A 111456-nucleotide genomic window follows, 5' to 3' on the forward strand; every position below is an offset into this window, starting at 1 on the left:
TGTTCTTGTGTTTTTACCTCTTTTTTTCATATTCACTTCCCCTGACATGACATTCATTTTGCTCTGTAAGAGAGCATCAATGTGTTGTCTTGACATTTAAGTAACTCCACAAGCATCACATGACTTATACGTTATGCATTCTGAGTAAAGTGACATTTTACAAAAATGAAATGAAGAGAGACAATAAGGCGTACTTCCTGTATGCATTCTAATCCAGGAAATGTACATTTCATTATTGGATATTTTTAGATATTACCCAATAAACATCATGGAATAGATTGGATTTCTAGAATTGGATAGAAATATAAAATGTAGATTCACACAAATGACTAATGCATTTAATTAATTAATACGTATGTAAGTGTGTGTTTTTTATCTGGTCACAAAAACCTCATCAGGTTAAAATTTAGGAATATTACAGTTTTGTTTTGAGTGTGTGTGTGTGTGTGTGTGTGTGTGTGTGTGTGTGTGTGTGTGTGTGTTATGGGGCCGCAGGTGCACCCCCATCTGCACTCCCCTCAGAAGAAGAGGCAGCTGTTGTGGATGAGATATTCCCCCATGTGTCTGGCATGGAGAGCAAACCTCCACTAATACCATCAACATCACTGCACTGATGATTAGGTGCTCTCTCTTTCTGCAAAGAAGAGAGAGATAGAGGCACAGAATAAACACAGCCCAGATGGGTTTACAGGAATAACAAAAGTGATACAAACTTAGAAGTGAGGGGGAGAGAGAAAAGTGAGAAGATTTTATTGTATATTTTTGTTCTATTTTAGCTTGCCAACATTCAAATTTACAAGTAATTCAAGATCAATACGAAGTCCTCCAGCTTGTTACTGAGAGACTGTTTTGCTCTTTGCCTCTATTTTAATCAGTATAGTGTTTGAGTATGGTTTTATTGAGGATTATCATTTTTACAGACCATAATTTGTCTCTGTACTACGAACCACCATCTACCAGTATGGCCTTTATTTGTAAAGCTAATGACTGATCATGGCAGTGCTGTGTATGTTGTAATGTAATGTACTATTCTCTATAGTATATTATGTCTTACTACAACTAATATGCTAATCAAAGCAAAATACTCAAGTATTTCTAGAGTTTATTTTAAGCCAACGATGCATGTGCTGAGATTAAAGGCTCCATGAATGCTAACAAGGACACCAGCAGAGCAAACACTCTGACATCTGTATCCTCTTCATCAGCACACAACCAGCCAACATCCGCTACAAATTTGCTTATTGAACTCCTCGACCACTTTATAGGTTTTGATTGTAGTTAATATAGACTTTTGTTATATAATGAGGAAAAATATTCACTATACAGCCAAATGTTTGTGGATATCACACCCATTTGTGCTTCTTCCCCAAACTGTTGTAGCTAAATAAAAAGCATTAAATGTCCACATTGTACAGAATGTTTTTGTGTGCTGATGCAATAAACATTTCCCTTGACTGAAACTAGGGGCCAGAATTATCTTGTCCCAGTATGACAATGCACCTGTGCACAGAACAAGCTTCATAAAGACACGGTTTGCCAAGATTGCTGTGGAAGAAATTAAGTGTCATGCACTGAGCCTTGACCTCAACCCCACTGAACACATTTAGGATGAACTGGAACACAGACTGAACCCCAGGCCATATTGCTGACATCAGTGTCTGACCTCACTAATGCTCATATGACTGACTGAGCCCAAATCCTCACAGTCACACTCCAATATCTAGTGAAAAGACTTTGTAGAAGAGTGAAGGTTATAATAACAGCAAAAGTGGAGTAAATCTGGAATGTTCAGAAAGCACATGTGAATGTGATGGTCAGGAATTTATAAATGTTTGTGGTGTTTAATTGAATGGTGAAATGTATTTATATGCATCAAATGACATTCTTACTACTACTTTAAAATTGCCACTTTCACACTGAAACAAGTGTATATATTTTTTATTACAGATTTCCCTCAAACAGTACATTACAGGATATCAGAATTCTTGAGTTCCCAAACTGAACACCTGAACACGTAAAATTGGTTATTTGGACTATTCAGTGTTTATCCGGACTGCTGGAGTGGCATGGTTTCAGAATTTATGCCAGGACTGTTTAGCCATCAGTCAGCAGTAGAGCGAGTGGGCAAACACTGCAGCTCCACAGAGCCGACACTCTAATTATAGAGTCCAGCATTCATTTTTTGTCATTTTGTGATGAAAAACAAAGCTTTAGTCACTACAAAGTGCTACTGAGTGCATTTTTGCATTCATTTCAGCAAAACAACGTTGAGCCTGTTTAAGTGATACTGTTTAAAACTTTTAAGGATATGCTGATTGGTGGCAACATATGAGCCATGTGAATTATCTCAGAGGATTTAACCACATTATATGGTGGCTCAAATCTGAATTTATTGGGTAATCAAGAGATAATGATAGCAATTTACTGTCAGAATGAAGCAGTCATTCATTATGAACAATGCAAGAAGCAAAGCTGGCTGAAAAATAAGCTTATAAAATGTTAGCATGACAAGATCATTAGGCATTTTTGTTGGTACCACCATCATTTAAAATCTAAAAGAATGAAAGTTTTTATAAAAGCTGTATTTTGTCCATCATGATCTTCAGTTACTCCATTTGAAAGACTTTAATGGCTTTATGTAGATGCCTTTATTGTAACCTTTCAGAGAGGTTTCTGGGTGGAATGCTTTTAAAACCTTAACTGTACAAAGATTACTTGAAACAAACAAACCAACAAATAACGTGTACGTTATCCGATCTTGACCTCCGTAGTCAAATGTTGTTTTCCTGCTATTTCTTATATCTTTTACTATTTGCGAATTGCTCTAAGCAGGCCTAAATTTTCTAATATTAACATTGGGCAAGAAAATTCCAGTTTTCACACAGAGAGAATAAATCGTTTTATTTAAGGTACCATCATTACAGTTAGGATTTTCTTTTTGCTAATAATTTAATAATCTCAAATGTATAATATTTCAGAGTTTATTGTGCCTTAATTGTGTGTGGTCATTAACCTATATAACAGTACACTACAGGAAAGACTGGATACGTCTATTCTTGTATCCTTAAGGTCAACTACCTCATACGGTTTAATGCTTATCCCTCAGTATATTTAGAATGATGTAAAGAACACATGAAACCTTACTTTACTAACAAAATATGTAGAAAGGTTTATTGGGCTTATACAGTGTCTTAAAGACTTAAAGACATAAATAAACTGAGTCTTAAGATATTATGCATATGTATGTATATGATTATAATGAAGGTAATTTCGGAAACTGTGACATTGACTTTAACAAAAAATTACAGGCATTTTCCATACACATGTTCTTAATAATCAGACTCAATATTCAGTCCTGATATTTTAATACATCTGTGATTAGTTTCATTGTCTTGGTTTTCTGGTCCATTTTTCAACTGTCTGGATAACAGGTAAGAAAAAAAATACAGAAAAGTAAATCATTGGGCATTATCTCATTATCTTTTTTGTAACTTACCAAACACAAAGAGAGTGAGTGAGGCAGAAATCCTATAGTGAAAAAGCAAGACCTTGGTGAATTTATGCTAATAAAGGACACAGTGCCAGTTAGTGATGCAGTGCCATATCCACCATCCATAGCAGCTTTCCTTCTACAGGTCGTGATTGGTGATATTGCCACTGTTTTCCATTGGTGCAGAGTAAAAGCTTCTATTCTATAACCTAAGCCCATCTCCACTGTCATTTTCTCACCGTGAGGCTAACAGCGGGACAGTAAATGGCAGTAGGTGCAGAGATCTCCATGGTGATAAAGACAGAGGCTCAGGGGAAAGAGTGCTGCTCAGTCAGGGGGTATTAACAAGATTTAGACACCACTTCATCGGATCAGGCACTTGCATGCATGAATCTACCTTGCCACTCAATCAAGCAGCGAGGGAGAGAATTAACTTTGTGGTTAGGTAGTAAATGTGAGTTGATTCTAATCTCAAAGGTTAAACATTGAACCATGTCTCCATTTCTCATGGTATTTAGTTATATAATTATACAACAGTCTCAGTATAATCAGACTACAATATGTGTAAACTAGCCAAATGAATTTAAAGCACTATTAAAGCTAAAAAACTAATTATAGATCTTGTTAAACAGTCTACCACAAAAGGCATGTACTGGAATGTACAACAGGAGTTCAAATTAGCCATGTTTATGTGTCTTAGAGATCAATACAGCAGACATATTAATCAAAGTAGCTACCCAGAGGTAAGTGTTTGTACAGCATTTAGTTATTGCTTAATTTAGGCAGAGGGGAAAATGCATTGATGCTAGTGCAATGAATTTCATCCAGACTCTAAACGAGCTCGGGGATTTATAATGATCTTGCAAATTTCAGTTGTTTTTTTTTTCCTTTAATGCAGGGCTGATAGTTCTAAAAACCATTAAGATCCACTTAGCTTATGTAATTTTTCTTTTACGAAACCGTTTTGATGAACTTCCCTTGATCCCAATTTGTGGAAGAATGAAGCTTACCCTGTCTGTTAAAATCTTAAAAACAATTATAGACAAGCTGAGAAAAATGAAAGAAGGTAATATATTCAATTCTAACATTAGAGTACATTACCTCTCTAAGTAAACATGCATTTTAACATAATCTAAGAAACACTTTTTCACAAGAGAACAAAAGAATAAATAAAATAAATAAACATCAGGCATCTATGAAAAATTGTCCGATCATATGGCTTGATGCTCAGATGACCAGCTTGTCTTGGCAAACTTGATTCCCTCTTCAGATAAACGTGCCTAAATAAAACATGCCTGATAGCAGATCACTGCATTAACATGCACTTTGTGTTCCATACATGCCAGATTGTGCTTACAAATCACAACCTGAAAGAATTAGCTCGCTGTATGTCTACCCACAGGTCTCCATAAATGTGCTTTATTCAAGTTGTCCTCTTTTATAGTTCACTAGGCATAAGATTCTGTCCATGCTAGCTAGCCTAAAGTAAAAGTATAGTACATGTGTGTGATTGCTCGTGTCACCTACGTGAAGCGATCTGAGTTCATCTTTCGTAATTTGGGTGGCAAATGTCCGTCCATACGTCCTCCACCCCCTCCCCCTGCCAGTCGCTGCAGCTTGGGAGGCAAATCTGCAACCGATTGGCTGATGGGCTCTGCATTTATTTTGGCACTCTTAGATACATTCTTTTCTTCAGAGATACCTGGCACGGAGCTGATGCGATGCAGCTTTGTGGACAGGTCTCCCAAACTGTAGGTCATCTCAGATGTAGTGGAACTCATTCGGAGCAGCTTCCTTGGCATCCCGTCTCGTCCCGTCATCTTCTGCAGCTTGGCTGGGAGCTTGCTGGTTGTCTCGGCATCCTCCAAAAGCTCCAGGCAGTCTAGAGAGTTGTTCTTCTCACCACTGTTACACAACGACGGAGCAGTGAGTGGAGAGGACATGAGCAGGGCCTCGTCCTGCTCTTTTACACTGTGTGGTGGAGTGGGGACTTCAAAAGTGGCGTGGAACTGAGAGTAGTCCACCTTGAAGAATCCATCCTCCAGAGAGATGACAGGGAAGAACCGATGGCCCCATAGCACCTCATCTTCTGTGTATGATGTCCTCGCTTGGCATGTCATGCCTGCAGGATGAGATATGGAGGGATAATGAAATTTACACATCACAGAGATTAATCAAGCAGAAATAAGACCAATGTGTCAAAAAAAAACACAGCAGAATATTAGAATTCAAAAGCCCAGTGGAAGGCCCCATCCGTACGACCAATAACTAACCCAGTTCATCAAGACTGGTGGTTAATGAAAAACATTCACAATGAAACAGCAGTGCCTTTGTGAAGCCAATGAATATGGATGCATTACATGCACATGGGCTCATTCATGCAAGTAATCAATTACTGCAACATGATGAAAAATGATACATACTGTGCATACGTTCATATCACTTCAAAGCTATAAATCTATGACGGGACAAAATTCCCCTCAATGTTAGACAAAAACATTTTGAATATACAATAATGTGATTGTTAAAGCATTAGTCACATCAGTCAAAAAACACATCCAATTACTCATTTGGCAACCTGCCATAGGACTCATGCCATAAAACCACAGCCATGATACACAGTAACATTTACCTCAAATCTGTCTCCGGATATTTCTACAAGAATATGCCAGAATAAATACGTTGTATTTATAGGAATACAGTGTAGTACTAAAGCCATAAAATGATTATGTATATAAAATAGAATTAAAAAGAGCCACTCATCACTATCAGGTGCATGGAAGAGAGATTCAGTACCATCCGAATCTCAACCATGGTTTCATTTTCCCATATTTAAACTAACTAAAAATGAAAGACTCCCGTTGAGGTAGAAGGCACCTATCATATTACATATGATATGAGATGTTATTGGGCATCAGTATGCTATGAAGATAGGAATACAGACGAACAAGAAGATGATACACTACACCTGATACGCTGAGATGGACTTGTTAAATACAAAGTCAGCTTTATTTTCATTTCAACAAAGTTAATGCAGTGCAACTTAGAGAACAATACACACAAAAGGATATGAGGACATGGACATGCTCACATAATCGCATTTATACACTAGCACAGTGTCTCTGAAATTTTGTTTCTGAAAATGAGTTTAAGGCTTCCATATTTTACAGTGCAATGCCATGAAGAAATAAATCACAGAAACTGACAGACAGAGCAACAGCATCCTACAGCACATAGGTCAAGGAACAGTGAGTTCTTGATTTTGTGTCCCAGCTACTGTGGCATAAAACCTTTTTTTTTCTTTATGAGGCAAATATAAGATACTTAAAAGATCTAGAGTGGTAGGTGATCTAATGCTATAACATCTAGCTCATTCAGGCTTCACTCTGAAACTGTCACAGCCTTAACACACCAAAACTGTCAATCACATACTATTAGTTTTGAAAGGTTTGAAAATGAGTACACGGTTACAGTATAGGAGACCATATACATGGTGCTTTCTGCTTACCCGACAGTCATTGACACTAAAGTCATTGGTTTAAAAACAATTTTACTATCATTTTGAAGTAAAACTGCACTTTCTCCATTAACTATCTCTGCACACCCTCTCTCAACAAAGAAAAATTCAATTATTTGAACCTCTTACTCATAATTGCTCAGGTCACAACAGCCAATGAATGCAAATGGAGCCAGGGGCAGCAGTGGCTTAATCTTAATCTTTGCCTCTTAATCTTCCACTATAACAACCATCCAAGCTCCATTGTGGCTTTGCCACGTAAAAACAAATGGAAGGTTAAGATAATCAAATTACTTAAGCGGATTTACGCCAACAGACCAGACGAGCGGCCAGGGCTCAGGGAACTGGCCTCATGAGATTCAGTCAAAACAGTACATCATCAGTCATATTCCGCAGATGTGGAGCCTGAATGTAGAGTACACACAACTGTCACAAAGTCATGCATGCACAAAGATTCAGTCAGACAGTAAAAGTAAAACAATTTTTGCAAAATAAATATTCTATAATTTTTTACATTCACAAAACTATATCTAGATTTCACTCGCTTGCCTCCAACAGCTAAATAAAAACACAAAAGACTCAAAAAGAAGGCAAAGGGCTATAAATAGAGAAAGTAATATGAAGGGATCACATAAATCATTTCCTCACATGAAGACTTGCAAAGGCCATGTGCTATCAGCACAGTACAGGCTTCTTTATTCCTAGAGACTTTTTTGTGGGTATGGTGTTACAACGCCGCCACTTTCATAAAGTACAAAATTACTTTCCGAGAGGGCAGACCTATCCTCATCAAAAATCCATTTCGCTATCATGGCTCTTCCCTCTGCTCTATGTACTGTGCAATATTTCACACACACACATACACACACTTACACACAGACACACACACATACAGAGAGAGAGAGAGAGAGAGAGAGAGAGAGAGAGAGAGAGAGAGAGAGAGAGAGAGAGAGAGAGAGAGAGAGAGAGAGAGAGAAGAGACAGTGTTTTGTGTAGACCGTTCATTTGTTGATTTAAATAAATTGGCCAATGTGCCATCAAACGATGCTAACAGAAGTGCTTACAAACATAACCGCATTTTATCCTCCATGCTACTTCTCATAGCCATCAGATTTACTGTCTATTATTGAGTGCACATCCTCTCATTCATATAGCTGTACTGTAGGCTCTATTCTATTCAAAAACACTGGCAAATCCTGGCTGAATGCAAATACCAAATATTTGTATAGAAACAGCTGTAGCTGTATATTTCGTTGGAATCAGTAAACAGTAACAATTTGATCCATATAATAATAAGCACCACAGAGCACCTATAAAATGATGGATTACTTTTTAAGGATGAGTATATGGCTAACGCTGTTTACACAAAGCTGCAGATATGTAAGGGTGAACCGCTCTGTTTGGGTGTGTACATTGTTTCTGCCTCATTTCTCCAGAGTCTATAGCAAGACACAAAGAAATATTCCAGGATCACTAAGACAGCATGTTGTCTGGAACTGCAGGCAAAAATGCCAACTGAGTCTAAACACTGTGATGCAGAGCCCCATTCGATTTGTGCTGTTCAGTCGCATGTTATCATAGAAAGTTCTTGCAAGGCCTGTGAATATGACACATCTGAGTCAATTTGTCTTTTGTCTCTGATATGCAACACCTGTCAACTAAAAAAAAAACGACATTACTCAGCTCAGCAGGAGAGGACAAGATGAAAACAACAAAGACCACAAACAAGGAAAAGGTACATGAAAAGGTGCAGTCAATATCAAGCATCAATACAACAAATTAGGAGGACTGCTATATAACTTGAATGCCCTACTACATACATAACTGAATGCATTTTCTGCCATAGCACGGAGAACAGCTTGATTATATTTATTATTCATGATGCATCATACACTTGTACAAAACAAAACCCAAGTTCCAGCCGCGGATTAGAACAAATCAAAAACAAATTGCCAAGCTCCCCTTTCACCTTCAAGCTTATAATTAAAATGTAATAATGCAAACACTCAAATTCATTTTGCTTCATACAACTGATCAAGCCGACGTCTGTAACAGGCCTGTGAGTAAAAGGTGGTGGAAGAGAGTTAAAACCCCATCAATTTATTTCACACAGGGGAAAAGAACTTATGTAATCAGGACTACAACTGTGTGTTTCTATGGAAACCTAATCCTACCAACATGCACATGTAAAGCTGGTACGATCAGTGAGGTTCTCATGTTTGAAGGTGGCTTTTATCAAAAACACTCACAGAGAGACTTTCATGTCCACAGGAGAATATGACCATTGTGACAGTTTACTCTATAAGATGAAATATACTGAATATCCGACATTAGTAGAGGGACGTAAAATAATATAATAATGTCACATTATCTTTATATTACAATATAGCTGATTTTGTGATTATATACATATATATATATATATATATATATATATATATATATATATATATATATATATATATATATATATACATTGAAAGGTTAAATACTGTTCAAAACATTTATTTTGTATTTTGTGCCTCACATTTCAAAATATTCTGACATCTGAGTTAAAACACTGCCTGCATTCACTATGGGCTGCCAAAGTGCCATCATTCAAATATAAACTGCCAACACTCATATGATCAGAAATCTGGCAGACCTCAGAATAAACATCAAATACCCAACACTGCAAACCAATCCGAAAACGTTACATGATGAAATGCATTAAATGGGACTGGGAAATTTCCCTGTCTTTAAAAAGGCATGTTGACCTGATTTAAATGTATGATGATAAGAAGAAGCTGCTACATCCTTATTTTGTTAGAGTCAGCTTTCGAGGCTAAAATGGCTTCGGGTGAATGTAACAAAACTGGAAAGACAAAACTAACTGCTTAAATGATTAAAGGTCACAGAGGTAACATAAATGACTGACAATGAACTGAAGAATAATGAATAATAATTGCCTTTCTCTGATTTTGTTTGGTCTCAGCATGGAGTATAGTAAAGAGAAGACTAGGCTACAGAGCCCTCTATGTAGCTTACGTATTCATGAAAATTCTTAGAAAGTTCAAGAAATGTGGGCGTTTCCCCTTAAAATGAAAGAGAAGATCCTAGTAAAAAATAAAAGCTATTCATAAAGAAACCCTCAAAAGAGTTCTTAAGGTCAAAATGTCTTAGGAGTAGAGCGGAGGACTTTTAAGAGGCTTAAGAGTTTCTTTAGCAAAGGGGAAAATGGCCGAAAGGTGAATAGGGAGAATAAAGGTATTGCATACAATTTTTATTAATGATAGTGAGTAAAGAAGATGCTATAGATTAGATCATGTAGGGATTATTTTTGTGACCAATCATATTACAGATAATATCTCAGACACAGCCACATTTGGAAAATATGACTGATAAAGCAAATTATTATTTTTTTATTTAATGATAGTGGTCACTTGAGGTCATTAATTATCACATAGTTTGACTTCTTTTTCAAACCTAATGATAACTGAAATCACCTAACGAAAGTTTACATATTCTTGAATGTTTGGCCACATTATAAAGACACAGGTTGACACACACAGGTTTAAATGGCTATTAAAGGGAGGTTTCCACAACTGTGAATCATTGTAATTGTAATTACTGTCTGTGCATAAATAGTCAGTGAGTTTCTCAGCTCATGAGGTGATGCACTGACTTGGCTGTATAGTGCAACATGGGGAAGACAAAAGAATTGCCAATGGACCTGCATAATAATGTAGAACATGATAAAGCGGGAAATTGATATAAAAAAATCTCATCACTTGAAAATGCCAGTCAGAACTGTTCAAACTCTGATAAAGAGGTGAAAAATTAGAGGTTCAGAGCCACAGTCAGATAGACCAAGAAAGATTTCACCCACTACTGCAAAAAAGAATTGTTCGGGACGCAAATAAAAACCCAAAAACATCTACGAGAGAAATATAGGCTGTTCTGGAAAAAAGTGGTGTTGTTGTTTCTAGGAGCACAATAAGGAGGTACTGTACTTGCTCACAAATGACCTGCATGGTCAAGTTGCCAGGAGAAAACCGTTACTGTGCTCATGCCACAAAAAGGCCCACCTTCAGTACAAACAGACAGCAACTAGTTAAGACTCACAGCTTCTGGAGCAGTCATTTGGAGTGATGAGATCAAAATTGAACATTATAGTCACAACCATAAATGCTGTGTTTGGAGAGGAGTCAACACAGCAATCATTAATGCCTCAGGGAGCAATGCACAATATTAAGAACTAATGTATGCAAACTTTTGACCAGGGACTATAACCTGAGTCTTATAAGAAATAAAATCAATTTGTTTTGCCTTCTCACTCATGTTTTTTTTTTTAAATGGTACACATCTTGCAAATTCTTTGCATCAAGGGGCCATGGGTGATCACCGGTTGTCCTTCCTTGGACCACTTTTGGTAGGTACTAACCACTGAATACCATGAACACCCCATCTGCTGTTTTGGAGATGTTCTGACCCCGCCATCTAACAATCACTATTTGGCTCTTTTCAAAGTTGCACAGATCTTTATATTTGCCCATTTTTCCTGCTTCTAAATGATCAACTTTCAGAACTGACTGTTCACTTGCTGTCTAATATATCCCACCTCTTGACCGGTGCCACTGTAATAAAATAATCAATGTTATTCACTTCATCTGTCAGTGGTTTTAATCCCATGGCTGATTGGTGGTGAAGTTTTCTGTCTTTACCAATAACAATAAAAAGCAGAAGAAGTTCTCTTACTAATTCAGATTGTTGTTTTATGACATTGAACCCACCTTCCCGCAAAGCGTCACAACACAATCTGTTATTCAATATTGCAGTAATTTAAAACTAAACCGATCAAATCTCTCAACGTGTATGACATTAAACTTAATGACTCCACAAATCCTGCATACTTCTTGTGCTCACTCTCCTTTACTATCTTTGTCTTTCTTCCTCTCCTGCTATACTCTGAGATAATTGTCTCAAACTCTTTAAAGTATTAAAGTGGCTGAGAGAGAGCTTGATGACAGCAGAGAGAAAATTAATCAAGTCAGATTCTCCCTGGAGCTTCACCCTCTACACTTATTATTACAATTACAGAGCACCTGATTTTATTTCCACATCACTGAAGCAGATGTAGTGGATAGAAGTCTCTAGGTGTTATACAACCGGACAGACAGCACTGCGGTTGTGAAACTCAGCACTAAATGGACTTATTTTGTGGGAAAAAACCCAGGATATTAAATATGTAAAAATGAGTGCTATTTAATTAGAGTGTTCACTGCAAATTAGCACATCCTCTGGTATGAGAATGTATTATGAAATCATAGAATGTGGTACAGATCAGAAAACATTGATTATACTATAGCTTTGTGTCTGTTTTGTGTGATGCATCATCATTAATGATGAATATCTCAGCCAGTCTGGAGTTATTTTTCAAAAACTTGCATCGATGCTAATCTATGCTGTTGCTTTGCCCAAGGTTAGGGCTATATATATATCACCAGATTGAGGCCATCACTGGGCACAAACACATTATTAATGTACCATGAAAAATAGAGAAAATGGCTCATTACAAAACGAAGTAATTCAACTGCATGTGACATGTACTGTAGAAATGCAACCATTCACACACTTTCAATCAGCTCTTTTAAAATGAAAGGCTTCTGTATGCATTTAAAATCTGAATACCTTTCTGTGACCTAATATGTTTATGTCTTTTCTGCAGTCTGCAAAAATTGCACTTGTTTTGTTCCACATTTAAAACATTCACATTGAGCTCATACATGTCTGACCTTCACTGAGTTGACACCAGAAAGGGTTTGAGATAATAAGTGTAAGATCATCAGCAGACTCTTCACACACAGGCAGGAAGGAAACTGGACACCTGTGTGGCTGATAGGAAGTAGTGCTGGGATTGAAATGACACACATACTCAGGTCTACCTTGGCAACCCTACATTGCCGTCATGACCGTTTTTTTCCACAAACGCACAAGCACACAGCCTTCTGATCAGCTGCCATATTCAGTTCCTCAATTTACCCAACACTTTAAGTATAATTGTAATTTAAGCCACAGCCATCTACTTCATGTCTGTAGAGCAAATTGATGTTGTTCCACAAACCTACATAATGTGATTATTTTAAAACATACTATCATTGGCACAGTAAATTATCTTTAAGTGGTAGGCAAAAATTTCATTTCATACTGTTGCTAGTCCCTCTAAGGTCACTCTTACAAGAGGTCTGTGGTCTAATAAATGCACTTACATTCAATACATTGGAAGAAGATGAGATTGAGTGAATAGACATAACACATGTAGAGTGGAAAGGGAACAGGTTGAGAAGGACATCTGAAAATAAATGAAAAGGCTGGAGAAATGGCATGCTATAGGACAAAGGATTTAGGAGAGAGAGAGAGAGAGAGAGAGAGAGAGAGAGAGAGAGAGAGAGAGAGAGATGAGAGGGCATTACAAAAGGAATAGATAAGAAGGCAAGGTTATCAACACTGTAACTCCTCAGAACAAAGCATTATGCAGAAATTACACAATGCCAGAACGGGTCAAATGTGATATTTGTCAAATCAGCTACTACACTGTAATAAAAAAAAGTCAGAGAGTGCAAGCAGTAACGTGCATTTTAATGACTCATTTCAGCGTCTTTGTTGTTTTGTATTGCTATGATAAGGGATAGAAAAGTTTGATAACTTCTATAATTGCACAGATACCGATAACTTAAACTACTGTATTGGCATGAATCTTTACCGTTTAATCTCAATCTTTTTTACTTTGATGAACTTCATGGGTTGATAAACTGAACCCTTTCAACTGAAATACAGCATGTAGCTTATAGTCATTGGCTGGATAAGTGAAGAAAAGACCTTTGTGATTTGTAATATAAGTACTATAATTTTCCATGTTTCCATGTCCTGCTTCGTGTACTGTATGTCCTAATAATTCATATTCACTTTTAAATGTATATCTTTCTTTTACATTGAGCATTTAATAAATATAAAAATGAATAAGCTTCTCTGGTGTACAGTTTCTATCAATGCAAAATGATAAAAAGGAGGAAAGAAAGAGCAAAAGAAACAGGATTTTTAACATTTTTAAGAGGTTAATTAAAAAAAAAAGCCAAGAAGGGAAATCTCACAATTTATGCCTCTTAAGCAAACAAAAGTTTCATGTGTTTGTCCAAATCAATTAATGGAAGTCTACAGAGACATTCAATCATGATTGATCAATGGTACCCATAATCCTAAGCTCAGTACTTACAGTTCTGTGCTTGTAAACAGAAGATTGTGGGTTCAAATCCCAGGATAGTCAGACTTGTCTTGTGCAAGACCTCTGAGTAAAATTTGCTTAGCCACAAGCACAGATTGTATTCTATACATACTTTATGTATGACACTTTGGATTGAAAGTGTTTATCAAATAAAAAACTATAAATGTAAGAAGGATTAAGCTTGATAACACATTAATAATGAGATTGGCAGCTTACAATATGGTACGTAAGGTCTGTTAATTAATATTTGTTCATTTACACCAGTATTGTACAACTGAACTAAATAAGGAACATATCTCTTATGGTAATGCAAACATTCGTGTTACATGTAAGTTAGAGAATAATGTTATGCGACTTAACATGAGACAGTGACAGGCTCAAAGAGAATGAGAAGGCAGAGCATTAGAACAGGCTAATTCACAACATTCATAGACTTTGAGATCAGCTGCACTGCTGTGCCAATTATTTCCATTTTTAGTCTCTCTCTCTCTCTCTCTCTCTCTCTCTCTCTCTCTCCCAATTACATTGTTATTATACATCTGAAGAAAAAGTTATTTGCCAGAAAATGGGCATGGTGGCAGAAAGTGTGTAAGCTTACACTTTCTCTCTCTCTCTCTCTCTCTCTCTCTCTCTCTCATACTCACTTTCATACTCCCGCTCTCTCTCTCTGTCTCTCCAGACTGTCAATTGCTGTGTTATGGTTTCCAGACATGATAAACCTTCCCCATCGAGCAGGGTTCAAGTGAGGTTCCATGTATCACTTCTACCTGATTTATCACCATTCATCACTTCTCTGACAAATCCCTGAAGATACAATTAGCCACTTCTCTTTGTTCAGGCACATAGCTTACACACGTCCTGCCACCATGCCCAAGTCTCATCCATATTTTTTTCAACAAGGAGCTCCTTCCTCAGATGCATAATAACAGTATAATAAAACCAGAGAGAGAGGGAGAGAGAGAGAGAGAGAGAGAGAGAGAGAGAGAGAGAGAGAGAGAGAGAGAGAGAGAGAGAGAGAGAGAGAGAAAGGGATAGAGAAATAATTGGCACAACAGTGCAGCTGATCTCTAATATTATAAATGTTGTGAATTAGCCTACTCTAATGCTACTCCATAGCTTTACATCACCGTAACTGTTTATATGTCCACTTACACAGTATGTTGTCTTAGGGATCAATTCACTGTGGTTCATGTAACATAGAATTACAGTAAATGATTATTTGTTACCTCCAGACTGTAATGTTCACAGTTCCTCATAAGATTAGCTCTTCAGCACTGGCTTACATGATAAATATTTCAATATTGTGTACAGGAACAATATTAACACCTAAAGCTGGTGCATTCATTATGAAAACCTTTAGTACATATAAAAAAACAACAACACTGGATAGAAGAGTAGAGCTATGCTTAAAGTTCCATCTTTACCAGACTGATCTGGGTGCAGCACCAATTTTGAACTTTGCTTTTGTGAGGATCTTTATCTGTCCCTGTAATGGGATTTTGCAGTGAACTGCATCCTTGCAGAACACACAGCACAGATGCACAGCAGAAAATAAGTGGAGGAAAATTCACCCTCATGAATATATGAATTCTAAAAGTACAGACAAATGTCAGTATAAAGACCTGTACCTACATATAATCATGGGATGGAAATGATATTCATACAGACTGAGTTTTCCAAAATTATTGGCACCTTTGATTGATGAGTATAAGATAAAAAATAAGGCAAAAAAGGTTATGGAAAATGTCTTTGTGGTTTGATTAATCTCACACACACACCTGTATGCATCATACACATTTTTTGACATATACTTTCAAGACAAATTTGTCTAATTTAAGGGAAGCCAACAATGACCTAAACACTCAGGTGACTTGGGAACATTTTCAGTTTAGGGTTAAATTAACTAACCTTTTTTATACAGCTGTTTATAAGGATGTCAATCATTTGGAGGTGACTATAAAGTCAGGAAAGGAGAATCTAAGCAAATGATGTATTATTGACACAAAATATTAGCATTCATTTTGCACAGCCATTCAAAGCAATCACTGATATGCGGACAGTCTATGATTACTATGAGAAATTGTGCCACATTGAATATATAGATAACCTAATAATAACATCCAAAGGAAACAGATGCACATTGTTAAAAGCAAACTGCATAACAACAAGGAAAGGTTCCGGTGCATTATGAAACCAGCCTATTTTCTCAGGGTTTATAAATTGTTAATTGTTCATTGTTCAGTGTTTAACAGCATATTGTTAACACTGGAAACAGATTTCAGATATCTGTTAGTTTTTTTCTATTTAAATAATGCCACTTAGTTTTGCTGGTCTTGCCTGTTCTAACTTCTACTGTTCTACTAAATTCAAATAAACAACAAGCATTATAAGATATACAAAAATGATCCATTTTATTCTTGCCATATTACTTACAAAGGTGAAAGACATGAGCCAGTAACTGTAATCTGGTGCATATACGGGATGAAACTGAGCGCCCCGATGGCATAGGGATCTTGGCTGAGGGTTACAGCAGGTTTTGTAGCGCTCTGACCCACAGCGCATCAGACTTAATTGGCATTCCTGCTGTCACTTGTTCAGTAGAGTCTCCTCACAGCTGGGAGCTCATTTTAACCCTGCAGTTTATAAACCGATGTGGCATACAGCACAATGGAAGGAAAGCATTCTAATTGCTCTCAAAGTCTAAATGTCAAAATACTTGCTAATCTTTGAAGCTAAAAGACTTACCAAACTATCACAGAGAGTCCCATAGCAGTTTGGTGATTTAATTTTCTCTGTTTATGATAACTACATTAGAAAATATTAACATTTTCTATATAAATCACCTTGATACCGATTGATCCATATATTTCTACATTGCTAAGCTAAAATTACATCAGAAAAGGAGAAAATGCATCAACAAGGAAAATGCTAAGCTTGATTTTATGGACAGCGAGCTTCATTTAATATCAGCCTCCTTAACATTAATAACCTACATCGGATGCAACCTCTGATTTTACTATCATTAAATGTTACTATCATCAAAAAAGGCAAAATAGCACTTCTTATAAAATCAATCATGCTTGGTGGTTAAGATACTGGACCAATGATTGGAAAATCATAAGTTCAAATCACCTGAGCAAGAACATTGCTCTGGATTAAGAGGTCTACCAAATATTGTAAAGTTAAACAGAAATATTTATCTTCTTGGCAGAGTTTGTCCAGTGTCTGCAACCAGACCCCTCTCATCAGACACTTCATGGCCTCTGAGTATACTGTATGTGATTGGCCACTCATCCCCTTTTTCTTATTTCACTTGTACTATTTCACAAACATCCAACATAAATTGATTAGTTTTTAAAACTCTTGCTGGACTGCTACAATAAAAGCTGCTCACCACCACTGTTCAGCTGATTGGGGATAATATTCCAGTATATGTCCAGTATAAGACATTGTAGCGAACATATAACCATTTCACAAAGCTGACAATTTATATCATCTACTTCATGAAAAGTCCACGGTGAAGGGTCCAGAAGTTAAAAGGCATCATGTTCAGAACAGACGCACACGTCTCGCTGATTTACTGTACATTCACTTGCAGATGACTTCATCCAAAGCTATTTATAAGCAGTTGACATTCCGACTGTGCAATGGTTCATCACTAGCTTGCTGTTTATCTGGGGATTTAAACTCACAACCCTCTGTTCACTGGAACAGAACCTTAACTGCTGAGCAACTGCTGCTACTGATGCCAAATGCCAATGATAAACATTACTATGCTAAATGGTACAGCAGCAAACATGTTGGGGTCAACAACAAATAGATAGAACAAAGAGATCATTCTAAACTGAAAACTCTGCCAAGGCTGAAGGTTAAATATGATTAAATATAAACATATCTGAAACCCTAATTAAACTCGCACTCATGTGAATACTGCTCAGACACATGCCTCCACCTACTTATGCATACCAATTTAAAATTCATCTCTCTCTCTCTCTCTCTCTCTCACACACACACACACACACACGAGAGTGTAGGCTAAGATGGACACATTTATGTGCTTATTTAATATTTTATCTGAAAATGAAATATTCTGAGTGCAAAATATTAATATGTATGATACCACAGTGCTGTCAAATTCTCAAATCTGATTAGTTAGAAGGTTTTACTTCATTTTGCTCAAGGCAAATCAAAGGTTTTATATTAATGAGCTCATTGTAACACATTATTATATTATTGATGAATGTTTAACAGAAACTGATTACAAATCTGTGTGTGATTGTTTAAGATTTCTGAAAGGAAATGTGTTCGGAAGGAGCCTCTGGTGTCGGTGCTTTGTAACAATCAGAGCTAAAGCTGTAACTTTAGGCTGTTTTTTTTGTCTTAATATATCTGAGAGAGAAAGAGAGAGAGAGAGAGAGAGAGAGAGAGAGAGATGCTCCTGACATGCTCTATTTGCTATAGAGAACAATAAACCCTGCAAATGTATGGCACTGTTAAACTCTACACAGAACTGCATACTTTACTTTTATAACCCTCAGAAGAAAATAATGTATTTTATTGATAAATAACAATTAGAACTATAATTAGCCAGAACAAATGGATGTTGCCTCATTTCATAGAACAAAGAGCAACACTTGTTCATTAATAATGAGAATAATATGTAAATATTTCACAGCAAGAGTTGCACTGTTACGGACGCTAGTATCGTTTATCCGCCTGTTGCCAAGCTCATTTACTCTTTTACTCATAATAAAATGACCAAAATCAAGTTTCCATGTGCTACTAGGTGGCATAAACCTAGAGTTGGTTTCAGTGCTGTTAATATTTCAATCTAGGAGAATTCCACATGCTGTGTTCTGTAGACACACAAAAAAAATAAACAATTAAGGAACGGTATTATAACATCGTCCTACGAAAGTAGCTTGATACATCGTTATAAAATGAAACATAAAACTCAGAAATTAAGAGCTGTCATATATCAAATACTAGCTGCTCCAACAGGACGTAGAGATGCAATGGAAGAGCACATGCTGCATGCTGCAGATCCTCATTAGGCAGAAACAGGCGTTCATAATATTTTCAGTTAATCAGTAGAATCTAATCAAGAATGCAGTGGCAATGCTGATGCCCTCAATACAAGTGAGCTATTAGCCTTGGCTATGTCTCCTGCTACAGATAAAGATAAATGAAATCTGCTTTACTTGCAGCTATGTAGATGTTCTTCACTGCATGGATCTACTCAAACCAAGCCAACTGGTGTAGCCATTAAAAATAGTTACCTGCTCGAAGTTAAATAAAATGTTAAATAATAAACTGATTTGTTGATTTTTTATTTTAGGCTGATTAAATTCTTTTCCTAGCATAGTGCTCTGGCTAAATATTGGACAAGGGCATTAAAAATGTCTGTTGTAGTTATTTAGCTCTTCTCATGCCATGCAGATAGTGATACACAATGTTACACGTTTTAGTGTCTGTATAGGTGAGTGCCTAAAGACTCATAGCCTGAAAAAATAGTATTGAGGCATCACTATTCAAAACCTCACAATTAAGGCAAAATGGTTCAACACACACAGACACACAGATCTCTTATAGCATCAGTGGGCCATATATAGCTTTCCACCACCCACACTCCACTCAGCAGGCAAACACACAGACATGCTGCACACAAAAGGGCGAGAGGATTTCTATTTTTCTTCGACACGGCCAGTAGAAAGAAGTCAGGGAGAGGAAACAAATAAAAAGAACAAGGGATAAAGTAAGAGAAGAACAAGAGGCAACACAGCTCTAAGCTCAGTATTACGAAGAGATGAAGGCAATGTGAAAATCATGTCCGTAGCCTTTTATGGACTTTTACACAACAAAATACACCACAGAAAGCCTGTAAAGCCTGTGTCTTTCTCATTTCCCAGTTCCTGCCATCTGGGTGAAGCCTGGCTAGATATGTTTTACTTTCATAATAGTGTCCTGCTTTTGGGGATAAGCTTTTATTTATAGTAAAGTAATAAAGTTATATCACATAATTATGCTGCTAAGGTATTTATAGGGGTGATGGTGACTCAAGTGGTTAAGGCTCTGGGTTGTTGATTAAAGGATTGGGGTTCCACTGTGCTGTAATGTATATGTGGCAATAATAAAGGATTTCATGCACCCAAATTCATTTATTAAATAGGAAGGAATAAAACACAATAGGGTATGCTGTAGAAAAACAATCCATGGTTGTGGTGTCGTCATGTGGCTTGATGGGAAAGGAATCTACTCGACAATGATTATTTTCCTATAACAACACATCCCAAAGAGTTTTATCCCTCTTATTTATTGATTTAATTATTTATTTAGTTAGTTAGTTAGTTAGTTAACTCTTGTTGTTATTACAGCTATAAACACTCATTTTTACACTAGCATTGCTTTTATTCTCAATAGTACAAAATATTGCAGCTATTCATGTAACAAAGAAAGTCCTGAAGTCTGAAAACATAGCTTTACTTAGAAAAGTTTGAAAGTACTAACACTGGAGACTCCTTCCAGTAACACCAAATCTTCACCACATCAACATTTTTTAATTAAAATCACATTCAGAATCAAACAATCAGAATCAGCTTTATTGTGTAGTACTGTGGGTTTTACATGTACAAGGAATTTAAAACTACATTAAATCTGACACACTAGTTCCCAGTGAATGAGCTGTTACTATAAAAAACAATACCATATAAAAACAAGGTACTGTCAGAGATTTCCTGTTATAAAATATTAATCTACACTGTCTGACCAATCACATTGGAGAATGCAATAACGCTGTGGACTAAGTCTTCTTAACAAATTTATATTTGACTGTGCTGTTTTAAGATAAATCAATATGATCAATGTTAACAGCATTGTGCTTTGATGTATGCAGTGATGGCTTTGAGGGAAAGCTGGGGTCAAGAAGTAAACAGGCCATTCTGATTTTCATGTAGCTTACCCAATAACCACTGGAGACTAAATTCTAGCCAATGGCCATTTCAAGTGTACATGACTATGTGCACTTGTACATTTGCACCACTAGCTGCACAAAGAGCTCACAGCACACACTCAATATAACAGCTATAACACCAAGTCTCAGGATGCAGCACAAAATCCAAGTCTGAACTTAGATGTGAGTGTGAAGTAGCTAAGTTTATGCAGCGTGACGAAGGTAAAAATGTTTGTGTGGTTTTTATGTTAATATCTCAGACAGTGCTGAGAGAACACTGCAATCATCACAAACTTTTAAATCGCCATGCATGTCCCATAACCATCCTGCGTTTCTGCTGATGCTGTCACAGCTCTTCAACCACAATACATTTGCTGTGAAAGCAATGCATATTCACAGGAAATGTACCAAAAGTGACAAGTCAGAAATATCTGCAGCTGCTGAAAAAAATATTAACGACAAGTTTTTTTTAAATATCTAAAACATCATTCTAGCATTCGTATTATCAATATTGAAAATATGGTCTGTGTGGTTCACTGCTCACTGTTGGAAAAGATTCACGGTATGATGCATTGACATCATTACTGCTGAGGCAGAAGATCATCACTACCACTGTAGCAGAGGTCCGTTACAGTGTGGGTAAAATGACATCAACCAAATGAGAAATGATTACAGCCTCATTAGAGTGACTCACAAATTTTGCATTACATGTTTTCACAGCTGACAGTGTTTCATCAACTGAATGATCACAGTTTACTGATTTGGTTTACGCCCCTGCACCACTTAGCATCAATATATGCCTCCATACGCTGTAAGCTGCCAGGAGAAGCACCTTAATGTGTCTACATGAAATATTTGTGCACAAAGAAATATTCATTCATATAGCGGACTCTTTCATCTAACTATATGATATACATAATTCAATAGAGTGGGTGGGAAAAGCCACTACATCGTGCTGTTGCCGACTTGCTACAACATGAGTTATGTGCTTCACCCAGAGGCAGTACGCTAGAGCTTAAGTGAAACTTCAGGCGTTTCTTGATAGACATGTGGTTCCAAAACTGACCCTGATGTCCGCAGGCATTAAAGTTCAAAACAATATGCTGTGAAATTGGTGGTTAATTACTAGCTTTAGGGAGAAACAGTACCAGCAAATTTATCATGTATCATGTTGATGTGCTGTGCAGAATTGAGAGTGAAATTTGACTGAAATGAATGTACTGTCACTATTTCACCCAAACCATCCTTGTTCAAGTAGAGATAAATTAATGCATGTATGAAGCAGTAGCTCCTCTTTTAGATCAAATGAAACATGACACTAAACTGCAATGGTGTTTTGATAACTGTTAACAAGAAGGATACGTGAAGTATTTGTGGCTCTTACATATGTACATATATATTCATTTTAATCATCTCACTCTGTACTACAGTGTGTCCACTCTAAATCTAGGAAAAAGTGCTTCACACACTTTAAGGGTTTGAAAATAATCCGAACTTCACTGGCTGTGCAAAACCCTCATGAATGACGGACCATGTTGCCGTGGAAACTAGTCAAGATTTTTCGATTTCTTAATTAACAAATTAACAGTGAAAATACAAATTAGAAAAAAATGGTGAATAAATGCACCATGAACACCAACACAGTAAAATGTAAACAACAGTTTCTAGAACTAAAGATTCTTAAACTTAACTTCATCTTCAGTCCTTTCCAAATATGAGCAAAAAACAGAATCCTGTGGACATTTCTGCATGCGGCTAGGCTATAATGTACCTGCTGCTTAATTATAACTAAGCATGACCAGCTATATTTAAGCATGACAGCATACAGCACACCCATATGGATCGTCATATTAAAGCTGTACTGTAGCAATTAAAATGTTTTTTGCTTGAGTTACAATTCTCCTGATTTCTCATGTGAAAAGTATTTAAAGGAACACACCATGAGGATGATGCTTAAACCTCACAATGGGCTCATGAACACCTTGTCCAGTTTAAATAAAATATAGAAATTTAGAAGAAAAAAAAACACACAATTGATTAGACAAATTGTCAGCTGGGATGGTTGTAGTCCACGTGTCAGATTTAATTCACTGTGCCAAATTGATTTTATTTCAGATGCCAAACTTTGCTCACATTGTTAGACTTCTTTATCAGCACATGGTGAAATCTATCTGCAAGAGCACACTAATTCAAAGCGCGAGGCTCTAACGGATGTGTGAGCACCTCACATAGAAACAGTAATGTTTATTTTTCCCTTGAGGCTTGTGACACACTGCCAGTGCACAGCAATGTGAAAACAAGACTACTTTATGCTGCTGCAAATTTCACTCATATGTTACAAGCCATGAAGCTCTTGTTTATGTGCACTAATGAGAAGAATAATTAGGTATCCTGTTCTATATAAAATCATGTGCACTTCTTCTCATGACATCATTTGTTTCACACTAGTTATAATTAATACAACATATTACACACACACAAAAAAGGTTTCACAAAGGTTGGACTGTTATCAGTCATATCTCTACAGGTCCATTTAAAACATTTTCAGCCAAGAGCTGTTTTAACACAAGCTCTGAACAACATGTTTACACAAGCATTTTATCCCTGAATCAATACAGCACAATCCATTAGGTCTACTTAAAGTACCCATAAGGCATTTTTCCACTTTTAACCCTCATAGCCTTTATGCTATGCTGATACCTATGGAGCATCACACTATTATAAATTAGCAATAAGCTAAAGCATACTATAACTGATTACTAACATGAACTGAGTTTCAAAAAACTCACTTGTTTGCACAGCATGAATTTTACATAGCTAAATGTATATAGCTATGACTTATGACTAGATGGAGGCAAACTGATGTGCGCACTACCGATTTTTCTTTGTTTGAGCTGTTTGAGCTTTGGAGTTATGAGAGTGGTGGTGTACAGTATATATATATATATATATATATATATATATATATATATATATACATATATATATATATATATATATATATATATATATATATATATATATATATATATATATATATATATAGATAGATAGATAGATAGATAGATAGATAGATAGATAGATAGATAGATAAATAGATAGATAGATAGATAGATAGATAGATAGATAGATAGATAGAGAGAGAGAGAGAGAGAGAGAGAGAGAGAGAGAGAGAGAGAGAGAGAGAGATAGACAGGTAAGACTTTAGAGATTCAAGAACTTTTTGACAATTATTACATAATTGTAATATTTTTGAATTAGGGTTGTAAAACAATTCAGATAAATTATTATGATTCAACAGATAATGTGTTCTAAATTGATACACATCCAAAAACAAACAGGATGAAAAATATTAAGTTGTTTTAGAATATTCAGAGGGCATTTGGTGAGACTAAAGAAGATCGTCGGGAGAACCATTCTTTATTAAAAAGGTAAAGTACATATCCTGATACTATCATAATTAATAATGAGAGCTCTGAATACTATATAGTCCAATAATTTGTGCAGTAATGAGGTCGGTCAACTTTGAAAAGATGGTAGATGTGGAGACACTGTGCTTTAAGTAACACATTTACTACTGACACTGCAGCGGACACAACAGCAAAGAATTATTTTTTATTTGTATGTCAAGTTGGGAAATATGCTGTAGGGCACTGTGATGTGAACCTCCATCCTTCCAGTTTTTGTATCACTTATCCTACACAGAGGGGAACCTGGAGCCTATCCCAGTGCCAGAACATCTCATGGAACAATTGCACACATTCACACAACCATTCACACATTATGGGCCATTTAGAGATGCCAATCGGCCTACAACACATGTCTCTGGACTGGGGGAAAAAACAAAGGAAACGGAGGAAACCTCTCCAAAACACAGGGAGAACATGCAAACTATCTGTACACAAGGTGGAAAACAAACCCCTGATGTGCAAAGCAAACATACTAAACACTAAGCCACTATGCCCCCTAGTGTAGTATAAACAAGGTAATAAAATAAGTGGTAAGTGTTTCAGTGAGGTGAATTTTGGAAATCCATCACATTTGAAATGTATTATGAGAGACCAGTAGTAATGCTATTTTATCACTGATTAGTTTTTCCCATACTTACTTTTCTTTATAACCTAGGAGAATTTTCAGTCATTGTAAATCAGTAGCCAAATGAACTGGATTCATTGAAAAGTCATGAAGAAAATAAAAGATGTTAGATCAGAGAACTTAACCTGCTTACCTGTGGTTTCCACAATTCCTTCCAGGATCACCACAATTTCAAACTGCTCAGTCTGCATGGACCGCTGAGAGAGCTCATAAAAGGGGCTTTTACTGTCTATCACATGACAGATGGTGAGGGGAGATACCAAGAAGAGCTGATCTGCACCAGTGCTGAAACCTACATCCAGCTCCAACTGATCTAGAGGGAGGAACTCACCTTCAGGGGTCTGCCGAGACTGAGAGAGTGAGAGAGAGAGAGAGAGAGAGAGAGAGAGAGAGAGAGAGACGTTGGGAGACAATACCATGTCGTTGAATTTGTCTGTTGTGGTTACAGCTCTTGTACATTTCATTTGACAGTCAGTGCTATCGATCAGTGAGTAACGGTATGGACTAAAAGACGTGGCAAGGTAATGGGGCATGTAGAATTATTAGGGCATGTAGCATTGTTGTCTCACAGCTCCAGGGTCCCTGAGAGGTGTTTAGGTACATGTTTTCTCTGTAACCATCAGAGTTGCCTCTGCATTTCCCAGTTCCTCATGCCTCCCACAACACATGCTGGTCGTGGATTAAACAGTAAATTGCCTCAAACTGTGAATGTGTGTATGCATATTGCCCTGCAAAAAATGCTCTGCATTTATAGCTGGAACTAAACATTTTATTGACTTGAACCTCACCGTTCTTTTGTTATTAGACTGAAAGAAATACAAATTTACGTTGTGAGAACTTTTGCCATAAGATTCCTAAAGTATTGTGTTGTAGAAGTTCACTTTAATGGCTTGCACTTACTTTAAGCAGTTTGCAGCGGATTTGCGCTGAGACCATGTGGCTGTTCCGCAGGTTTCCGATCCTGAACATGAGCGTGAGTTTTCCGTCCCGCATGGAGATGACCGCATGTTCACTGAACATCAGCGTCTCGGCCCTTTTCTTGGGCTGAGACATCTTAATGAACATGCAGCCTATGAGAAATGCGTCCACGATAGAGCCGAGGATGGACTGAAAGAGGAAAAGAATGATGCCCTCGGGACACTTGTCCGTTATGTACCTGTAGCCGTAGCCGATAGTGGCCTCAGTCTCTATGAAGAAGAGGAACGCTGAGGGGAAGTTGTACACGTTGGCGACGCACGGTGTGTACTTGTCGTCGTGCGCACGGTTCAAGTCTCCGCGCACGTACGCAATTAGCCACCACATGAAGGCCATGAAGAGCCAGGCCACCGTGTAGGTCAGGATGAATATGAACAGATTCCAGCGCCATTTCAGGTCCACTAGTGTGGTGAACAAGTCGGACAGGTAACGACTGGTTTCTCCACCCAGGTTACCGTGCTGGACGTTACAGCGGCCGTTCTTATCCACGAAGCGCTGCCGTTTCCGTTTCCGCTCCTGACCGGTCTGCCCGAACCCCGAGCCGCTGGATGAAGTGGTCACTATCTGGTAGTCGTCACCAAATTTTTTCCGAAGTGCAGACATGCTTCCCTGTGGAAGAGATTTATGTCCGAGTTACACTTCTGCACAGCAGTATGACTTCATTAACCTACTAGACTTAGATGAAGCACACTGTTGTACTTAATTCAGCATTATTAGACCATCAAATGAACCATGAAATAAGGAAAATGTGAGATTACTTTACGCACAGCAGAGATGGACTGTTGAATGTTGTAAAGAAAAGAAAGATAAAGCCTTACGGATATGTTACCATCCGGATCCTCTCCGTGCGCAGGTGTCGTTAGTGCATGTCAGTGAACAGAACGCTTACAGATAACTAAAATCAAACTCCAACACGCGCGATCACGGCGCATGACTTTACTAATAAACAAGACAGAGTAAAAAGAAGATAAAAATGCATGATCAACTATCCCGAGGCGCTGGACACAGTTTCGCCCTTGATATCCCTGCGTTGCTCATTTGCTCAGTTACATCACCTCCTAGGAGCTTTAATCCAGTCCTGGATACTCAAAGTTATAATCAGAGTTGCGGTTCCTCAACAGATGCGCCTTCAAGCAGGTTTTCCAGTCCGGCTAAATTGTGCAGGAACCCTGCTGATTTAATGCGTCGCCTTTTGGGGACTCGGTTCTCGGCTTTGTCTCGACTGGCCCTTCATGCGCATTTTGGTCACTGCAAGTGAAGCTGTTAGCGCGGTGTCCTCTATGCGAGCTGCCTGCACCCTCAATAATAAGAAGTTTCCGAAGCTCCCATTCTTGCGTTGCTCCCAAGTCATAACGTTTAGTTTCTTGGTCTTAGTGCCGCCTGTTTTCCCCCTGTGCTTATATTCCCGCAGTTTATGCGTTTCTCAGTGCGCACGCTGTAGAGAGGTTGCCAGATTGATTGTGCCACCTGCATTAACGCGGTACCTTTTCCTCAAATTTAGACATGGATTAATTCTATATTCTACTTATATATACAAAACACAGTACACGACAAATCAGCCTGTCAATGCTAATTCCCAGCACCAAGTAGAAGCACTTCAAATGAGCAGAAAGTAGCTCATTTGGCAACCCTACAGTATGGGCTAGAGAGGCGTCTCTGTTTGGCTGGGAGAAATTTGGGGAAAAGACTAGTATTCTGTTTATTCTTATATATAAAGAGCATTGGTCACTGGTGCTTTGAACATATACCTTACATACTGTAGGTAAGTCATTTTCTCTAGTGCTTAGAATCCCATTTTACTTTTATGTCCTGAAACCCTGTAACGGAGTTTTCCATCATACACAGCCTATTTATAGCTTGGCTGCAAACGTCAAATGTAATTTTCTCATCAAAGGAGAAGAATGGCCGGCCACCTGCCTTACCTGCCTAATTTGATTTGTGTTGACAGTCTGATTTACCAAAGGCCTTAGGAGGAGAAGTGCACTTTGAAAAATCTCTTTCTGTAAACGGATAAGCCCTCTGCCTCTTATCTCAGCCAAACAGATAGGCAATAAAATATACTGATGGACTTTATAAGGGGCTTATTTATGTCTGGTACTGACTTTCTAATGCAGAAACGCAAACTATATTTATTGCAGTCAGCAACCAGCAATGGTAGTGCCTTCTATTAAACCAAAAATATTGCTTTATGTGCATACATCTGCAATATCTCTGAATCTCTCTGTGTTTGTGTGTGTGTGTGTGTGTGTGTGTGTGTTTAACACAAACATGTTAAAAGAAACTAGTAGTGTAGCCCTATCTTGAAAGCCACTACAAAACAAAAAGCCACAAAAGAACTGGAGCATGGAGATGACACACAGGGGCCTCTTCCTGCAGACTTTTAACAGCTAATCAGTGAGATGTCTTTGTGTCTAAGGACTTGGAAAGATGGAGTGATTTCTGCCCTTTTTGTGTCTCCCCTGGTTACTCTGTCTTAGAGGGAGGCTGCTTTTATCTCTGTTTTTATTATAATTTACAGAATAACAGGTTTTATCTGGACAGTCTTATTCTGTGAACAAGTCTAGTCTAGAGACACAAATGAGCAGGCATACTTACATCACTCCATAGCCTTAAAGTACATCTACAGTAGCCTATAAAGCAAGTGCATTAAAATATTATATTGCACTACAAATGACATTTAATAATTTGTTAAGATATTGGATTCTCCTCTGAGTATCTTATTTGATCAAGCATTGTGGCATATACCTGTACAATTACAGCATTTGCAGGCAGCCTCATCAAGCATGACATAGAGAAGTACTTTGAGGTTTCCACTTGAATGTCAGCATACAGTATAATCAGGCTAGTATCCTCAGGATCTGAAAATCCCATTAAGCTGAAAGCCCATTAAACAAAATAGAAAATATTCAACAATCTAAATCACACCTAATTTGCCGTTGTGTGCTAATCAAGGTTTTACTTATTATTGATTAAACATAATTTAGTGTATCAGCATAATTAATAAAACCTGACCATTACACTGTAGCAGGAAAAAAAACAGGCATTCTCAACAAGAATATTTAATATTCTTGATATAAAACCTGTACACAGATCATTATTTGCTGAAGAAAATATGTCTTGGCAGAGATATTTTCCACCCAATTTGGCAAATGTTTACTCAGTCTGGCCTTGGGCAGATCAATAAGATGCAGCAGGCAGCTTTACATCACTCTCCATTTCAACTGCTGCTGTGACTATGGCCCACCCGAGGTCCTTTTCAGTCATTATGGGGCTACATCTCCTTTCCACAGACTTGCTCTCCAGTGCACAGTGAAATCAGTGCAGAAGCACAAGACCACGGCAATAAGCCATCTCCAGTGCAACAGAATACTAAACCTACAAAAGAGTATTTGGTCTATAAATTTGTAGGCAAAAATGTTGACTTAACAGCTTGGCCTTCAGACATGTACGAGAAATATGCAACATCCTTGTTAGGACACAAAATAGTTATTTAAACATAACTGGTTTGTGTCATGTTTCTTATATGCGAATTGATTCACAGCTGTTCTGCTACAGTTACAGTCTGTTACAGTCTTGTAGAATCCTACTTTTCTTATGTTTACTGCTATATTACATATGATGTAAATTCAGACAACCAGTCATAAATGCTGTCTTCTTGTTCCAGAAACATGACACTGGGTCATGTTGTAAATGACTGACTTTGCAGCAGCATCCAATTAAGAGCTTTACAGCTTCACCAATCTTTATCTTCCTATTTAAAGTCATATTATTTTCCCAGTAGGCTGGCCAGGTCTTGAGAAACCCTCATTGTTGGATTAATGAGTGTCGGGTGAGACAGGGTCACTTTTACTGGTGCTCTCATGCTCATTAACGAAGGCACAAAGCTCTGATGTTTGCTTCAGAGTCTCAGTTAATGGCCAGGGCTAAAGAACACATTCTGCTTGCTGCAGACTCAGCCGAATGACTTTAGATAAACTTAGGTTCATAACGAAACAGAAATATCTTAAGGCAGTTGTCCTCAAAGTGGGGTCCAGGGACCCCCAGTGCTCTGTGAAGTATAACCAAAGTGGTCTGTCATTGTTTGATTCATATAGTGGTGGAAATTTTAATGATCCCAATAATATCGAAGTTATCACATTTATTATTTAATAATTCTTATTGTTAGCAGCCCAAATTCAAGGACTCAAAAAAAAGTATAAATGTGTTTAATTTTCTCTAACGGGGGCACGGTGGCTTAGTGGTTAGCACGTTTGCCTCACACCTCCAGGGTTGGGGGTTCGATTCCCGCCTCCGACTTGTGTGTGTGGAGTTTGCATGTTCTCCCCGTGCCTCGGGGGTTTCCTCCGGGTACTCCGGTTTCCTCCCCCGGTCCAAAGACATGCATGGTAGGTTGATTGGCATCTCTGGAAAATTGTCCATAGTATGTGATTGCGTGAGTAAATGAGAGTGTGTGTCTGTGCCCGGCGATGGGTTCGCACTCCGTCCAGGGTGTATCCTGTCTTGATGCCCGATGACGCCTGAGATAGGCACAGGCTCCCCGTGACCCAAGATAGTTCGGATAAGCAGTAGAAGATGAATGAATGAATTTTCTCTAACAGTTAAAGGACTTATGTCTGCTAAAACATTTGAGAACCCATGACTAAAAGAACAGCCTTTCTCACTGGATTGTCATTGTGTGTTTTCAGACAAAATTGATGTACAGTACTGGATATATACCCTGTTTAGTAACATGTATCTTCCCAGGGCTTGATTGTGATTAATTGTGGATTTCATGTGGAAGTGCCCTGAGCTGACTGATCTCACTGTATTGGTCCTGTGTAGGACCTGAGAAAAGATAAACAGAGTGTGTTTCTGAGCAGTGGAATACTGTATGTTGTAGAAGACCTAGTTATTTATGATCAGCCTCCAGCAAGTGCCATGATAACTGACCTTTCAGCCAGGCTTACCACAGAGCACTGATCTCGGTTGTGAACTATTTCTTCTCTGAAAATCATTGAATTAATTAATGAATTTAGAATGTAACTTGAATGTCTTTGTCCAAATGCTTGGGGGAAGGTTAAGTTTAAAAATATATATTTATGAGGCATGAGGTGTGTGTGTACCCTATGATGGGTTGGCACTCCGTCCAGGGTGTATCCTGCCTTGATGCCCAATGACACCTGAGATAGGCACAGGCTCCCCGTGACCCGAGGTAGTTCGGATAAGCGGTAGAAAATGAATGAATGAATGAATGAATGAGGCATGAGGGCTTAATGGCTAAGATTTTTGCCTCATATCTCTGGAGTTGGGGGTTTGAATCCCACCATTGCCCTATGTGTGTGGTGTTTGCATGTCCTCCCTGTGCCTCAGGGGACTTCCTCCCAGTACCCCAGACATGCGCGTTTTAGGTTTGTCAGTAGTGATTGAAATTGCATGGACCCTGTTATGGGTTAACACCTCCTTCAACGTGTCTCACAATTGCATGGACCCTGTTATGGGTTAACACCTCCTTCAACGTGTCTCACATCTTATTCACCAAGTTCCCTAGGATATGATCCAGGCCCCCCAGAGACCCAGCGTAGGATCACTGGCACAGAAAATAAATGGATTGATATTTAATTAAAGCAGGAATGAATTTGCTTTGCCCATCAATATTACAGAAAGTTAAAAAAAACTACTAGAGTCTGTAAGTAAAGACTAGGTTGCACTACAGGGATTTATCTGAAAGGAATCATTTTTTTTCTGAGCAGAAACGATACGTAAATATTTAACCATTCTCAGAGCTTACTTTTTCCATTCATCAAACAACAATTTTATAGCATTTCCAAATACCTTTACTTCCTGCACTGTACTGTCTAGGCACTGATAGCAGACACATTCATGTCAACATGTAACCTATTTAACAAAAATAGTATATGGCATTGATTGGGGTCTTGGCTTGATTTATTAATTTAATCAAAGAGGACAAGGAATCGAGGATTTTCAGTTATTTAGCTGTAAGTGTATACTGTAGAAATGTCAGAAAGCCCATCACTTGTGAGTATTGTGTTTACTATTGAATCCTCAATCCTTAATCACTCTCGTTAGAGTTATTGCATGAGTTCAAACGCCTTCATAATAAGGTTCAAAAATGTCTATTACAGTCCCTTTGGCTGACTCTCTAAAGTTGATTTGTTTATTTGAGATACTGGCTGTTGGAGAGGTGTTAGGATCCAGTGTTTTGCTGCAGAAGTATTGATTACCAATAACAGCTTACAGAAGATACTGATGATTTCCATCTTCAGAGGTATAATACAACAAGCCAAAAAAGAAAAACCTCAATTCTGTCAATTTTGCTCAAATGTGTTTTGTTTTTCAGAGTGATTTTCCCATGTGAGTAAAGGCAGAGGAGAAAACCCATCTGTTCAGTAACATAACAGAGTAAGAGCTGGATAATGATCCGTCATTGACAAGTGAATCCGTCAAATATCACCTCATAGCCAGCTGGACAGCCAGAAGATGTTTTGACAATATCCACAACAATTTCATTTTGATGATTTCTGCTTAAAGCTCCCTTGTTTTTCTCGCCTTTCTGGTGAGTGAGCATAATAACATTACAGCATATGGAGCTAGTCAGGCTTGGTAATTGATAGTGTCTATCCTTTTCATCTGTTGGGCATATCTACTGTGAATATTTCTTTGTATAAAAAGTATGGAAGAAAGCATTTCATATAAGTCTTTGGAACTAAATTTTCAGTAGTCAGCATAAGGAGTTGGTGTGACTAGCCATAATCATGAACCAGAGGTTTTGAATAAAACTGTCAGATTCTGTTTTTCCTTAAATATTGCATTAATACATAAGCAGCATGGTCACTGAGTGTATGCTATCAGGCACAATTTCCAGAATTAGTTACGGATATATTTCTAAACCCAAATGTCACCTTCTGCATTGAAACAGCCAGTCGAGCATGCTTTGTGAGCGAAGCTCCTGAACTCGAGCCCCAATAATGAACCTGATTTTAAAGTCACTTAGATCTTTTCCTCTTTCTATCTTCATTCAAAATTGAGGTCAGCTGAGACTGCCTGGCATTTTATCCATGCTGTAAAGAATGGTATGATGTTAATTGTTGAATTATATCATGCAGTACACTTGTCTGGAAGCATATGGCTTCTCCACTCATTTATACAAACACCCTCCTTTACAGAAAAAACATCTATACATCAAAGATTTCACTGATAAGATATTTAACCCATTTTTACAATAAAAGGTGAGCATGGCTATTCATCATTTTAGAAAATATCTAGTGAAGAACAGAACTATCTCCATACACACTGAGTTTTAAATCACAGCACGTTACACCTCATCTAATACAAGCATCTTTTTTTTTTTCAAAATCATTATGAAATAAACACCAGATTGCTAATTCTTGGTGTATGTTGCTCAAATTAGCATGAAATTAGACTATATGGCAATTTGTAAGCTATTCTCATATCTAAATGTTTATTTAGATTTGATATGAAACTGGAAATTTGTTGTACATTAATCATAACTTTCAGTGATTGAGTTTTTATGTCAACGCCTCTCTCTCTGAGCAAGCACATACAAACACAGGCATGGCACTATTTTGATTCAGTAGCGTGTGGTCCTATTTCTGTCTGAACACGGTATAATTTTAGATCTAGATTTGAAGAATGCAATTTCCAGTCGGAAGCCCACTTCACAGAATGCACCAGTCAGGTGGCCGGAGGGAGAGTCACACTGGTAATGGTCACTAATTAAAGCTGCTTTTCATTTCAGTGACTATCAAACCTCCCTCTACAATTACCAACAGCATTTCCTCCAGGAGTGGAGTAGAGATGGAGGAGGGGAGTTAGATGAGAGGAGGGGAAAACGAGGGAAAAGCAGCTAGAGAACATGGAAAGCCTAATTATCTCTGCCTCTGTTTCCATTATTGCATTCCTTCCAACTCAGTGAATGCAAAAAGAAGATGCAAAGAGGTCCCATCTTCTATATGGCATAGTCTAATAATAACAGAACAGAGAACCTGTACAAGGAAAACTGTTTAACCCCTAATCTAACACTACCCTCAAGCTTGTTCTAAAGGTATTTAGATTTTTTTTTTATTCCATTTTTAGTCAGTGCATAATAAACATGTAGATAAATTATACAGAATGTTCTAAAATAAATTAATCGGATTCCCCAAATTGCAGAAAATGACATCCTAGCAAGTAAAAATATTTTAATCTAGTCAAAATGATAGCATGATAGGTTTACACGGGGGGCACGGTGGCTTAGTGGTTAGCACGTTCGCCTCACACCTCCAGGGTCGGGGTTCGATTCCCGCCTCCACCTTGTGTGTGTGTGGAGTTTGCATGTTCTCCCCGTGCCTCGGGGGTTTCCGCCTGGTACTCCGGTTTCCTCCCCGGTCCAAAGACATGCATGGTAGGTTGATTGGCATCTCTGGAAAAATTGTCCCTAGTGTGTGAGTGCGTGAGTGAATGAGAGTGTGTGTGCCCTGCGTTGGGTTGGCACTCTGTCCAGGGTGTATCCTGCCTTGATGCCCGATGACGCCTGAGATAGGCACAGGCTCCCCGTGACCCGAGGTAGTTCGGATAAGCGGTAGAAGATGAATGAATTAATGAATGAATGAATGAATAAGGTTTACACATTTTCTATTGGCAGGTTATTTTTGCTCATTTTAAGCATTCATTTCATGAAAGAGGTTAAATGATCTGCTAATAGAATTAGAAAATTCAAAGCTTAAAACTAGTAAAATATTCTGGAAATAGCATTATTAATCTTATGCAGTACAAATAAAATTAAAGTGAATTAAATTGAAGACTGTATATTTATAAGTCACATGAGGAAAATGTAGATTAAGGATTCACGCAGGGGAACCTTTAATTCACCTGGTTATGACCATGATGTCTAAATTCATCATAAACACCCAGAGAACCTAGAGCAAGTGAGCTTTTGACTTTGAACCATCAAGGATTCATGTTCAGTATATTTAATGAACTCTAGGGGTTTTAATAATAGTGTATACTATCAGAAATAATTATGTTGACTGAGTTTAGTCAACCATTGTGGAAAATGATGTAAAAAATAAGGTCATGTCCTGACAGATTATGTTCAACATACATTATATAATAATAATAATAATAATAATAATAATAATAATAATAATAAATAAACATATCTGAAAATAATTTATGAAAACAGGTTGGTGCAGGATTTTTGTTCCAGAACCTCTTTTTAACATTTTAAACGTGATCACATAAACATACCAACATGCATGTAGTCCATCTCAAACACACACAACCAGACACAGAAAATCGCAAAAAGAAGAGGAAAAACAGAGGAGAGTTATCCCTCCAGTTTCCTCTCGTTTCTATTTTCTCATTCTCACATTCTCTTGTCTCTGGAGGAGTAAAATGATTAGTGCAGTTATTTAAAGCTGATATTCAAATAAACACACATCAAGTCCAAACATGAAGATCACGTCATTAATTGCTTTAAGCAAGAGGAGTGTAATTATCTACATTATACCTCCTTTTGTTTTATTTTAATCAAAAACCTATTCAGATGTGATTTTTTTAAAGAGTGCTGTAGGACAGGACACTGTGTCTGTGCTGGATGGTTAGTTGGTGGCCAATTTCTTTTCATCAATAAATATGAACCGATTTTTCAAAAAGAAATTACAGAACAAATAATGCACTTCTCCATATAGAAAGATCTGACTGCTGTTTTTTTGAGGATAAGGTTTCTGTATACAGGTTTTTTTCCACGGTGAAGACACAGAACAGATAATGTGTACAGCATCAGATAAGCATAGCATTTGGGTGTTATACTACACCATCAACCCTTCAGTGACCTTTAGATGGTTCTAGTAAGGTGTACTGTTTTATTAGAAAAAAGTAAACAGGGAACAGAAATATTATATAAATGCTATAAGGAGTGCATGATCATGCATCCAGTGGAGTAATTTAATTCTGTTTAATTTGTGAAGCACTTTTTACAGTGGACACTATTTCATGTATAGAAATATATAAATCCTAGATATTAAGTATGTTATTTAAATTTATATTTATTCCTAATGAGCAAGCCAGAGCCATACGCTTGCAAAGCTTGAGCGGAACCAGAAGGAAAAGGGAAGCCATCCTTCTCTGGGTGGCACTGGATAAAGTGATTACAAATTATTTCTCTTCTATAACTGTGTACTAAAGGCTAAAAAAGTGCAGTATCTTGTGAATTGCAGAACTTATAACATTATATCTATCTTTTTGAAGTGATCACTGTTCACTTCTCCTGTACCTTAACTTCAGGTTTTGGTAGCGGATCAAATACACTCTGAAGACATAAGACACAAAGCTTAGAAATCATTCATAAAACCTAAACACTGAAAAGTCTCACACTAGAAATAGGCACAGTGACATTACATGTCAGGGGTTACCATGGCTACAGATACTATCACAATATCCAGGAAAAGACATGCTTAAAATACCATTAAAAACCAATAAGAAATAGTCTATGTTATATGAAATAGGAATTCACTGAGCATTAAAGTAAGCATCTGATTAACAATCCATTAAACTTCACCATTTATGTCTTCTGTTTCTAAAGTCAGCTCCTGGTAGCAAATTAAAAAACTTCTTAATTAATATCAAGATCTCAACATCTTTACAGTAGTGAAATGTGTTTCACTGCAAAACATATTTCATCAAATTCTTAATGAAATTGTTTCAATGTCTGTTTTTATAAAGGTAAGTGTAATGTGGAATGTATTTGGGAAACAATGCTTGACAAAAATTAAATAAAATATACATTAAAGTTTTATATTTTTAGTAAACAAGAATACATTTTGGACTTTAATCTATAATTTCCCCAAAAATGAATATTACGGTTATGTTCCTAGCTGGTGCAAGAGTATAGATTTTGCCCTACTGTAGGAAGATCAGGGGTAGGAATCTTAATGATGCCACAGCCATCTGTTGCTGTGAGTTCAAAAGCATATAAATGGGTGAGAGGGATGGCGTTGTATTTTTATCAATCAGACTGGCCTTAACCAATTAAAATCAGGTATGTGAGGTAAGTAAGCAATCAGTTCCACACTTCTGTGATGATGCATTAGCAAGAATTGGGTAAGATGGGAAAGGAAGTGTGGCTGTAATGTGATGCAGAGATCTAGCTGTAGGGTGGGAATCAGCAGTGACCAAACTGGGGAGAAAACAGGTTGACATGTACATAATCTGGTAAAAAAAATAAGATATTAAACAACTAAACTATATTATCATCAAGGCTACCTGGGATCTGTTCAAACAGAATTAATTGAGACATTGAAAATCTGCAGTGAGACACTTGAAATCTGCTGTTAAAAACTGAAAATCTGCAGTGAGAAACTGAAAATCTACACCAGGTTTCGTATGTATCCCAGTTCCATGAGAAGGTAACGAAACGCTGTATCAAGACTGACATCAATTTATGGCAATTTAATGGCTTAGAAAGGACACATGACGAAGGAAATATGCACCACATAAGGGCATCTATGGCACAATACTACAGCTTCTATTAGTCTGAAGGATATGTGGGTGGATGAATGGGGTGTGCAAAGCGATGCAGCGTCTCATTCCCTACTCAGGGAACTGGGTTACATACGTAACCTGGTGTAGTTCTCTCGCTGCCAGATTGTTTGAAAGAGCTGTCAACCTCATACTGATCTCCCTGGCTCCCTTAATGGGCACACTGGCAGGTGATGACCCAGGGTATAGAACTGTGCAAGGAAAAGGAGCGGGCACAGACCCCACTGACAGCTGAAATGCCAGAGGCGACAGCGCAGAAGTAGGGGAAGCTGCCCTGGGAAGGACGCTCCTAGGAACCTTAGCCCTCAGGCGTCAGGATTCCTTTTTAGCTCGCCTGGCGAGGATGATAGACCTAAGGTCCTCTCTCGCCTGAAGGGTCTGGGCCTGGGCACACTGACCAGCCTCCCTAGCCTTTGATGGGGGCTCGGGCCGCAACACTCGCCCTTTTCTTCGATCAGAGTGAGCTAGGAGGGGGCCGGGTGCATCTGGAAGACTTTCTTAGTGTGCTTACTTATTGTGTTTACTGTGGCGAGGGATAAATTCCCTGAACACTGCCGACTGGCGTTTCACCTCCAGGTGCCTTTCAACAACAGCACTCACTGCATCTCCGAACAGGGCCTTGGGTGAAATCGGGGTGTCCAGAAGAAAGGGCCTAATTTTTGTCCTTGATCCCTGTTAAATTAAGCCAAAAGGTGCCTCTCCATGGCAACTAGTACAGCCACTGAATGGCCAGTGGCTTGGGCCTTCTGCTTTGTGGCAGAGCACAAGATCCATGGCTCAGTGGAGCTCAGATACTGCGTCAGGTTTAAATACCTCGCCACAGTCGATTTCCTTTAGAAGGTCAGCCCGGTAGGCCTGCAAGAGCACCATGGTGTGCAGGGCTGCACTGGCTTGGCCTGCTGCTATGTATGCCTTACCGACAAGGGCTGAGGTGGCTCTACATGGCTTAGAAGGAAGTGCATGTAGGGGAGAGATAGCTCATGAGAAACTCTTCATCCCTAGGCATGGCCACTTTCCCATGATTTTCGAGCCCTACAATGGATAAAAAAAATTAGAAGTGGCCGGGGAAAAGAGACAGGCTGAATAGGGATTCCCCCAGGACCTTGATACCTCGATACCTCAGCATGGAGTTCTGGAAAAATGGCAGCTGCCTGCATGGAGATGGCATGCAGCCTTAAGTCAGAAAGCGTAAAGAAGCAAGCCCCTCCTCACCTACATCAAGCTACTTACAGCCTGATGTGGAAAGCAACATACTCTCTTCCAGGTTGGGAGAAATCACCATGTGAGCTCCCAATTCCGAAACAGAGAGATTGGAGTCAGGGGAGAGGACAAAATAAAGGGAAGGACCTGTCTCTTGTTCCGTTTCCGCTAACTCACCATGTGAACCCCATGATCGAAGTCATTGCACTGCCTCGGTGGATGCAGGAACTGATCCACGAGGTACGGACAATTGGCTATAAAATACAGCCAAGTGGGATCGGAGCTTACGCAGAGGAAACCTCTCGCAATGCACGCAGCCATCTCCCTTCAAGAGCTAGAGTACTATAGCTCTTATACTGTATGTACTTGCTGGCACGTATTCCCTTTTGCCATGTGTCCTTTCTGAGCCATTAAATCAGCTTGCAAGACCACAGAACTTCAGACACAACTTCCTCAAAAAAGCATTCCCATACCATCAGCCTTGCTCGAGTTCCCCATTGAGACATCTGCAGTGAGACACTGAAAATCAACAGTGAGAAACTGAAAAAATCTGCAGAGACACTGAAAATCTGCAGCAAGACACTGACAATCTGCAGTGAGATACTGAATATTTGCAGTGAGACACTTAAAATCTACAGTGAGACACTTAATATCTGCTGTGAGAAACTGAACATCTGCAGTGAGAAACTAAAAATCTACAGTGAGATACTGAAAATCTGCAGTGAGACACTAAAAATCTGCAGTGAGACATGGAACATCTGCAGCGAAAAACTGAAAATCTACAGTAAGAGACTGAAAATCTGCATTGAGGCACTGACAATCTGCAGTGAGACATTGAAAATCTACAGTGAGACACAGATATCTTCAGTGAGAAACTAAAAACCTGCAGTGAAACACAAAAATCTGAAGTGAGACAGGGAAAATCTGCAGTGGGACACTAAAAATCTGCAGCGAGACAAGACAAATCTGCAGTGAGACACTGACAATCTGCAGTGAGTCACTGAATATTTGCAGAGTGATAGGGACATTCTGCAGTGTATATCTGGGTTTAGACTACATTCGAATATCTTTTATCATATTGACATGCTAAAAAAAAAAAAGTTACATTATACCTTAAGCAAACTTAGCAGATAAATTAAACACAAGTTTTTTTATTATGGTTCACAGTCTCTGATATTCATTTAGTAAGCATGTAATGGTAAATCCATATAGTTTCAACATTTCTTACTTAAAAAATGAACAAACATTGAATATCACTCAAGACAAATTCAAAGGTACACAGTTGTTAAAGTTGAAAAACAATCTATGCTGTAATTATTTCATGCACTTATAATCTCATAAAAGCCCAATGGCATTTTTTACGGAAACATCGCACACGTTGGGAGCAACATGACTTCCATTCCATTAGATTTATGTGCAAGAATAATCATCCAATGATAAAAGCCAGCACACAATTCATTACAAAATCTTAAATGGATGACACACACTGGATTTGAAATACTGGATTTCAAGTACAATCAGTGAAATTATACTGAATTACAGATTTAATGTAGTAAACTATTTGAAAGGTTTTGTCAGCGATGGACAATATCACCTTTGAATGAAGTAGTAAAGAGCCTTGGACAGACAATGGCCAATAAACTTTGTTTTGAGTTTCTCAAAAGAAGACTATACATCTAAAAATGATGACACACATCAACACACGTGGAGGTAAACAGGGCTTTCAAATGTCATCTTAAAAAAATATTTGATTTTATATGTACAACAATGCTCAAAAATAGTGAATATTTACAACAGGACAGCTGCTCCATATCAGTAACATGGTGTTGATCGCAGGCAAGCAGAGACACTAATAGGACAACAAGGTTACGGAATTGAAGTAACATATGCTACATTTAGCAAGTTGCAGCATATACTGTATGTCATTTGAACCAAACCCAAATAATATTGTTTCCATCAGTCTTGTATTTCTTCAAAAATTAAAACTGCATCTGGAGAATAAGAGGATCAGTGAGAGGATTGATTTTCATTCAGGATAAATCAAGGTGAAGTTGTGCTTTTATGAAATATATCACTAATTATTCATTTTACAAATCAGTTAGCAGAATTTCACCACTTAAGATGCATGTTATTTGAATGCTTCCTTAAGTCCTGAGATTTTTGCAGTGAATTTTTCATTAGTCCTTCTACATCATTATAAAACTAGATACAGTAACCATTGAAGCTTGCTTCAGAGATTCTTGGTCTTACTGATCCACTATCATCATCATCATCATCATCATTATTATTATTATTATTATAAGCTACCAATAATTGACAATCACTCTGCAATCATATATGGAAAACGTGTCAGTGGAGTTAAAAATATTGTGTCGGTATTAAAGAACGCAGTGGACAGCAGGACATAACAGACTGTAGAGCTTCCATTCACTATCCTGAAGATCAGTCTCTGGAATAGTTCCAGACGGGCGGTGAAACAGATGCTACTGGATTATGGCTTTAACTCCCTCAAATTGTAGGTAAATCTAATGCCTTGTGGATAAAACTGTAAGGTTGGCCCATCGCTGGTGCTGAATTGTTCCCAAAGCGGAGGTATATCTGCATTTCAGCTGAAAGTTGTTGGGTAACTGCATGGTGACAGGAATCCAGTGAAGAGCAGGGATACAGACAGAGTTGGGAACATAACACATTGAATTCTGGGTGGTTCTGGGATATTTTTAGCAGCCAAGATCTCTACAGTCTGGTGGAGATTTTACAATGCTCTTTAGACACTACATGACTTTTTTTGGATCTGCAAGACCCCACAACACTCAGTGTTGGACTGGGCAGAATGATCTGCTGGTCACAAGAGTGGTCCCATATATCCCAAGGGTTAAGAGTGAAAATTCAAGCAGAGTGAGAACATATAAAAAGCTGTTAAATCTGCAAACAGCAATACCCAATTAGAGCACCAGAGAAAACACTCAGCAGATGTTGCAGGAAAATAAAAAAACACCATCATCTTATAATCCACTCTGGTTGAACCCAGAAGTTGCCATCTGTAGCTGTAATTGTACTGTAATATTATATTTCGGTGCCAGGAGAGGAAGAGGACCCTAAAGGTTCAGATGATAAAGCTATGCATGATTACGAATGCGTATTTGATGTAAAGTGCGAAAAACCTCCCCACTACCACCACAAGTTTCTAAAAAGTCTTCTTTCTTTTCTTCATGTCAGTATTTTAACAACTAGAGCAAACTGCTTCAGGTCCATTTTGAGAACACTTTGTCTGGCAGCCGTCCAGGTGAAATATCGTATACCGCGTGTGCACAGCTACGGCGACAGGACAATACATGCGTGCTAAATGAGCCGAGATATGAACAGTTTAACACATCTGCAATGCTGAAAGTCTGTGAGCTTCAAACAGACATGTAAAGATCCAAAGTGCAGGTTAAAGGCCAGATCACACTTCAGTAATGACCATGTGAGATCCTGTGACTTTAGCTTGGCTCTTTCATATCATCCACTTCACATACTTAAGGTCATGTTTCTGAGGAGCCACTGCTGCGAGCGGCTACCATTGCAGTCTCTCAGTGTGGGAACCATTTTATCCTCCTCCGAGGGCATGTCCAAACACTGATTACTGTTCACATGTAGCAAGGTCAGGCGCTAGAGGGAAAAAAAACATAAAACAATGAAACATCAGCCGCCATTACAAATATTAATCGGTATATAACTCATGGTGTTGAATCAAACCCCAGCCATTTTACCTCCAACCTCCAATGACTGAGAAAATATGCAGTTAAAAGATGTACATAATATAAACTGGGATCTCACATTCATCAGTTCTAAAATGATTGGAAATCATTGTAAATATTTTATATAGTACTATACACATATTACAAACTGACAAATTACTGGAGTAATAACTGATTTTGCAGTAAACCTGTTTCACTGTGTATGTTGTGGGAGATGGAATGAAATAAAATGACTGTTGCCATCATTTTTGGAGAGAAATTAAATATCTCTGCAATAATACATTTAGAAAAAGTGAAGCACGGGTAGCTGGAAAGACTTTTTAAAGATTTTTAAGGCTGGCACTTCTGGTTTTGGTGCTGGTTTTCAATTTGCCTTTCACTTCTGGTTTTGGTTTATTTTTACACTGCACATAAAGAAAAATAAAAAACATTAAAAAGATTTGGGAATGAGGGACATTTTGGGCTGAAAACACTTACACTTTGATTTCACTGGTCAGAAATATGCTAAACAAACCTTTGTGTAGAATTCACAAAAATCACCCAAGCACAGACTTGGCTCTTTGTACACTTCAGATTAGATCATTTTAAGAATGACTATAAGTGTAATTGATCACATCCAGTATTTATTTGCTCTTTGTCCATTCAACCAAGTATCCCAAACATAATGCATCACTTCAGATCTGTTGTTTAGCTCATTTTGTGGCTCAGGGGTAGGTTTAGCTGCTCATATGTAAATGTTGTACACAACCCTGAATATAAGGAAAGCGTGTTAGGTTCACTTCCGGCTGAAGGGTCAATTCAGGGTCCAAACACTTTCCGACAGCAATCAAACTGCACCAGAGTTCACTTAGAATCCACCTTGCTCAAGAGATCTCAGACTGGTTGTTTTGGTCTGTGCTCTAGTGTGATTGCTGTGTTCTCTAAACAGGCTGAATACTGAAACCACCCTAAGTTGACTAAGTGTTCAGAAATACAGTAAGAAAGAAAATGTGCGTCATACATCTACTTCAAATCAGCTTAAAGTGCACCAAAAAAAAAATAAAAATCACCTGCAAAACAAGTGCAGCTTTTACTCATATCCATTTGTATGTCTGGGAAAATGAATCATATCATCGTGATTGTCAGTTACAGTCCACAATTTTCAAAACTATTTTAAGAAGTTCTATTTAAACATTTCAATTTCATTTACAGAATCCTATGTATACATAATATCATGCAGCTTCACACCATGGCGGATTCACACCAAAGAAAAAACAAGCCGTGCTGTGAAAATGCATGTTTCCAAAAAACCCATCACCTAGCCTGGCTTACCTTAGTGCCATTAATAATAGTCCTCGTATGGAGAGGCGGACATGTTGGACGTGTTTATAGACTCTATTTACACTGTTCAAGTAGTAGCACGAGAAACTAATGAGTGTGACTGGCCTCTGGTTTCAGGTTCAGCACTAATCAGCACTCTGGGCTTCATAATTAAACACTGCCCTATTGAACAGCTGCTAGCAAAGAGCTGAACAAAGCAAGTATGTGAAATGCACATTATGACAATACTGTTTATATTGAGCTTGTTTACATTGCTGTGATGATAAGATCCACGAAATGTACAGAGGAAGCCTCAAACAAATTGACGGATACAGAGAAAAATACAATGGAAAATAACACAAGAGATGTTGCTTGTGGTGTTGCTTGTAGTGTTAGATACAGTGTATTTAGCAAAAATCTAAAATAAAACACAACTGATCTTAGATGCACTTTGCAAAACAGCTAGAAATGATCTAATAATATTACACTGAATTCTGTGCAATTTCCTTTTGGGGTAAAGGATATGTGAACGAGATGAGCTTAGGTGTCTCTTTAAACAGGGCACATGGATGGATTTCAACATAAAAATAGGTCATGGAGAAATCTGTGCTCATTAAACAATGACATTACATGTAGTCAACTCTTCACCCTTCAGCAAAATGTGCAAAAACAATGAATCTATAAAACTAATAATGCATAAAAGTGATGTTTTATGCTTCATTATGGGGACACCCTGTAGATTTATTTTAACACATGTTAACATATTTCCTACAAAATCAGCATCCAGCAATGAATAATTATTTGTGGAAGCCTCCTATAGAGAAAACAGCAGCACTGAGCCTCCTCCTGTAAGGTCTAACAAGGATTTAGAAACGTAGAGGAAACTTATACCAATCCCCCCTCTGAAATATTATTTATATTTAGGTTTATTTTTGTGTGATGAATAATAAAAGGATTCTACATTTATGTCATGTTTTTCAAAGACAACAATAAATATTCTAGGAGTGTAGATAATATGTGAAATGTATTTTGCATGAAGAAAATCAAAGTATTTTCTGCCACCTTTTTAAGTGAAAGGTTCGAATGATTCATTCTGACGGTTATTTTATACAATCATCTGTGCCACTGGAGGGTGCCAATAATTCTGAGTTCGCTCTTTGTCAGATCTAATAAAATGCTCTATATGTTTCAGTAAAATCTTCTTTTCCCAGCTAGAGAAACAGAAGGACAATGCAGTGTAGTAAGTAAGTGAAAATGTATAACCACTCACAAGGCACAAATCAGGTAATTATATGTGACTGGTGTGTAAGAATGTGTCCCTGCTGAGGAATACCCATCATGCACATGTCTCAGTGTGACAGCAGCAGCCGAGTACAGGGAGCACACTGATGTTCTGCTACTCTAATGACTGTTTTTGGTCACACAGCTCCTACACACGTCATGTAGACACACACTCACACACACACACACCTATAACACCTGAGAGAGTTCTCAAGTAAAAGACAAAATTCAGTTTTGCTTCTTCAGTTCATAAGCATAAAAGAAAATTTGATAAGACTGTCTATGAAGCCCATTTCCATTAAACATTATAATTCCTTACATACTTCTTTGTAAGTTGGCAACAAGTCCTTTTTTACGAAATTGTATTCCGTTGTGTAATTTAATAACAATAATGCCTCATAAAGCTTTAGTAAGTATGGAATAACACACTACATGCTGTACTGTTACAGGAATATACCCCACAGCGGCACAATGTAAAGCGAACACCAGACTAGTATTGCTATAAGGGTATGTTCTAAAATGACATTCTTCTATTAGCACAGTGATTTGTCAAAGATTATAATTTGTCAACGAACAAGTTAATGCACTTATTAACTACTGCTTTTTTTAAAGCACATTCACAAGCTAGTTCCTGTTATCACTTACATTACACTTACATAGCATTGATAAACATTCCCTCCAGACCAGTCTCTATTAAATTAAATGCACATACTAAAAAAGGAAAAAAAATACAGCTGTTGTGTATATGTGTTCATGTATGAAAACGAGGACTCAGGAGACTGCTGACTTTTTATGGAGCTTTTTATTTCCTTTTTTCTGGGCTGCCTCTTCCTCTTAATAAATAATTGTCAAAAAAATCAAACCCTATGCCACTCACAGTTTGTTACCTTCACGTACACCTTCTAAGTTCAAGTCTAAGGCAGGAATGTGGTGTGTGTTGTGTGAGCTTAGTCAGCTCTGTCTCTTCCTTCCCTCTCTCTCTCTCTCTCTCTCTCTCTCTGATTCACAGCTTTGCCGAAAGGGACAAGATAAATCTATAATCGCACACAGGTAGGAACTGTCACACACTGTCGGTTTAATGTGCCTCCTTTTGTCCACGCCCAGATTCCTCTGTACTAAAGACTTTCCTATGGTAGAAAACGTACTACTACATACAACTGACACTTCAGCTTCCCTCCATAAATGCTACATAAACATCATGGAAAGCATCACTGTAACAATCAAAACAGAATCTTCACCACAACGATTATACAGTTTTTCCTTTGTTAAACTCTTTGTTAATTATTAGCTTTAAATTATGTGAAGCATCCACAATTCAAGTCCCTGAAAATGAGCTGTTAATATAGAAACTATATCATAACAAATTAGAGCTATTAAATTAATGTAAACCTATCGGTTATGTTACAACTGTAACTACTATACAACTAATAATGACAAATAATAATGTATATTTGTAATGTAATGTGGAATTACACACAGACACACTACATTGCAAAAGTTGGGAAAGATGACAAATATATAACATAAAAAAATATAAAATGTTTATGTAATTGTATCAATAATTATACGTTCGCCTCACACCGCCAGGGTCGGGGTTCGATTCCCGCCTCTGCCTTGTGTGTGTGGAGTTTGCATGTTCTCCCTGTGCCTCGGGGGGTTTCCTCCGGGTACTCCGGTTTCCTCCCCCGGTCCAAAGACATGCATGGTAGGTTGATTGGCATCTCTGGAAAATTGTCCGTGACCCGAGGTAGTTCGGATAAGCGGTAGAAAATGAGTGAGTGCAATAAAATAATTTATTAAATATTATTAGATGTTTATGAGGCATTATAAAAAAAGGCTATATATATATACACTATATATAAATATCAATTAAAATGAGCATCAGTGTTGCTAAAACTATATACTGGAACATATACAGTATTTATAAATGCGTATCCCTCAATCATGTTTTAGTCACAGCCATATATACAGTATTTTGCTCGTATTTTTGTACAGATGTAGTTTTTTTATTTTGACGGATGAACAAGAATATGAGAGCCAACTGTGAAAAAAACAAAACAAAACACGCAGACACACACAACGATAACCTATAAAGATTAACGACCTGAAAAGCAACAGAGCACTTCCAGCATAATAAGCATCAGAGAGACCATTACAATTCAGGATTCTGCTAATAAATATATATTTAAAAAACACCCTATTTGTGCTGAGCACAGCTGTGGCATGGCTGTGTGTGAGTGCTCTGATGTGGCCATGCTCTCTGAGAGGCCAGGGCCATGAAAGAGGCCTTTCACAATAAGCGATCACTTCAAAAGAACTCACAAACAAAGACAAACCTATTTCAGAGCTCTGCGCATAGATAATCAGGTTGTATTATGGAATAATGTTGCCTCGTCTGCTCTCCCTAGGTGAGGGCTGGCATATGTAGCAGCGACTAGCAGATTTTCATCTAAATATTAAAGATTTATGTAAGGAACATAAATGCCAAATAAGATTTAATTTGATGCAGTGGTGCTGAAAAGGCCCTGGTGATGGTGTTTTGTGTATAGCAGTGCTTTTGGTGTCCGTTATTGCTTTATGTAAGTTACTGGCCTCTAATATACCACTAAAATGGTCAGCAGTAATAGATCCTACACTCTTTGGAATATGTCTTGAATATGAGCGCTAAAGAGTCTTCATTCATCTGCAACTGACAAGACGTGCCTTTGGTTCAAAACTTCCGCACACACAAACAAATACTCAATAAAACTAGCAAACACATCCACATTTTAAACTACATGAACAAAACCAACATCAAGCTAATCTAGTTTAAAGCAACTAAGTGTGTAAACAGGCCCAGTCCTCAAATACAGCCCTCCTTCAACATATATTATACATCAGTTTGTTGAGTTGCAGGAAATATAATCAATAAGGCAGTGATTTCAACTAATGGAGCATGCAATTAACTACAGGCAAAATGTTACATGCTGACTTACTGTAATTTAACTTAAATTTGACTGAATATTGACTTTTTTATCATAGTTATCAATTATTCCCATTAAGATTCAACCCATTTTCTAAGGGAAGAGAAGCACCTAAACCTGCTAAATATAATATGGGACAAGTTGTGGATACTGTAATAATATAAATGTACAGCAAACATGAATGAAAATGAATAATAAATTAATAAATGCTGTGTATTATTCCTCATTTAATATTTTTTATTTTCCTCTGGAGAGAATCTGTAATAGAGCATTGGATGGATAGAAGCACATTTCCTAATCTATGTCCATGAAACACTCTTGTGTTTTTATTAAGGTTGTTTATTTTTTAGGTTTGCATTGGGAGGTGATTACAGTTACTCTGTAATACCCAGCAGTTCATAAGGTATACAAATTGCTGGTTATTTATTCATAGCACGTACAGTATGAGCGGCTAGTTCATTTTAACTAATATATTAATAAGCTGGTGAAAATAGGAGACAAACTGTATATGTATATGTATATATAAGCTAGGATGAATCATGCTGGGGGTTAAGGTCAAACATAGCACTCACTGATGACTGCTTCTAATCTCTAAAGGCTGAATACAAAGGACTGGGCCACTAAACCTTCCAGCACTAACCTGCTGTGACCTGGGCTTGCCTTTTACAGAAAGTAATCAGTGGCACTGTAGTAGACCTTCCTAACCACCTCCAGTGTCGTGTAGTTCCTGAGGACCCAAGACTGAAGCGGACTACCGTCACAGTACTCCACCGTTGGGCCGTACTTCCCATCCTCCAGCCGACTGATGGTGAGGCATGACTGTGTGATAATGTGCAGGAACGTGCCCTTCTGATGGCCACCATTACACACCACACAGAGCAGCACGAATGAGCACGAATGGTATACAGTGCAACACGGACACACCAGGATCTAGTCTAGAACACAACACTGCTTTAACACTATTATAGAACACAATGCAAGTACATGTGGCATGGTTAAAAGAAGTCAGTTTTTTCCGCTCTGAAATGTCCTGAAAATATGATGCCATTAATGTTAATAGGTGACATCATATAGTGAGAGATGATAAGTGACGTGAAGGATGTATAGATACGCTCTAAGAGAACACACTGCAGGTCTTGCACTGTAACAAATTCTCTACTGTTTTCTCCAAATTAAAAGCAATATTGGCAGAATTGGCAAGATTAAAAATTAATGTTATACATGAATAACTAAACAGCCATTTTTAAGCTTGCAATCTACTCCCTCTCTCATCAACTGGTGTATGTGAAAACCTGGATTACTGACAGTGAAATGTTAATCAAAAAAAACTATTAAACTTTCATGGTCTGGAATTTTGGAGTCAGCTTTTAAAAATAGTTTAAAAATGGGCTGCATTGACAGACTGTGACATTTCTCAAAACCCAAACCAGTGAATATTTAATGCCGCATAAATTACTCATCAAAATGATTTTTCAGCAGTCTAGGCCAATATATAAATAAACTGGTCTACAGGGGCTTTCAGTAAACTTGGTGAGAAGGACTAAATAATGGCTAACGCCGTAGCCCAGTTCTCTACAGACAATGCTGTCTGTGGCTAAAATAAGGCTCTAATGGTGATGTCCTGTTTCATATACCATGCTTAAACACTTCTACAAGTAAATCATTCAATCAATATGATTTTACTCAGATGTTGTGAGTACAGATACAATCGCATCCATCACAATATATTTTCATATCCTTGGTGTTTCTATTTAAAATAGAGCCATTTACAGTTAATTAATTAGAGGACAATCAGGACGTCAAGCATTGGCCAAGAAATTTACGAAAAGAATAGTAGTTTTTATTGCTGTACTGATCAACAGGTCATTCAATAATCAAAGCACAGGGACAAGTGTATTGTCAGTGCTAAAATTGTGTTTCTTACAATAGGTTTCCTAGACTGCATAAAAAATACATTATGTACTATGATATTATGTTTATCTTTAATAAACCTGAGAGAAAATTTTGTCACCACTATATAAGGTAAGCTTACAGGTAAGCTTTAGAACTCCAAACATATCTCCAGAATTCAGTTAAATTCTGTTAGCATGGACATATCCTGTGAAATCTATACACAGATTTTCTGGTAAAGTTATGATTTCTTATGTTATCAACGTTGCTAGCCATCAATTATTGCTTTATCTGTATTAAGAATTACAATCCAAATCACAAAGACTTCTTAAACGCATGCCACTTTCTAATGTGCTCAATACTAATAATGCACCCTGGAATAACGATACAATATTGAAACTGACACAACATCCAGCAAAACAGCTTATCTTACCTGAAAATCATATTCCCACTTGCCAACATACTAAGCAATAAGAATAAGGATGCATTGAGTAACTTGTAGTTCCTGGTAGGTAGTCAAAGGGCTTGAGATACAGAGTAAAATGGAAGGTTTGTAGCACCATCTGGTGGTAAAAACTATCCTTAAATGCAATTGTTTGAAATCAAAGTCTATATGGTATATCACTGAGAAAGTGAATATTTAAATGTTGTAAGTCAAACTCTTTAACACATACCTCAGCATCATACTCAAACATCTGGTTGCCTTTCATGTGGTGGCACTTCAGCATGATGACGGGGCCATTCAGACGAGACACATCGAGACACAGGTCATCAGTCCGGATTTCTTTATCTGCTGTGTAGGAAAACACCTACACACATGCACACACACACGCACACAAATATGTTATTACACTTAACACATTCTCTGGTGCAGAATGAAGCAGGCTATGGAAAATAGTTCTGAGTGTATGTTTATTGGGTTAGTGTGCCCTCACCTGGTTGCCACCCATGCCATGACAGTTAAAAAAACCAACTTTCTCATTCTCTTTCCTTCCCATGTTGTCCACACACTGGTTGGTCTCCACATTTCTAATCTGTGGATGAAGCAAGGCCAAGAGTATTCTAAATAAAAAGACACTTTAGCACTCCAGTTACAAATCATATTAAAAAGCTGTACATATTTCTGCTTTCAAAATCAACTTAATAACTTGTAATTATAAAGTTACAGCTGACAACTTAGTTGAAAACAAAGTTTAATCTGTGATGTTTTACGCTATATTCTTTTGTAAGGGGTGTTAAACTCATCACATGTACACTATATGGCCAAAGGTTTGTGTCTTCCCCAAACCGTTGCCACAAAGTTAGTAAAATCCAATTGTTTATAATGTCTTTGTCTGCTGTACTTTAAGATTTCCATTAACTGAAACTAAGGCCCTCAAAGACAATGCATATATTCATAAAGCAAGCTCGATGAAGATGTGGTTTGCCAGGTTCCTGCACATAGCCCTGACCTTAACCCCAATGAATATTCATCACTAGGATGAACTGGAACACAAACCATGCACCAGGTTATATTCATCATCCTAACCTCACTAATGACTGGAAAGGCTTTACAAAAGTGTCGTGTTTTGGAAACAGCATAAGGGGAAAAAAATCTTGTTTGGGATGTTCAAAATCTGGTTGCGATGGTCAGGTGCTCACAAACCTTTGTCCACATAGTGTACTTTATGTACAAGCACATTAAGAACAAATTCAGCACATTAGCTAATATTTGAAGGAAAAAAGGTCAGATAGCTTATAATTCCATGATCTGGAAATATCTAAGATGCAACATCTAGAAGAACGTAAAGGATGTCATTGGGTAGGAAGCACTGCAAACCAATCCGAGGAAACAAGAAAGTACATTTTACAAATTAATTTAGAGGCAAGTGAATGATGGTGTATTCCATACATGGTCTTCTGTGTATGCTGTATACGTGTGTGTCCAGAATACCAGCAAATGCAATGTGAACAATGTTCCAACTGAAGAATGTGAGAACTGACAGTACCTAATAGTGACCCTAATATTATTAAGAGTTCAAAATTGTTCAAAATCTGGTTGCGATGGTCAGGTGCTCACAAACCTTTGGCCACATAGTGTACTTTATGTACAAGCACATTAAGAACAAATTCAGCACATTAGCTAATATTTGAAGGAAAAAAGGTCAGATAGCTTATAATTCCATGATCTGGAAATATCTAAGATGCAACATCTAGAAGAACGTAAAGGATGTCATTGGGTAGGAAGCACTGCAAACCAATCCGAGGAAACAAGAAAGTACATTTTACAAATTAATTTAGAGGCAAGTGAATGATGGTGTATTCCATACATGGTCTTCTGTGTATGCTGTATACGTGTGTGTCCAGAATACCAGCAAATGCAATGTGAACAATGTTCCAACTGAAGAATGTGAGAACTGACAGTACCTAATAGTGACCCTAATATTATTAAGAGTTCAAAATTGAGCTCTCTCATTTCTGAGAGCTGAAATTGTTCCTGATGCTGCTTTCGGTTTTGTCAAGGAGCTTAAGCATAAAGAAAGATCTGAAAAGGAATAAATCATTTCATGTCGTTCTGTCACTCAGTCTCCAACAAGCCTGCAGAAATCATTTCCTGCTCTTCTAGTTAATAACACATGGCCTTGATTTGCCCATTTGCCTGGCAACATAATTAAACAACACTGAAACAAGTAATTATAGCTCATTCATTATATACACTTTATCTGCAGCGCTATGAGGCTGGCTAAGTCACACAAATCACTGCTGATCTTGGATTGTGGATTGTTTAAAGCGCTACTTTAATGTTTCCGATAAACAAGTCTGATAACTATTTAGATATATGCTATCTATTTAAGCATAAAGGCCACCATAACACATTAAGTAGTCAGGAGTGTCTTTTAAAATTAAGTAACATAAAATCAATGTGTCTTCATGTAAAGTGGAATAAAGCTTGTAGAACTGAAGAGCTGTCAGGAAGTTGATCCAGCAGCAGAGGTGTAACAGACAAGCTTTACTGCAGAGCTGTAAATGATCAAGCCTCTGCATAACATCTATATCAAACAAGTACACACAAACAATGTCTCCAAACAGCATCTCACGCTGGCTCAGAAGCCCATTATAAATCAGCTCAAGCTGGCAGCCGTCCCTAACTCTCCGGAGACTATTAGCTTAATAGAGCTGAACCTGAGCTTAAAACTAACACGTGTGCTCTTTAAGAGCTTTACTCTGAGATGAGGTATAGTAAAATACGTCTCCCTAGCCAAAGGCATTACACGTTAACGCCAAGATAAATACTCATAACTCATTTTGTGTGAGATGCTGACTGGTGCAAGTTCTGCTGCGTTCATGGCTGTATGTAACTGGGGATTTTAATCAGGTTTCTTTCTCCACTATAGCTCTTGGGTCAAGTTAAACTATTCTCAATTTTGTTGCATCACTAGACACGTCTTCATTTATTCGCTCATGTCCCAGAAGTCGCCAGCTCTCCGGTTGCTTTGTCATTGCCAGTCACCTTATGTGTGATTGTAGCATTAGCCAGAGATGGTCTGAGTATATCATTGCTATATATGTTAGCTATATATCACGTCCCAGCACAATACAACTTGTCAATCATTTCTTTCTCGAATTCAAGTAGATAGCAGTCTGCTCTTCTAGAACTAACAAAGATAGTCACTGAGTGGACAGACTTTACAAGAAGGATCGTTTAAATAATCTAAAATTCCCTGATAGTGTCCTTAAGCTCAGAGTTGGCATTTTCAGGCCAGTGGTGTGGTGCTCTGTGCGCTTCGGTCCACTGGGTAGTGAGAATCAAATGGCAAATACTGATCCGTGTTATGTTGCTTCCAAGAGAATGGACTTCTCCTTCAGCTTTCTGCATACTAAGCAGGGTGAGACTGGGTTTCTTTTGTCTCGAATGTCTTCTAATGTAAGTCTGATGTAGTAGTTCACTGAGTTGATATGTTCAACTTTCTGAAAGCTTAGACTCCGAGCCATTAGCCACTCATCACTCCATGGCCCATCAGCTGGCAATCACACACCCCTCTCAAGACACTCAGTGCCCCATCAGTGGCATCTGTCACTCTGCACCCTCTCCCTGGTTCATACAGTCTTGTACAATGTTACTCTTGTCCATTTATCATCAGTGTCAACTTGTCAACAGCACAATAATTGGCACCATAATCACACAGGGGCAGATGAAGAGAATATAAGTGCTGTCGAATGCTCAAATCAAAGCACGTTGATTAAATTTCTGAAGCAGCACCGCTCTTCAATCCAAATAATTTCTAGATTTTCTAGATTCTAGTTTATGTTAATGTGAACAATCCAATACATTGTCGTTTCTATAGTAAGTCCACTCCCAGGGACTGCTGCATAAACTATAACCAACAATAAGCAGAACAATAACATTTAACAAAGAAAAATGATAGAATAAATATATTTAACAAAGAAAAAGTTGCTGATATTATTAAGCTTTCTGCAAGGAGATGTTTATTTAATATTTAATAGGTAAGTTTTTGGCTACAAGAGAGCCTTCATACTTTTCATTACAAGCAACATGACTGACATGAAAAATAGAGACATCTCACTGTCCCGAATGAAGAAATCTGGAGCTCCACATCAATTTCTTTCCGCTATTTACAGAGTTTGGTGCATCTTCGAGCAGAACTTTCATTGATGGCTACAAGAATTTGAGAAGAACTTTACCAAATATTACAAAAAGTGTTCTGGCTTATAAAACAATGCACTGTAAATAATAATAAAAAAATCCATTACTTCACTCACTGCAGTTTGCACCATGTCGATGCAATCATTTACATAGCAACATGGTGGAGATGATTCTTTTCAGCACTGTTTGGCATGAAACCAGGTGACATGCAGTTTTGCACCCCTGTAATCTGGAAGATGAAAAACCACCTGCCTTACAGACCACAATTTGTGTGACAGATGACATTTCTATCAGTCTACGGTAGTGAGGTGCAATTTTCTACGCTGCATTTTTGGGGGTGATGCAATAAAAAGGAGACAAATGAACAGTTGAGCTGTCTGGCAGCTGAAAGCATTGCCATTCACAATATGTGCCTTGCCTTTGCAAACAATGGGGTGAGGTTAGTGTACGTCCACAGATGAAAGTCAGCTTCAACAGGGAAGAAACAGGGAACAGAAAGCTGTATACCTCTCCAAGAGAGTAGTATCTGCGGGGTATCTGTGAGTCAGGGTAGATGTTCTCCAGATACCAGGAGAAAGGTTTACACTGCAGAGCTTCTCTCAGAGCCTTCCGAGCAGATACGTCTCCATAGTCCACTCGGACCACACCTGTACAAACACAAAAAAAACATTAAGTACAAGATATACAGTACATCGTGTGTGTGTGTGTGTGTGTGTTTCTTTGACTGTAAAGAAACAGCAATGATATTCTCGTTCTCAAAGGCATGCATCAGATTTTAAATCAATCCCTAATAATTAGGACATTTTTGGTTATCAATATTATATAAGGTTCCCACACATTTTACACAATAACATGATGATATTAGTATTAAAATGAGAGCATTAATCTAAACCTGTGATATGAATTACAGTACAAATAAATGTCTGAGCATTTCAACAGCACTATGGTGTAATGGAAGCTAATACAGTGTGGATACCTTGAGAGCTTTTCTCTCAGTTCATACTGTATCCTTAGACAATAAGGCTGATAACCAACAATTAGAATTAAATGCACTAGTTTCCTTTAACCAGTAGGGGGCGATTCTGTACCACATTCCTTGTAATGTTAGACGCAAACCTCTCTTGTTGCTTTCAAGCCCACATTTAGGTCTTTGCACACTACCCTACCAAATAAATTATTTGCACATGCATACTTCTATATTCTAAATATTTCAGTGACCTGCTAGTCTTGTTATGACCTGGAGTACTGTCTACACCTGCTTACACATGACTGAACACCATGAAATCAAAACACAAGCATTGCTACTAAGCAACAAGTTATTCAACCAGACACAAATAATGGCATTTGCACCCACAGCACTATTTTATCATTGGAACACAGTGACCTTACTTTAACTGGCACATAAGCTGCACCTAGCATCAATAAAATTGGCTGAGGCTAAGAGCACAATATTACTAACCTGACGAACTGCAGAATTTAGAAGTCACTGTAATAATACTGCCCTAACTGAGCAATGAGTGACCATGCTAAGCAAACAGTGGCAGTGAAATATGCTACAATAAGTTAATAAGGTCAATATGATACATCATTCCGCTATTATTAGCTACTGTAATTCATCATCATTACGTACATTCAAATATTAGCAGCGGTTACAAAACCATTAGCCTTTGCTAATAGAGTCCTAGTTCTAATAGATTACCAGGGATCAGATGTAAAAATGCATATAACTGTGCTTGAGTTTTGTCCTGTCCAATTCCTCCTCTTTCCTCTTTCTGCGCATTTGGATTCCACTTTTAGGCTTAAAATCGAAAGCCATTCCGATTTTTGTATTGATTTCTGCTAGCTGGGCTGGTAGGCTGATGAAATTAGACATATGTTGGATATATTCCACATTTTCCTGACCTCGCTACACAGCTGGGGAAACCATAGATTACCTTTCAAATTCCACAAGAGAAGCAAAAATATAATGCAATATTTCACTGCAGAAAAAGTCTCACTTTGAAAGTAAAGGTTTAATGCAGTAAAGAAACTGTAACCATGTATGAGATGTATTTATAGTTCATTGCATACGTCTAAAAGGTGGAGGGTACAAGCTAGAGTACGATAAATGCATAAAATGGATAGAAGTGCATCTACAGTACACAGGAAGCAATTAGTACTGTAACACTGATGCTTCAGCTGCTCAGAGCCACCTGGATTGCAAGCCCTGTGTAAATTGCATGAGCTGCAGCATGGTAGATCTGACCTAGCTGATGATGAATAGTTCAAAATAAGCTATGATTTTAATAGTTTAAGGTACAGTGTCTATTGATTCATGTTAGTTGTTTACTTTTTCGTTCATGAGCTTCAGAGTCATCATCTGGTTGGATTCTACAGGATTTCCTGGAGACAAAGGTTTTGCCTTGGAACCAAGCCATTGTGACGCTCTACTTTAATCATGGATGAAGGAAGCTGCCATGTTAACAACTGTGATTGTGCTTATGAGGATTAGTTAAACAATGGTTTTTCCAAATTACGTTAAGTATTTTAAGTTCACAGGATAGACTCATTAACTGTCTTAAATGAATGCTCCATGGTTGCACGTTGGCCTGTTTTTGTACTTTGTAGGGACATCGATTTTATATTTTCACATCCCTAAATGTGAAACTGAACAAAACAAACTGTAACTGGTTGCTTTACATATCAGTCAGATGCTCTCTTGGTCAGTTTTTGGCCTGAAGTCTTAGTCTGAACGTCTGGCTAGGCAAGACTAATTTTACCTAGACAAGGAAATCTCTGTCTGAAGTTTGATATCATGTAAATACACTCCACTCCTTTCAGCCTTGCTTTGCTTCTTAAAGTAACACGAGTATGGAGCTTGCTTCATATGCTGCATATTGTCTAAGACTTTTCCATTTCTGTAACCTGAGATTTTGTCTGACCACTTCCCATAGATTTTTTAAGATGACAACCTGCCAACATCTCACTAATTCTTTTCTGTTCTTTGCAACAGCTGAAACTCAACACTGGCTTTGTCACAAAGGACTTTCCTGCTGCCCTCAACCTAGAAGCTCATTTATCATATCTGCACGGAGGACTCCTCCGATGGGATACATTTACAGTAATCCCTCCTCCTCTCACCAGCCCACACTCCTTCTCCCCTCTCCATCCTTTCTTAGACCACCAACGATACCACAGTTCGCTTCCAGCATACCCTAAACACCTCCTCGATCTGACTGCAGTAGTGGTAGGAGACGTTGCAATCATGAACAAATCACATTACTTAGTCTACAAAACAGTGCAGCATGAGCTGATTATTGGACAACTGCGTTACCCGCATGTCCCGTATGAACTGGAAGTGCAATGCTCGTGAATATGAAAGCAGCAGAGCAGAACTGAGCGATTTTTTGAATGTTGAGTGACACTTTGTACAAAAGCGGAAATAAATAAAAGATGGCAGATACAATATCTGGGTGACATCCTGCAGGTCCCTGAAAGGCCCATGCCAGCAGATCTTTCTATGATTGATGGGTGCGATATTTAAGTGAAAATATTTGGGCTACTGAAACATGCTGAGTAACAAAAAAAGGCTTAGCTGATAAAGTGCTTCAATTTATCAAGGCCAACACAAAGATGTGCTACATCAGCTCACGCAGCCACAGAGTCACACTAACTGCACTAGATTATAACAGAATGCTGTGTGGGGCAGGGGAATTTCATTAAGATTTATAAATGTCCAACAACATAAATGTCTCAGTTACAAAGAGCTATTAACTCTCAGGTTTACTGAATAGTAAAACATTTTAATGCTTCAGCATTAGTGATTATTTGATGTCTATAAATAAGACTGGAATGAGTCATGTTTTTTAGATGAAGATGTCCAGCAGCATCGTTAGCTTAGACCTGGCAGAAACCAGTGAGACTCTGATTCACCCAACTACAGTACAGAGAGGTTTGATCATAAGTGGACCTCATAGGAAGACTTGCAGCCTAAAAGCACTACCACTGACATTTAAATAAGGCCAAACAAATCAACTATGCACCAAAGCAGAAAAACTGGGGTGGTGAACAATGGCAGCAGATTCTCTGGATTAATAAGACAAAGTTTGTATTGAAAAGGCTGTACTTTAAATATCTATGTTCTAGTACCTAAGTGGTCCCCTAGATGTCCAGTTGAGTCACTGACAACATCTAAAGACCTACCACATACTGAAGCAGTGTGCTTATCTTGCTGTATTACCTTTCACCAGACATTTTAAACAAATAGTATTCGTCGTCTGTGACCTTGTGAACTGGTATTGATGTATTCATTGATGAGACTTCAGCAGCACTTCTATAAGTCGCTCTGGATAAGAGACTCTGCCAAATACCGGAAGATAAATTTAAAAGTTGGGAATTTGGTGAGAATTAGTAATTAATGGTATTCCCAATGCAGAGAAGTATAAATAGATACACGCAACTTTCAAAGCTGGGATTTAAAAAGAAATTAAATTCACTGTGCTGTAATGTGTGGCAATAATAAAGGCTTCATTTTCTTCTTCCTTTTGTCCATCATGCTATACCATCAGAAAGGTCTCAAACCTGATCGTTATTCTGCAGCATGACAACAACCCTAAACATTACAACCAAAGGCAAAAAAACTATAGCAACTCATACAGTTTACATGTCCATGAAACTAGAGGTCAGTTTTCCAACATATTGGAACAACACACCTGCAGAGTTCCTTAAAAACTGACCTGTAATTCAAGTTTTTTGTTCTGTTCAGACAGCTTGTAATAATACAAATATTTTAAAATCATTCTTACTTTTGAAAGCATCATCACTTTACTGCAATTGTTCCTAAAACATCTGCACAGTATTATACATAGTTCTCTGTCCACTCATCTCATTTAAACATTCTGTTACTATCGTCAATATTTCTCTACAAGCGTCTCCTCAGTAATCAGCGTAGAGAGAGAAATAAAATGAAAAATCAATTAAATAAATAAAAAAATTCTTTCCGTTTTACATAATGTCTCTAATCCCGTAGCTAGTCTCATGTCCAATGAGACACATTCATGAAAATAATATATTTAAATGTATATGATAAAATAAACGGAAAAACAAAGGATCCATAGCACTGTTTAATGATTTAAAAACTAAAGGAACTTAAATAAACCCATTTTTTTCCAAGCAATTTTTTAAGTACAGTATTTTCTTTCTGGTTCTGCATTTGAAAGTGACAGGATAAATATTACACCAAAAAGCTATATATTGTAGATCACCTGAATAAACCACCTACCCATTGTGGTTAAAAGAAAAAGGTTATTGATGAGAAAGGGAAACGTCTCCCTGGATGTTCATAAAGAATTCCAGAGTGGAGTCTTATGATGCAGACTTAGCATTGGTCGAGGAACTAAAAGACTAAAATAATTTGTCTCTTCCTCCACAGCAACAGATGCAAATTATTCCACCATGTAATTAGATGACACAAAGCAGTGCTCTAATATATTTAAACGAAAGGCAAACAACAGGAAATTTCTCAGAGTCAGCTATAATGAGGAAATGCTAAACAATAGAGAAATACATTACCCAACAAAAAGCAATGGGTTACCTGGTGATATGATGTAAAAAAAGTCCTTGAATTCATCCATCCAGACTTCAGCCAGTCGTCTGTTGTTCTTGTTGATAACTTGGCCGGTACCTCCAGGGAAACTGTAAGGAGTTGCCTTCCGAAACACGTGGCCTACGTGGGAACATGTGACGATCTCCAGAGAGCCGCCGCACTGCCAGATCTACACAGCATAGTCGCTAATGATTAGTGATTACCAGTACTATAAAACAATAATTAGCACTGCTATCCTGATTAAAATCATACTTCATTAGAAGTGACAAGCTCATGGCTTTATCAGTGCTATAGCAGTGTAATAGAATTTGTTTCCCAGAGTCAATTTCATAGTCATGAGCTGTCAATCATGGTGACTGTTTACAATAACAATCTACCATCATACATGTAATGGCGGATATACCCTGAAAGATATTTCTAAGTTCTCTCCTCCCCATATGTCCATCCCGGGGTCATAGGTGCCAATCTCATCAAAATAGGTTCGGTCGATGGAAAACAAACCGCCAGCCATGGTGGGAGTTCTAAGACACAAACACACACAATGAAATCATTAATCTCTAAACAGACTCAATCAATTTAATATAAACACACAATACTTATGCTAAAAAAAGAATCCTTTTATAATGGCAGTCTTGTATCCCAAAAGATTTGGATCGGAATCTAGCTACTGCATGTCTGATTGATAAATAAACCCTAATCGCAGTAGATATTCCAGGTTTCCCATTTGTTACGACCCCAGAAGGTGTTTAGGGGTATGGATGGGATGCAACAACATGAAATGATAAGGATGTATTTTCTTTGGTGTGTATGTGGCAATCAACAAACAGGACAACAAAATAGAGGGCAAAAACCTGGGTGTATTATTAATATACAAGTGTATGTGACAAATGAAAGAACAGCTAATATTTACAATATTTACAAAAACCAGGTAACAAAAGACACAAAGGGGGAAAGGGACACGAGCTGTGCCAAAACAAAGAAATAAGCAAAACAAAACCACTCTACCTTGAAATTAACCCTCTAACCTAAACTACAAAGGAAAAGTAATGAGACTGAGCTTCAGCGTCGAACGACGCCCTAACTAACCTACACTACCTACCCAAACAAAACGTACAGAGGGTGGCACACGCTCCTAACCTAATGTGTCTAATACAGGAATGAGTACCTACGTGTTACACCATGTATGTCACGTGACGTACTTACCTGCCCACTTTCCTCAAAATACACAATGTCACACACAGAGCGAATGACCACTAACATACATACGCAGAACAAGTGACTAACGAGTGGGGTTACAGGAACAGTATGACATACAACGGAAAAACAACGCAGCGAACAAATCGGCACACGTTATCGAAGTACGGTCTAGTTCAACCGGAACACAAGTTTGTTGGTCTAGGGGTATGATTCTCGCTTCGGGTGCGAGAGGTCCCGGGTTCAAATCCCGACGAGCCCCCAAATGTGTTACGACCCCAGAAGGTGTTTAGGGGTATGGATGGGATGCAACAACATGAAATGATAAGGATGTATTTTCTTTGGTGTGTATGTGGCAATCAACAAACAAGACAACAAAATAGAGGGCAAAAACCTGGGTGTACTAATATACAAGTGGATGTGACAAATGAAAGAACAGCTAATATTTACAATATTTACAAAAAACATTTAAACATTTAATAGGGTCTGACTAATTTCTCAGAGGAAAGCCAATGGCTCAGTGCCATGTTTCCATCCACTTCAAGCATGGGAGCACTTTGTCTTGAAATGGAGAAGATTTGCAGTGATTACAGATGGTGGAGAACTGAAAGCGACTCCCCAAGGTGCCACATGAAATATGAGCTAAAAGCCAAAGCACTGAAAAGCTAATCATAGCATGCTATTCATATCACTTTTTCCCACCGCTTACTAATGAAAATGTGTCTATTCTCTTTCAGGGTTTTAAATGCTGTTACAATTGTAAAATTATTACAGCTCTAACAAGTTATTGCATTAGCTGAGGCAAATTGCTTTTTGGAAATTCTTCTTTCGTTTGTTATCATGATTCCTTAATTGTTGGAAGCATCTCAGAAGACCTGTCTCAAGAAAGACAGGTAGGAAAGAACACACATTTCCTAAGAAGTAAGAGTTTGAAAGGGCGAACTGTCTGTCAGGAAAAAGGTCAAAAATGAATAGCTACATGAGAAAGGCTGGACTCGCCATTAGTGAAAACACTCAACCTTCCTGAAGACTGCGACTCACTCCACCCTCAAATCAGGTCAAATCACACAAATAAGTAAATTACATGAAAGCTAAGAGCACGGGAAGGATGAGAAGTGTTTAAATGCTTTGAAGTATACGGATATTAAAATAAAACTTCCCTCTTGTAGTTCTTCTTTACTATTAACTGGCTGAACTATTAAAAATATAAATCACTTTGTCAGTTAAAGTAATCAAGCTTGAACCAGCTTGAGTGTTTTGAGGAGCATAATCTCAGATCACCATAACAATCTCAGATCATCATAACAATCACCATCAAAATCTTACTGTCAGGGAGTACATGTGTGCAAATCTGGCACATTCGACTCTGAAGGCAAACAATTTATTTGTACTTATATGTTTGTTTTTTTGTGATGTCTGGGCTAACAGTGAAACTTCTCCAGCCAGCTTCTTTTACTCCGCTTAGCTGAAGAAAATAACGTGGTAAATATCTTGGTAAAGATAATCATGAGCCCAGTGCTTTGTACAAACAGAAGAAATCTATTTTTGGATTGGACATCAGCTCTACTTCGTTCTGTAGAGATGTCAAAATAGCACTTCATGAGTCATTGTTCTATAACTTCATATAAAGTAATTTTAGGAGCTACTGCAGCAGCTGCTTTGTATTGAGATTAGCTGATGATCAACATGACAAACTGCTGTCAAAGTGATGTCAGCTCTCTGTGTTCTCATGAGATTGACACGGCTGAACCAAAGATACCACCAGAAATGTTCTACTGAGTAAAGTATATTGTCTACATTAATGATTAGAGTATTAAGAGAATTTGGAGTGGGCAAAGCTCACGAGTTCGTTACTACTCACCTGACGGGTAAAGTGCGATCTCCTTTGCGTCTGTCCATCTCTCTCTGAGGAACAGGGTACCACCTGAAGTTCAGCTTCCAGTTAAAGCCACCGTATGTCATGTCTGAGCCCGCCATGTACTCAAAGGTCTCATCACTGATGACATCAATGATGGGGCAGACCACAGCTTTCCTACAATGAAATCAACTCATTTTATTAAGAGGAGTTATATACCTGGTCCTGAGTTACTAGACAGGCAGTTACATTTTCATTTCTTGCTTTTTTACACGGTTCAGAAAATCAACACAATACTCCATCTACTACTGTCTGCAAGCGCTATACAACACCATGCCCAGAAAATGCCAGCTTCTGTGAAATATACCCCAAAAGAACAGATTACCATAACTTCAAATCCTGCATCACACCTGACATTTTATTCAAAGCAACTTACAATTGCAGAGTAAAACAGAAGACCATTGCTCAAGCTTGGATGCATCAGGATTCAGACTAATAACCTTCCCATCAGTAGTCCAGAGCCGTAAACACAGAGCCTCCTCTCTGCCAACTAACAGACTTATATTTGTGATTAACCAAAGTGAAATGTCAAACTGTTTTATTCACCAATTGTTCTTTTACACAAAGAAAATGTGGCCTCTAGAATATTATGTTAGAAATTATACTACCTGAGTGCAGAGTGAAGTGCATCAGCACTAGTCAGGTGTATAATGAGGTATTCACACTTAATGTAATTCTAATGCTGTGTGCTCGGCATTAAAGTCTTGGTGTGTAAAAATGCAATAAAAGAGGGAGTTGAGGCAGCTGTAGAGCACTTAAAGACAGCGAATCACACTTTATAATGGAGAAATGGATTAGACTGGAGGAAATCACATGTCTGATACATTTAAAAGGTAAAAGGCACAGAGATGAAACTCTCTCCAATACTAAAGTACTGTTTGGAATTGAAAATTGCTATCAAGGCTTGAAATAAAATATAAACCTTTCTGTAGTGTGCTGACCAAAACTAGAGAGTCATTATCTTCTACTTTGAGCACTTACCAGGAACGGAGCTACAGATTATACCCTGTTGTATATATATCACAGACAGACAAAAAAAATAGGATGAGCACAACCTGATGTCTTTGCTTGTATAAATCTCTATTAATAATGTGTTTAAGTAATTAGAGAATAAACACAAAAGCACTTAACTTTATGGCTTCTCCGTTTACAGTTAATTTAGTTTACAGCACTTAAACATTGTCGAGCTATTTGGGGATTTCTAAAAGAATCACCCATGTGAATCAAAACGTGGCCCAATCTTCATCTGAATCATAATAACAGAGAAACACATCTTAAAAAAAAATGTTCTGTTCAGGTTTTCACAGTCCAGCTTAGAGAAACCATATGAACCTTCAGACACTAAATACAGAGCAGCTTACATTATATTCATTTGTATATAACTGAGCAGTTGAGTTTTGAGGGCATTGGGATTTAAACTCAAAACCTTCCCATGTCCAATGCCTTAACCACCGAGGAAGTCACAGGCTTCTGCAGGTCATATCACAGCATTTTCATTGGGTTAACTTCTGAATGGCCAATCCAAAACACACATATTCATTATTTTAAATTATTAGAATATAATTTAATCCACAGTCCAATTTCGAATGGTAGATGATGGATCAATACCCTGTTTTAAAACCATTGATACCTCAGTTGACCAAAAGGTATCCAAGCCCTGAAACAGCAAACCCGCTTTAAGCCATAATGCCACCACATTCACGCGTCACCGCTCGGAGGAGGTTTCAGTGTTGCTGTACAGTGACTTTTTTCCTCAATATACAGCTTTGTACATTTCTGACAGAAGTTGCATTTCCGTCCTATCCAACCTAAAAGCACTGAAACTGTAAGACATGGAACAGTCCTCCATCTGTAGTGTGCAACATTCTTGATTAGGGCTTTTTCTTATAATGAACACATGAACAGAGATTTTAACAAGTTCTAGAGATTTCTGCAGATCTTTTGCTGTTACGCATTTCCACCTCCTTCAGCACTGCACATTGTGCTCTTCCGTGTGCGATCTTTACAGGACACCCACTTACAGAGTGCAGCAACAGTACTGAACTTCCTCTATTCCTTCAAGCTTCTCTACAATCCCTTTTCTCATGTCCTTGAAAATGTATTTTGCTCAACGCATCTTACACATGTAGAGATTTCCCAGAGTTTTTATAGTAAAGTGACATCTCTAATCCACAATTATTCTCTTGGATCATTAATTATGACGTCAATTCATTTAACGATGATTCACATCATGTGTGAAGAATTCAAGAGGATGAAAAACATTCCTATTATTTTACTTATTTTACTCACACTTTTGCAGCTAAATTTATTAGATGATAATTGCACTTATTGTTTTTGTGTAACATTCGCTAGCACTAGCATATAGCTATATATTATCTTTTAATCTAAGCATACTAATTTGCATTCAGAACCACACACACTGTATAAGGATTGGCGTTATTGTATGTATCTGTCTCGTAGGGTATTGTATTGTCTGTCTGTATTGTCTCTTTTCTTTTGTCTGGAACTGTTTGCCCAATGTAGCACACATACACTTTATTAAATAGGTTAATTTTTAAGTTTTATTTATAGCCCTTAGTTCTGTGCGTTATATAGTTATATTATCTTATGTAGCTCTGTCTTTATGTATCACCAGAGTCCTGGAGGACCATTGTTTTATTTCACTATGTACTGCATCAACTATATATGCTTGAAATGCCAATAAAATCTTCTTGGAACTTCTTAGAATCTAAGGAGAGATGACAACTAAAGTGGGTGGTACAATTTATCAGATGTAATTTATTACAAACGTACATTAAAACAAAACTTCCTATTGTAAGACATTAATTGATGAGATGAACTGTACTGTATGTCTAAATTGATAGGGCTAAATTGAGCTGTAAGAAAGCTCCTAAAAATTCAACTTGATTTATGTGCAGCTTAAATTTTTAGATACACTCACCTGTCTTCTTTAATGCGGGCGAGCAGTGGTTCCAACCAGCCCATAGTGCATTCACAGTGAGCATCCAGGAAGGTGATAACCTGACCTCTGGTAGCAGCCGCTCCTCTCAGCCTCGCCCTGATCAGCCCGGAACGTTGCTCCATCCTCAAGATCCGCACCGGTACCTCCAGTGTCTTTACGTAGTCCTCTAGCGTCTTCTTTAGGAAATCTGAAAATGATGCAAGACAAAGTGACAAAATGAACTTTTACGTTACATCACTTTTACTGTGTTGGAGTGCTTGTATATTCTGAAGCTTGAAGTTGGCATGAAAATATACCATATCATGAAGTATGTCCATCATCAGGAGTGTGACTATAGCTATGTTCCAAATGGTGTACTATACACTGTGCACGATGTAATCTACTGTCTAGTACATACATTTTAAAAGGGTTGTATCATCTCAAATGGATGTGTTGTTGACATTTTTTTCCTCACCAGTGTCAGCACCTGGTAGCCCAACACCTCTTCCACTATGTAAGTAGATCACTATGTGATCATTGAGTGCATAAAGTGTCCAACATTCTACACCACATTTTGTTTGTACGGATGGATCCAGATACTTAAAGTGCACTTACTATTTTCATTGTGCGAACAAACAACACACTACTGATACTACAAAATGGTGTAGAATAGTGCAGAAGTATGCAATTTTGGATGCACCTTATAATTTGCACACACATTAAGTTGCTCTGCTTTCACATTACCTCTTTCACTGGCATCATCCACCAGTAGGATCTCCACCAGCAGGTGCTTCGGCGAGCGGTTAATGACGCTATGTACGGTACGCAAGAGAGTGCTCCAGGCCTCGTTGTGGAAAACAATCACAATGCTGGTGTTGGGCAGGTCATCTGGGTGCACCTTTGTTTTACACCTTAATGAGAGAAGAAAAGTGAATGTGTTGTTTCCTTTAAGCGATGACATGCTATTGGCTGATTTCTTCACCATTATTTAATCTCTACAACTTATTATTATTTGTCTTCTTTCCAACTGCATCAGCAAATCCAGATGAGTCACACAGAGACCCTTAACTGCATGACAATTCTGCAGGTAAAATTTGTTCCAGATCATTTATAATAGCCTAACCTCAGCTGACACATTCATGTTATATTAATAAGTCAAGGAGCAAAAGTCGGCACAATGTGTATAGAATAGAACAGCTTATTCGAAATCACAATGTGCGTTAATTTGTGGTACAGAATGCATAGATTCCAACTTTCACCCCATAAAAACTTTGTTTAAAGTGCTTATGGCAAGGACAGAGTCTCCTTAGCCCAACAAGACTCCTAATTCTCTAGCAGATACAGAGACTAGTGAGAGTTTTTCACTCTAAGACCTTAAAAAAATCATGAGGCTATATTAGACATGGAGATGGCTCGATCATGGAGAGAAAAACAGACTGAAGATGACTGAGTTCAGATGAAGAGAGGGGGATGTGAGGAATAATGTCAGCAGGGTTCCTCCTCTCTCTCTGCAATGTCAAAGGCATGACACAGTAAGACTGTATAAGTGTTATACGGATGCACAGTTTGTATCCGCAGGCACCCAGATGAACCTCTGTATTGCGTATAAGCTGTACAATTCCTTGTTCCTTATCATCACCCCTTAAGACATAATTCTAGACCTATGTGTTTTTCAGCGAGGTCTGGCAGATGCTTTAAATAAGAAAAATGTGATGAAATGTTGACCATATTTTTGGAAAGCTGAGATAAGAGTGTCTAGAGAGAAACAGGATGTTAACAAATGGATGTAACAAAGATCATCAATGAAGCTCTCCTCTTAGTGTGACAAAAACAGCAACCCGAGATGAATGCAGTCATGTTTCACGCTAACAGCTCTGTGGGAATTTATACGCCACAAACGGGATTTGGGTTTCAACAAACAAAGACCTTTCCCATCTATTTGTAGCTGGCAGGAGAAAAAAAAAATATCACAGTTTGCTAGTAACTACACCTCTTTCTGCACAAACTATCCTTCATGCTCCTCATATTTTGTCTTTATTTTACCTAGTACCACTTCTTACTTTACTGTACAGAAAAATTGCAATTTATTTCCTGATTCAAAATCTTTTTAAATATCTCTTTAAATCTTTTTTGACTCTTGGCTTTATCTTGATTTCATTCATTCATTCATTCATCTTCTACCGCTTATCCGAACTACCTCGGGTCACGGGGAGCCTGTGCCTATCTCAGGCGTCATCGGGCATCAAGGCAGGATACACCCTGGACGGAGTGCCAACCTATCGCAGGGCACACACACACTCTCATTCACTCACACAATCACACACTAGGGACAATTTTTCCAGAGATGCCAATCAACCTACCATGCATGTCTTTGGACCGGGGGAGGAAACCGGAGTACCCGGAGGAAACCCCCAAAGCACGGGGAGAACATGCAAACTCCACACACACAAGGTGGAGGCGGGAATCGAACCCCGACCCTGGAGGTGTGAGGCGAACGTGCTAACCACTAAGCCACCGTGCCCCCTATCTTGATTTCTTTTATACATAATCAGTTGTAAAAGCATTTCAATGCATGGTGTTGTCTTTAGATGTAAAGGGGAGCTATATTTGAAACATGTAATGATAAGAATGCAAAATATTTCTTTCCTTATATTATTCCATCCTAATGCACATGTAGCTCGAAAACAGCAGGGGGTTAATGAGAAAAGAATTTACTCTGTGGTTGCTATCGGTATGATTAAAAGTGGTTCAGGCAACATGTACATGCACACAAAGATTTACACTCAAACACCATTAACCCAATTATCCCAAATGCTCACCCGTCCAATCGAACATCGGGCAGGCTTCTGTTGAGTGCTATCATGTCACTGGCCATCAGGTTGAACTGGTTGATTTTAAATAGTTCCTTCATCTTCTCCTGGTCCTCTTTCGGGACAATCACAGCCTTCCCCATCTCTCCTGGACCCTCACGAGTTCGTGACATCACGGCTGCGCAACAACAAAGGTAAAGGTTACACTAAGCACTCGGTTCAATGCACTTAGTGGAATGGACGCTACATTAGGCCGTGTGCACTGTGATTACTGAACTTTTAGTAATGGAGTGTAGGCACGAAGCTGAGTTCGAAATGTCTCTGCAGAAGAGTGTTGCAGTGAGCAGCTTTCCTGACTCACTGATCCATGTTATAGAATTTGTCAGCTACGTTTGCAAGGCCGTCCTTGGACTGTGACTTGCCACTTTACTACACAGCAAATCTTTTGAGCAGCACTGCACTATAATAATCACAAATATATCAGTGTACAGGATTAGAGTGTGTGCACTGGCAGTAGTATGTAATAGTTTAGTTTAGAAAGGGCAATGACATTATTCACTGAACCATGCTGATTACTGTATCACAATACATAGCATGGGGCATAATCAAAGAGCAAATTCATATTCTTTGCTTACAAATGGTTTCAATTTCCTATCTACTTGCTGGATGTTGCTGGATGTCAATAGCTAAATGATATCTAATTTGTTGTTTGTTAGTTACATTATAATCAGCATTATGTTCCCACAATAGACCACAGTGTGTTGAATTCTGTAATTTGGTTGGTCAATACCGACCTGTAGAATTTGTAAATCACAGGTTTATATTGTTTCACTAGTACTCATTCACATCTATAAAAATCTAATTCATATGAATATTCACACCTAATAAATACATATTATAATATTAAAAAGGAAAGTCTTCAGAACATGAGAATAATTATTTTAAAATAAAAAAATAGATCTCAGTAACAAACATTATATGAAACAATAAAATGGTAACTATACAATTTGCCATGCTTTTTTATTTATTATTAATTTAATAACATATAATTTTATTTTAACAAATAATTTTATTTGTTGTAAAACTTGCTCAGGTGTAAGTGCAATAAAATGTGGTTACTGGAAGAAAAAAAAAGCAACATCAGTAAAGGTTTTTTCTATGTCTATGAACGGCTTTTTGCTAGAGGCTTATCATACCATCTTGTAAATAACTAGAAGCCCATCTGCACCAGGGCAGTTAAGAAGATTCCATTAGGTTGCATCGATGAGACCTCAAATGCTTCCCTGGCTTTCAGTGTTAAATGTCTGGGATTAACCTGAGTGTCTGTAGGTCAGATTACTCTAAACATTGCACAGCAAACCCAGGCTAGGTTCACCTTCTATATTATCTAATCTTTACTACACCTGGCATAGAGACAAGTGAAATATTTCCTGCAACACTAACACTAACACATCCAGTAAAACACATGTCTGACAGAAGACCTGAACCGAACAAAACATAACAGTGAGGAGTTTTGTTTTTTTATGATTAAACAATAAAAAGTAAATACATTTCTTTTAAAAATCATCTTCAGGGTGTACTTCACTGCTGGGTGATCTTTGTTATTCATTTCAGGATAACAGTGTGTTAGAGCATTACACTGAATTACACATGCATTTGCAGACATGACTATATGAATCCTAATAGAAGTGGGCTGAAAGATTTGTCAGGACGTATAGAAACGCATGCCAGATTCAAACTGATTAAAAAGCAGCACTGTAAGTAGGACAGAAAAAAGTTCCCAGAGTTTTCTTCATATTTGGACAAGTAATGCATTCAAACTGAACAGTTCATTACTTTTTAGCCTTTAAGGGAGAATTTATTTTGTAGTGAGCTATCTGTCTAATCCTTGTTAACAGACATTCATTTGAAGCATCATTTGCATCACCTTCAGTATTTTATTGCTGAGAACAAGCAAGCTAGCGAGAGAACACACTTATAACCTCCTGTCATCCCTTAATATATTTAACAGAACACCAATCCCTATAAAACACATTTTATAATCTATTGATCTAATCTAATGTTCCTATTACAATAACTAAACTAAATTAAACCTCAACAATACGACCTGTATTTAAGATTTAATGTATATGATCATGTATACCAAAAGTCTAAAAAAATCTAAACAGTAGTAAATCAGTAGCCTACACATATATTACCTTAGAGCTAAAGTCAAATGTCATATCAAATGGATCTATTGTCTGTCCTCTATATAGCTTCTATACATTGGGACAAAATGCCGTTTCCATAGTTTCCAAGGACTGTAGTGCATAAGTAAACAAGACTAGATACACTGTAAATACAAAACAGTTAACTGAAAGCCTGTTGAATTTACAGAACCAAAATGCTTCCACGTGATTGAATAGAGTGGCATAACACAATGCATTTTCATCCGTCCAATGTGATTTAAGCATACATTATCGAAGCCTTTAAAACAAGACCCAGAGCTCACACAACCGAGCTGAGAATCAAACCTATGACTTTGGTGTTTCGCAACAGACATGTTAGCCGCTGCACTATTCTGCATTTTCACCTATTTCACAAGCCTAATTCATCAGTGCCAACATCTGTGTGAGGGTGTGTGCAAACTTAACGTTTCTCATTTAACTTTGCATTGTTTTTTACGTCTGTTAAAAAACCTAACATGTCAGCTATAAAAATACAATTATGTTGAGTAATCATTGTAGCTTTGTTATTCCTGCATCTCTGGCTACATGTTTAGCTAGTAAATCTTAGTCATATGTCGTCAGCGAACTAGATACTGCATCCATTACATAGGAAACTAACCAAATTCGTCAAAATATATAGGGATGTTAGATAATTTTGCTTGGTTATATGATTTGACAGCTAAGCTGCATATTATCTAATATGCAGCTTAGCTGTCAAATCATATAACCAAGCAAAATTCACTCACAAAGCTTAAACAAAAACCGAAACTTGTGAGTTAATCACATCACTAAATCATCCATATAATCTTGTAGTGCACAAATACAGCTAGCTAGCAGATACAAATACAGCTAGCTAGCAGATACAAATACAGCTAGCTAGCAGACCCGTAGCTTTTTAGGTATACACTGACATGCATTATACAATTGTTCCATGTGACTCGTTGCACATATCTGCTTTACCTATGGCGAGCCAGTCAGTAATTCAGAAACTCTAGTACACAAGTAAGTGTTCAAAGCTGTCTGCAAGAAAGGCTGCATTGCTGTATTTATTAAAAAAAAAAAAAAAAAGCAATTAAGAAATGTATTGTTAAAATAGCCTGCTAATGATTAGCCTCCATACTGCAGGGCATCATTCAGGCACCTTGCTTCATTAATTCTTTCCCATTAAAAACGGATCATTTCCTCTGCCTTAAAAACGTTCGCTGTGTTTATGTCATCACACGTATTTCCATGTGATTTTATTCTGATCACATTAAAGACTTCTTATTTTTTAAATTAGTTAATACATTGGATATAAAATACAAAAATTTGAAACAAAAATTCCACAACTCAATTCAAAACCTCACATTAGGAGGTCTCATAAGTCTCCTGTTTCTTAATGACCTAAATAGCACAAAACCTTCCACCTGGCACAATTCGGTAACAAACCTGTATGGCTAACAGACTGGCGCTGCTGTAAGCCCTGCTCTTTTTAGCACAAGGCTGCTTAGTCCTCATTTGCCTATTTAACTCCCAAACAGCTTTCTGATAATGCTGTCATACATAAACATCCTTTTCTTTTGTTCATCTGACAAGCTTTCAGTGCGATCCCAAAAACAGTCATGTTCTAAGCACAAAGAAACATGTAATGTTTCTGTACCCAGTCAAGCAAAAAAAAAAGCTCTTTTCCTCGACAGCTGCACTACTCCCTCATTTTAACCAGAAAAGCTGCTTATCTCACAGTCGTAAACCTATTTATTAGGGACAGAATCCAAGTAAAGACAAGGGAGCAGTGATGTTGGGGATTATACAGTGAGGAACTGGCAGTGGGGAGGCTCATTCATCACAGCGAAATCCATTAGCAAAGCTATCAAGTCACATTCCCAGAGAACTGTTTGGAGATGTTTTACAGCCAGGAGTGGATGAAAACTTGTTTAAAACTTGAACAAAGGCAGACCTCACAATCTGTAAACGTCTTTTGGACACTGACTAAGCACACACAGCTTACTGTGTAGGCTCCAAGCAAACTGTTGAACAAGCCTAACCCAATACATGACTGAACAGTATGTGGGTAAAATAAGACCATGTAGTGACCTCACTAGAGAAATAACAGACGCTGGATGTGTTCTAGACAGGTTGGGACACTGTGTTTAATGTCATCTTCCCCTCACCTCGGGTTGATATTAGGTTTGCGGCTCTTCAGACATCGTGGCTGGTTGTTTTCTAACCTGAATAGTCAATGAGCATTTTTACTCTCACAGGACTGTTCAGTCTAGTGCTGGTGTAGGTGTGTGTTTTCATTCCAATCAAGCAGGAGCTACACCTGTTTCTACTGGTTTCATCAGTTGAGCTTGACTTTCAGTAAACCCAGGTTTCGGCTTGCTTGGAATAAAACCGTCTCTTTAACACAATACTTTTTTGAAATGTTTTCATTCCGTTTTTCCTGTCATTGGAAGAAACATAAAGCAGATGATTACGGAGTTCGTGCAGTTTTTCTTTCTGCTAAATTGGGTGGTTAAAATCGGATGCCATGTGTCTCACTGCCTGGAAAGGTTTTCACATGGTGAAATCTTGACATATTCTACTATATATAGAGTTCTGCAAAACAGACATTTTTCTCAACTGAAACATATTTTACATTTCCCCCATTGCCGGCTATAGCAGTTTAATGTCTGCTTACCCTGAAATGTAAAAGGAGACAAAACTGCATTTATAAAGATTTCAGTCTGAAGGAGCTTCATTGACATTTTGATAGACAGACTAGATTGAATTATTTAGTTTTATATATAAGACAATTTAATCAAAGTCTGACATCCAGGTGTGAGGAAATCAAGCTTAGCTAGCAAACGTTAGCTTTTAAACTGGCTCCTTTTCCAACATGAGCTTTGCAGAAAGTCTCAGCAAGATTAAAAGCAAATATAAACACTGATACATCACATGGTGAAACAAATACTTGGGTTCTTAAGTTGTGGTGTCAGAGTATGATGAAAAAACTGCATAATATTGTTGCCAAAGCCTTTTTTAGTATTTCTTTTTTTGTTTTGTTTTTTTGTCTGTTTTTGCTAAAGTGATGTTGGATGTGTTTTCCAAAGCCAACACACAGGTTTATCAAATTCATGAACAGGATTCAGCCTCCACCTAGAAATAATATGTATTTGTTTCCATAATGTTCCAGTTTTGAAAAATGATTAGCTGGATTCTATTCACTCTTGACCTGTCCAGTAGTTTGCGTTTAAAAATCTAATATTTGGCATTCCACATAATAGTTATCTTTATATAATTCAATGTTTTGGTGCTTTTTTTTTTGTTTTGGCTTTTTCACAGAACAAATATTAAAAAAGAACTACTAACACTGTTACTACAAAAAATACAAAACAAAAAGCTTACAACAGTGGAGTTACAGATGTATATAAAGACAACCTTCCACTCTATAGGTATTGCTACAAACTGATATTAATATTGATATTAACTCAAAAATAAAAGTGATAAGTTACAAATATAGAAAAATAGCAATAAAAATAAAGAGCAATTTGGCCTGTTTCTTTTTACACAATGTATATGCTACTATATAGATGGCCCAAAAATGCTTGAAGTGTAAATAAAAGAAAAGAAAAAGTATTTCTTTTTGAAAGCTTCTTGAAAGCTATTTTCAACACTAATGTTTGTTTAGGATAAGTCATGTCACAGGGTTAAGCACCTGTCAGTGTCACATTTGACCCATATTTGATGAAGTGGAGGATTACTTTCTAAAGACTTGGCAACCACTTACATTTTTTGTATCCATTAAAAAGGGAATTAATGGGAAATCCATTTCAAAGCAGAAATTTAAAGGTTTTACATGCTCTATATATTTCCATGTTTACATGCAAAGCAAAAATGCTGCCATTAAACGGGTAAATTTGGGTTGTTAGGCTAGATCACCATTTTCATGCTGCTTTTCATGATGCTCCATCCAGTGATTTCATCCTTTCGTGAAAGAAGTTCATAACACATGAGCCATAATGTTGGACTCACCTCTGAGAGCAGGCAGGAGAGAGCGTTCCTTCCTGTTGTCACATTTGTTACACTCGCTGAAGTACAGCAGCAGGAAGACATCTACCAGCACCCAGACCAGCGAGGTGGTAAGCACCACCTTACAGTAAACAAAGCGCCGCATGAGCCTTACAGATGTCAGGAGGCCAGTATGAGTTCAGATGCTGAGAGAGATGAGAGGCCAGGTCGTACAAGCACAGCGGCGATGCAGCAGAACACAAAGGAAGCCGTCATCCCACTAGGAGGAGAAAAGCACTTACACAGCAATTACAGACATACTGGAGGCAGAGGAGCACACACATTTAAGCAAGTTCATGTATTTAAATGCATTAGACAATCTGGCTCAGAGACACAGCATAAAAAAAAAGACCAGCAAAAAGCAGTTTAACAAGGTTTTGATGGTCATAGCAATGTTGGTTAGTAGCAATTTAATTCTTATTAAGGAATGTTAGGTGTTGAACGATTTTATATGATTATCTAGTATAATGACCATTGACCGTTAATTAACCTTTTAAAAACACACAAGCCAAAAAACCCAAAAAGATCAAATCCTGTAATTGTCTATCTTCGTAAGATGTTTTTGAGAATTTTTTTCGACTTCTCTATAAAATGTTTCTCTACATTGTCAGCATTAATTGCATTATAAGCTGAAATACAGTAGACTTGTGGAAAGGAGACATGCTAAACAAAGAAAAAACCCTTTAACTAGACCAGTGTGGGAGTGAACAGTGCTGCTTAGCCGACATAGATAGTCATTCTCTAGCTGAATTTCTGCAGAAATGCAGACATGTAATGTTTTTCTTGTAATGTGTTTTTTATAGCTGTTGTGTGAGAAACATCTATAAACATAAGAGAATTGTCAGGCAAGGAAGCATTGTAACATGTTTACACCTGGACTGGATGAGACAGCTAGTGCCTGAAGGGAGAAACAGAGGTATGATTTGGGATAAATCTGGAAGATTTGGGATAAATCTGGAAGCTCTGGATAAGGGTGTCTGCCAAATGCTTTAAATGATATAGTGGTCCAGAGAAAGTGGGATGGAGCTGCAACCTTTTGGCTAATTGCATCTAAAAAGAGAAGCAATGTTAATCAGTTTAAATAAATAAATGGGGAGACGGTGGCTGGGTGGTCAGAATGTTTGCCTCACACCTTTGTGGGTTCGATATCTGCCTCCACCATGTGTGTGTGGAGTAGAGGTCTTCTTGGGTCTAAAAAAATGAAAAAATGTACCCGACCCAAAGTGACCCGAACCCGAGTCCGACCCGACGGCTTTTTATTTTTAACCCGACTGGACCCGAATGTTGCATAACTCCACTAAAGTAACCGCTATAGCGTGGATTCAAAATTGATTGACAGGTCTGTTTCAACAAAAATTAGCTTATCACCAGTCACACGTCGGCAGCCACACGTCGCAAGCGGTCTTGGGAAACAGAGAAGAGGTTGGAAAAGGACTCGAGTCGATGCACACACATGAGATACAGTAGTTTGGGTCTTCTCGGGTCCGTTCAGTTCGCTATTATTATACCCGACCCGTGTCCGAGGCACACGTGAAACTTTTAGACCCGAACCCGCTCGGGTCTCGGGGCGAACCTCGGGTTTTCGGATCTAAGTGGACCCGTGAAGACCTCTAGTGTGGAGTCTGCATCTTGTCACCGTGCCTTGTGGGATTCTTCTGGGTACTTTGGTTTCCTCCCCAGTCCAAAGACATGCATTGTATGCTGATTAGCATCTCTAAATTGTCTGTGAATGGGTATATGAGTGTGTGCAGGATCGTGTGCATGGTTGAACTGGCATCCTGTCCAGGGTGTACCCTGACTTAGATAGACTCCAGATTCTTTGCAACCCAGTAGGATAAGAGGTGTAGAGAATACATGGATGGACACCTGGATTGGTCAATAAATAGACAGTAAAGCATTTAATAGTTAAGTCTCCTGCAACCTCCCAAAAACATGCTCATGAGTAAGGTGCCTTGTAATGGACTGGTGTCCAATCCACAGTGTATATAGACTTAACATCTGGTATTCCCAGAGTAGAATCTGGATCTAGGTTTTGATGACCAGGATAACATGCCCACTGAAGACATTACGTTACATTTCCAGCATTTGGCAGACACCCTTATCCGTGACCTTATCCGTGATATTATCTCTTTTTATATACAACTGAGCAATTGAGGGTTAAGGGCCTTGCTCAGGGGCCCAAAGGAGGTAGTTTGGTGGACCTGTGATCAAAATCACAACCTTCCAATTGGCAGCCCAACACCTTAAGCACTAGGCTACCACATGCCCCGAAAGATTCAAACAAACACACCACATACAAATAAGCTGTCTTACTTTATAAGCACCGGTAATATTCTTATCTGCCTGGACAAGTGGAAGCATCTTGAACAAAGTGCTAAATTAATCAAAAGAGAAAAAATTCAGAAATATGTGCATGATAGAGCCTGTTAGAATGGACACTTTTTCCACACGTCTCCCAGACACCCCTGGAGGGAATTCAAATAATCTCATTTCCATCCATCCACCACTTCTCATGTGTTACCTCACAATTCTTTCTCTCTCTCTCTATTGCTAAAGAAATGAGGTTGATTCAAGCATTGAATGCTAATTGCAGCAGACTCTCTTTCCTAAACACACTTAAAACACGCACAACACTGAACGTATCAGCTCAAGCTGATTCTCTTGTTCTCTCACACGCAAGAATAAGACCTCAAATTGGACCGTGACTGTTTTTCTGGCCATCTGCTTGGTTGACCAGCTCTGTGTTATGGGTACATTTCCACCAGTCATGCCACAGGCCAGGGCTGTACTCCTGAGTCTCTGCTGGAAAGGCACAGTTATTAGAGCAGCCATCTGCATGGATGGGCCTTCACTGTCCACTGAGCAAAGCATACAAGCAAAACAAGTCTGACCTGCATTACAATTACAGATCACTCTAAATATCAAGGCTTTAAGAGTGTTAATAAACGGCTCAAACACATTAAGCTTCATCATGTAATGAAATATGTCAAGGAATGTGAATGTCTGCTCACAGATACATAGAGATGAGAAATTTGACTTAGAATTAAAAAAATAGAAAAAGCTTTGTCAGAATAAAGAATAACGTCAGTCTGTTCAGTATGAGTCTCAGTAAGAGTATTCCTAAGAACATATACAGTAGAAGGTGTGAAAATTCAGCCTTGGGCTTGATAGTTTTTGCTACTTAGACAGTTTTTTCAGAGTACTCTGTGCAGTAAAGCTTAAGGGGCTTTGTCCTTGATCTTCTCTTCACTCAACACAAGATTTGAAGAACGTGCAGCAAATGCCAATCCTAAAAGCTTTAACAGCACCTATGATCTGCAGCAACTTCCTGACAATTGAACAGAAAAGCTTGCACATATCTAAGTACAAACCAAACAAACCTGAATCATGAATATGTTATATATCAATATAAAAAATAATGTATAAAAAATAATCACACTGCTTGTTCTTCATACAAAAAAGACCTTGACACAAAGACCTTAAAACATTAATAAAAAGTAATAAAAATGACACTCTGTTTATTTTGTAATCTGTGATAATGCCTCTTAGTCTTAGCTTTATGTATTAACTCAATTCTTTACTCACAGAAATGTTGATGCACACAGCACAGGGGCCTGATCTTCATTGCCAATCATTTACTGAACTGCTGGTGTAGCATCATCAGTAGTTTCCTGTAACCCAATGCCTGTAACCCAAAGCCTGAAAACACCACTGAGTGCATCTTAATTAAACACACTGCTGGACAGAGATGCTTAGCACAATTCACTGCTATACAGTCAACAAGACCTTTTTTAATTTACAAGCAATGCAATGTCACAATGAACTGAACTGTAAGTAATATACTCCAGCACAACCGTAATTAGAGTTCCTATACCAGGAGTACCACAGCCTACAGGTATACGCAAACATTCCTTTGATACGTTTGAACTTTCGTTACTAAAAAGCCAGAGTTTAATTACTACCTGATGCATAACAACTTGTCCTGTTAATGTAAAGCATAATAATTAGCTGACAAGCTGAAAAGGACATGTTGAAAGCATAGACTGTTGTGGATTTCCAGGACAAGCGTCCGACAACTCACACCATGCACTATGGACATTTTTATAGCATTTTTAGCAAGTTAAATGAATTATAAATACATTGTACTTTGACCTCCAGCTCCACTGAGAATACCTTGTCATATCATTATCAGTTAAATCATTTGATCACATTTATCAGGTCCAGGTATACTTGTAACAGCAAGCATAATCGAAAAAAGCCGTGGCATTGGATGTTTATTCTATATACTGTAATTACAATAATTTGTTTTATATGCATACTTGTACTTCTATGTGTTATCTGTAGTGTTTATGTTAATGTATGTATTCTTCCATTAACATAAACAATTTAGGCTATCATTTACTATTAGTTTTTTGACTCATGAGGTTATTAACCAGGATAAACAGATTTCTAGAAACAAACACATTGCTCAGGTTAGATGACAGACACTTACTGAATAGGTTCAGTCTTTATGAATGACAGTCAGCCAGCAACGTGTTGCATTTGCCCTCTGTTTACGACTGGATAGCTGGAGATCTCCTGAAAATCCCAACAGAAACATTGTCAGGTTCAGAGATACACCGTGATATAACACTCACATGGTTATACACAGAACAAATAACGTCATGTCTAGTATATACCTCTGGATATGATACAGCTTGCTAATGCAGTGCTAGCTTGATCATCCCTCGACCTGGATGCTTGGTGCTAGCTGCCTCCATGCCCTGTGCACTGCTCTCCTCCCTCTGACGCTTCAGCTGTATCATTCCTTACATTTCCATCATGATGACAACACGTGTAACAGCCGCAGTGACACCGTCGCCCACAGACTCTGTATGTGCGGCTGAATCGTGATATATATATCCATACACTGGATTTGTGAGATAGGAAACAGGTTTCTAACCCAATAGGTCTGATTTGAGTGAAACGCTTAGAAACTGGCACAGTTTCTCTCATTGGAGAAAAGGCGTGCCCGTCATGAGGCTAGCGCGCATGCGCAACAGAGATGGGCACTATTTATAATCTGCTCTGTTCAGCACGTGTAGAGGTGGTGTATATTGAGGGTGTACAAACTTTGTCGCTGTAAGGCAAATAAGAATAGGCACATAAGCTGGATGCCTGAGCTACATGTAGCCTAATATCCACATTACCTTATATGATCATTGTTAAGAAACCCAGAGGTTGTTAGTGAATTTGTGACACGCTGATTTAGACATTATTATTATTATTATTGTTGTTGTTGTTGTTGTTGTTGTTATTAGTAGTAGAAGTAGTAGTAGTTGTAGTACTATTATTATTATTATTATTATTGTTGTTGCTGTTATTATTATTAGTAGTAGTAGTAGTAGTTGTATTATTATTGTTGTTGTTGTTTATGTTGTTGTTATTATTATTATTATTGTTATTATTATTATTAGTAGTAGTAGTAGTAGTAGTAGTAGTAGTAGTAGTTACTTATTAACGTACATACTGACACACTGTAGGTTTGGGTTCTATGAGTGAAATAATGGAATAAAAAATTAAAACGGCTTTAATAAATAAATATGATGTAAACAGTGATATCCGTCGTTTGTTATTTTTTTTTTCGTTTGCCCCATATCTATTTTAAATCAGCATTATAATATTATTTAAAGCTTCTAAAACGTAGCGAGAAAATATTGTGATGTGAGTAGTTTAAGATTTTAGGTCATAGTGACATCCAGTGGCCATGCAGAGGTGTGTTTCTAAATGTCGAAAATGTGAAAAAGTCATCTCTAGTGTCAATTTATTTCAGTCGGTCAACACACCCTACAGTTATGTAGTGACACGTGACTGTTCCGTTCGGCACAGAGCACGAGCCTCACGTGTGATGACAGATGGAGTCTCAGATAACTAAGTTAATTTCTAAATGAGTGTGATCTGGCTCTCTGATATGAATGTAAACAAAAGCCTACCTGGAGTCTTACAATATGCATTGGTGTTGTTTTGCAGTCTCAGAATACAACACGAACATGTCTGAATGTAGAAAAGTTAATTGGTTTTCTTGTGGTGCAAAAATACAACATATGGGCTCCTATATTGTTGTTTTGTCATCACTCATATTGCAAGCCATATCTCACTGACCCCTCATTTGAAATGCTTTTCATGAATGAAAAGGGGAAAATTTATGGGGAAAATTAACCAGAGATGAGTAAGTAAGTAAAGTATATAAGTAAATAAAGTAAGCAAGTACATTTTTAAAAATACAGTGGAGTTAATGTTCCACATAGTAATTTGAGAGCTGACATGAAATATTGGTAGCCAGTGTTGGACAAACTAGTAACCATGATATCCTGTCACATTACAGCTATGGCAGCTAGCAGGTCTGCAGGCTATGTCTTAAATGTATCTCTACAATAGCTTCTATCGTCTTTGTGTCCAGGACCCTGGAGTCATGAAGCAGCAACACGACCTGAATTTCTGCCACATCACCCTGTACTTATTCATTTTAGAGCAATTAACATTTATGATTCACCTTTCTGCTTCAGTGAATAATTTCACTTGGATGCCCCAGAGACTTGCACTTCCCAAGAACTGCTGTTGTGATTCTAAGATGTTTCACTACTTTTAGCAAAACTCCTATGCATGTTCATGTGTTCATGTCTGTAGCTTGTATGGTTCATTATGTATCAAGTTGTTTTCTTTCTCTGTAGGACTATCGAGTGTAAAACAGAAGATATATTCCTTTAGACGTGTTGCTATTTATACTGTTTGTTGGCATTTTTTCCTTGCCATTATCACTGAATGTTGAGTACTTCATTTATCCATCTGTCTCTCCATCCATCCACACAACATTTTATAAATGAAATGTTAGATATAGGATATTAATATATTTGATATTGTCATTTGAACTGCAGTATATTTTTTAGCTTATATAACTTCAAGCAACATTTTCAGGATTTTGACAGTATTTTTGGATCATTATCCTGTTGGGAGTTGGACATCCTCCTTATTCTCAAATCTCTTGCAGGTTTGATCAGGCTTTTTTTTTCTAGGACCCATATTTGATTCCAACCATCTTTTGCTCAACCCTAACCAATTTACCAGCCCCTACTGATAAGAAGCATCACTTCATCATGGTGCTCCCATCACTATGCTTCACTGTGGTAAAGGTTTTCTCAGGGCGATGAGCCATGTTGGGTTTTCAACATGCCAAAATGTCTGACTTTAGTTTTATCAGACCAATGTACATTTTTTCCAGAGTCTTATGCTTCCCTCCAAATGGAATTTCATATGGATTTTTTTAAACATTGGCTTTTTGTCATTGAATTATTGTTGTCCTTCTGAGCTCTAGGATAAATTTAGGCTATATAGCTAGAAAGACTTGGCTTTTTGTTGGCTTCTTTTTCTTACTTCTTCCTTCTTTAATCCCTAGTATTTAGTTGACAGCTTATCCAATCATAATTTGGCCTAATAGTCATGGCCTAATGGTTAGAGAGTTTGACTCCTAACCCTAAGGTTGGGGGTTCGAGTCTCGGGCCGGCCACAACAGGTGCCCTTGAGCAAGGCACCGAACCCCCCAACTGCTCCCCGGGCGCCGCAGCATAAATGGCTGCCCACTGTTCCGGGTGTGTGTTCACAGTGTGTGTGTGTTCACTGCTGTGTGTGTGCACTTATGGGATGGGTTAAATGCAGAGAACAATTTCTGAGTATGGGTCACCATTCTTAGTCGTATATCACGTCACTAATTTGTGCATCGTTTTTAATCTGTAAATAATGTTGCTAACCATATTGGCATTTCATTTTACTTTATTTTGTGCAACTTCATGGCATGTAACACTAATTAATTTCATTTCATTTCCAGGTTGCAAATGTGGAACTTAAACTGACTTAGCAGGCCACTAGGCATTTTTATTTCAGTAGAAAATTACTAAAGTTTTATTGCAGCGTCCTGTCAAACACTGGCATTTAAAAAACATGTTGTTAGGTCCACTTAGGGTTCCGGAAGCATGCTTTTTAACATTGCAATTTTACAGTAATGTCGTTTTGCTTTGATTAGTTATTGCTATGGATTCGACTTTATGTGGCCCTGTCGAGTGTGATGAGATGGAAAACTGGGAACCACTTGCAAGTTGCCTGTCGTGATTTCGCTCTAGGTGGCGCCATTTGGCACGAGTCCCAGCTTTGACACGTTCGTGTGTGTGTGTGTGTGTGTGTGTGTGTGTGTGTGTGTGTGCCTCTCATCTCCACCATAAATGGTTTTCCCCAGCAGGTACAATATCCCATTGCCTGTGTGCACCGGGCGCGCGCTGCCTCATTACTTCCGTCTTTGACACGCAATCACGAGATGCTGCGTGCAAAGTGGCAACGTCTATGGAGCTCCTCACGCAGTTCACTTCTTACGACTTCTGATACGGTTTCACACTTAAAGACTTTAAATAAGATTCTTTAAACCTACTTTTTTTTAGTGTGTACCTTTGTGCCGAGGAACAGAAATGAAAATGAACAGCACAACGTTTAACCAAACGGACGGTGGGATTTTTTCCAACCGGACAGAGGAGATTTTGTCGTGTTGTAACTTCTCGTCTGTGGTGACGGACGACAGCTTCGTGGCGGCGGCGGCACCCGACGATGAGCGCAGCCTCTTCATCATGAGAGCCGTGCAGATCGCCGTGATGTGCGTGTTGTCTCTCACCGTGGTGTTCGGCATCTTTTTTCTCGGCTGCAACCTTCTCATCAAGTCCGAGGGGATGATTAACTTTTTGGTGACGGATCGGCGACCGAGCAAAGAAGTGGAAGCGGTTATAGTGAGCGTTTATTAGCGCGCTCTATGGTTACACAAGTGAAAACTTCAGATATGGACACATCTACTTCTTTTTCCAGTACACGCACGTGAAATTGTGTCCAAAACGCATTTAACGTGTTAACTGGTACTGCAGTATAACACAGTTTATTATGCGCTTTCACATGCGTTCGTTTCTTGTGATGGCGAAGAAAGAAAAACAGGGTTTCCAAGTTCCTTCTCAGCCAAAGTCTATGTCACCTGAACATACGACACGTTCTGTGTGCACACAAGAAGGACAGACTTACGAACTAAACAAGCTGAAGCATCATATTTATGTTTAAGTCACATTTATTAACCAAAAGTGTTTTTACGCACGAATCTGTGTTAGGAAGCATGTCGTCTGCAGCCATCCGTGCGCAATTCTCACTTTATTTTGTATGAACAAAATGATCTATATTACATTTTTGTAAAACTGCACCGATGTGCGTTTGTTTAAATTGCTAGACTACAGATAATGTATCCCGTTTAATGGAATAAAAATGAAATCATGTACAGAAAAAGTTTCCAGTTACTTGATTTGTGCTATACGTACAGATGCGTCACAGAGTTTATCTGTAGTAATGACCTGGGTTACAAGCTACATATTCTAAAACATACAATATAATGCATTCCTCACTCATTAATTAATTCTAAATGCAGATATAACCTAATAATACTATTTTTCTGTGTGTGTGTGTGTGTGTGTGTGTGTGTGTGTGTGTGTGTTAGAAAATACATTGGAACGTTATAGCATTATATATGTACATACTGTACATACATACACACACACATACATACACACATACATACACACATACATGTGTATGTATATAACGCATCCCTACAGGGACAGTTAGTGTTTAAATTGGATATCAGTGGGGAATATTCTATCTCCATCATTACAGCACCTGTGCGGTTTTATCATTCGCTACTGTTGCATCACAGGATTTTCTGCCATTTAATTGAGTTTGTCTTAAGCTTTTGCTTTTGACATTGTATCTGATAAATCACATGCATGCAGTTAGTTGTAACTGTGGGAATTGTTTCAACAAGTGAATCATCGGCTCTGCTTGTCTGTAGTATTCTCACTTTAAATAATCTAATTCACATTTTTAAATGAAGGTGAAAAACATTGTTGGTTTATACCATGTCACAACAAGCATATATCATTACACTGGATTAAATAATTAATGGAACATTCTTGAGGTGATCATTTGACTGATGGCTCGTGTAGCTTACAAGGGCAAGTTACTGATGAAACTGAGCAGCTTGAACAGTTCACTTGCATAAGTAAATCTTTTGTTTTTCAGATTTGCCTGATTAAATTACTATGAATAAGTCATCTGTTTGAGTTCAGGAGTAAACTAACTCCAATTCACAAGTTCAATTTGTCAGTAGTTTATCAAGTGCTCACCTCCTGTGGCCTAATAGCAGTGTTTTTTCTTTCCTTTGTGGTGGTAATGATAATATATTACAGCTTCTAAAAAACAAGTGAAAGCTTGTAAATCTTTTCTTAATGTGTTTACCACATAGACAGTATGTCAGTGATTAAGTGCATGTGCCAGCACCAAGCTAGGCCTATTTATAAGCATGTGAGAGAGCTGTGAGCTTGCTAACTTCACAGTGAATAATAATGGAAAAAGGCACACTTATATAGATCTAACCAGATCACAACTACGTCATGTTATCTATAGTAAAGGAAGCTAGTTATGTAGATGTAGATTTACCCTATTTCCAGGTTTTACCAAAGCAAATTCTCCCTATTATATGATTTGGACCTGTGTGTAAATGAGCTTAATGGAGAACATCAATAAATGTGTTTTGTAATAAAGAAAAGCTGATCAGTGCCAACAGAAATTTGTTTGTGTTTATTATATGCTTCTGACTCCAAAAACTTATTATTGTGTGGCATTTTATTATATATTAGCATTTTAAGTTCTGCAGAGATTATTCAGTTTGTTGTTGTTGTATAGCCTTTTGTTAATTTCCATTACAACCATATGTTGAATATCAGGCTCAGTAATGTTTCTAATAGAGATTAAATTGAGACTGTGGACACAACACATTAGGGAGGTCTGGAGGGTTATTGACAATCCATTGACAATGCACAGAAACAGCCCATGCAGCTCTAAATGAGTTTCTAGACACATCAACACTAAAATGCCCTTAAAAAATATCCTGCTAACAGGCTGTTCATGCCCATTATTAATGCATTACCCTTTTTTTTTTTTTAGTTCTAATGCATGTACTGAAGGGTCATTTTCTGACCTTTACCTCTGAAAGAAAAAGAGTCTGAGTGAGAACCTTGTCAGTTGCTATCAGAATCTCCTGAGTTATTAGTCGTAAATGCACATGTACTCTACAGTTGATAAATGCATTTTCATACAGATTTGTTTACAAAGACCAATATAGCAGATTGAGTTGCAAGGAGAAAATGCAATGCCTGGCCCTCCCAAGACCTGTCCAGTCTTATGTAATTACATACCTTTCCTTTTCACTGTTGTTCCTGAATAATTCATAATAGTTACTGAATAATATGTTTAATATGTAGACCTTAGAAATAAGACAAGGCTTTAAACAGTACATGTAAAAAGAAGACTGGACGGATTATGAAAAACAGAACATTCCCAACAGAAATTGACATCTTATGCTTTTAAGACCTTTATGAATAAGAAATGTAGATGGATTAAAGCTCTGAATTACATCAAAGAAAGCAAAATCAGTTTAAACACTTCTTCACTACTTGTGTGTGTCAATGAATATCAATGAATGTTCTTTTCATCACACGAAACAAGTGTTTGGCACACCCCAATATTAGTGTATGATACAGGGCTGTTGCTGTATGTGGCTTGTTTATTCAGGACATCAGCAGCAGTTCCTCCCATGGGTGTTGATTAGAGCTGAAAAGCTCTTTGGGCTCATGCCCATCTCACACCCGATTGGTTAAACACGTTCGCTGGTCAATAAGTGCAATTTTGACTGACAGCCCCAGACTGTATCATGTTACAGCCAATCATGGGCATAGGTCTCACTTTTGTGTGAAAAACAGGCGATTTGCCAGAAATACGACTAATTTTCCTTAAATGTAAACATACATGTAGTAACTAGCATCAGTCCTCAAGCAAACTGTCTATATGTTGAAAATTTGCAGTATTTTCCTGCTTTCTGTAACTTTATTGGGGTAATATTTCAGTCTAGATAGCTTCTTCACCATACTGTTGATAAGGTTTTGGGAGCTGAAACAAGATTTCATGAAATGAAAAACAATAAATACAGATTAGGTGTGCCCTGATATCATCATAGAAACCTAAGAGGGAGTAAAATAAATACAATGATGAGAGTTGATGAACGGGAGCCAGGCTTTGCAAGTTTCTATCAGCTGAACAAAAAAAGTGGAGAGGTTCCCTAATTGCATTAATTCATTGTCCGTAACTGCTTATCTAATTTGGAGCTATAACAGTGCTGGGCACAAGGCAGGATTACAGCCTGGACATAAGTAATTACCAGATTTAATCTTGTAAAGTCCATCTTTTCTTGTTCCTTGCTGCCAATAGTTCAGTTAAAATGTATTAACCTTAGAGAGCTGTGTCAGAGCTACAGCCTGCTGACACTCTTCTGATTAATTGTGCAAAAAATGCCAGACGCTGCAATATCGATCATGAAATTAATTGCAGTCTGGCTGTGAGAACATGAAGAGTTCTACATAGAGCATAGTTACTCGGCACATAGTTACTCCCATGTCTATTATTTAAGATATATTACGTGACATTCCGGCTTCCTAATAAGTGGTGATTAAAAACATTTAATAGCTTCTGGCACTAACGCAGTCCTCTCAGTGTGATGAATCTGATTTTCTCTGCTTGTGAAGATACAGGTTTACAGCTGAGCAAACACCATGAAGAGTCCTGGCATCTTGGAGGTAATGATATCTGAAGTCACTGTGCAATATTAAGCACTATATAATTATAGCCCTGTTAGTTTATGATTGCAATTAATCTAATTAATGTCCTCTATTACAAATGTGGAAAATATGTTTTGAAAAATTAAAAACAACAGCACATTATACATTCTATTATTCAATATATTTGATTATAATAATGACAATTTGTTATATAATATCAGCTCAATTATGGAAGATATGTTTAGGAAGAGCGTGCATCAGACACAGCAGTGTTTAATATAAACATGAATTATTTAGACACTGCTTGTCTGGGTGTGCATGGCTTTTTTCTTTATCCTGTTTATGCTTTAGCTCATTTATATTTCAGTGGGTCTGTGTAGTGCAGCACCTCTGTGCTATGGCCCAGATCAGATATAATAGTCCGGCTGAATGTGGCGCATGTGGGACTTTGGGAACAGACACCGCTGATGGCTCTGGAGATTAAAGGTATTCCCGTGGGAAACTATTCTATGTGAAACACACAGAAAAAGTGTGTGTTCTTTGTAAGTGACCTGCCATATTGTCATGGCAACGCGACAGATATGATCCTGGTAAAAATGAGCCTGGCCAATAAGTGTGTCTGAAAAATGTGCAGCACCAGTCTACATGAGGTGGCAGAGACCGATGAGAAAAGCAGAAACAGTCTAAATATCAAAATATCTTTAGGATCACATTCTAAAAATACTAATTGTATTTCATCAAAACACTTCTGGGCACAAAAGAGTTTACAAAGCTGATAAGACTTCATTTAATCTGTATCCTGGGATCTGATTAACATATTTCAAAGTTGAGAGGCAGAAAAAGAACATCTCTAGGCTACTATACTGTGCGCATTTGAGGTTAACAAGGTTCAACCTGCTAGCTATTAACACTTTTTCACCTCATGGCATTTATAGGCCAGTCCATCGTGGGGTGTCGGGTGGGAGCATAAAGCAACAGATTGCTTTCGTTTTGTTATCTCTTGCTTCAGGAAAAGCTAAAACTTGGCTACTCTGTGCAAGAGCATCAGCCATGCATTTTTTTTTTTTACAAAACAACAGTTTGAACAGTCTGTTTGCCTGAGGCAGTTTCTTTGCCCTCCATACACACAAACACTCTCTCTCTCTCTCTAGCTCTCTCTCTCTAGCTCTCTCTCTCTAGCTCTCTCTCTCTCTAGCTCTCTCTCTCTCTCTATTTGAAAGGGTGATAAAGGTTCTATAACATTGCCTTGTCCGTCTATAAGATATATGGACTCATTTAGTCGTAATGGCTTTAGATGTCTGTGTTTGTTTTTATTCGAAGCATTCGAAAAGACTTTCCGAACTTCTGACTGTTGTGCAGCAGCTCATGTGTTATGAAACACATTTGTCAGTGGTAGATTGACAGTGATGACAGGGTGGACAGGGTCTCTCCTCGTATTGAAAGGCATCATGCCTCTGCTTCCAGATAATGATTCAGACCGGCTTCCTATTGCCTGCTGAATCACTCCCAGATCAACTCATGAAACCTGTTATTACTTTCTCATCAGACATGATGATGACATATCAAGCAGAACCTTCAAACTGTCATCAGTGGCATGACAATAATTACTCCAGAACTTAAAAATACAGAAACACTGTAAGAGGATTCATACTGAAACTCCTATGATAGCATGCATTGAGAAATCCTTAGCATTTAGCTACATAATATTTTGCCATTTCTATCTACTATAAATGGGGTATGCAAAGCCTTTCTGAATTTATAGATTTCACAGGGTAACTGATTAAGCCTGACTGCATTGGCTTCATCTAGCTCTCTGCATGCTTCTTTGTTTTGTCCAAATGGACATATTTTACTAACATCACTACTGTCGCTAAGCTTTCGCATTGTGATTAAAACAGTAAACAAGTTTTCCTGCTCTACACAACTGAAAACATTATTTTAATCATTCTTAATTCTCATTGGAAAGATCTCTCAGACATTGTACAACAGAATAAAGCCCCAAATAAAGCTTCTGTTTCTAAATGAGACGTATTAATTATGACCAACACTCAAAAGCTCTAATATGATTCGCCATGCTGATTGCAGAGTCTCTGAGATGCTGCTTGCTGCACCTTTGGGAATCTTTGTTTAATGGTGCACTGCTTTTCTTTGTCACAGCACACTAAGCTTTCTCTGAGAGAAAGCTTCTGTGGGTCATGACTTATTGAGTCACCCTGAAATGTGTGTTTAGAGAGACTGGCAGAGACAAAGAGAAATGTGAATAAAACAAATCACATTGTCACATTGCAATTAAAAAGGAAAATAGTTACAACTATACAACTACAACACTCACTGTACACCTTATTAGCAACATGTGCAACTAAGAAAATTAATTCTAATTTACAGTGGGAACAGTTCACCAGAACAGGAGAGTTGTCTGGTTTTGTTCTATTACCCAGCTGTCCTTTTCATTTATCTGTTGTTTATTACTGCCTCAGACTCCTATTCTCAGGAGTGGAACCTGATCCACATCAAGGTCTGATGTGTTATACAATCTGAGACACTTTTATGTTCACCATGGTTGTAAAGAGTGCTTATTGATCATTGCCTTCCTATAAGCTTAAAAATGTCTGTGTATTGATCTCTGACCTCATTCATGATCATTTGTCCTCTCTCTCTCTCTCTCTCTCTCTCTCTCTCTCTCTCTCTGGAAAGACTTTGTCTTATTTTGTTTCGTTTTTTTACTTTTTTCACTTGTTTTGTGTGAAACTCCCACACAAAGTTGTTTTTCCCATTATGCTGTTTGATGTGAGCATTAACTAAAGTTCTACAGGTTTTTGTGCACTGTTCTGCTACCAGATGATTGTAAATTAATATACATAAGCCATTAAATGCCACTGTAAAGTGTTTAATTTAGTTTTGTAGCTCTGAGCTAGACTCAGAGCTACAAAGACTCAGAGCTCAGACTAGCAAGGCTCTATGCACAAGGCCCATAACCCTCAATTGCTCAGTTGTATAAATGAGAAAAATATAAGTTACTCTGGATGACAGTGTCTACCAAATTCTGATTTTAACTCCACAGGATATATAAAAAATATAAAAAAAAATCTATTTCCAGAATAGAATTTATTTAACTTTTTTGCTAGAGTATATTCCATGGTTATGGCCAGAATATGCTGTGTAAATAAACAATTATCACACATATGATCTACATGGATCACAAATAGCAAAAAAAAAACCTGTATATGCAGAACTGTCAATCATTGCAAAAGCAATTAAAAAAATACAACACTGTGTGCAGGAACCTTCATCATAAAGTTGTTTTTTGCTTTTGGGGACAACTGACATCTTATCAGCTGCTCATAAAAACAAGAGTGTAAAAAAGGCCGGATGTAGAGATGTTGCTGTTTTTGTTACTATTACTGGACCTGTGATTTAGGAGTGGAGCCAGCATTAACATGTGCATACACAGTGAAGTGGGATGAAAAATACTTTTCTAAAAAAACCTGACAGTCAGCTGGGGAATTTTGTGTCAAGTCTGGAACCACAAATCTAAATGATTGCAATCACACAGCACTGAAAAAATCAGATGCAGCACATTTAGGGAAAAAAATATATTGAGGATATGTTGATCCTTTGTATTGTCTCATTCACATAGATATTCATTTCTTTTCAAGAGAAAATGGTGGATATCATTTCATCATGCTAGAAAATAACTTGCCAAAGAGCGACCAAGAGTACAAGTGCTCTTACAAGTATTTAGAAACTATTGTAGTTTAAGTAAATTTCAATGTTATCAAAATCAGTATTCTGAAAGTAAACATGGAACCAAAAATCTACTTCTGTTATGAAGTCATAAAGTATCTACATCCCCCAGTCAACTACTGAAGAATAAGGGTAAATATTTTATCTGTTCAAAAAAATTGCAATTATAGACATTTAACATTTGCAATTACACCTCCATCCATCCAACCATCCATCCATCCATCCAACCATCCATCCATCCATCCAACCATCCATCCATCCATCCAACCATCCATCCATCCATCCATCCAACCATCCATCCAGCCATCCATCCATCCATCCATTTATCCATTCATCCACATTGATGGATTTATTGGCTGATTTGAACTGAAATGTAAATGAAATGCTAATAAAATGCTAATCATATGTACATGGGAACCATTTATCATTTGTAACAAGTACTACGAAGTTCTAAATAAAAATTCAACCATCCATTTTCTGTACCTCCTATCCTCCTGATCCTATGCAGGGTCCCGGGGAACCCAATGTCTATCCCAGGGGATTCAGGGCATAAGCCAGGGGAAACACTGGACAGGGTGCCAACCAATCACAGGGCACAATCTCATATTCACACACCCATTCACACTTTACAGACAATTTAGAGATGTCAGTCAGCCTATAATATATCTTTGGACTGGGGGAGGAAACTGGAGGAATACCCAGGTTAAACAGGTGAAGCACAGAGAGAACAATCACACACACACACCAGAGACACAAATCAAAACTCAAGACAAATAATTCAAAGAGAAACACAACAACGCAACAACACAATTTTTTTTTGTATTTTGAAGTTCAAAATTAATATGTAGAGTATGAAATGTTCTTTCTCTTGTTTCATTTACTTGATTAAGAGAAACAGTGAACTTGAGTAGAGTAGAAATCTTAAGTAGAGTAGTGAAGTGTCATTTCAAATGTTTTCCACTACTAGTAAGCAGTCTGCCAAAATTGTGCCTTACTTTCAATTTGCAACTGCCACACTTTCCATGTGTGGCTTAAAAACATTCTGAACATCTCTAAATTTGGGTCAATTACCATGAGCTCCAGATTTGATTTAGGGACAGGCAGAATGTCATGGTGTTTATGTTTTAGTAAAGTGCACTGTGGTTGAGGTTACCTGATCTAGTTAAGCACATTCATTATCAGTAATAAGTGTTCACAGTCAGACACATTGAATTTTTTTATTAGCTTTCATCAAACATTGTGCTTAGAACTGTGGAACCTGTCTTGGATGATTAAGCGAATAATATATACAGTACATATAACAGATTTTCACTTTTTTCTTTTTTAATGAAACAATAAACAGGGAATGTATGTCCACTCATCCATTTTATTCAGCTCCATGAATATGCTTATGACTAAATCTGTTCAAGCAGAGAACGCTCTGTCTGTGTGTGTGTGTGTGTGTGTGTGTGTGTGCGTTGCACCTGGCAGAAGGATGAAGGCTTTGATCTTTATCTTCTCATTTGGACCTTTGTAATGGTTGCTATGTCTCTCTCTCTCTCTCTCTCTCTCTCTCTCTCTCTCTTCTCTCTCTCTTTTTCTTTCTCCAGTGAAAGAGCACTGAGATTTTGATGATGAGAATTTCTAAGCTAAGGCAAATATCTGACAAAGAGTAAAAAGGAAGCTGAAGTGAGAGAGGCTGAGGAATTGTTTGTGTGACAGAGCAGAGTTGGTTAAAGCTGTTGTCAGGTGAGATAGCACAGCAACACAGAGGAGACTGTCAGGGATAGGGAGCGCTACAGTGATCTATCATTGTCATCTCTTTGTTTCTCTCTCTCTCTCTCTCTCTCACACACACACACACACACACACACACACACTCCACTCAGTGAGACCCACTGAATCTGCCCCTCTGACTCTAGAAGAACTGAACCTTTTTGTTTAGTTTGGTTGTATACTGACAAGCAGGCAGTTGGCATCAGAATGAAATTCAAAGCTCACAATAGAAATGAGAAATAACAAAACACTAATATTCAGCCCACTGAAATAAATGAAGTAACATCAGTAAAACATTAGTGTAAGAAGAATTTGACTTTCATCTAAGCTGGCTTGTGATGACGCCTGTAAGCTGTCCTGCCTGTCACAGGCTGGGCAGCAGAGCCTTTCCTGCAGCATCTGTTCATAGCCATCATCCAGCCTGCATCTGCACAGGGGTCGTTCTACACACCTCATTTAATTAGCTCAAGATCTGTTGCAGGAAATAAAGGTGCATCATACCTACTTCTAATTGCACCCCAGAGAAGACTGGTATTTTAAGAACTATGCTATTGACAGTGTGAAAAAAAAATTGTCTGTTTTGTGCTGTTTAATTGGCTGTTCAGTAAATGGCTTTCTTGTATCAACAAACAGAACCCAGAGGTCATGCCATTTACCTATAGTTAGCCTATTCAATCTATCTGACATTTTCATAAACCTCTGAATTCTGCTTGCTGGCGGTCTAAAACCAATAACTTTCCTTATTAAATTTCTTCTCAATAACCATAAGCAGGGAGTTTGAATGTCAGTATTATTTCCTCCAGACTGCTCACTGTCAGCTGGACAGCATGATATAAACATTTCAACTGACTCTTTCCCTGATTGTAATGGTTATTTTTATATAAAAGAATAGAGCAACATAATAGATTGCTGCAGGAATGAATCCCAAAATATGGAAATTATTTAGCAGATTTGCTCTTCCGGTTCCAACGTCCTGAACTCAATGGGTGTTTGGATAAATGCCCGGCATAAGGACCGTGCTTTACACAAGCTCAAGATATTTCCTGCTTTATTCTGCGGCATAAAATACACCAGTAATACCCCACTTGTGATCTTTAAGCTTTTACATGTCTTGAAAAGATAATCGCTAACAAGTAGCCAATTGGGACTACAAAGGTTGTCGGGGACATTAAACATGATCAAAACTCATCTTCTACAGCCTTATTGCGTTACAAACTCAAAGTTTTCCATTAAGATTCATCCACTAAAAGAGCAGAGTGGATCCTTATCAGGAATTTTTTTTTTAAATAAAGATTAAAAGAGTTGTCAAAAGCTTTTGCTGATGTTGAAGGCATGTGACCTGTGGTGTAGTTTGTTTCTAAACTTTATTTTTTTTTAAATTTATAAGTTTGTACTGTTTGTACGTCATGTTTTACTGACGTAATTTGGCTTCAATATTCATAAACGTTGTGTACTTTCCAGTCATCTGTGGGTTTATCTTGAAAAATCATGCAAGAATCATAAACATTTGTAGGTCACAGTGCATATTATTTACAATAATACAAAAACGAATGGAAAAATCCTATTGTCTTTTTGTTGAGGGAACCAGGATGATGATCACTTCTAGGTTGTCCAATAAAAATAGGTCATCACTGCAGCACTTTTTTCCCATGACCATGTTATTCTGATTGAAAGTGCTAGGTGTGTATGTGTATGTGAACTCTGTTTGGAGCATGGTAAAGAAAAATACCTTTACTCATGCCTTCACTTTTCACTTCACTTGGTAACAACATTAAAGTTTACTGAAATACCATTGATTACAGCATTTATTATTATCAATATATGAATATAAACATTAATACACACTAGCATTGTTTTGACACAAATGTAAATCATATAATTTTTAACAGATTCAAGTGAAATGCACTTGCATTAGTCAATAATTATCTTACTCATCAGCAAAACAAAGCCTATAATGATTAATAAAATAATGCCTTATGTCTTTTTGGTGGTTAATTAGCAATTATTATATTATGTGAGGCTAAAAGTTTTGTGTTCACCCCTGCAGAAACTAAACATGCTGTAAATGAATGCAGGCAAATTTATGTTGATTTATTTTTGTGATAGATGAAGTGAAGAACTTTTGGTTAATGCAAAGGCTAAAAAACTAAAACAGTACATAATGTTAGTCAAGAAACTTCAATATGTTACGACATTATAAATCTGAATCTGTTAATGACAAACTTGCAAATGAACAAATCGTCCCTGCAGTGCCATAATTACAACATTTTCTACCATCCTGATATATTTTGCTAATGATGAAAATATTGGTAAAAGAAAGACAAACATCCTTATGGAGTTAAGGAGTTTTCTGTATTTACAAGAAGCTGCTGTATGAAAGTTATGAGACATTTATACATCCATATACAAGATGAGGCATGGTCAGACATGGCGTTAGGCTAGAAGACCAGTCAGAACATGAAGCTTCAAAGCATTACTGGATCTACAGTATATACAGACATACTCATACTGGGGTGATATTAATCTAATAAACCATCATGCGTTCACATCCCTGTTTCCTACACACAGCCATCCGCAGAACTCAGATTCTCTATCTCTCTCTCTCTCTCGCTCTCTCTCTCGCTCTCTCTCTATCTCTACCTATCTATCTCTCTCTGAGGGAATAGTGGTTTTAGGACCGGAGGAGAAGTTCGCCTCACATCTTCTGATTGCATGACTTTAATGAGCACAGTGTGAAGAGCAAGTCTTTGTGTGCTGATGATCTCATAGATCAACTCAGCTTCCAGGGAAAATAATTATGTCTGACATTTAGGGGCATGCTCAGAGGGTCTAAAGTTGCAGAAATAGCAAACGATGTTCACTTTTTGGTCCTGAAAGCATTTTTGCCGTTGCAGTTCTCACTTTAGTTGGAGAGGGAAATTAAGCAGAAGCACGCTGCTGATAGTCCGTAGGCCAGTGTTTCAGAGCGGGTAATGGTCAATGGGATATTAAAGAGCTTAGAAAATGTTCTATTTATGTTCTCTTTGAGAAGCTCTGAAGCACTTCAGTTTTCATTTCGGTTTAATAAACAAATCAAATAAATGTTCATAGTGCCATGACCCCCAGTTTTCCAGTAGATATCATATCTGTTTCTGGTGATGCAACTGAACCTATTTTGAGAGGGTGCACATTTGGAGTTGTCTTCCTGTTAAATGGCTGCTCTTAATGCCAAACTAGCAGGTTGTTGATAACAGGAAGCTATTTGAACATGTGATGGTCTGTGTGTATACCCTATGACTACCAAGGTCAATGTGAGATTGTCCTTGACCAAGTCTAGACACCCACAGCAGGCTCCAAACCACAGCCAGGATCCCTCTCAGGCTCACTCTCTAGGCCATGCTCATACACCACACCCCAGACTACACAGATCATACATACATTTTTTATTGATGTGTTGCACATAGTTATTCCTTGAAAAACACAGTGTAAAACTCATTGTATCCTGTTGCTGAAGTACTCTGTGCTAATGTGTGCCTAGAAACTGCAACATGACATTATTTTCCTCCCTAAAGCCATACTGTGCGGCACAATTATCCACTAACTGAAGTTGTTTTGCCCCACATGGGATTGTTAATGAGACAAAGAGTTCCACAGGCCTGAATAGGGCTTATTCCTTTTTCTCACTTGTGTAAACCATAAAGCTTTCCTGAATTACTCCTCAGCAGGGTTCCAAACAAACCACTGACTCAGAATCTGAGCTAGGGGAACAGGGCAGGGACGATGGAGCGAAGAGACATGATTGCCTCCACCAGAAACTACCTTTAACAGCATGCATTGAGAAGAAAGTCAATAAAGAGAAAGTAGAGAGGAGAAAACAAAGTGACTGTGGTAGAAAAAAAACACAAATAGAAGTTAGGGAGAGGAGAATCAGTGGAGTAGATGGTCCAGTACTTGTAAAAGATGTGGCTTAGTTACACACCGTTATACAACAGCCACAAACAAACAAGAGCATCAAAGTTCAGACCACTGATCAAATGCATATGTGCTTGTCAGAAAATGTATAAAAGGTTATTGTTTTAATTTTTATATGAACATATGTGAATAAATGTATTTACGCTATTATAATTACCTGAAGCTACAATATGGCTTAGCTCAAGGGTTATTTTATTGTACAATTCTAGCCCTATTTAACATACATTATAGAATTCACACTATGAACACATCAACTGAAATATTTTTTTTAATCTGCAAATATTTACATTATTTAGTATTTACTGGCAATTATTAGTAACTATAGTGAAAATAATGGATTAGCCACTACGTTTATTCCACCTAAACATCTTTTTTCGATCAAAACACTAATTAGTACTACTGCCATGTTTACATTATGACACTATATGATACTGTATGTATTGTGATAGTAAATATTTTCCTTAGTTTGTTTTGCAAACAACTGCACACCATAAGCCAGGAATATTTAATTAGTTTGTTTTGGGGCCAGTTCATAAAAATCATCCCAAATGAGGCGCCGGTGAGATATGGCTTGCAAAATGAGTGATGACAAAACAACAATATAGGAGCCCATATGTTGTATTTTTGCACCACAAGACAACCAAGTAGCTTTTTCTACATTCAGACATGTTCGTGTTGTATTCTGAGACTGCAAAACAACACCAATGCATATTATAAGATGCCCAGGTAGGTTTTTGTTTACATTCAAATCAGAGAGCCAGATCACACTCATTTAGAAATGAACTTATTTATCTGAGACTTAAGTGATAACAAGAAAATAACAAAAAAAGTTTGCAACATGGAAAATAGCATTGTATTTTTTCTGTGAAAATAAATAATTTCAGTATTTAAACTAAGACCAGCCATCTCAATAATTGGCAAACATTTTGGTCTTCTAATGAGAGAAATGACATTTTTAGATTTGTCAAGAGCAGTGAAATCGGGTGTATGTGTTGTCAGCGCAATACACACAGTGGTGCAGGTGCTGGGCTGTGAGGGATGTGTGATTACTCATTTTAATGCCATTCATGTGTGAGAATGACGAACAAATGTCTTCATCCGTCATCATCCTGTCAGTCATTGCGTCTCACACGTGAGACTGCTTGCGCCATAACTGTAGAGTCTGTTGAACGACTGAAATAGATTTACACTAGAGATGGCTTTTTTTACATTAGGCTACTAATAACAAATAACCTTGGGTAACTGAATAGCCCAAAAACAAAAATTTGGAAACAGAAAGTAATAAACTGGTCATAATGTCCATCACTTCTGTGTGGCTAAATAGTAGAAAATCCTGTAACTGGAAAAAACAACATAGCTGAGGAATAGGTCTGACTCTGCCTATGTTCCTGCTGTTTAAGGTTTTAATCATGTTATATATTTAGATAGATAAATGAGCATTTAAACATCCCCTGATGATATTGATGAATTACTCCAGTCACATTTTCAGACCTCAGATCTACTCAGTAGTATTATAAAAATAGTAGCTGCTGTTAATAAACTTTTTTACAGGTCTTTTTTTGTGATGGAATGGGCTAAAGTGGAGATTGTGAAGTTATGCACTGTTTTATGATGGATGTGTGTGGCAAGCAGGACACAGCAGGGCTGCTGAAGCTGTCACCTTCTGTTACGGTGACTGTTCCTCCACCAGAATGTGACAGCTGCTCCTAAAAAGACAGAGATACAGCAGGAGGGCATGGACTCTCCTCTCATCCGTGCACAGCCCAACATGAGACCGACACTGGACTGAAATCAGGAGGCTGGATATTAAATATTCATTTGAACTCTGGCTCATCCCTGGCACAAACCACTCAGAGAAAGCAGCTGTCACCAAAACACTGAAGACAGAGACAAGAGAGAAAAGAGATAGAAATGAAAAAATATAAAATCAAATACAAATGAAGCCCATACGTCAAACAGACGTTTTCAAAGCTGTTGATATCACTTGTAGTGCAATCTGATGATTATCACAATTCCAAATCAATTTGAAACTGTAGTCTGATATCATCTGTAATGTTCAACAATTTGGATGTTTGACAGAACAAATAAAATGTAGGATAAATGTGGATCTTATAAGTGTGTGATATAGTGAGTGCCAGTGAGTGATGTTGCCAACCTGTCTGTATGGAAATCAGTGTGTTAGATGGTGCAGCAGATGCTGTGGCATAGTGAGCAGCGAGTTCAATAAGTTGTTATAATAAGAAGCAGCTGCTGCTCAAGCTACAAGAAAAAAGGTAAATGTGACCAAATTTAATGAAAGCATGGCATATATTACTTTAGGGTATGGTGATTCCATGTATTCCAAGATATTTTTTTAGCTTTATTTTAACAGGAAAAGCATCCTGGATGAGCATCCAAGCTAAGATAGGCAGCAGCACAGTTTGTGTGGGTTTAACAGCCATACAATTAAATTCAATTAAATTTTACTTGTAAAGCTCTTTTAACAATGGACATTGTCTCAAAGCAGCTTTACAAACACTTTTGTACAAAAAGTTAAAAATTATACAAAGATTAATATTATACAAAAGTTCAAAATTAAAATTAGACATATTTATTTGTGACATATTTGTGACATATTTGTGACATAATTGAGTTGACAAACCTGAGGTGATTGTGGCAAGGAAATACTCCTTTAAGTGGAAAAGTAAGAACCTCGAGAGGAACCAGACTCAGAAGGGAACCAACCTTACTTGAGTGACAGTAGAGGTTGTGATTATAAATTTTTATAAACATACATACTGTACATACATACGGGGAGGAAACCGGAGTACCCGGAGGAAACCCCCGAGGCACGGGGAGAACATGCAAACTCCACACACACAAGGCGGAGGCGGGAATCAAACCCCCAACCCTGGAGGTGTGAGGCGAACGTGCTAACCACTAAGCCAACGTGCCCCTGAATGAAATTTCAACATTTATAAAATAAAAAGACCGCACATATTAATACCCTCTCCTTTCTCAGGCCAATGCCGTCATGCATGCTTTAGTTTGCTGTGCATTCCCCTTGCACATGATATTCAGATTAACAAGGTTAATATAACCTGCTTACCCGTCACCATTTGCTGAAAACATTCAAGCACTTAAACCATTCCTAGCACCTGAAACTGCCAACACAAGACAGCGTCATCCAGCGAGATTAAACAGCATAACAAAAACTCAGCGTCCCTGAACAAAGCGCTTTCTGTTACTAACGTTAATTGTTTCGACCAGTTGTAAACCTATTTTTTAAATGATCAAGAACATTTAAAAATAATAATTTTCCAGGACAACAAGATTTTTTCCAGGACAATTTATGTTTTCTCTCATTTTCCATGTGTTTTCCAGGACTGGAACATTGGTCATTAATTTTCCAGGATTTCCAGGTTTTCCAGGACGCGTGGGAACCCTGATACATACATACATACTGTACATACATACATACATACATACTGTACATACATACATACAAACATACATACATACATACATACTGTACATACATACTGTACATACATACATACATACATACATACATACATACATACTGTACATACATACTGTACATACATACATACATACATACATACATACATACATACATATATACTGTACATACATACATACTGTACATACATACATACATACATACACAGAAACAGCATATCAGTACATTACATTTCAAATATATAAAATATATAACAAAACATCTAATACTATACACACCCAGAACTGGCGATCAATTAGAAATCAACAACTAAAACAAGGTTATTAATGGCTTGAATCATAATTCAAAGAGTTTTTGGCTTCCTAAACCCTTTTTAAAATCAAACGTGTTTTATACTTATAAACGCATAGAGGAGACAACCTGCAACTAGATTTTATTTCCTGTAACTATTTTTATGCTTTTTCACCTGAGACTCGAAGTTCTAGTCACAGAAAAGCATTGTTTCCCACTGAGAAATCTTCCAAATAGTAGCTGAAATGAATCAGAGATAACAGAGCACTCCACTAGAAAGGCTGACCAAATATAAACATTTAGAGTAAGAGAGTTTATCTTTATCTCTCTCAGTGTAAAGTGAATGTAACTTTTTGCTTTCATTTGCATATTGTGTCAAAGGAATTACAATAACACACATTATTATAATTATCACATGTTTTATGCACAAATATCCTCAGAATCTGCACTTTTCCCTGATCTCCAACTGTCTATGCTAAGTGTCTTCAAAGAAAGAGAAAAAACATCCAGACGCTCCTTAAGTGTACATGGCATGATATTTCCATGGAGAGACTTTGAGATGATTAGTTATTATGAGGATCAACAAGACAACCCCCTCTCAAGAAGCCACTCATTATATTGCCTTCCAAATATTGCCACCCCACAGTTTGCTCCAAATGCTATTATGCTGTGATCACTTTTCATTATTTATTACTGTCTCTCACTGTGTAAAAAACTCACGCAGAAAGCATGACATAATTGAATAATTGAATAATTAGTTATACACTAATAATAATAATGGATTGAATTGTTTTAAAATTTAAAAAAGCTTCCAAATAAGGAAGAACAAAGAAGCACAGAGGTGTGTAAAATTTGTAGGACTGCGAATTGCAATTGTGATAAAGTATGAGTTCTGACATGTTCTCGTCTTTTTTAATCTCCAAGATTCATGAGACACTAACTAAAGTAACACTACACAATAAATATTTTCAGTTTTCTCCAGTTAAACATTTGTTGTTATAGCATATCTGGACCTAAATTCATTCTGACAGACTGTCAGCACCAATTAGAACACATGCTATATGAAAAAGCAAGTACAGACTGGTCGCTGAAACAGAGGGAGACTTTCTGACTTCTTCTTCCTCACAAAAACTGAAGGGGAAAAAAAAATCTGTTCCCAAATAATTCACACAATCTTCTCTCAATTTCTGTACCTTCCTTCTCTTATTTTCAGTCTGGACCCGTAATCTGTCACCTGTTAAGTGAATACATGAATTCTTAAAGGTCCTGTACTTTTTATTTCTCAGGTTAGAAACTATGGATAACAAAAGCAGCCTGGTTAAATTGACTCTTTTGTTTTTCATGGAATGACAAGTGCAGTTATTTCAAAGTTTGAGGGTTTGTCTGTGTTTGGAAATATGAAATGAAATACGCATTCATATCTCACTGTGGATTTTTTACCTTTCATTCAAATGACATTGATCTAAATCCCGGTGTCTCCGTGTTCACTGTGCATGCTGATTTTAGTGCCTTATCTGACTAATGCTCTTGTGGCTAACTCGAAAAAATCCCCACATTATAACAGCAAAGGGGGAATAAATCTGAACTGAGTTGAACTGAGTAAACTATAAACTTTTGGCCATGTAGTTTGTTTGGCCATGTAGTTTGTATTTTCCAGTATTCCTTGTTTTCTATTTAATAGATTGAAATTCTGGCTCTATTCTAGCAAATATAGTTGGCAGAGTAAGCCGTAAACTAATAAAATAAATACTTTTTGAAACACTTTTTACTTTATTTAATGACACATATACTGTACACAGCTGTTACATTATACAAATCTGAAGTGAAAGCAGGGTGGAATTGTAATACAGAATTATTACCACCATTATAGCTTGCTATGACGTACATTTCCTTTTTTTAAACATTTACAGACCTTAGTTCCACTTCACAGTTCTTTGAATTTCGTTACCTTATTGTATAAAACTAAGGGTACTAGCTCTATCCTCTTACACTAACAAGTTTGACCACATTAGAAAAGGTGTGCAGAAGGACACATTGGGAAGAAAAGGCCCTCATTAATCTATTGTAGGTAGATTTTGAGGCCTAATAAAATGTCGTAAAACTGCATAACAGAGAATAATAATGTATTTTGTTACAACAAAAAATGTTACATCTTTAAAACAGGAAAATGTGTTTATACATTTACAAATGTCCTTGTGCAATCCTACATTTAACAGAAGATCAAAAGCCTAATTACAGGATTTCATATTTTTTCAATTATTTGTTTCATCAGTATTATAGCTGCTCCACATTTCCATCGAACTGGCCTTTGTGCTGTGACAGAGAACGTGGAAAAACAGCACCATGGGGGCTAAGTGTTAATGAACGTCAGTTCTGCCATGGTGCTGAATAGACACCTGATATCTGTTAAGCTATAGTGAAACCTCCAACTGCACATGTGACGTGGGAGAGTAGTGTATTGAACCACACACACACACACACACACACACACAAGCACACAGGGATCAGATCCAGCCTTAATTGACAACCAGGCCAGCTCTGCCAGAGGTAATCTGTTTCAGGGAGATATCTGTGAGGAAGGAGCATGTGGAAGAAGCTTCTGCATGCTATCAAATTAATAATCTTGGATCTGAAGTCACAATACTTGCCAAAAAAAGTTTTCTAAGGTATAGAAATAACAAGCTAGAAGAAAACTGTCTTGCAGCATTTTTTAAAGATAAAGCAGAGAACTTTATCTCACATTCTCACTGTTTTCTTAAGCTGTTAGAGTCATTTGACTTTTAGTTTGTGTGTAAGGATTCCAACTATTTAAACTACATTTATACAAAACAATGTGTCAGTCATGTTGCAAAAACTAAAAATGAATGGTGTGACAGGTTTGAAATCTTTATTCATTCATTCTTCTTCAATAACTGCTTTATGCTGGTCAGGCTTGCAGTAGAGCCAGACCTTCTGCTTGGCACACACACACACACACACACACAATCACTCCTAGATGTAATTTATTAGAGTCGATCCACCCATTGGCATGTTAAACACCCATTTAATTGCACTTCCAACTAAAGTGGTGTTGCATTATTGTTTTATTTATTAACTATGTTTTTCTGTTCTATTGCTTATAAAGATCAAGAGAATAGTGTATTACAGTGAAGGGAACATTGAGATATAAAGCCAGATGTAGTCTACTAAGCTTTTTGCACTCGTTGTTAAGTGTAATTCTATATATTATATACTGATTACAAACCTAAATGTCATTGAAGCAACACACTTCTCTTCACACTTCATGCATATACATCATTTGATAAACAATGAGGAGAATAGAAAGTGTGGCTAAATAGGCTACATATCTTGTTCAATTTTCTATTAATTTAATCAATTCAGATTGTAAGAGTGTCTATAGGTTTGTGTGTGTTGTGTATTTGTCCATTAGAGTTAATGGCTCTGATGACTAAGTGAATGGTTTTATGGTTCCTCAGTACATCTTCACATGCAGAGACAGAAAGCATTTAAAGCCTGCTGCTGCTCTGATGGATTTTCCAACCTGACAAGTGGAATGTTCTCTGTTTTCAGCACATATATTATATCAACATAGTAATGCCAAACATGTTAATGTTAATGATAACTGATAAAACACTGTGATTCTAATATTGTGTTAAAATAATACCATTTTAGGACCTTGCAGAAATAATTGTCATCTATTAATACTGCTTGCTATTTGGCTCAAGCTTGAAATGCTCTTACACTTTGATTTTGTTTGCTATGAGAGATATGTTTACATATTTTGGGTTTTTAGTTCTAGAAAGACTCAAAATTATCCTCCAGTAGAATAAAACGGTTAGAAAATATGTCTGGAAATGATCTTATATCTGTCAATTAAAGCAAAGAAACATAACACAGGTAGAGTTTATTTGTTTTTGTTTTTTTTGCAATTTTCCAGAACCTATAGAGGCCATAATTAGCCATTAAGTCAATACAATACAGTTAAATTGCACACTGTTCTAGGAAGTATCTACCTCATTCGGTAAACTGCTCTCCATTTATTAAATCCAAGTAGTAATAAAACGGAGCACTAGTCATATTAATGTCATCTATACCGTCTACTTGTTCTGGTGCAAGAGTCTTTATTTAATACAAACATCATTTAAATGATTCATTTCATAGGCAAGTCCCAGGTGCAGTTTAGATAAAGAGCTACAGGACTAAATGTTAATTCAGACACACATTGGGCAGATCGAGTTGTACAGATAGAGTGTGAAAAAGAAAAAATTGTGGAAGCTAAAATTAGGTTAAAGAGTCCATAAAGCTGGGTGTCGTACAGATCAGAGGTGAGATGAATTATGAAAGAGAAATAGGTACATAATTGTGTGTGTGTGTGTGTGTGTGTGTGTGTGTGTGTGTGTGTGTGATTATTACTCACTCTCCCATCAGGGGTTTTAGCATACGCTTTGCTCTATGCTGGAGGTGTGTGCTAGGGAGCAGGTGTGAATATTCCAGTGCAGCGTCAGTCCCATAACACCCTGCAGGCTGGAGGTGTGGGAGTGTTACAGCCCCATGCCATCATGCCTCTATCCCCTGAGTCCAACTACCAAAAGTCATCCATCTTCTCCATGACTACAGTACAGAAATCTCAGGAGCACCCTGAACAGACAGATTCTATTACATTTTTAATCCTCAAATCTTTCCTTACAGCTTGAAACGTAGACAATAAAGTTAATTAAGAGTGAGCTCCATGTAATACAAATATTCATGAAAAGTGCTTTGAAATAATTCATAAGGACAGGCTCTTCATATTACAGATACTCTAGGCTGACAAGCATATAGTCTGTATATCGACAGTCAAGCTCTCTCTCTCTCTCTCTCTCTCTCTCTCTCTCTCTCTCTGTCCTTCTTCCATATATCTCTCACGAGCAGAAGAGTTATGGTAATAAATAATTAGATGACCTCATTGGGTCATTGGGGGTTGTGGAGAGTGCCTATAAGTTTGTGTGTGTTGTGTATTTGTCCATTAGTGTTAATGGCTCTGATGACTAAGTGAATGGTTTTATGGTTCCTCAGTACATCTTCCCATGGGGAGACAGGAAGCATTTAAAGCCTGCTGCTGCTCTGATGGATTTTCCAACCTGACAAGTGGAATGTTCTCTGTTTTCAGCACATTTCATAATATTAACATTAGTAATTATAACTGATAACTGAAAACTAACTGTGATTCTAATATTAGTTTCAGACGTCTCGAATCGTGACTAATTACAGCGCTCTGTCATTAGTCTATTCAGTTTTCACTAAAAGTGTCAGGGCAGCAGCAAATGTCAATTTGTCTAGAAGGATATTGATTGTGGTTCTATTAAAGCAAGATCAGGGTTCAGTGCAAAGCATACACCATGGTTAAATTTGAGTATACTGTATAGCATGGTAAAGCAGGATAAATACATTCATATTTCTGTTTAATGTTCTGTAGAAGTACAGAATTATATCCTATAATGTGGAAAACAATATCAGCATTAATAAGCCTGGTCATAAAATGACTATGATATCTGTTTAATATATTAACAGTTACAGGTTTCACACTGTACCAGCCAACGTCACAAATTAAATTATGGCTCAGTTAAAGTAGATTTCATCTTTCACATCTATGAGTACTGCAGAAAATCACAATTGCAAGCCATTTAACTGCCTCCTTGAATTTACAATTGATCTAGAATCTAACTCATTTCCTTTCCTTAATACAAAGTAATTAAGAAAATAGCGTCCTACATGTCACATTGGCATAGAGAGGCCATTTATTCTTATGTCGATCCCACAGTCATGTGTCCCAGTTACAGAAAAAGTCAGATCAGAAAGCATGGACATGGACATAAGAAGAGGACACAGAGTGAAAAGCCCAGAGCACAGGATTGCATGAATGAGTATACACATTTTCACTTTTAGTAGTAAAAGCATTGAAATGATTGAACATTTAACACATTTTTATCTGATTCAAATTTAGCTTAAAATAAAATCAATACCCACAGCAGAAGCTTTCAGGAACAGCATCTGGATATAAACATAGGAGGCTGGCACCAGACTGCGATCCCATTAGAGAGAGTGCGAGAGAGAGAGAGAGTGAGAGAGAGCGAGAGAGAGAGAGAGAGAGAGAGAGAGAGAGAGAGAGAGAGAGAGAGAGAGAGAGAGAGAGAGCTTGACTGTGTTCCCTGATTGATATTCATATAATCAGGTGCCTTGAGGAAGTGAGACCCAGGGAGGCTATCACTCCTCTCTCTCCAGCAATCAGGAGCTTTGTGGCAAAAATCAAAGCCCACTGAAAGACATATTTAGACACATTCAACTACCTTTGCACGATCGTGATAGAGGGAATATATGAACATGCTGTCTTTGATGTCTGAAAGTAATTTCATTATGATAATACAGTATGTTTGCTCATAGCTGCATTGTATACAGATATTAAACACAGCAGTTATAAAATAAATAGAATTAATCTACAGTCATAGTGCTAATAGTTTATATACACCAGTAGGATAAATATGAAATGTATTGAGTGCTTTAAAATAAAAACTTTCCTTATTATTTATGGTTAGTAATAGTGTTCGCAAAACAGCCTATCAATATTCTATAATACATATAATACATTATTATATGCTGAGAGTATGAGACAGAGACAGGGTTGAAACAGTAGCAATAGGAACACAGTAAGGATCAATGAGCTGTGTTTGGATCTGGTCAATATTGTGCCACAGGACAAATACCCATTTAGAGTAACACACCCATTACAGATCTACATCATTCACAGTGCCTGGGAATAGTTTTTTTTTTCTCTCTCTTTTCTCACTCCACACGCACATATGCATATGCACTTTGAAATCAACTAGAGTATAATTGTAAACATTTTTAAGAGACTATATTTCCTCACTTTTTTGTAAAGATGAAGCACTATTGAGTGGAAAGTGATACCTGAATGCACCCATTATTCGGCTCATTTACCTGCTTTTGTATGTCTGAGTAAATTGCTCAACAGATAATCCACTTCACTGGTTTTCTCTCTCAGACGCTATCAGTGACAAATGCTGCTGTTTACAAGAAAGGATGAAAAAATGAGAGAGGAGTAAGAAGAGCAGCCTTAGAGTGCTATTTATAAGGTAGCTCACAAGATTTCAATGTGAAAAAGAGTGAGGGAGAGAAAGAGAGAGAGGGAAAGAATGGGGGAACAGGACTGTGTAGTCAACACACACTCTCCAAAAAGCTAAATACCTTAATGGTTTGTTCTAGATAATCTCTTAATAACAGAAAATCCTAATGTAGGTCTTTAAATGACAATATTATGAGCTATGAATCTTCTAAATAGTTCATCAAACAAAAATACAAGCTCTGAAAATATCAGTTATTTACTTTTATTCCCTGTATTACAATTAGCCTAATTTAGAGAGATGTTTGATTTATACAGCAGTGTTTCATGAAGAAAATTAGTTCATGTAAACCTGAAGTCCTTCACAATATATGTTATGTTACACTCTCAGAAAAAAGGACCAAACTTTACATTTCCTTGTCACAGGGATGACTGGGATTGTCTGTACCTTTATTATGCACCTTTTACCTTTATATAATGTATATACTGTACTTTAAATGCTTTATTCTGAAAGCTATTTACAGTCAATTTATGCACTATTAATTGTTTTTAAATGTACATTATATCGACATTTCCAGGTAAAAAATAGATATTAATGGTACAATAGAGAATGAGTAAAAACCCCAGCAACAAGGCAAGGTACAGACTAGTGCTTTCTTTTTTCTGTTTATACAGAGTTGACAGTTGTTTCTTGTAGTCATATGCTTAGCAGTACAACAAGTTTTTTTTTGTGTGCGTATTTTTTTACATTAACACTTCCTGCAATCTGTTTTTTATGCAGCTGGAAATGTCAGTTTTATAGTTGATTTTATAGTTTGTTGATTTTATAGTTTAGATTCTGGTCATGCTCAGGGTTACGGTTCATCTAGAGCTTGTCCTGGGACCACTGGAAATAAAAGGAACTGGAACTGCCAATAAAAAAGGATACAATAGTTACATAACAGACTTAATGTCATGCCACTGAGAATTAGTACTTCAAAGCTCATAACCAAATATGTGGCTTTTTTCATAGTTTTATTACACTGGCATACAGGTAAGATCAACATAAATGTTTTTAAACATTATGTGTCAGTGATTGTTATTTATTCTTCATTATTCTTTCCTATTTCTTGAAGAAACTTTAAGTTGAACTTGATCTGAAATTTAAATTAAATAAATGTGGATCCCATGTGGATTAAACCCAACATTTCAAGAACTCCATCTGGATGTAGTTAGTATATTTATCTTTATCTGATGTGTGAATATGGATAATGTCATATACTGCTAACTACTGTATACCTGAAAATGAGAAATGAGTATCCTAATAGCACTTCTACTTTCGAGTGCGCTGTGTTCTTTTCTGCTTGGTAATTTTGTGCCCATGTTTATGTGCCCATGTACCAGTGTCTCATATTATCCTTTGTTGAAAATGTTCAAAGCAGCTGGCAAAGCAATAGACCTCATAAGACCACTGTATGCCTGTAAGTCTCAGGCCATTTTTGAAAGGCTTTGAAGCTAACACTGAGCCTAGCACAAAAACTCAGGGATGGCAGCCAATTACATGAAAATTGTCTCTCTTCTTCAGATGATTCTTTTGTCATATCATTCTCCTTCGTCTCCTTCCCAAATGTGAAAGAGCACCTTATTTTCTACCATCACACCTTGTAATGGCTTGTAATTTAAAACCGAGAAAGTTCGAATAATAATCTGAAGTTGTTCAAGAGAACAAAAGAGAGCATAAAACAATATAATGTTAAAGATTATAATGGTTTATGTATTTTTTCTTTCAGTTCTCAACTTTTAAAGCACCTACGACATCAGTCATGAACTCAAAGCCTCAGAGGCTTGCTGTGAAACAAAAATGGGTGGTGCTGTCAGGGTGTAATGATTTAACAACTAAAATGCATGTCACTCCTCGTACAGCGAAAGAAGTGCATTTTAGAGGTAAACAGGAACATGTGGCCAATTAAAAGAGCATGACGGATGGCAGTGGCAACATGGCGACTGACAGCTTTTCCTGGCTACCTGTGGACAATTTATAAATAGATCCCTTGTCAAAACACAATACTGTTTTCACCATCTCACTGTCAGGTGTGTGCTGCTTCATGGATGGCTGTTCTGTTTTATTTTGTTCTGCATATTGTAACAATAATACTGGAATGTTTAATCATTTTAATGTGAGTTATTATTATGGCTGAATTATTAGGCTGTTTTATATTTATAGAATGTATGAATCTGTACATAGCTGATGTAGCAGAAGCCAGATATACTCTCATATTATATAAATATATAATTTGTTGAGATCTACAAATCCAATAAGATTCTGCAATTTACATTTTACATGTACAAATACAGTTTTTGCTAGTAAAAATATAATTACAACTAATGAAATCTAAATTACAGATCTCTACAATTCCAATTCCAAACAGTCTGCATTATATTATCAATAGTCAGGTAATATTATATTGATAGTCAAAAAGAAAAAAGCCTTGTCATTTTAAACAGATTTAGGCTAAACCTGCCTGTCATACACTGCAGAGATGATCACACCTACTGTGAAATATAGTAGCTCTTAGTAGATAGTAGATCTTTGCATTTATTAAGACATTTATAAATATAAAACCCACTGATCTCAGGTCAGTCGAAAGCTTGTTGCCTAAGATGGAGTGTGGAATGTCTACAATCACATGGATAACAATAAACCAGCAAGAAAGAAATTACAGGGGAAATTACAGGAATAATCCAGTCTAAAAAAGAGTGCAACAAGGTCTCACATCTAAATATCTGCAAAACTTTTTATATGACACGGTATCAAGGTTGATACTAATGGCAGGACTAACTTACTTATGTTTGAACTGAAAAATATTTATTTGTACATTACATTCAGTTCTAAAAAAGTATTGTAAAGTAATGT

At 37.6% G+C, this 111456-nt stretch overlaps 3 protein-coding genes across 4 annotated transcripts; 1 reads left to right on the forward strand and 2 right to left on the reverse strand.

Moving 5' to 3' along the window:
• Nucleotides 1–2943: 2943 nt before the first annotated feature.
• On the reverse strand, nt 2944–27622 carry kcnj3a (potassium inwardly rectifying channel subfamily J member 3a). The gene is made up of 4 exons (XM_060876493.1): nt 27106–27622; nt 26213–26896; nt 25446–25662; nt 2944–5612 (listed from the first exon to the last, which is right to left on the reverse strand). Exons 2-4 carry the CDS (start codon nt 26888–26890, stop codon nt 5014–5016), a joined length of 1494 nt encoding a protein of 497 aa, XP_060732476.1. The 5' UTR covers nt 26891–26896; nt 27106–27622; the 3' UTR covers nt 2944–5013.
• A 12578-nt stretch (nt 27623–40200) lies between these two features.
• Nucleotides 40201–80532, reverse strand: galnt13 (UDP-N-acetyl-alpha-D-galactosamine:polypeptide N-acetylgalactosaminyltransferase 13). Of its 2 annotated transcripts, none has more exons than XM_060876495.1 (13): nt 80200–80532; nt 80013–80098; nt 75485–75740; nt 69294–69462; nt 67219–67385; nt 66475–66682; nt 63480–63650; nt 60828–60945; nt 60413–60593; nt 55348–55487; nt 51131–51229; nt 50870–51004; nt 40201–42673 (listed from the first exon to the last, which is right to left on the reverse strand). In XM_060876495.1, the coding sequence occupies exons 3-13, from the start codon at nt 75624–75626 to the stop codon at nt 42533–42535; spliced, it is 1671 nt and encodes a 556-aa protein (XP_060732478.1). In that variant the 5' UTR covers nt 75627–75740; nt 80013–80098; nt 80200–80532; the 3' UTR covers nt 40201–42532. The 2 variants fall into 2 exon arrangements, with proteins under 2 accessions (XP_060732478.1, XP_060732477.1); XM_060876494.1 differs by lacking the exon at nt 40201–42673 and adding an exon at nt 48969–49154.
• Nucleotides 80533–83804: 3272 nt separating this feature from the next.
• Nucleotides 83805–84518, forward strand: rprma (reprimo, TP53 dependent G2 arrest mediator candidate a). The gene has a single exon (XM_060877328.1). It carries the CDS (start codon nt 84013–84015, stop codon nt 84337–84339), a length of 327 nt encoding a protein of 108 aa, XP_060733311.1. The 5' UTR covers nt 83805–84012; the 3' UTR covers nt 84340–84518.
• Nucleotides 84519–111456: the final 26938 nt, after the last annotated feature.

This window comes from Tachysurus vachellii, chromosome 8 (assembly GCF_030014155.1).
Source record: "Tachysurus vachellii isolate PV-2020 chromosome 8, HZAU_Pvac_v1, whole genome shotgun sequence".
NCBI lineage: Eukaryota > Metazoa > Chordata > Actinopteri > Siluriformes > Bagridae > Tachysurus > Tachysurus vachellii.

Bases quoted from the DNA above. Each gene is read 5' to 3' on its own strand.
- kcnj3a (XM_060876493.1), bottom strand. From the start codon at position 26,890: ATGTCTGCACTTCGGAAAAAATTTGGTGACGACTACCAGATAGTGACC. The intron at 25,663-26,212 runs GTAAGTGCAAGC...TCACTCTCTCAG, and splicing joins TCCGCTGCAAACTGCTTAAA to TCTCGGCAGACCCCTGAAGG. The intron at 5,613-25,445 runs GTAAGCAGGTTA...CTCATCCTGCAG, and splicing joins AGGAATTGTGGAAACCACAG to GCATGACATGCCAAGCGAGG.
- rprma (XM_060877328.1), top strand. From the start codon at position 84,013: ATGAAAATGAACAGCACAACGTTTAACCAAACGGACGGTGGGATTTTT.
- galnt13 (XM_060876494.1), bottom strand. From the start codon at position 75,626: ATGCGGCGCTTTGTTTACTGTAAGGTGGTGCTTACCACCTCGCTGGTC. The intron at 60,946-63,479 runs GTGAGTAGTAAC...TTTGTGTCTTAG, and splicing joins GATCGCACTTTACCCGTCAG to AACTCCCACCATGGCTGGCG. The intron at 60,594-60,827 runs GTATATCCGCCA...TATGCTGTGTAG, and splicing joins ACTTAGAAATATCTTTCAGG to ATCTGGCAGTGCGGCGGCTC.